This window comes from Magnolia sinica, chromosome 6 (genome assembly GCF_029962835.1).
Source record: "Magnolia sinica isolate HGM2019 chromosome 6, MsV1, whole genome shotgun sequence".
NCBI classification, from domain to species: Eukaryota; Viridiplantae; Streptophyta; class Magnoliopsida; order Magnoliales; family Magnoliaceae; genus Magnolia; species Magnolia sinica.
Genome location: NC_080578.1, coordinates 73,993,501 through 74,137,679, shown reverse-complemented (window position 1 = coordinate 74,137,679; position 144,179 = coordinate 73,993,501). Strand labels below are relative to the sequence as shown.

Sequence of the window (144,179 nt, the reverse complement as noted above, 5' to 3'; positions counted from 1 at the left end):
AAACATATAAGATAATATAATTAGTCTTCCTAAGCATCCAAAGTGCCCAGAGTCGACAATGGATCAAAGTAAATTAAAAATACTTCTTCATTCAAACCAAAAATCAATTAATTGTTTTATATGAAAACCAAATAACTTGAATTAAAGTAAAATAAACATTAAGAAGAACTACAAGCTTCACATTTTAGCTCTACCTAAGAGATTTAGCCAACCATAGACATGATTAAACTAAAACTCTTAAAGAAAAATATTAAAACTAACTAGAATGAAGGATTAATGAAGAGGAGGGAGGACTCCTTGAAGCACCACAACTCTTTATTCTACTCCTTCTACCCTAATTCCTCGTTAGAAACTCCTAAAACATCCCTTTATAGGCTTGATTGGCACTGACTTGATTTTATGCATCTATCGCAACTTCGATGGCATCGAGCTCCCATCGAAGAGTTCGAGTGAAATTGAGAAACAGTCTAGCAACGAACTTTTTAATCTATGTATTTTTGCAATGTCATTGAACCTCCTTTGATGGGATCGAACTTGGCTTCGATGACATTGAACATCTTCTCGATGGAATTGAAGAATGCTCAAATATGTTCAGTAACAAGATCAATTTTTTCTTGATTTTTGCGAGGGGATCGAAGTATCTTCAATGGCATCGAACATGTCATCAAAGTGTTGATTTCTACACTTCTGATTTCTGCACTTTGACTCCTCAATTTTCTTCATTCTTCACTTGGTTTTCTTGGATCTTAGATTATTGAATTCTTCAATCTTGACCTCCATATATCCAATCTTTCACTTGTAATTCTATGAGCATTAAATCATTGTTTTAAGCATCCTTTTCTCTTTAGCTATCAAAATTAACTTGTAAGAGAAAACATGTAATTAGATCAATTAAGCACATCCATGCTCATAAAACCAATCCATAATAAGGGAAAAATATACAATATTTCACTCTCAACAAAATATCATAAAATGGGCAACTAATGGATCTGTCGATAGGATCAAAGGTCCCTTCGATAGGATGAACTCTCAATTTAGGCAGTTTTTCCATTGGAAAGTTTTGGCTTAAACTTCAATGCCATCGAGTGGGGTCTTCGATCAAATCTAGTCCCATCAATGACATGTCAATAGGATCAAGATCTTATAAAAAAATGCCCAAAGTTCTGTTGTTTTTTGTTGTGTTTTACAATAGCTCTAAAACTCTAAAGTTTATCTAAGCATGACCAAATAAGGGTTTACTTATTGGAGAATCAATCATCTAGAGGGTAAGATTATTTTGGACCTAAAGGGGTCTAAAGTTAGGGTCACCAAGGCACCTCATTTTACATGTTTCTTCGTTCATTGAAGCTCCAAGTCTTCATGTGTCTCCAGTCTTCAGCTTCAAAGGGCTAAATTGACTAACCGACATATAGACACATATGATTGACAAAAAAGTGCACTTTTAGGTTCTTAGGCTCTCATTTGGGCCAGAAATGGGCCCTTACTTTCAACATTCATTATGATCGGATGGTCGAAGTATTAAGGCGGGCCTTGAATGGTTTTAATGGTGTGGCTATTCACAACCCTAAGTATAGGGTTGCGATGTAGTAATAATCTGAGTGAGACCGAGGTCGAATCCACAGGGACTAATCTCGTGTGTATTCTAAAAGTAACTAGAACTAGAAGAAGATGTGAATCTAAATATGAATTAATTGAGAGAGTAATTGTGATTAAAGTGATTAAAACTAACAAATTCAAAGGTGGTAACTAGGTTTTTCAAGGATCCATTTGTAGCAATTGGGACACTACCTTGCATGATTCAAGGACACAACTGGAATCAAAGTCTTATCCTATCCAATTGGCGAGAAGAGATTTATCAGATCTTTGAACTTCTCATGGATCTAATTATCAATGGATGAGAGCGGTGAAGATTTGGAAGTGATTCTGTCACCTAACCATACCCAGGAGATAAGGCAAACAACAGGATTTACCAATCCCACAACCAATCATAAGAGAATTGTGAAGGTTAGGAAGGATTTCATCACCCTACCATGCTCAAGGGACGATGGTGAACAACAGGACTTACTAATTTCACAATCTCAAGTTGAGGAAAAGAAGATATTTCAAGCTATCGCAGATCCATTATAATTTGTCACAACAAACCATTAAAAACTAGAAATATTCCTTCATAATCAAACTAGAATCCATAAGGTTCAATAAGACATGAATCAAAACAAAGCCAACATCTCAATCACGCTACAAGCTTCACCTCTTAGCCCTAACTAAGAGGTTTAGCCAACCATAGACATGAATGAACTAAGAACTCTTAAACAAAACATCAACTAAGAAAGAAGAATAAAACTCTCGGACGGTGGCTCCACCCTTTTGCTCCACTCCTCAAACCCTAGAAGATGCCTAGGAACATCCTAGGGACCCCTATTTATAGTTTTGTAACTCAAACTTTCACACCGAGTTGAAAAATTCTGAAAACTGCCTCAAAATTTTGCAATTTATGTGCTGTTTGCGTAACCTTAGACTGGTCGAGGGTCACCTTCGACTGGTCGAGGGTATTCTTCAACTGGTCGAGGATGACGAGAATTAAAGGATTTTGATCGCTAGAGTTCGAGTCAAAGTTCCTTCGACTAGTCGAGCAGGATCCTTTGACTGGTCGAAGGAGGGCTTAGACTAGTCAAAGGAAGCCGATTTTTAGGGTTCCTTTTCTTCACTTCAAGTCTTCAATTCTATTTATTCCTCACTTGGTTTTCTTTGATCTTTGGCACATGAATTCTTCATTCTTGGTCTCATAAGATCTATCCTTGCTTTGGTGATTCTTGAGCGTCAAATCCATGCTTTTAGCATCCTTCTCAATCCAAGCTCTTAAATTCACCTTGCAACACAAACAAGATTAAAATAGGACATTAAGCATTATCATGTTTATAAAACCAAATAATAAATGGGGTTTAATATGCAATATTTGAGCCTCAACACAATTCCCAACCAGCATTTTGCTAGTCCCGAGCAAAGTATGTGAAAAATACATCTCAATGCTTAATGTTAGAAATCTTTTTCAGAAAATAATCTTTTGTGCACTCATGGATGATGGGTAGAATTAAGATACGAAAGTGAGATTTCGAAAACGTAGAGTCCAATTACATAAGCAACCAATCAAATAAGTTCTTTAATCACTAAATCGAAGCATAATTTGTATATCAAGTTTTTCAATGTACTCAGTGAAAGTCAATTTACTCCCCATACGAATACTATCAATTCATCATGTTAGCTATGCTCATCACTTAAAGATCAGTTTGAAACTCAAGTACTGATTCTGAACTTATCCCCTTTTCCTTCTTTTTCCAGTTTTGAATTTTATATTGACGGTCAGTTTTTATTCATTCTTTTTATTTTTGCATTCTTTTTCAAATTTTTCATTCTTTTCAGTCTTTTTCATGACCTCTCTGTCGATCTCCTATTTTTTTTAACTGGTTCTTTTCTTCTTTTAAGGTGGATAAAATTCTCTAGACTCGATCTCACCATCCATCGATGACTCACATACTAATAATAAGAAATTCTAGTATATCCTATAGAAGGCAAATTGAATGTCTTGTGATTTAACATGATATTCAAACTTCCTCTTAATCAATTGAGCGCAAGTACTTAGGTGATAAATTACTTAGATGATTAGACTTCAGCAATTCAAAATTCAATCTCTATCTTATCATACTCAAAGCATTCCTAAGTACACAATTCATCGCTTCATAAACAGATTTCAACTTGAAACATTGAAACTTTTCAAAAATTTTGCTCAAAACTAAGAAAACACTGATTAGTTCACCTAATCCCCCATTCCCAACTAAAAAATCTACATTTTCCTCAATGTAAAAGAATTAGCCATGTAATACACAAGAGGTAATGAAAAGAAAAGGGAAGTGATGGAAAGGTAGTACCTTAAGAAGGAATTTTGAGGTTTTTCCAATGGTCTCAATGTGAAGATGGGTTAGCACAAGAGTTAAACCAACAAAAAACAAACTATCCTATTCCTATGAAAGTGATAAACCTACCTATATCTCCATCAGACTGGGAGATAAATCTTGGTACATAGGATCACTCAGAGGTAAGGACATGTCTTCTGAACCAAATTTCTCAACAAATGACTTTAATCGATGTCCATTTACTTTGAATTCATTATCATTGTTTAGACTCTGAATCTCGACAGCCCCATGAGGATAGACATTAGTAATAGTGAAAGGGTTGGTCCATCAAGATCGGAGTTTTTCTGAAAAAAGATGTAACCGAGAATTGTACAAGAGGACTTTCTGACCCGGTGTGAATGATTTTCGAAGAATGTGTTGATTATGAAACACTTTCATCCTGTCCTTGTAAATTCTCGAGTTGTTATACGCATCGTTCTGAATTTCTTTAAGTTCATTTAACTGAAGTTTGCGTAGCGAGCCAGCATTGTCCAAATTGAAATTCAGATTTTTAATAGCCCAGTAGGCTCTATATTCCAACTCCATGGGCAAGTGGCATGCCTTTCCATAGACAAGTCTAAAGGGAGACACTCCAATAGGGGTCTTAAATGCGGTACGGTAAGCCCATAAGGCATCGGTCAATCGGATTGACCAATCCTTATGGTCGGGGTTAACTGTTTTCTCCAAAATGTGTTTGATCTCCCTATTATAAATCTCAGCTTGCCCACTTGTCTGTGGGTGGTATGGAGTGCTCACCTTATGATAGATGTCATTTTCTTCATTAAGTTTGCAAATGGCCTATTACAGAAATGTGAACTTACATCACTAATTATGGCTCGAGGCGCTCCGAACTGGGAAAGGATGTTCTCTTTTAAAAACTTAATGACCATTTAATGATCATTGTTCCAGCACGGGATCACTTCAACCCATTTAGTGACATAGTTTATAGTAAGCAAAATATATAAATTTCCAAACGATTGAGGGAATGGTCCCATGAAATCAATGCCCCAGTAATCAAATGCTTCAATGATCAGAATGAGGTTTAAAGGCATCATGTTTCGATGGGACAATGCTCCTAATTTCTGACAATGCTCACAAGCTTTGCAAAACTCATGAGTATCCTTAAATATAGTGGGCCAATAAAATCTGCACTGCAGAATTTTAGCCGTGGTCTTTTTAGCAAAAAAGTGACCACCATAGGCCAGAGAGTGACAGAAGAAGATGACAATTTGGTGTTCATTGTCTGGCACACATCTCCTTAAGATTTGGTCTAAAAAATATTTAACAAATATGGATCATCCTAGAAGAACTTATGAACCTCGGCGAAGAATTTTTTCTTATCTTGCGCAGTCCAATGTGTCAGCGTGAAACTTATGATAAGATAATTAGTAATATCAGCAAACCAAGGTGAATGGGAGACTTTGAACAATTGTTCGTCAGGGAACATGTCATTTATGTGTGTCGTCTCAAGGGAATCAAAGAGATCAAGGTGGGAAAGATGGTCAGCCACTACGTTCTCTACTCCTTTTTTATCTTTTATTTCAAAATCAAATTCTTGAAGTAGGAGGATCCATCTAATCAGGCGGGGCTTAACATCATTCTTAGAAAGAAGATACTTGAGTGCCGCATGATCTGTGTAAATGATGATCTTGGATCCAATCAAGTAAGACCTAAATTTGGCCAAAGTGAACACTACGGCTAAAAGTTCCTTTTCCGTAGTAGAATAGTGCACTTGGGCAGGATTTAGAGTTCTACTTGCGTAATGAATAACGTAGGGCTTCTTTTCTTTTCTCTGGCCTAAAATCGCCCCAAAAGCATAGTCAAACACGTCTCACATAAGTTTAAAAAGAAGGTTCTAGTCGGGTGGCTGTATGATAGGTGTAGTGGTTAACATGCCCTTGAGCTTAGTAAAAGCTTCCTGGCATTTCTTAGTCCACTCGTATGGTACATCCTTTTGAAGTAGATTACATAGAGGACGAGAGAGGTGACTAAAGTCTTTTACGAATCTTCTGTAAAACCTAGTATGTCCTAGGAAGGATCACACGTCTCGTATGTTCTTGGGCGGAGGTAGGTTAGAAATAAGATCAATTTTAGCATTATCTACCTTAATTCCCTTGTACGAGATGATGTGTCCAAGGACAATTCCCTTACGAACCATGAAGTGGCACTTTTTTCAATTCAGTACCAAGTTCTTTTCCTCGCATTGCTTCAACACATTTTTAAAATTTTCCAAACATTCGCTAAAGGATGGACCAAAGACCGAGAAGTTGTCTATGAAGACCTTTAAATATTATCCCACCATATCAGAAAAAATACTCAACATGCTCGCTGAAAAGTGGCGGGGGCATTACATAGCCCGAATGGTATCCTTCGGTAAGCAAAGGTGCCGTAAGGACATGTAAATGTGGTCTTTTCCTGATCTTCAAGGCCTATCTCGATCTAATTGTAGCCCGAATATCCATCAAGGAAACAGCAATAGGAATGACTAGCTAACCTTTTCAAAATTTGATTGATGAAGGGCAGAGCAAAGTGGTCCTTCCTCGTGACAGTATTCAACTTCTTGTAGTCAATGCATATTCTCCAACCAGTAGTGACTCTAGTTGGCACGAGTTCATTGTCAGTATTGGATATAATGGTGATTCTGGACTTCTTAAGAACCACCTGAGTTGGACTCACCCATTGGCTACCGGATATAGGGTATATGATACCCACATCCAATAGTTTAAGAACCTCATCCTTAACCACTTCCTTCATGTTTGGATTTAATCTACATTGTGGTTTCAGGAGGTTATCGCATTATCTTCTAGATAAATGTGGTGAGTACAAATCGAAGGATCAATTCCCTTGAGGTCCACAATCGACCATCTAAGAGCTCCCTTTTGCTCAATGAGATTAGAAATGAGCATATTCTCTTGTTCCTGCTCAAGGTGGGAAGTAATCATCACCAGATGTCTCATCTTGACTTAAATAGACATATTTCAAATCTGAGGGCAAAGGTTTTAGGTCAAGCTTCGGTGCCTTTAGGTTAGACGGTAGAGGCACTACATCAGTTTGGGGCAATTCTTTGAATTGTGGCCTCCACCGGTTAACTTCAAGTACCGGCACGGTATCTAGCATGGTCCCCATCTCCCTAATCATGTCATCATCAAAATCATGGGAGTGGGCCATGCGCATCTCTAGAGGGTCAGAGGATAAGGTCAGAAGTACTCTATCTTCCACGAAAGAACCAATCAGGTTAATATCGTGGGAATCGTCTTCATCCTCTAACTGTTTGCATGTGTTAAAAAAGATATTCAACTCCGATGTCATATTCTCGAAAGATATACTCATGACTCCATTCCTACAATTAATAATTACTTTTGAAGTGACAAGGAATGGGTGACCAAGAATGACGGGAATTTGAGTGCTCATATCCACGATGGGTTGAGTATCCAAGATGATAAAATCTACCGGATAGTAGAATTTATCAACCTAGACCAACACATCCTCGATTATCCCTCTCGGTTCATGAACGAAGCGATCAGCAAGTTGTAATGTAGTTCAAGTGGGTTTCAATTCACCCAAACCTAGCTATTCGTAGATTGAGTAAGGAATCAGATTTATGCTTACTCCTAAGTCAAGAAGTGCGTGCTCAATTCGGTAGTTCCAAATTACACTAGGGATGGTTGGGCTACCGGGATCTTTATATTTTTGTGGCACATCTTGCTTGAGGATGGCACTCACTTTTTCTGTCAGAAAAATTTTCTTTTTGATACTTTGCCGCCTCTTAGTTGTGCATAGGTCTTTCAAAAATTTGGCATAAGAAGGAATTTGTTTTACTACATCTAGTAGAGGAATATTAACCTTCACTTGCTTAAGCAACTCTAGAATGTCCTGAGAGTTAGAGAGTGGTTTTGGTGCTATCAACCGTTGGGGAAATGGGGTAATCAGCTTGCCTTGAAGTTCTGGTTCTAATTTTTGTGCAGTAGTGTTAGGTCTATCATCATTGTCCTCTTCTGGGTCCTTAGACTTTTCAGCCCTTACCGGAATAGATTTGTCAATTATTTTCTCACTCCTAAGAGTGGTAATAGACTTAGCTTGCTCCATTTGATTTGAAGAGCTTGGATCAGTTATTTCGTATTGCGGTTTAGGATTGGGGAAAGGTTGAGTAGGAAGCATCCCCCTCTCTATAACTGTAATAAGTGAATCCATCTTTTGCATAAATTTTCTAAGTTCTCGAATTACTTGAGTAATATCATGAGTTTATGTGGAATTTTGAACCAGTTCCTCTTGAGGTTTCCCTTGATTTGGAATTTCATTAAGGAATCCTTGAAGAGTAGCAGTTTGTCCATTCCTCCAACTGAAGTTAGGATGATTTCTCCAACTAGGATTGTATATATTGGAGGTGGGTCCATTGAAAGGTCTTTCGTAACTATTCACGGCATTAGATTGCTCATTCAGTGCCTCTTAAAAAGCAGGTATTGTTGGACAATTTTTAGTTGTGTGAAAGTTGCAAGCACAAATACCACAAATAGTTTCCTTTATCCTTCTTTAGTTCCATGACTTCGAATTTTCTTATGAGATTAGCTACTTTAGCATTCATATCATCATCCTCTTTCTAAAGGTATATTCTGCCCCTCTTTTGATTGAGTAGGCTTAGATGTAGTGTTAGGTTTTGTGCGGTTTCAGCGAGTTTGTCAAAGTAATCCCACACTTCATCAACATTTTTATTTATAAATTCCCCATTGCACATCGTCTCAACGAATTGGCGCATGAAAGATGTCAATCTATCGTGGAAGAAAGTTATTATGCACCATGTTTCAAAACCATGTTGTGGGCATGAACTGACGAGATCCTTGAACTATTCCCAATATTGGAAGAATGTTTCATCTTCCTTTTGGGCGAAGTTCATGATTGACTTCCTGATGGTGTTCGTCTTATTGTATAGAAAGAATTTTTTTATGAACTCCTTCATCATGTCATTCCATGTGCCAATAGATCATGGACTTAGTGAGTACAACCATGTCTTAACTTTCTCTTTCAAGGAGAAAGGAAAGAGTTTCAGCTTGACCATATTCTCAAACACGTTAGGAAAGTATAAAGTAGCTATAACCTCATCAAATTCTTGCAAGTGCAGGTAAGGAATTTCAGATTCAAGTCCAAGGAACTTTGGAAGGAGTTGGATCACTCCTGACTTGATATCCATGTTTCCTGTATTTTCTAAAAAACCATATAGGAAGGTGTGCTGACCCCTGCCGGTTGTAAATAATCTCGTAAAGTACGAGGCGGGGGTGCTTGATGCAACTCATTCTCATCCTGGACTTCCTCAACCCGAGGTTGAGGTTGTCTTTCCGATTGATTGACTGGTTGATTAGCAACCATCACTTCAATTAACTTTGAGGATTTCGAGTGGTGTCTAATCCTGTGATGGATAGATAACCCTTCAACTAATCCTCCTTCACTCAAAAGACATCGAGTGTTGTCACGGACCCACTCAGGCATGAAACGCTCTCAGCCCTCAATTTCAGATTCTAACCTAAACCTAAAAAGGAAAGAGGGAATAAGAATTCTGGAAAAAGAAAGGAAGAGAATTAGAAAGAAGTTACCAAATTGGAAGTTCCTAATTTAAGATCCTGCAAAACAAAAATTCTAAAATTAGAAATTTTCTAAAATCAGAATAAAAAGATGAGTTAGTTTCTAAAAAAAAAAAGCAATCCTAGAATAGAAAGTCTCTAAAAACAGAAAACAAACCCTAATATAGAAATAGAAAGAAAGAAATTTTAGAAAGAAATTACTAAATTAGAAGTTTCTATATTAGGATCCTACAAAACAGAAAAGTTAGTTAGTTTCTAAAAAAAAATCTAAACAAACCCTAATCCTAAAATAGAAAGTAAATAAATCCTAATCTTAACCTATTTCTAAAACTAATCAATTTCAAAAAAACACAGCCGTTAATCCCCAGCAGCTGCGCCAAAAACTTGTTCACAACCCCAAGTGTAGGGTCGCGATGTAGTAATAATCTCGGTGAGACCGAGGTCGAATCCACAAGGACTAATCTCATATGTATTCTGAAAGTAACTAGAACTAGAACTAGAAGAAGATGTGAATCTAAATATGAATTAATTGAGAGAGTAATTGTGATTAAAGTGATTAAAACTAACAAATTCAAAGGTGGTAACTAGGGTTTCCAAGGATCAACTTGTAGCAATTGGGACAGTAACTTACATGATTCAAGGACACAACTGGAATCAGAGTCCTATCATATCCAATTAGCAAGAAGAGATTTGTCAGATCTCTGAACTTCTCATGGATCTAATCATCAATGGATGAGAGTGGTGAAGATTTGGAAGTGATTCCGGCACCTAACCATGCCCAGAAGACAAGGCAAACAACATGATTTACCAATCCCACAACCAATCATAAGAGAATTGTAAAGGTTAGGAAGGATTCCATCACCCTACCATGCCCAAGGGACGATGGTGAACAACATGACTTACTAATTTCATAATTTCAAGTTGAGAAAAAGAAGATATTTCAAGCTATCATAGATCCATTGTAATTTGTCACAACAAACCATTAAAAACTAAAAATATTCCTTCATAATCAAACTAGAATCCACAAGGTTCAACAAGACATGAATCAAAACAAAGCAAACATCCCAATCACGCTATAAACTTCACCTCTTAGCCCTAGCTAAGAGGTTTAGCCAACCATAGACATAATTGAACTAAGAACTCTTAAACAAAACATCAACTAAGGAAGAAGAATAAAACTCTCGAATGGTGGCTCCACCCTTTTGCTCCAGTCCTCAAACCCTAGAAGACAGCTAGGAACATCCTAGGGACCCCTATTTATAGTTTTGCAACTCAAACTTTCTCTTCGAGTTGGAAAATTCTGAAAACCGTCTTTAATTTTCACAATTCATATGCTGTCTACATAACTCTAGACTGGTCAAGGACAACCCTCAACTGGTCGAGGGCCATCTTCGACTGGTCGAGGGTTATCTTTGATTGGTCGAGGATGACGAGAATTAAAGGATTTTGATCACTGGAGTTCGAGTCGAAGTTCCTTCGACTAGTCGAGCAGGATCCTTCGACTGGTCGAAGGAGGGCTTAGACTAGTCGAAGGAAGTCGATTTTTAGGGTTCCTTTTCTTCACTTCAAGTCTTCAATTCTCTTCATTCCTTACTTCATTTTCTTGGATCTTTGGCATGTGAATTCTTCATTCTTGGTCTCATAAGATCCATCCTTGCTTTGGTGATTCTTATGCGTTAAATCCGTGCTTTTAGCATCCTTTTCAATCCAAGCTCTTAAATTCACATTACAACATAAACATGATTAAAATAGGACATTAAACATTATCATGTTCATAAAACTAAATAATAAATGGGGTCCAATATACAATATTTGACCCTTAACAGTGGCCACTATTCCTACCATACAGATGATGTGGCCCATTTGGGCTTTAAATTTATTTGATTTTTACATAAGTCATTCCCAAAAATTTGTTGGCAAATGGATATGTAATGTGCATGTAATACACATTCATCAAGGTGCGGCCTAAGTGGACCTCACATGCTATTTCGTGAGGTATAACCCATCCTATGTTTGAATCTGATGGATCTTTAGGGGCAAGGTGTGGCCCAACTAGGCTTAGATCTAATTGAGCTTTGGGGACCCCATGCCACCAACTAAGGGGGAAAATGAATGGACAATGTTCATGTCCCCAGTGGGCCCCACAAATCTGGACCATTCAAAAGGGTGTTTGTGTTGACTATTGCATTAGGCAACAAACCTACTCTAGATTGCATTAGTTAGATGGAGGGGTTATACATATCAGATTGACCCCAACTTTGGTACACATGGCAAAAATCAAATATACATTCATTACACAAAATTTAGGACCAATTAGAAATCTATAGACCCCACAAATTTGAATCGTTCAGAAGAGTGTTTGTACTAACTATTGCACTAGAAATCAAACCCGGTTCAGACTGCGTTAATTAGATGAAGATTTTAGGTAGATTGGATTAACCTAAAATTTTCTACACATGGTAAAAATAAAGTATACATTCATCACAAAAAATTTGGGATAAATTAGATATCTGTAAACCCTACAAATTGGGACTGTTCAAAAGGGTGTCTATGTTTACCACTACACTGGATAGCAAACCTAGTCCGTATTGAATTAGTTAGATGAAGGGGTTAGACAGATCAGATTGAACCCAAATTTGGTACACATGGTAAAAATAAAGTATATATTCATCATATAAAATTTGAGACCAATGGGATATTTTTTTGCCATAGATTTGGACCATTCAGAAGGATATTTGTGTTGACCAATGCACTGGACAACAAACTTGATTCGTATTGCATTAATCAGATGAATGGTTTAGATAGGTCGGATTGACCTCAAATTTGGTACACATGGAAACAATTAAGTATTCATTCATCGCATAATTTGGGACTAATTGAATATCGGTGGACCTCATAAATTCGGACCGTTCAAAAGGGTATCTGTGCGGACCACGGTACTAGACAACAAACTCGATCCATCATGAATAGATGATGGGGATAATGCATACATGTAACAATTGGTCCCACAAGGTGAGCCAAAGAATCAAATTAAAAAAAGAAATGTCAATAAATTTTCTTCATCCATTGTGGCCCACCTTAATCAGTGAATTCGCTTCTTCCAACGTCTTTGTTCCACTTGTATTTTTGATAAGATGGTGTGAATCACAATAGGCCCTAAGATCAAGGGTCCACCATAAAATCAAAAAATGCACACCTATATATTTTAAATGTAAAGGAAAGCAAAGCGTGAAGGGGTACCCACGTGTTTAGATGGTTGGATGGGCTGGATTCTTAAATTCGCTTAATGGATGGTGGAGGGCTTAATCATTCTCCTTCTCCTTTTTCTCTTAATCTTCTTCCTTCCCTCCTTTCCTTTCTCTTCTCTCTCTACTTCTTTTCCTTCTTCTATCCTAGTCTAAGAGGAGATAAGGAGGGAAATGAGAAAGTGTTTATGGGAGATGGGTTGTGAGAGTGGGAGAGGGATTAGAGAGGGGTTAAGGGTGATTGTGGAGAAAGAAATTTGGGCACTTAGGTACCCAAATTTGTGCTAGGGCCTTCCTATTTATAGAGGTGAAAGTGATTAGAAGTTTTTTAACATAGCTTATACTTTTCTAGAAAAGGTGGGGAACATAAGATGTAGTTTTCCTTAATTTAGGGGATCATGTCTTTGACTTTGGTGGTTTTACTTTATTAAGGTTAACCAAATCCATTCATTAAGGCTAAGACACCTTAATTACTTTTAATGGTACTTAATTTACTCTTGATGAGTTCTAGAATATGTGACATGGCTAGCTTCCTTTATTTTAAGGGATTCTTTTAACTTTAGTGGAAAAGGTGATCTACACATTTATTAAGTATTAATAAACCACTTTTTAAAGGTGCTTATCATAGCTTAATGATGAGATAACTTCCCTTAATGGCTTTTGGATGGAGTGATGTGGCAATCATCCCTTTAAAATACGGGATTTGGTTGACTTTTAAGGAAAATGTATGGGTTACCTTTATTAAGATTAATAATGTGTTTATAGGTAAATTATGGGATAGTTTAGGGGATTAGTGTATTTTCATTAACTTAATATTTTTTTTAGAAATTATGATGTCATGTTGATGCCATAATCATGTCACATAGGGTGTTTTAAGGGATGTTTGCACACATGTGCATGGGGTTCTTCGCGCGATATCTTTCAATCGGAGGTGCACATTCATGCATGCAGGGTACATGTGGATCCCTTGATGGCGCGATTACGCTAGTATATGTTACGGTTTTATATGGTTCCACTTTTTTTGGGTGCACACTTGTACGTTCGATCTACATCCTGTCGAAATCGTCGGACGATTCTTGGAAACAGGTTGCAGTATTATATATAGGGGCTCATAATATAGCATCATGGGAGGTAGCACAGCTTTTTCCTCACTTTAGGAAAGTAGTGTGGCTTTTCCTCCAAGTCGTGAAGGTGATGTGGTTGCGCCTTCACTGAAGATAGGCAAAATGGTGCATTTTCTCACAATTTTACCTGAAAAAAATTGTTCAACCCTCATAGCTCAAAACTCAAGGGAAGTGAAAGTGTGAAAAGTTTTTAGAGAGATACTCCCATGGAGTATTTATAGGCTTCCTTAGGGATTATGGCGATGATTTTGCATTCTCACGTTGGCTAATGGTCTCGCCACTTGGCAATTGCACCATCTAAGGTGGCATAGCGATGATGTGACGAGAAATGAGATTAGGTCGATCCACATGGTAGTGCGATGGCACGGACTTGGCCTTGGGGCCATGCCTTAAGTTCGGCCCTTTATGATTTTGAGTCGCACCTTGGGTCTGCACCTTTGTAAATTCTAGCCACATCATGTGTCTCTGCCTTCATGAATAATGGGTCACGCCTTCCTTTAACTTAGAATTACTCTGCGGTTTTATATCCCAAGAAATGCCCCCACTTCTATCCAATACGATCTTACATTAACGTTGTTTTGATAGAATACAGAGTGTTGGATGTGAGTTCACAAACTCTCTTTGGTTGTAGTAGAACTTATGCATGAAATGTTGTCACTACTATAAATACTGGAACCACACACGTCTTTCACAGTCCCACCGAGTCCTCTAGTTGTACATAGGTGCACTATTTCTTATTTTTTACTCGTTAACGTAGCCTTTCTTGAACTCTAACAGTTAGTGTGACCTTCTTGTATTAAGTTCGCAGCCACGCCTTCCTTCACTCGGGGCAAATATGGGCCTTATTGTCCCCATACTTAGATTTATTAATTATTATTATTATTATTATTATTATTATTTTCCAATTACTTCTTTTATATATGTTTCATACTCTCTTATTTGACATTGTAAAGAGTACTTAATGTATATTTGCTCTTGTTGATATAGGAAATAAAAGAGGATCATTACTTCATTTGCAAAAGGTCGTGAAAATAACACAACCTGAGTGTCTATTATGTTAGGGGATCTTCACGTTCCTTAGATCCCATGGGCCATTCTAGTGTAAGTATTGAAGGTTTTAAACCTTAGAGACAAACCCATTTATTCCCAATTCCAGGTAATATAGACTTCTTCTCTCGAATAAATGATTTACTCCATATCTTAATATCAGTAGCCAAGGGGGACATACCTTACTCTCTGAAGTCTGGATCAAAAGACAAATGGGAAGAGTGTAATGCTGTTGAGTAGGATTTTCCTTGAACATTTTGTTAAATCATTAGGCACAACCCTTTGTACAAGATTTGATACTGCCTGGTGTAGCGTGAACTAGAACAATGAAGACGTTTGGGTGAAACTTCCCCAGATAATCAACCCATAAGGTTTGGTAAAGAACTTTAATGACTTCGTCCTATCACAAGGGGAGATTCTTTTAATAATTGGGATATGCCTCGGCTTAGGACGGTTGGTAGTTCGTATCATATAAAACCCCAACTCCTTGAAGGTGTTTACTCGAATGGGCATTGAGTCACTAGTGTTACCAGGGAGATGATAATCTTATACCAATTTTATGACCCTCATTAGTTAATCCTTTTCACTATGTCGAAACTTTTCATTGAAGGGTGCTCACCACTCCAGAGAGAATAACGTGGGATAACAAATTCAAGATTCAATGTCTTATTGTGTATCATTTGGGCCATGATACATGAATCAGTGAGATCCTTGAAAAATATGCGGATTAATTAAGGGACACAAACCTTTATGATGCAATTCTTGCCATCAGCGGATCTTTTAAGAAGAAATTAGGCATTATTAAAGGTTTTGCTGAATTTTAGTGTCCCATTACCAATACATTTAATCTTTGGGTAGGCAAAATGAACATTAACCTATGAGATTTATAATATATGGAAATCCATTTCTCTTCTAGTCTTTATTACGATGAGTATATGCCTTGTAACGCTTAGTTGAATCATAAATTTAAAAGATTGGCGTCCTTTATAGAGACGTGTTACTCTGGAATTGTTTATATAAGACCCGTGTCCTAGTCCGTACCGTTCCATTAGCTTCCGCGATCCTTCCGGACGAATTCCGGTAACCTTCGCACCGTATCCGATAATTGCGCGCAATCCTAAACCAGCTCCCGCATACCGAAGTCGGCTCGAACCGAAACTTGCATCATAGCGACCGTGCCATCGCCGCGGTTCCAACGTCATAACTTGCGCACCGAACCGATACCCAGACCAGGAGATGTGGACCTGTGTTCATTCCAAAGAAACGCCGTGTGTTGCGAATTACGAGGGAATCTCTACCACATGTCCCATCAATCAATCAATCACTCATGTCAAGTACAAGTCAAGTCACACCTTACCCAAATACAACAACCCATCCCTCTTTCTCCACAAAGTCAACTCTCTCTCTCTTCACCCATTCCTCTTTTCCAAAAATTTCAGCCCAACCCATACCTCTCCTTACATCACCCATCACCCATCACACCTCACCCATCCATATCACTCCCATCACTTCTCTCTCTCTCTCATTTCTCAAATCTCCCAAAAAACAAAAAATTCCACACGTCCAACCTCTCTCTCCCAAACCACAAGTGTGGTCCACCTTCTTATCTTTCATCTACACCCTTTCATCTCTCATCCACACCATCAATCTCCCATCAATCTCCATCAAAAGGCAAGCTAAGGAGAATTGGAGTCTAAGGGACCAAGAAGAAGGAAGATAAGGTGGGTGATCTTTGAGTTTTCACCATTGATTTCTTGATTTGGGGGCCCACTTATTGGTGGGACCCATTTTGATGTATGTGATTAAACCAAGAGGGGCCCATAGTGGCGGGGTCCCTCCACTCTACCGATCTCTCTTTATTGTTCTCTTTTTTTCTCTCTCTCTTTCTTTGTGATGGTGTGGATCCCACCAATATGTGTTATATCTACCCCGTCCATCTACATCAGACGGTGTGGCCCACCCTATTGTAGGTGATGATCCACACCATCCACTGTTTGGATGGGCCCAATACATCCTTCTTTCTATATGTTATATTTTATATAATATATATAATATAATATGTAATTTATATATATAATATAAGATATATATTATATGTATATATGTTGGTGGGCCACGTCCACATGAGACCCACCACAATGATGTGTTTATGTATGTCGTCCAGCGTCCCTGGACGCTGGACGTTGGCGAACAGTGAAGTGTAAATTGACATGGGAGTGCACTAACGGGCTAGCCAAAGAGAAGGGAGTGGTGGGCCACTCATGCAGGCCCCACCTTGATGTTTTTATATAATCCAGGCCATCCATCCTCTTCCTTAGATCATTTTAGGCGTTGAACCAAAAAATGAGGTTGATCTGGTTTCCTGGCGGGCCATGGTATAGGAAACAGTGTTCCTACCTTCGATTTACTCCCTGATGCTCCTGTATATCAAAAACAGCTCAATATTGGACTCTATGGGTTTGTATCAAGCCATAGGGATCAATGGCTGGAGTGGATCTTACTGATGCGGGCCCCATCTACTAAAAACCGTAGAAAAACATAAAATCAAAAAAAAAAACACAACGAGCAGCAGTGCTGCTGCTGCTGTCAGTGCACACACAGGCACTACCTGCGCCTGGTGAATGGACGACCGAGCTAGGCCTCACGGCTCCAGCCGTGGGCCCCACTGTGATGCGTTTCGAACATCAATGCCGTGCATTGGGTGGACCCTTAGGGCGGTAGCCTCCCTGCCAAAAATCAGCCGTATATGGAACTCAGGTGGGCCACACCATCTAAAATCATGTGAAGACATGCCCAAAACATATAAAATCATTTGGTGGGGCTTACCTGAGTTTTGGATGTTGCTGAAAGTTGGTCTGGACCATCAGCCAGGTGGGACTCACATAATGGGTGGGCTGGATTTGTGAACCACGTTTCGGTGGGCCCCACGCCCACCCCCAGGTCCAAGTGACCTTATAAACAGGTTGGACGGCATATAAATATCACGATGGGCTCCTGCCCACGTGACCAGTCAACAGATTGGTGGCAAATAAATATTTCAGTGGGCCCTACCCCCTGGTCCACGTGGCCTTGTGAACAGGTTGGATGTAAATAAACGTTATGGTGGGCCCTGGTCCACATGACCTTATGTACAGGTTGGATGTAAATAAATATTACAAGTGGGCCCGAGTGGGTGAAAAATAAATATTACAGTGGGCCCTACCTTGGTCCACGTGGCCTTATGAACAATTGGGTGAAAAATAAACATTATGGTAGGCCCCACATGGGACCCACTTATGTATGTATTGTAAACCACACCCTCCATTAGAGTGGGCTCCATCATGATGCATGTGTTTCATCCAACTGTCCAATCATTTTTGGAGATAATTTAAGGCCCATTGTTGAGGCCCATCTTGATGTATTGGTGGTCCTTGTTGAGGCCTACCTTGACTTGTATAAGGCCCATATTATGAGGCCCATTGTGAAGTATGTAAGGCTCGTGTAATTAGGCCCAGCTTGATGTATTTGTGGCCTGCCCACTAAGGCCCACTTGAGATATATGAGCCCATAGTTTGAGGCCCATTTGATGTATTTGGGCCCTTGGTTCGAGGCCCAACAAGATCTATATAAGGTCCATTACAACGTGATTCTACCATGGTTCATGTGTTGACTATTGTAGTGGGCTAGGCCTTGGGAACAATGTTGGTTTGACGTCCACATTGAATGGATAATGTTGGTTAAATATCCGCATTATAACTCTCCCTAAGGCCCACTGATAGGCCCATACTTGTAGTAAGTAGGCCGTCTAGGCCCATCTCCGTTATACACAGAGCCCATCTCTTTATACATGTTTAGTATAGATCCATGATTCATGATCATTCGCATCATATGTATGCCTGATGTGAGGAGTGACCGATCATAGCATATGCCTTCGGGCGGACTGTTTATGGGCTCCCTGATAGGCGGAGTTTTCCCATATAAGTGCGTGGTACACACAGGACTGTTGCATGACTGATAGTGTGACTCATGCACATTGCATTTGTGTGATTGTAGTTACTGTATGCCCTAGCGACATCAGGGCCATAGCCTCCACAGACACATCGTGGATGGCAGGATTGGATATCGAAAATATTTGGTTCTAGCATACGGGCGCCATAGATGTCCCTGGGTGAAAATCCCTAAACCCGATGGTACCAGAGGATGACTCCAACGTCGAGACTGAGTGGATACATGAGCGCGCGAGGGCCGTATACCAGTAGGTCGCATCTCCCACTGTGTCGTGGTCGGTTGGAAAGGGGTATGACCTTACCCGCCTGAGTGAGGGGGCAATTTCTAGATTGAGTTTAACTAGCTTGAGGAATCGGTCCGCTATCGACGAGCCGGGCCCGATATTGGCAGGTGGATAGTGAGGTCTCTTCTACCCTCCCAGTTGTGCGTCCGGATAGGGGCGGCAAGCTGGCGTAGAGTGTACTTGACCCCGGTGATTATCCATACTGAGAAGCGCACTGATTTGATGCTCTAGTGAGGAGCTGTATTGATATGTGGATGAGGATTGACATGCTTGACTTGCATTCTGCATCGCATGGCTTTGATGTGGCCGATCGCATTCATGTTTTGCACCACATGGCCTTGTTATGGCTGATTGCATACATGTGTCCATCAGCATGATCCCGCATTTCTCTGACCTTGCATCCTGAGCACGCTCATATTGCGCACACACCACCCTCTAAGCTTTCTATAAGCTTATGCACGATTGATGCGTGCAGGTGACGCCAAGTCGTAGCCGTAGCATAGCAGCAGCAGGAGTGTGCGGTCGAGCCTTTGGAGTTTTGTTATTCACATTATCTTGTATTTCCCTTCATACGCATTGTACTTAAAGTTTTTTATCATAGTGTATTTTGTGATGGTGTTCTTGTGTTTATTGTTCGTGGGTTATGCTTTTGGTTATGCTCTTTACGAATATAATGATTTTAGAAATCCTCCTTGTGGGATCCTAGGATCGGAACCTGGTAAATGGGTACCGGGAGCCGAGAATAGGGTTCTACGGAGGTTGTCAGCGCTAGATTCGGCGATCGGGAATTTTGTGAGCCCGGTTTCCGAGTTCGGGGCGTGACAGTTTGTCGAACTAAAACACTTTTCTAGTAGTGAGATTTACCTTGACAAATGGCTCGCTTATTTCACTAGGGAATTTTAATAAGATATCTTTTGTTGTCTTCTTATTCTTTTTATTCCTTGTTACCATGATGCGTCATTGTGAAACCAAGGGTTCATCTAATTTCAACCTTTGACCTACAGATGGGATTCTAAGAGGTATAACTTAAGTCGTAAAGACAAAAATTGACTTTATAGACTGTATCATCATTTTAATTCTCTTGTTACTCAGATGATTGCAAATTGGTTGTTTTTCTACTTTATTGACTAAGCATCACTGTGTTGCCCAACTCTCAACATATAAACACTATTTAGATCACAACTTTTGCTATGATAGGATTTATCGCTAAAGGTGTTCAAATTTCACTCACCCCTACAATCCTAGTAACCATTTACAAAGGGCTAGGTGATCCGACAAGCCACCCAAGCAGACCTACTTGGGTTTCTCCTTATCTTCTTGTTCATTACCTTTATGGCTGGCTTGGGGTTTATTTTCCTTGGATATATGACGAAGAGGAGGCTGCTTGTTTAAATCAAAGCAACATGCCTTTGTCATATCTCCACCAAAACCATTGTTGCATCTCTCTCATGTGGATGTAGTTGATCGTATATTGAAGCTCGACTCCATCTACTTTTATCCATTTGAAGTTTCAATCAAAAGAGAAAATAAGATGCGCATTGTTTCCGCTGATTTGCACGACTACAAGAAAGAATATCTCATTGCACTCCACTCTTTCTCTTTATAAGTTCGAGAGGGTTCAAAATTTTGGCAGGAACCCTATTATCCTAACCATTTCACTTGCCACTTTGGTTTGGACCAAGACATTCCTATCACTTTGGGTTTGGTTTCTCGGTTAGCTAGAGAGTATGGTATCGGGCCGATTCATTAGGCTTACATCCAACGTCAAATCATGTCCCTCAAGACTGAGGCTTCATTTATCCTTCTTGCTCAAGGTCGAATGGGTTCGACTACATATCAGTGCATGAGGTGGTGGGCTCATCAATTTCATCTGGTGCACCACAAGAAGTCCATAGATGCTCTTGTCTAAAAGCGCCCCCTAAAGTACGCTCCATGGATTTCTCAGCGTCTCGAGTTGGATTTATCCAGGAGAAAAGAAGGCAAGTTCCAACAAGGGAGCTCTAGTATTTTCACATATCTACTTGTCATTTTTATTACACTTGTTGAGGCGACACCACACTTGATGATTGGAACATATATGGGGACATCAACTATTAGACATGGACGTTAGAGCCAGATGTGCTCGATCCAAACTGAACAAGCACTGAGATAGACCGAGAGACTGAGAACCAAGTGGTTCGGCTATTTATACAGCCACCCGTAATGGAAATTGGGCAATTCACGAAAGGGATTGTTCATCCTTTTAATGAGTTCTTTTTGCCTTTCAGCCAAAATGACTTTTTCCACAATGGTAGTTATGGTCAATCAATAGTAATACAACACGAGAGTAAAAAAGAAAGAAATTGGATTTATATAAATGTTTGCAAAAATAAACACTTACAAATTAAAAGAAGAAATCTTTAGCAATCCAACGACTGTGGCATAAATGGCAGTGTCCTAAATATATGGTCTTCATTGGTCCAATGTGATGGCATAAACAAAGGAAATTACACTAAAAAAAAACTAATAGTTGGTCTAGAGTATCAGTGTAGATGGACATGATTGCACTGAGCTAAATTAAGAACGGCCCAGCATAATGGCATAAACGGATGTACTTACATTAACCTAATGTCAATCTAGTGTGGTAGCATAAACGGGTGGGATAAACTAAACTAAGATAAGTAGCTTTGTGGTGTGATTTGGACAGGTTGGTGAGGGCCTGGAGCTCTTCAATTTTCATCTTAATTCACTGCTAATTTCTAGGGAGAGATTTGCATTGCCACTTTCTATGTTTGCTGACGTGGAATACTCATTTAGGCCATAAACAGTCATAGCCCATTGTGGCTCGCCAAGTGTACAACATGTTTTCTACTGGTTGGCCTTTTGCTTTACCAGCATCTTCCTAACACTAGGTGGGTTAGAGCCTTTCACACTTTACCACGCATGGACATTTGCTATCCTCTTTTTCACTTAGATGTGCGACGTGCGCCATGAAAATTGGCTAACTTAGCTTTCCTTGCTCTTATAGCTCTCTTTGTCAATAATTTTGACTGTATAGATTCTTTTGAGTGATGTTTTAGTGCATCAGCCGAATCGCTATTATAATTATCTACCATACTATAGCTAAAGTAGATTGTTGGTTATGTCATGTATCTTAGTTATACAATGTGTTTCATGACAGTAACCAGTTGGACTTAATCTTTTCATCTGCTAATGATATCTAGAATTCTTTTCATATTTGACCATCAGAGCAGTCGAGAAGATCTTCCATTTGTTCTATTCTGAGATATCACTGCCATGTGACATCATCAAGTGTCAACAAATTAGTGTTATATGAATCACGGTTTATAAGAGCACATTTGGATCAAAAATTACTTTACATAAGCTACTTATACATCATTTGGTCTCCATTCATGGCTCAATGGTAGACTCACAAGAGTTTCAACACTAAGACCAATGACCGAGTGCCCATGTGGTTTGAGTGGGTGTGTAAGTGTAGGGTGTAAGAAAAAAAAAAAAATTTAAAAAAAAAAGGGAAAAAAGTAGCTTATCTTGGTTTCTAATTATTCAACAAAAAAAAAAAAAAAAAGTATGTTTGGTGAACAATATACTTATTAGTCAAAAAGTAGAAAAGTATGTTTGCTTTTCAACAAGAAAGGTATATTTTCTTTTCAACATCTGATAAGTACTTCTCCTTCGATATTATTTGGTCAACCCTTAATATCCTCCGTCCATCATGTGGGGCCAACCTTTGATTATGTCATTCATTATGTTGGGCGCACCTTGGCCCTATCTTGAATATAAACCAATTGAATGTGAACCACCCATCAGTTGGGACCTACCTTCAATTTGGACCATCCACCTTACTAGGCCCACTTTCGATGTGGGCTATCCATCATGTGGGGCCACCTTGGATATGGGTTGTCCATCATGCAGAACCCAACTTCAAAGCAAGCCGTCCATCATGCGGGGACCACCTTGGATGTGGGTTGTCCATCGTTGGGAGCCGACCTTCGATGTAAACTATCCTCATGTGGGGCCCACCATCAATGTTATTGTCCATATTCCCATCATGTGGACCTAGCTTCAATGTGGACCGTCCAAAATGCGAGGCTTGCCTTGGATGTGTGCCATTCAACGTTAAGGGCCAACCTCTGATCTGGACCGTCCATTATAAGGGGCTCACCTTCAATGCCCACTTCCTATCATGTGGAGCCCACCTTTGTGTGGACCATCCTTAAAAGTTAAAAGCAATAATATTTTGATAATGCCTATAAGGTATTAAATACTTTAAATACTATCCTCATGCGGGGGCCCACCATCAATACTTTACCAAACTAACTTTAAAAATAACTTTTTTGCTGCCATAAGTTATAAACAGTTACTCAAAGGATGGTATCCAAACAGGCCTAAGCATTGGCCAAAACCATTATGTATGGCTTGATATGTGCGTAACAACTAGGACGAGTCCAACCATTGACCTTGTAATTCACATGACAAAGTCACAAATTTGAGGGAGATAGGTTTTTAGATATGTTTACTGACATGTTTGGCAGGGTTTTTGGATTTTATTTTATTTTTACGCTAAACTATGGCTATCGTCTGGTGCATATTAGGTTTTGGTCATAGCTATATCTAGGGAAAAAAAAAAAAAAAAACCTACCTCTCTCAGATCTGTGACTTTGACACGTTAATCAGAAGGCTAATGGTGGGACCCGTCCTAATATCGAGGGCGTGTAACAGTTTTGGCCGATTCTTTTAAACTTTGGGTCCCAATGTGCAGATTTTAACCCTTGATTGGAACCATATGCGAGACATTCCGTAGAGTAATGAGGCCTGTGGTACACATAGGTGGTAAGACCTTATGGAAGAGGATCTGCCCTCAGGCGATGTAGTGGATTTGGGATAATGGCATATACCCTTGTGCCTGTCATGGCGATCACGGAGGTGCAGTCGTGGCTTCAGGTGAGAATGTAAAGGCTAAATGTGACGATCGTGCCAACAGGCACATGGGTTCAACAGCCAAGGCATTCATCAAATGAGGATGATCGTCCAAATCCCTAGTTCAAAAATAGGTTGCTGGGCTCATCAAATGGCTTCTGAGGTGCTGAAAAAATGAAAGAGAGAAGACTGTCCATCTTCATATTTGGGCCAGGGCATTTTCACAACGAGCAGCCACCTTGTGAGTAGCCCGGAAGAGCTACATGGTGTGCCACATTAACACATCTGGCATAATAAAAAATCAGCCCCATCTAATCATACATCATACAAGCCAATGTCTAACCATCAGCATCATCTTCAAAGCCTCATCTCAATCAATCCTATTCTGCCATTCCACTCAATCAAAGGCCAGGCCTTCAGTTAAGACTCTCAATCATCGAATCTTTTCTTACTACCTCCATCCACATCCTATTAGGATTTTCGGTAGCCACTTAGAACCTTCAACTTGTACACACTCCTAACTGCGTGGCTCGTATTTCCGTTGCAAATGAACAAACCTATCACCTGTTTGTGTTATTCCCTAACTTACCTCCAATGCATTAATTTCTTATTATATCCTTCTCTCTTACCACTCGGATCCATCTCAACATCCTCATTTCAGCTTACATTCATCATATGAACAAGTTATTTCTTAATTGCCCAACAATTTGTCCCATAAAGCATGGCTGGCCTAATGTCTAGACATTGATAAATAGAAAAATACAAGTGTGATCCGCTTGATGAGTGGATATGGCTGATTTTTATACACAGTGATCTTCATGGTGGGGCCAACCTATTGGATGAGTTGGATGTCACAAAACCATGACATATTGAAAGTTATCCATTGGGTGGATGGTAAGCAACCAGTTTGATGTGAGCATTTCTCAGTTTATATTTGGTATATGATATAATTGCAAATGTATTGGAAAGACAATCTTTTGCATTTGTTTTGCAAGTAGAAAAAACGATTGATATTACTTCAATCTAAAGACGGGTGAAATTTGAACCATTGAACTGACAACCACCACATTTTGTTTAGTTCACAAAAAAACCTCTATTTTTAGTAGAGATGTAATCCCATGTCCTTTCAATCTCCAAGTCTCTGCTCCAATGGGAACTAATTACAGGTGTAAAAATGTACAAAAGCTGCTTGCATTATATACAATATAAATATTGGGAACCCTATGATAGGCCATAGAAAATGACAATGATCAAATCCTACACCCTCTATTCTAGCCCTATGATCAGTTGCCAAGAAATTAATACCTGAGAAAAATACAGTACCTGGATGAACATGTTCAAGGACAACCCCCTCATAAAAATCATAGATCCAACCCATGATACAGATACAAACAACTATTCAAATGACAGCCGCAGCTACCACATCCAGCCCATTGCTGGAGAGGAAAATCAACAGATAATCTCAGGTGTTTTTCTGGTCAGATGCACAGCAGTCCTGTACATATTGAAAAGTCAGGGTTGCCTAATTGAGGAGCATTTCAAGACGGTCCTTGGTAGGGCCCAAGGGATCAATTGCCTAGATATTGAACCAAGTGCCACCTACAAAATGAAAAACCAGGGTATTTTGTGCATCTTGAAGCTATACTCAATCAAGTGGGCCCAGGACTCCAGGATAGAACTTGAACGTGTTAAAAACTAGGCATGATTTTATGAGCCTAACAGATATTCCACCACGCTCAGCTGATGTGGGTGATCGCCCAGTCTGTCGCAGCACTATTTCTGACCTCTTCTCCATGTAAACCTTTTACTCGCCGTTGTCCACTTAGAGAGGGAATGCGGCTGCTCTAGTTATCCAGATAGCCCTTTCCACCCCAAAATAGCATGGCAACTGCACTCTAGTTGACCTTGTAGCCCTTTCCACATCATGGAGGCTTTTACTTTGGTCTAGATTGTCCTTTACATGGGTCGCTCCCCCCATGATTCAAACATAAGACGTAGTGTTAGTTCTGATACCAATCGCCAAGAACCTAAGCAATACGCCAAAAGCCCCAGGACTGATGGAGCACATCAAGCTAGGTTCTTTAAAATGTTGGGATCATAATACATGAAGACCCGATGGATGGCATGGTCTGTTGGCACACTTAACTAGTTTCTCCCCTTACAATGTGTATTTCATGGATTATTTCTTGTTCTAGCCATTTTCTTTGCCCATGAAAGCCCTTTGCAGAACTTAAATGTGGACAGCATGAAATATAGTTACAAATTCTCCACATATATATATATATATATATATGCATGCAAAGACAAGGTTAACCAAAAAGATGAAAACAGAAGGAAAAAAGAATGAAGAAATCTGCCTCGTCAAGAAAGTGAAAGCATTCAACAATTATCAATAAGGAACAAAAAAAATGAGATTCTTTGTGATGCAATTAGCGCTTGTCATGTGCACTCCTGAGGATCATCAACTCTCCATACCTGTGACCACTCCCCAACGGTCCCCAATGCTCCACACTGAGAATCAACACAAATCAGAGGACAAGAAGAAAACAAAGGTTAGCATACGGCTGCTTGTGCGGGTAAGGGATGAATCGTACTCTTGGGCCCACGTTCAAGACCTAACCTGTTCATCAGGTGAGCCTGCACATCCTTCTGACATGGCCCAAAAAACAGGTATGCTAATAAGGTGGACCACACATGGACAAAGGAAAGCATATGGTTGAAAAGGGTCCAATGGTCCACATGCAGTATACAAGTGTTTCCCAACTGGTTAGCAGATGGGCCTATTTTTGGGCCTGCCTGGTGCATCTAGCATGCGTGCATGTGAGAAGCCTTCACATTTCTCTATATGACAAGGGGAAAACATAAAAAGAAATCTGTTACCTTCAGAAGGCTTCCCAATCCAAGGCCCAGTCATCATATCCAGTACACTACATGCATCACTGTATTCCAGATCAGATAGCAACTTCGGTGTTAGCAAGAAACACCTGCACAGCATTGGCCCCAAAAAAGAAAAAGTTCAGCCTTGACTTTTGTAAAAACCAGCTATTAATAACAGTTCAATAATTTGGCTTAGGCAGTATGCAAGAAAGTCAACATTAGCCTGAAACACAAAGGAATATAGGCTGACTCAGCTAACTCCCAAAAACATTTGTCAAAGTGGCTCATGTCTTAACCACCTAGCCACCTCAATCAAATCATTAGTATTATTTCTACTTTTTTTAGGATCACAGATGTCATTCAAATTTTAAACCACTCAAACAAACTACTGTAATCAATGTTGTCATAATTGTTATTGTATCGTATATCGTAAAGGGGTCTGAATCATATCATATCGTAAATCGTATTGTAAATCGTAAGATTTTTTATTTTTTTATTTTTTCCAGATTTTCATAAAACATGCCATAAAAAATATAGAAATTGTATATAAATAAATAAATAAATAAATAAATAAAAACACATCAATCATCCATTTTGTCATGAATATGCAAAAAACATAAAGATGTATCATGCATATATCATCATGTTATAATCAAGTTTAAACAATAATCCATTTTCCCATCACATGTACATGTAAGTTTTCTATATAATTCAAAAAAAAAAACATTTTCCCTATCCCCATTTACATGTATAATGATCTATTCACTTCTTTCTATAATTAAAAAAGTAAATAAAAAGTCCAAACAAATCTATTCTTCCTTGGCAGCGCCATCATCATCCTCCTCATCACCAAGGGTCAAAACATTATCAACATCATCTTCATCTTCAGAATTTGATGTCGAAATAAACTCGTAATCCTCATCTACTTCTACTACCACTTTCGCTTTTCCCTTCACCTTGCTTCGAATAGCAAGTTTTCTAGGACCTACAAAATACTTGTTGCAAAATTCATAACAATATAAGCTATTAATTAATAATTACTAATTTTCAGACTACAATGTAGGATTAAACAATAAGAATACAAGTCATACCACATCGCCCATCCGGTTTTGATGTGGATCCGCCTACACCTTGCACATCCTCCAAGCCTTTAGCAAAGCATTCAATTATGTCCAACCAGGTGTAATCTGTAGGAAGTGCGGGATCCTCTTTTCTCCGTGATCAATTCATCATCAAATTCCCTATCTGAGAAACATATAGGATCAAGTCTTTGATTATTCTCTCTTTTACAAAGATGAGCGCATTCAATCTTTGTTGCTCAAGTCTATTCCTCTTCTTTGAATGTATCTGCAAGCCCATGAACGTAATAATATAAGGCTATTGGTCACTAGTGAATTCATAAATTGATTAATGAATTCAATAATGTCTCACCTGCTCAAAAGTTCTCCAGTTGTGCTCACAACCAATAGCCCTACATGTCAAACTTAAAATACGAATAGCCAACTTTTGCAATTATGGACACTTGTCTCCGTAAGTCTCCCACCATAGACCTAAAACACAATCATATATAATTTATATAAACAATAGACACAATCAAACTAAAAAAAGAAAAATAATTGTAAGTGAAATTACCTGGTTGCTTTGTCGTTATAATTAAATTTTCCGTCTCTCTTCCAAATAAACCATAGGCCTTTTTGAACTTATCAATCTACTCATCAATGATGACCCCCTCCCTTGAATCAGGGACCATTCTTTCAATACAATCATATAGGCTAGTTTTAATCTATAAATCCGGATGAAAATTGTCATTATATTGAACTCTCGGATTTAAGAAATAAGTCACCGCATTAAGGACCTATGCAATTGAAGATTCCACCGTTGGTCTATGATTTCCCATATAGCCGAATATCGCTTCTTCTCCTCCCAAGTTTTTTGTTATAACCTCTTTCGCCCGATCCATCGCTTCATAAATATATCCCATGGTCGGCCTCTCATATGCATCAACTAGTCATAGCATCTTGACCAATGGGAGAGTGGTCTTCAAGCAAAACTTGATAGATGGCCAAAAATCTACATCGGCCTAAACTGTCTTGAATATGCTTCCCCTTTGCAGTCTTAGTGAAGCTGCTACAATCTCATTCTATAGAGGTAAACATCGACCTCAGGCCATTTTTATTTTCATGAATGCATTTTAAAGTTAAGTAACATGTAGCAAACCGTGTTACGGCCGATCGAGTCAACTCCCCCCCTTTGCGTGCTTCCTCATCAAATTCAAGACCCAACAATGTTCATAAATATAGATCGTTATGTCCCTTGCATTCGCCACGGTCTCTTAATGAACTTGCATCTTTTCAATGTCTGCAAGCATTAGGTCTATGCGATGGGCCGCAATGTCTTCCTCTTCTCCATTAACATCCGACCCACCTTCAGATAGGCGGATGCGCTATCTGTAACTACCTGCACAACATCTTCACCCACTTCGTTAATTATTGACTCGAGCAACCCAAACAAATTGTCCGCATTTTTTGAAATATTGGACGTATCAACAGATCTTAAAAATACAGTATCACTTAAACTATTAACCAACAAATTTATAATCGACCGATTCACTCCATTGGTCCACCCATTTGACATAATCGTGCATCTAGTCTTCCTACATTCCTTCTTATATACACCAATATATCTCTATCGACTCAACCTCCATCTTCAAAATTTTATTCCTCACTTCATTATATGACGGAAGCTTCAATCCAAGCCCAAATGCAACAACGCTTTCATCATTGGTGCGAAGAATGAGCTCTTTACAAGGTTGAATGGTAGAGCATTCGCATATGGGAAATGCGAAATAGATAGACACATACTATCTCTATCTCCCTTCTTCCAGATTTTGTTTAGAGTGGCTTGTTGTTTTTCTTTTGGCCCACTCTTTTCCATAAAATCATCCATTGTTCTCTTTCTTTTCCCACCACCCATTTCATCGACATCATCAATTATTGGAACACTTCCAACATCAGAAGTTATCTCTTTTTGTTGCTTCTTCTGGCTAACATTACCATCCAATAATTTCTTGAATTTTTCTACTACCCCATCCCCTACTTGGGGACATGCCACAACCTTCTTCTTCGTTCGGGCTAGGTAATGTTTTATTTGAAACACACCTCCCCAATATGCCTTCTCACAAAAATTGCATCTTAGGTGGAGATTATTGTTATCATCCATCTTTGAACGATACTCCCACGTAAGATCATTGTCCTTCGTATTTGATTTCTTTCCTGTCCTCAATGCTCAAAATGAACCAACACGGCAAGTCGGCAACACACAAGTGACAAGCCAAGCATACATAATATTAAGGAAAAAAAACTATTTAGGCCCCGCACAAACATAAAAGATTATAAATTTATTAAAAATGAGAAAACTAGTTTAAATTTGAAATAAACAAGAACACTTTTGAAAAAAAAAAAAAAAGAAGCTACTTAGGCCCACATAAACACCAAATCTCACAAGTATCTCTCTAAAGAAAGAAAATAAGTGATATTATAATGTATGTGAAGGCATAAATAACTTCTAAACACAAAATCCCTAAAAAAGAATTGCAAAAAACTAGAAAAAATGAAAATTTTGAAATATTCTAATTTTCTTTTCCGAAAACCTATATTTTTACCAATATATGAAAGAAATAAAATAAAAGGGAATAACTAAATATTTTACATGTATTCTTACCTATTTCAACGTAAAAATTGAATGCAACAAGCAGCGTTCGATTCCGTTGAGCGACAAAAAAGATATCTTGATTTATTTGTTTAGGTTTCCTATGGCCCACAAACTCCAAAAGTGCCCAAAATCTCTCAAAAGTAGAAAAAAGATATGTTTTTCTAATGAGGATGGGGCCTAAATAGATTTTAAAACCAACAGCCTAAAAAAATTGAAAAAAGAAAAAAAAAAAAAAAAGGGATTTTGCACCGGACACTGCCGGTTTTGAAGGGTTATTATCGAATTGTATCATACAATTCAGCGTATTTGCAATTATTATGGACATACAATACGAATCGTAAGATTCATATCGTGAAACGTACAATTCTGACAACACTGACTATAAGCATGTTTTGCAAATTGAGAAAGTTTATTGTATTAGAGAAGAAATGAGAATAAAGGGGGAAAAGGAATAAAGAGCGTGAAATCACAGGAGAGGGTGAGAGCGGGCGCGCGCGCACACACACACACAGAGACTTAAGAGAAGGTGCATGTGGGCATGTGGGCGCGCGCGCACACACAGAGATGCACACAAGAGTGGGGGTGTCAATGGGCCAAGCTCGGGTCTGCAAATATCAGAATTTTGAATAGGCTTGGCCCGAAACAGTTCAAAATCCAGGCTGAGGCCAACCACAGGCCCAACCCGTTGACAGCCCTATGCAAGAGAGGGACACACGCACACACACGCACACGCGCGCGCACACACACACACACACAAGAGAAGGTGCATGTGGGCGGGCACGCACACAGATATATGTAGGAGAGGTGCACGTGCGCGTGCACAGATACACACAAGAGAGGGTGCATGTCGGCACGCACACCGCACGCGCACACACACAGGAGAGGGTGCATGCAGGGTGAGGACTACACGCATATAAAAAAGGTGCACTCCACAACACTCACGTGAAGAGGATAAACTCTAAACCATTCGTTGATAAGGATGCACAACTAAAAAATCCCCTCAATGCCCCTGATCCATGTTGGAAATCCCTTCTAATGTCCTGTTAAATCTCAAAGTTTGTGGCTCTCCTAGAATAACTGCATGGGCAAAATTGTCAGTTACTCGCATTATATATAGTAGAGATGAGCTCACATGAAGTTTAAGCCATTGCTCAACACTCAACTTGGAAGACAATTGAGCAAGACCACCTTTTTTTTTCCTTCATATTACTAGATTTCCTCTGACAAATGTGGAGTTACCACTGGTAGATCTTCTTTCATCAAATGATCATGCCCAATCAGCATCACAATATCTAACCATGGTCAAAGTATAGCCACACTTTTCTTGGAACAAATTTTTTTAGATACCAATGTGATGCACAACCTCCAAGTGATGAGCACATGGAGAATGTATAAGCTGGTCCACTAAACTGATTGCATAAATAATATCTAGCTGAGCGATGGTTGAGTAGATGGGTCTGCCCCTAGATCAATCAATATATCAAACTTCTTCTCATGAAAATGATGATTCATTTCAATAGGAGAATTAGTGGGTTTTGCACCAAGCATACCAGCATCAGTAAGTAGATGAAGGATGTTTTGACAGATGAATATACTTTGCTTTTGATTTGGCTTCTTCAATCGCAAGAAACTACTTCAGAGGTCCAAGATCTTTGATGTCAAACATTTTTCTCAAATATGATTTCTCTTTTTAAATTTTTTCATCACTATACTTCGTTGAAACAATGTCATCGACACAAACTATCAAAACTGTGATACCATCACTGCTTTTACCAAAGAAATAATAATTAGACGTTCTCATCTGAAACCCATATTTAGATAATACTGTTGAATTCTTCGAACCAATCCCCGGGAGACTGTTTCACACCATAATTAGCCTTCTTTAGCTGATAAACTTTTCCTTTCCTTCAAGATAAACTCCAAAAGGCTCCATATAAACCTCCTCTTAAAAGGCACAATGAAGGAACACATTTTCACATCTAGTTGAAAAAGTGCCCATCTCGATTAGCAGCAACTAAGAGGACCCACCAAAAATTCAACTTCGCCACCAATGCAAATGTTTCTAGGAAGTCAATCCCATACTGAGTGAATCCTTTAGCAATAAAAAATGCCTTGAATCATTCAATATAACCATCCGGCTTATGCTTTAAAGTGAATACCCACTTGTAGCCAACAATATGTTTTCCTTTTGGCAACTCAACTAGATCCCAAGTTCCTTACTTTTCAAGTGTGAACCCCTGTTCTATCATGGCTTACCTCCAGCAAGGTGTGTAAGAGCATCTACAACTGTAGTAGAAATAGGAATTAGCCTAAATGGAAGAAAGGGACATACAGAGAATGAGAAATAGACTGATGAGACTCAAAGTTGCTAATGGGATGAGAAGTGCATGGAATTTTTTCTATGTAGTGGAAAGATCTTAAGTGGAATGCTCAGGAGTGAATGGAACAAGAGAGAGAAGAAGATAGATAGTGGTTGACAACTCCAGATGTCACATGCTTAGACTATTTTCGTGTATAAACCTTTAACTATTTTTCGTCTGCAAGAGACAAGTAGACTCGACAATCACAAGAAGACGAAACAAGTCATCTAGGGATTGTTCTATGAAGAGAATACAGAAAAATTTTAAAATATGTTACACCCTTGGAAATGTACCATTTTTGGTCCCAGGACATTAGCATCAATACCCTCCTGACTATTGGCACATCCAAGAAAAACACATTTTGTTGATTAAGAAGCCAGCTTTTTCTGAGTAGGGCAGGAATGTGCACAAAACACACACTTCCAAATTCCAAATACCTTAGTTGGAAGATAATAAAAATGGTAATTTAGGCTTTAGTAACTTGAGGACACTTGCCATCAAGAGTTATGGTTGTCATCATATTAATAACGTAAGTAGCAATAAGAACTGCTTCATCCCAGTAAACTTTAAGAATTGCAATACACAAACATGATGGATATGGTCACCCCTCCAAAAGATGGCTCCTACTTGACATCTTATTTTGTCAGGGGGTCAAATGCACAAAGTTTGTGATATTCTAAACTGTTTTCTGGAAAGAAATTTTGTAGATCATGATGTAGATAGTCACATTCATTATTAGACCTAAAAACATTTATATCTTTCTCAAATTGAGTCTGGACTATCTTATGAAGCTTTTTTATATTATTATTATTATTTTGAACAATGGATGAAACCTCATCTCTACTTTTCATAAGATATAAATAGGGCCGTCAACGAGCAAGGCTTGGGCTAGGCAAAATCAAAATTTTGAATAGGCCTGGCCTTGACAGTTCAAAATTCAGGCCAAAGCCAACCCCAGGCCCAGCCCTTGACAGTCCTAGGTATAAACAAGTAACGGGTGAGTAATTATCAATAATTAAAGGTAAAGAACTTTTATTAAAGAACTTTTATTAAGAGAACAAAAGGCGAAAAGCTACAACAAAAACCCAGCCATGGCAGACCAATCACAAAATTCGGAGGCTTCAGTACAAGTTACACAACTGACCCAGGAAACAATATCTAACTGAGCCCTCCCAAACACAACACTTCAGAACCACTCCTTTCCCCCCAAAGAACTGCCAACAAAACTAACCTCCACACCAGCTTCCCTTTACTCGTGACTCTTCCCCATTCCACACGAGGAGGAGCTCTTCAATAGATTCCGGTATCATGCAAGAGGTCTTAAAAATGACAAGGAACCTATCCCACACCTTGCGGACGAACAGGCAATGGATGAACAAGTGGTTCACTGACTCTGCATCCTTCATATACATGGTACAAGTAACAATTGGGAATAGTCATCGATCTCTTTTACAAATTGTCTATAGTAAGCACCCTTTTCCTTCTACTAACCAAGCAAAGGATACCATCTTGGGAGGGGCCCTAAAGTACCACACATGAGATGTGGAATCATATCTCGCTTTACAAGAGTTATTAGTGAGCAATCTATAGAAGGATCACACAAAGAACTTGCCTGATATGACCATGGGCTACACCATTGAATCCTTCCTGCTTGAAGCCAGTTTGACTTGGTGGAGCTGCTAATGGGTGAACATCTCTGCCTCCTCATTCATCATGCTCCTCCTACAAGGAGGAGACCACACAAAAAAACCGCTAGAAATGGAAAAGCGGTGCGCAACAGAGGCATTCTAATCCTGCGTCAGAGATACAATCAATGGAAACTCCTAAAGGGGCCTCTAACCAACCCATAAATTTTGCCAAAATCGTATCCTTTGCCCATCATTGCAAGGAACTTGATGTCCTCCTTAACCAAATTCACCACTCTGCTAACCACTTTCCATGCCCCCAAGGCTCTATATAAAGATGAATCCTTCACCCACCACCTACTTTCTTGGACGCCATATTTACATAGCAGCAACCTCCCTCCATAACCTCCCTTCTTCTACCATGAATCTCCAAAGCCATTTCTGAGCAAAGGTTCATCTATTCCAACTTTTTTAACCCTACACCACTGTTTTAAATATCGACGATATCGACCGATATATCCCACGATATATCTTGTATCCCACCAGTGCGATATGAAACGCACGAGTAGTGAGATATATCCCACATGTTCGATCTAGTGAGCATTTTCGAATTTCGATGCTCTTATTTTCTGTAAATAATGTTAAATTAGTGTCAAATGTTTGAACACAAAGATTGAGAGCTTCAATTTCAAGATTTGGAGGAGATGGGCCGAGTTGCGAAAAATTGAAAAAGAATCAAAATTTCCCAATTTCTCGCAAATTGTTTGCAATCTTTGTGTTCAAACACCACATCAAACATGTCTGTAACCTAATCTAGTGATTCTTCTTTTGCTTTTGAATGTATTGTTGTGTTTCCACACGTCTTCTTACATTTATAAATTATATGGATAGACATTGAATATACTTGCATCCAATTCAGTTGGACAACGCATAGATTAGGACCCCATACAAAGAAAACCTATTATGTGTACTTTTTTGTAATGTTTTGATTTATAAGTGTGTATTGATGTCTTTTTTAACAATCACCGAAGTTTCATCAAAAAATTCAACCAATTTCCCAATGTTTCTCTATGTTTCCAACAACAATGATACATTACATGATACAACCGATATATCCCCTGCGATAACCGATACGTATCCGTATCCCAAGAATGCGATACGTAACACGATACCGATATTTCGAACACTGCCCTACACCCCCTTCCTAAGATGACAAACACACTTCGTCTCACTTTTAGAGATGAAAATTTTCATTGACTTCAACGTCTTGCCATAGGAAATCACATTTCAGTCTACCCAACCTATCCACCACCTCCTTTAAACACTTAAACAAGGACATATAATAGATCAACAAATTTAACAATGTTGCTTTAATTAGCGTAAGCCTTCCTCCAAGGGGACAGCTCTTTCACCTTGATAACTTCCTCTCAACCCTTTCTTAAACTTTGTCCCACAAGTGTTCGGTAGGCTTTGCCAATGCACAAGTGAAACCCGAGGTAAGATGATGGTAGAGACCACCAACCTCTTCTTTGGATGGATGGATTCCCATCATCTCACTCTTGAGAATATTTACCAATGATCCTGACAAGCTGACACGACCTCAAAACACCTATCTTCCTAAGATTGTCCACCATTTCCATATCTGCATCACAGAAAAGGATCATATCATGGGTGAACTAGAGGTGCGAAATCTGAAAATTAGCTCTCTCCACCCTAAATCCATTGATCAACCAATTGGCCCCTTTCTAACACTTTCCTCAAGCTTGGTCGTCACCACTAAAAGAAAGGGGATCGAAAGATCACCCTACCTCAATCCTCGCCATGCCTAAAAGAAACTCTTAGGGGAGTCATTGACAATAATAAAAAACTAGAAGATCAAACACAATCTTGAATCTAGCTCCATTTCTAACCGTAACTCATCCTCCTCAACATATAATCCAAGTAGCTCCAGCTAACGTGCTCGTAACTCGTAAGCTTTCTCAATATCCCTCATCCAAGAGCAACTCCTTATAAAACTTTACAATGGAATTGCAAGCATCACTTCTTTCCTTGATCCTTTTGCCTTCCACCGTTAGAACGTGGATCAGGTTTTGCCCATGTGCTAGCAATACCATGAAAAAACTTGGTATTTTGTTTCCTTTTAACTACGTCGCCAGAGATCGTTGCCGCCATTTAATCTCCTCTTCCTTAAGACACTTGGTCTATTCAAAAGATAGGTTGGCTCTGATGTTTTAAATAGCTTCGTTATGCAGCTTGTAGCTTACGCTATGTAGTGTAGCCTAGCCTTAACGCTATGTAGCTTATTAAAATAGCTTAATTCATCTATAGCCTATAGTTAATCTTTTCAATGATTTTAGTAAAATAGTATAAGTAATAATATTATATCAATTAAGTTGCTCTTTCTTTACCTTTATACTTAATCTTTGCATATTTTTCGTATTATTTGGGTTGTGTTTGGTTTCATCCAATGTCATTAAATTTCATTATTAATCAAACTAATGGTGCTAAATATCATAAAATTTCATGATATTTGGCTCAACCAAGGACAACCTTAATTAAAAATCTAGTAGAAGCGTGTATCGTAACTATGTAGCTTAAGCCTCACGCTTAAGGGATGAACGCTACGCTACACGCTATTTTCTATTTAAAACACTAGTTGGCTCACATACCCTTCTGTTCCTCTATAACCTCACCACACTCCATTTTTAAGTCAATAGCCTGTATACCCACAAGAATGGAATCCATCTCAGCTTCCCTCCCCCTTGACACCTCTCATTTCCACTCATTGATCTTCCCCAACAACTTAAGTTTCCAAAAAGGTTGTACCATGCGAAACCTTCCACCTCGAATGGCGTCCACCAATCCTTCACTAAGTATGGAAAGCCCTCCACTTGGAGCCATGACAACTTAAACTAGAAAGACTTGGGGACCCGGTTCTCCAGACACCTCCAACAACATTGGGCAGTGGTTAGAGATCGATGATAATGCACTAATGATTATCTCTCCACCAACTCGGGAGAAATGAGGGAGTGGTCCAGCTTAGACATAATGACTCTCTTGTCTATTTGTCCAAGTGAACTTTAGGTTGACTATAGGGAGATCCACCATTTTATGCCCGGCCACCCATTTTGAGAAATCCCACATGTTCCAAGTGATCCGACTGCTCCACTTGACTTCTTGAAAGAAAAATGTTATCATGTTAAAATCACATCCCACGCACCATGGCTTAGACCACCTTCTATGAACAACATCCAACTCTTCCGAGAATGATGCCCGCAAAAAGCCAGATTCAGACCATATACAGCAGCGAAGACGCACGTAAAGGTTGACGATATCTCCTTAAGTAAAACAAAGATAGAGAATGAGCCGTACCATGAGTCCACCTTCCGCAAAGAGGAATCCCAGAGAATTAAGGATCCCTCCAACAGTTCTAACAACATTAATGGCCGCCGAATCCTTCTCCAAACCACCCTAGATGGAATCAACTAGCTTCTTGTCAACCGATGACACCTTAAGTCTCTTATAGGTGCAAGTAGTTGAGCCTTGAACCGCAAGCAAATATCCCTCACTTAACGTCATTTCTCCCTACATCCCAAATCCCTAACGTTCTAACTGAGAACCTTCTAACACATTGCTCAAGCACCTATACCCCTCATCGTGCTTCTATCACTAGGCCATGCTTCTTAGTTGACTGAGGAACAGAGGCCCTCCAGCTCTCTCCTCCCTCTAGATGGCTTCTGGGTTTTCCAAGATTGCAAGACTCCTCATGAGCTCCCCTCTCCTCCACAAACAGGAACAAAGCAATTAGATCTTCATCATAGTTCCCAAACATTGTTCCCACCTTCCTACCAACTTGGGCACAATACTTTCTTAATTCTTCTCATTTCTCGCACCATGGATACAAGTCCCCCACCCTTCACATTGAGCCCAAGCTTTCGATGCACCGAAGAAGCCATCGGGAGAGCCTCCTCGCTACTGGTGCCTCTGACCTCCTAAAGAGGTGAAACATCCAATATCTCCTCAAGAGAGTCTCAGTTATCCATCATTGTCCCCTTCTTCTGCCCTACCTAAACACTTAGAAGCCTTCCATCATTAGGCACCACTACCATCACAAGCTCCTTCGAATCTTCATTACTGACCAACACAAATCACCAACCAGGCAGGATTCAGACCCTGCCGACAAGACAAAGCGAGATTTTAATCATCTTGGCAGCACTAGGAGGGGGCAACATCTATAAGGAGGGGTAAAGGAAGGAAGAACTCATCTCTCAAGACTACTCCCCTCAATTGCTTGCTAGGATTCAATGACCGCCAAACAAAAAGGGTCATTGCATGTGGGATTGATTAAGTGAGAGTTCACACAAACTAAGGGAAGCGAAGAACTCGCAGGCGTGGAAGAAGTCGCACGACCATCCATCTCGGATCAACCTCCCTCCGACAATGTTTGAAGTATCGGTATCGCTACAAGTTTTGCTAGCCATGGATATGAAAATAATATCAATACCACCGATTTTATCGTTGATAACCAGAAATACGGGGAAACATGGGAAACATGGTGGAATTTTCAATGAAACTTCAAGAGATGCTAAAATACATATATTTGCATATTTAGGAATTAAAAAAATACAAAAAGAATGCATACATAATAAGCTTCCATTTAATAGGGGCCTAAAAGAATGTGTCGTCATAAGAAATCAGTTCAACCATCCCATCCGTTCCATCTAACCATCCATCCAAACATCCATCGATAGTGCAAAATATCGACAACGCGGAATTTCGCCAATAAATCATCGACAACTGGAAAGGAAACAAAAGACTGTGGTCACGATATCGTGCATGTTGCAATAACGATAATATCGAGATACTATCAGTATTATCAACGACAAATAGAACACAACATACAACCATGTGCCCATAAAAAAATGAAATGGAATTTTTTTAATAAACAATTTTTATGATATCGAATATTATTGAAATATCGCCGCTACACTTGTGATACATGCATACATAGTAAAAAATATTGGCGATACATTGGCAATATCAATACCTTGGTAATACAAGCGACACTTGGAATTTACACGGTTGAAAATATCAGTGACTACATTGGCGATGCTTAGCAATACATTGTTGATACCTAGGGGTGTACATCGAATCGAACCGAGTCGAGCTGGCCTCAGCTTGACTCAGCTCGACTCAGCTTGGTCTTCGAGCTTGACTGGCCAGCTCGGCTCGATTCAGTCAACAACTCGGGCCAGTTCAAGCCGAGTTCGCCTATGCAACATTTTCACAAACACCTAGACTACACCTTCAAAATCTCACTGCATGTAAAACAGCAACAATGGTTTTATAGGTATTTTATCAAACACCTTCTAAGCAACATAAAAATCAAGAAAAAAAAAGGGTATTTGTTTCATATACATACCTTCCTTGCCACCAGCCACACTTCGTCGAGTCATTTCATCAAACACTTGGTGAGCGACATCAATATCAAAGCAACCGAGTCATCGAACTGGTTCGATTCGAGCTAGGTTCGATCCGAGTCAAGTCGAGCTGGGGCCAGCTCGAACTCATTTTCGAGCTACAAAAATCAGCTCGACCTCAGCTTCGTCGAGTCGACAGAGCTAACCGAGCTAGCTCGGTTCATGTACACCCCTATTGATACCTGGAAATTTTTATACTACCAGTGTAATTGGTATCGCCAAACTTGAGATAAGGATAATTCGAACAATGATTCCAGGACGTGGAAGGATGACCACCTCAGCCATTGCACGCTAAGACTAGCCTAACATTTCCCCTTTCTCGTCCTCATCGCGAGCCCCCCAATTTCCACCCGTCTCATTCTCAACGTCTCCTAGAACCTAAGCCAACTTGCTCTCTACACCTTACATTCGTCAGTTTCTGCCACGTCTTGAGCCGGCATGCATCTAGTACCGAACTTGCTATTGTTGCTCCCCCAGCTCAACTGGCATTGTTCTCATGTCCCTTAAGCAGTCCACTCAACAATGAGAAAAGACTACCGCCATCCTCTCGCTGCCCAAAACCTGCGAGTGACCACGTGTCACCGCATCTGGCGGTTCGCCTCCACCGCACACATCTCACCCGACCACATGCAAGCACAAAAATTTAGTGGTCCACTAGAGCAGGGAAATCATGCTCCATCTCTCTCCACTGATTTTCTTGGACCAACCTCCATTCCCTCTGCTCCTCGGGCCACCGACTTGTCGATCATATGCTCATTTCCTCGGAACTTCCTTCACCAACTTCACCGAAACTCTCATGACCCCAACATTATCGGAGATTTGGTTAGGGATAAAGTCTGATCTCTTGTTCCTTAAACAGATCTGGGCCATTCATAGCTCCGACAAATCCACCGATGCCAGATCGACTGCAACCACTTGCTCGAAGCATGCCCCATCTCCTAAAAAACTTCTATGAACCAAAGCTCGAGCAAAAGCCCCCACAGTTGGATCCAAACCTCTTCCAGCCCAAACAACCTCCTAATGGGCTGCCATCGGCCCTTCCTACAAGGACCCAACAAAGATAAATTTATCTAGCTTCTCATTAGGCCTCAAGGAATCCACACCTTGTTGGAGCTCAGGGGATGAAGAATCTTGTCTTCCACAAACAAATCACAACAAGACGAAAGCCAATCTGCAAACCATGCCACTGTCAATCCCTCCACCACCACTAGGCTCCATTCCGGAGCCTGCTAAGCATGGCCCACCACCCCCAAATTAATGCTCACCACCACCAAAACCTTACCTGCCAACTATTTCCAAACCCACTTGTCCATCTTCGAATGAGGTGTTTCCCTTGCCTTGGTAGTGCTACCACCCTTCTCTTCCTCCAAGCAACCTATGACCACCGCGTCCTTGTAAGAGCAAGATCTGTTAGCTCCCACAACTCCGAGGAGAGCATTCGTCCTATCCACCTTATCCTCTTACTTTCTCATTCCTTTTACTTTGTTGTTATGAAATTTCCAAAAAACAATTAGGACTCTTATTGTTACTAGATAAAACAAATTATCCAACAATGTTTTGATAACACATGTTACATCGGAAACTCAAAACTACTATGAAACTTTTTAAGACAAAGTCATAAAGTGATTTCTCCAATAAATTATCCAAACGAGTGTGCCACAAGTATACTTGTTCCTTATTAACATTTTTTGACTCGGGAATTAATGCAGACAATCCTTTTCCAATATCTAACAAGTATAATCCATTGTCTTCACAACCATAACCAATTTACTTCCCATTCTTATGTCCTGAATAACACAATAAAAAGGAAAGAGTGTACAACATCCATACTTTGTAAGAGAACTAACAGACAATAAATTCGATGGAAATGATGGTATGTGTAGAAAAGACGATCAAGACAAAGACAATGCAAACTGAAAGACCATCTTTCCAATGGCATTAGAAAATGATCCATCACCTAATCTTATACCATTAAAGATGGGGGGGTCCTCTTACCCATCATATAATCAAATGCTCTCAAATCTATGATCCAAGATGTAGAAGTATTAGATTAAGAAATAACAGCATGATGTGCCCCGTTACACCATGTATCTAAATAAGAATCATTGAATGACGCTTTAGGGGTAGCTAATTGTTGTTGTAACTCTCTTATAGAATGATCCCTTGGGTTTGGCATTAAATTCCCAAAATTAGAAGGAATCTCACTCTCAACAACAACAGTGTTGGTGAGACATTCTTTGGTTTTGGGCATAGGTGAGGATGCAAATCCCAACAATATTCCTAGGTGTGTGACCATTTTCCGCAACGAGCACATTTTGGCAGTATCTTTTAGCAGAAAATTTTTGTACTCGAGCTGATCCTCTTCCAAAGCTACTCCAGAGCCATTTGACTAGCAACTTCTGGAATTTGTAACTAGGTGAGACTTTTCAAGAACAGATACATCAATCTGACCAACTTTTGGTGCTCTTTTACTTGCTTCTCTTGGAATATGATTATAGACATATTCTAGTAAATGCAATATTTCCTTTTGATAACTTGCACCCCTTGCATCTCAAAGTTAGGTTGAAGTCCAACCAATAACTCAAAAGATCCTAAATTCTTTTGTTCGCTTTTTATTTGTTCAACAATACAAGCCAGTGGCTGATAATGGTTAGACTCTTTCGACTCATGTCTCATATTCGCAAAATAATCTTCTACCGACATTATTCCATGTTGCATATCTTCACGATGGAGTTGATAAATACATGCAGAATCATCACTGTAGGAATACACACTTTCAACAGTGTCCCATATTTCTTTCATAGTCTTAAAAGAGTAGTTCACGAATAATGTTAGGTTGCATGGAATGAAGAAGCCATGACATCACTATTGGATTGTCACTTTTGCAATTATCTTGTGAAGGATCATTTACAGCGGGCTCCTTTTTTTCAGTCAGGTACCCCATTTCTCTTGCCAATAACATATATCTTAGTGAAGGGACCATTCCAAACAAATTTTCCATTGAGTTATACCATGGTAACTTAAAAGTCGAGATCATTATGATGACTACTTGCCGTCGAGATTATTGTCTTTTGATCATTGGTATCATCCATCATTCTCTTCTCAAGAAACAAATAAAGAGTACAATAGGTCTCATTCATCTTGTGTTTATATCTTTGTCTAAAGAATTAATCTTACTAGAGAACCATATGTGAAATCATAAGAATCTAGATAACTCTGTGGGATAATGCTAATCTTGACACCTCGTTGGCCCACATGTACTAGATCACGACGATGGGCTGATCTTGAAAATACAGGACGCTCTAGACACGCCAATGAGATCTGTGGGCCTATAGGACTTAGGTCATGCCCATGGGGTCCTTTGGAGACTCTAATCATGCCTATGGGGCCTACTAGATACTTTGGTCACATTAGTGGGGCCAACTAGTCAATTGGTCATGCCAAGTGTTCAAAATATCGGTATCGCGTTACATATCGCATCCTTGGTATACAGACAGTGTTTTAAGTATTGACGATATTGACCGATATATCCCACGATATATCTTGTATCCCACCTGTGTGATACGAAACGCACAGGTAGTGCCAATATATCCCACCTATTCGATTTGGTGAGCATTTTTTATTTTCAATCCATTGTTTTGTTGTAAATCACATTAAATTAGTATCAAATGGTTAAAAATCAATGATTCTTCATGTTTTCCATGAAAAATCATGGATTTGAAGCTTCGATTTAGGGGAGATGGGCCAAGTTGCAGAAAACTGGAAAAAATCAAAATTTTCTCAATTTCTCGCAAACCAGTTGCAATCTTAGTATCCAAACACATAAATCAAACATGTACATCACCTGATCTAGTGATTCTTCTTTTACGTTTATAAATTATATGAATAGACTTTGAATATGCTTGCATCAGTTCAGTTAGACATCGCATATATTAGGACCCTATACAAAGGAAACCCCTATTATGTGCAATTTTCTTTTATAATGTTTTGATTTCTAAGTGTGTATTAATGTCTTTTTCAACAATCCCTGAAGTTTTATTGAAAAATTCGATCAAATTACCACTATTCCCTTGTTTACCAACAACACGATAACGATATTTAAAACATTGGATACAGACAGTGTTCGAAATATCGGTATTGCATTACATATCGCATCCTTAAGATACGGATACGTATCGGTTATCGCATGGGACATATCAGTTGTATCGTGTAATGCATCACTGTTGTTGGAAACATGGGGAAACATTGGAAATTGGTCGAATTTTTCAATGAAATTTCAATGATTGTTAAAAAAGACATCAATACACACTTACAAATCAAAACATTACAAAAAAACAAGTGCACATGATTGGTTTTCTTTGTATGGGATCATAATTTATGCGTTGTCTAACTAAATTGATGTAAGTATATTTATATCATTTATAAATGTAAGAAGACATGTGAAAACACAAGCAATACATTCAAAAGCAAAAGAAGAATCATTAGTTTAGGTTACATACATGTTTGATTTTATATTTGAACACAAAGATTGCAACCGTTTTGCGAGAAATTGGGAAATTTTTTATTTTTTTCAATTTTCCGCAACTCGATCCTCCGCTAAATCTCGATATCGAAGCTCCCAATCCATGATTTTTCATGCAAAACATGAAAATTCATGGATTCGTAACAATTTAACATTGATTTAACATAATTTACAGAAAAAAATGATAAAAAAAAAAGCTCACCGGATCGAACATGTGGGATATATCTCACTACTTGTGTGTTTCGTATCACACAGGTGGGATACAAGATATATCGTGGGATATATCGGCCGATATCGTCGATATTTAAAACATTGGATACAGATACAGATACATATCGATTATCGCACGGGATATATGGTTTGTATCGGGTAATTTATTGCACTTTTTGGGAAACATTAGGAAAATGGTTGAATTTTTTGATGAAACTTCAAGGATTGTTAAAAAAGACCTTAATACACACTTTTGAATCATAACATCTATAAAAAAAAAAGTGCACATAATAGGTTTCCTTTATATAGGGTCTTAAGTTATGCGTTGTCTGACTGAACTAATGCAACTATATTCAAATTGAATGCATAACATTTAGAGTGTATGTGATGATCATTTCATCAAACACTCCTAGATACTTCAAAATTAGTCTCCATTGAAAGGTGGCTAAAGGGAAATTTTGAAAAGAAAATATTTTAATAATTTCTATTGATTTTTAATTTTTAAAAAATTATTTTTATTTTTCGAAAATTGACAAGGACTTAACAAATCAGTAGATCAACCCTCATACATGCTTGATTTCATGTTTTAGAGTGCAACGTTGCAGGCAATTTGGGAGAAATTGGGGAATTTTTGAATTTTCCCCAATGTTCCCCAAATCGGACCACCTAAACTCAAAATTTGAAATGAGTGTATGTGATGATCATTTCATCAAATACTTCGAAATACTTCAAAATTAGTCTCAATTGATAGCTGGTTGAAGGAAAAATTCAAAAAAAAAAAAAACAGAGAACATGAAGAACCAATGGATATCGAAATCAAAGCTCTAACTCCATGATTTTTCATGCAAAACATGAAGAACCAATGGATTTATACCCATTTGACACTGATTTAACATAATTTCAACAAAAAAAAAAAAAAATCAGAAATTGAAAATGCTCACCGGATCGAACATGTGGGATATATAAGCACTACCTGTGCATTTCGTATCGCACAGGTGGGAGTGGGATACAAGATATATCGTGGGATATATCGGCCGATATCGTCGATATTTAAAACATTGGTCATGCCTATGGAGCCCACTAGACACTGGTCATACTGGTAGAGCCAATTGGTCACTTACAACGGGTTTTGCCAATCGCACATGTAAGGCCCATTAATCATGATGATCAAGCTTGGCAAAGAGGTTGTTAGACACACTACCCACACTAATGGGCCCGTTGTTCATTAGAGGAGGAGAGGGTCCCCTGTGAGGCCTGCCAATGGGCCCCATAAGTCCAGCCATGATGATGGCGGGCCCTAGAGGGCAGGCAACTAATGGGTAATAGCCCTACGGGGGCCCGCTGAAAGAGAAAAAAGAAAAGAAAAAAAATCAAAAACAAAAATGTGGGAAAAAAAATAGAAAGAGATGAAGAGGAGAAAGAAAGGATCTAACTAGATTTCCAAGTTTGATAATCTTAACCTTATGGTATTAGAGAAGGAATAAGAAGAAAATGGGAAAGGAACAATGAGAGAACCTAAGATCCTCACTCACTTAGTCTCTTATTTATAAGATAAATAGAGGAGAACGGTTAAATAGATATCAGAACAGTTACATGGAGATATAGTTACGAGTTATGACAGATAAATATACACATATTGTGCTCCCCATGAGTATTGAAGACTGTATATAGTGCGACTTATTTTATGTAATTAAAAGTAGTATAGATAGTGCAAAGCATATGATGACCATAAAAATCATCACTCTACTAGAGTATCAAATAACTCCCAAAAAAGTTTACGTAGTTTGTAGAATAACAGTCTTTTCGCTACCAAAGTAGTATATTCATTCCTTCAGTAGGAGAAATATGTCTAGAAAAAGAAATGCCAAAAACTATACAGTATTCTCCTAATAACTCTAGAAACAGTAACACCAAAAATTATACAATATTCTCTTTATAACCATACACAACCATTTTCTACTAATCCAAAGCGTACGGACTATTCATTAGTAGGCCTCCATTATGGATGGTCCATGGTCCAAGAACATCCTCCATTTGATGATACAGATCATCCATCAGTGAACCTTTTTCATGAAATATGCATCATCATCATTATCCTCTAAGCCTTTATCCCAATTAAATGGGGTCAGCTACATGAATTTTGAACGTTATTCCACTCTATCAGTTTGGAATGTCATATTATTTGGATTTATGATGAAAGTTATGGTGCAAGTTTGATGCCAGCAGCCAACCTGATGCAATCCTCCTTTATCTGGGCTGGGGACCTGCAATGAGAGCACAAAACTCCCACAGGTGCAATGTAATAGACTATTACATAGGTTGATTACAATCAAGCGTGAACAGTCTATTACATTGGTTGAAAACAATCAATGAGTTACAAAATATGCATTATCCTTTCTTTACTATTTGTTCAAAACCACCATTTAGATGTCTACGATCATGCAATGGAAGATATTTTGGGAAGTCATCCAACAATGGGGCCCGCCATATGCACAATCTCACCCAAAGATTAGACAATTTAAATGATTGATAACATTAAGCTAGAGCTACCCATTTTTTCCTTTCTTGGAAAGGAACATGAATCATCATAAGCTGATTCACTGATTCAACATGGGAATTTGCCAGTATAAGTCAATTCCTTCTGAATACAGGGGAACTGCTTCAAACCAAAAGTTCAGTGTTGCCCCTGGTTCTTCTGCATTGGTGCGAAGCATGATGACCAAACTTTTGAAATATGAATGTATGTGCCTCTTACTGTGGCGTATTGGGCTGACTTGCTGCCCTGACAAGCTGCTGGAACATCTTCCTTTCATTTATAGGGTCCATTCCTGAGTTTAAAAAAATAAATAAATAAATAAATAAAAACGGATCAACAGTTTTTCCATGCCACTATGCAATCTAAAAGAAGGTTCTCAAGTAATAGTCATACATGGCACTGACCTTGATTTATCTCATCAACCACACGAAATGGGCAGTTTGTAAGGTCTTGTAATGAAACCAGATAGAGAATCGTGGAAACTGAACGTTCCTACAGAAACAAATAATCTGAGTTCATAATAGAACAGGCTTATTGTTACACAAGATCTACAATAGCTGAAATGTTCTATACCCCGCCAGATTGATGATGAGCACTTAGCACCTGAAGTAGTCCAGATTCCCTGATGACCAGTACCCAGTTATGTTTTGAAAAGATCCCCATGTCCAAAAGATATTTTAGAAGGAATAAAAGATTGCATATGAATGGAAAATAAATTTTTTAAGTGGGGAAAGTCGCAAAGTATATGGTTTATGTAACCTCAGTACATGATAAAATGAAACTCTAAATCATCATAAGGTCTAACAATCATATAAAGAGATGGGCAAATTGAATTTCAAATTATGATGGAATAAACTTGAAGGGTTAACTACCGTGGTGTGAAGCCACATCTATCCCGATTCTCCCCCATCCATCGCCATCTCTACTACCCATCTTCTATCATCCCTTCTTCTCATCTCACCCCATCATCTACACTTCGAATCAATCATCTATTGCAGCAATTCTCCTCCCCACATTAGAATTTTAGAATCTGGCCCTACAGGAGGGCTGAAACTTCGGCGAAGCACCACGCACAAACCATACATCAAATCAAGCTGAGATTTGGGAATTTTGGAGTTAATCCCTGACCAACCAGGGCCAAGGTGGCCTTTTTCTGAATAGTGGGCCTCACACACGTGCGGTTGGGATCACACGCACGTGCGTCTGGGCCATTGTTGTTGTCCACACGTGCGGTACTTCTCTAGTTCGTCTCTCTCCTCTCTTTCACTCCGCTTTCACCCAAAATCCCTAAACCTAACCCTAAATTACTCAAATCTCCAATTTTATGCCCCTTTTCTTACCCTAGGGTTCATTGATTTAAAATCGGTGAATCCCTTGGATTAGGGACTGATTACTATGCATGTGTGGATGATTATTTCTTATCTTTGAGTATCATTTAGTTCATAATTTTTATTGATCCAGCCCTATCATGTGTAGGCCTGGACCCGCATAGATTCCTCTTAATTAAATGTGTGGACTTTCATGTGGGATATGGAATTTGTGTAATTGTTTCTGAACTAACGTGATCTTAAGCCTGAAATCTCGAATATCATATTTAATTTTCATGTCCTGCATCAAATTTGGTATCAGAGCCTAGGGTTCTTGTAGGGGAATTCATTACATGTTTAGGGTTTGGTTGTTTGTGTCCATTACGCATCAATTCTCATCATATATGGCTGTTTAGAGGTCCATAAACCCTGACATAAGCTACTGAAATTTTCTGTTATCTCCTTATTTGAATTATTTTAGAACTTAGTTTTCTATTTCTAGGTTTAGAAACTTTCCTTTTCTGTTTTTTTTAAAAAAAAACTATTTTTTTAGAAACTTTCTTAATCTGTTTTTAGAAACTAATTTCCTTTTCTTTTTCTTTTTTAGAAACTAGTTTACTTTCCTTTTTCTTTTTAGAAACTAACTTACTTTCTATTTTTAGAAACTTTCCTTTGTCTTTTTCTTTAGAAACTAGGTTGTTTTTTTTAGAAACTTTTCTAATTTGTTTTTTTTTTAAAAGCTTTCCTAATTTGTTTCTTTAGAAACTTTCCTAATTTGTTTTTAGAAACTTTCTTTTTTCGTTTTTAGAAACTAGGTTGCTTTTCTTTAGAAACTTTCCTATTTTGTTTTTTTTCTTTTAGAAACTTTCCTAATTTCTTTCTTTTTTTTTGAAACTTTCCTTTTTCATTTTTAGAAACTAGGTTGCTTTTTTTTTTAGAAACTTTCCTTACTTGTTTAAAAAAAGCTTTCCTTTTTCGTTTTTATAAACTAGGTTGTTTCTTATAAAAATAAAAAAAATAAAAAAATAAAAATAATAAAAAAATAAAAAATAAAAATAAAAATAAAAATAATCTTATATTTTGACAACTATATTGTTGAATTTTGGTTGGCACTCTACACTAAATATAGAACAATTGCAAGAGTAACTAAACAAGCTGTCCCAAAAGTTGGAGTTTATGATTAAGCGCTTGGAAATGGACAAATGCTTTGAACAGCTTGATGTACACATTACCCAACTAAAGACCATTGCCAAGACAAACCCCACCATTGGGGTAGATGTCCAATCTCGGGCAGGTGGCCTGAAGGATAGACAAATGAATGGAGTTGGTCAAGGAATCAATTATGAGTGTGCACCCGCGCACCCACCCCATGAGAGACATCAAGACCACTTTGATGGGTACAACATGTGCGGCCTTGTAGCTGGAGAGAGTGCACCAGAGGCTAGTGTAGATTTACCCACTGAGGTTATTCCAGTAATGGATGAGTTGCGTGATGTCTTTCCTGATAATCTACCGGATGAGTCTCCCCCTAGGAGGGATATAGAGCACACAAGAACATGGGATATCGTAATACCTACAGCCGAGTTTGTACTTAATACTTATGTCGATAGGTCCACAGGTCTCAGTCCTTATGAAGTCGTTACTGGTTATAAACCTGAGAAACCTATTGATCTTGTCCCGATGTCACTGTCCCATAGGCTGTCAGAGCCTACAGAGTCTTTTGCCCATCACATTCATTCATGGCATCAAGAAATCAGGCAGAAGATCACTACTAATAATGAACATTACAAATTTTCTGTAAACCAATATAAATGTTTCAAAGAATTCAATATTGGGGACTCTGTGATGGTCTGCATCTAGCTCGAGCGGTACCCTCCGGGAGCCGTTCGTAAGTTACACGCGCGTAGCGCTGGACCATTCAAAATTATAAAACGAAACGGTCTCAATGCATATGAGGTAGATCTTCCACCTTCTATGCGAATTAGTTCCACATTCAACGTGAAGGATCTAGTTACTTTTCAGGGGATCACTAATACTTGGTCCGGCCCTTCGCCTACCCATCCTCATTCCTCATATTTATCCCTTGAACCATGGCCCCTTCCCGACCCATTTTCTCAGCCTCTACCTCCCATACCCACTCTTCCTGACCTTTCTTCCCAGCCTCTACCTCCCATACCTACCCTTCCCGACCCATTTTCCCAACCTCTACCTCTCATACCTACCCGTCCCGACCCATCTTCCCAGCCTCGACCTCCCATACCCACTCTTTCTGACCTTTCTTCCTCGCCTCTACCTCCCATAACTACCCTTCCCGACCCATTTTTCCAGCCTCTACCTCCCATACTTACCTGTCCCGACCCATTTTCTCAGCCTCTACCTCCCATACCTACCCATCCCGACTCATTTTCCCAACCTCTACCTCCCATACCTACCCATCCCGACCCATTTTCCCAGCCTCTACCTCTCATAACTACTCGCCCCGACCATTCTTCCCAGCCTCTACCTACCATACCTTACCTTCACACACCCAAAGAAGAAATAGAGGATATTCTAGATCATCAAATAATATCAACGTCGGACGGCGGGTTTCAGAAGTACCTGGTTAAATGGAAGTTACGCCCAGCTTCAAACAGCACGTGGCTCACTGAGGAGGAGCTTTAGAAACTTGATCTTGACATCCTGCATTGGTTCAGGAGTTTTATTTCACCAGTGGCGAAATCTTCGCAACCGGGGAGAATTGATAGGGACATCATACGCGCACGTGCACGCGCACCACCCCCTCTACGCACGTACATACGCAGAAGGAGTGCCCTACCATCGATCTGGCTCCATGACGACGTCTAGGGAGGGCCTCCTAGCTAGAAGACGAAGTTTTTGTTCAAAAAGGTGGGCCCAATAGTCAAGAAAAGCCCATAATAAGATCTCATGATCGTGACCCACTCGCCGGATTAATTTCATATTTTAGGTTTTGCTTATTGTTATTATTTAGAACATCGTGAACGCTTTAGATTTCTTTGTTTGATTTTTATTTTAATTTACTTCATCACCTAGTAATAGGTTGCGCACATGACGCAAGTTTTGGGGTATAGGGTTTTCTTATAAATAGGCACCCCTTATAGCTTTTTTCAGGGAATTGAAGATTAATAAAAATTTTGCGTTTTCCTACTCTCTGAATTGTGAAGCCTAATTGGGTGTGAGGCCCTCCCTTCATTGAAGGGTTAACTACCGTGGTGCAAAGCCACATCTATCCTGATTCGCCCCCATCCATCGTCATCTCTACCACTCATCTTCTACCATCCCTTCTTCTCATCTCACCCCATCTTCTACACTTCGAATCAATCATCTATTGCAGCAATTCTCCTCCTCACATCAGAATTTCAGAATCTAGCCCTACAGGAGGGCTGAAACTTCGGCGAAGAACCACGCACAAACCGTACATCGGATCGAGCTGAGATTTGGGAGTTTTGGAGCCAATCCTTGGCCGACCAGGGCCAAGGTGGCCTTTTTCTGAATAGTGGGCCCCACACACGTGCGGCCGGAATCACACGCACGTGCGCCTGGGCCATTGTTGTTGTCCACGCGTGCGGTACTTCTCTAGTTCGTCTCTCTCCTCTCTTTCACTCCGCTTTCACCCAAAATCCCTAAACCTAAACCTAAATTACTCAAATTTCCAATTTTATGCCAATTTTCTTACCTTAGGGTTCATTGATTTGAAATTGGTGAATCCCTTGGATTAGGGACTGATTACTATGCATGTGTGGATGATTATTTCTTATCTTTGAGTATCGTTTGGTTCATAATTTTTATTGATCCAGCCCTATCACGTGTAGGCTTGGACCCGCATAGATTCCCCTTAATTGAATGTTTGGACTTTCATGTGGGATATGGAATTTGTGTAATTGTTTCTGAACTAACGTGATCTTAAGCCTGAAATCTCGCATATCATATTTAATTTTCATGTCCTGCATCAAAATCCCTTGTATATGCATTTGGAAGAGCAACAAGGACAAAAAAAATATATATTCATCCAACCTTCCTGCTTGTATAAATTTAACCCTAACTTGCATGACTTGACGCCACCATTGCAGGCCCAAGCATGCAATTTTAAAAACAAGAATGGACTGGGACAAGGGCATGTGAGCTAGGCTTGGGCTGGGACAGCATATTTTGAAGCCCAACCCAACCTTAAAACAGAAGCAAGAGGTTGAAGTCCGACCTGACGGGCCCAGAGAGAGAGAGAGAGAGAGAGAGAGAGAGAGAGAGGGTTAAGAACGAGCTAGGCTTGGGCTGCGACAGCGTATTTCAAAGCCCAACTCAACTTTTAAATAGAAGCAAGAGGATGAAGCCTGACCTGACAGGCCCATAGAGAGAGAGAAAGAGAGAGAGAGAGAGAGAGAGAGAGAGAGAGAGACGGGGGGTGGGGTGGGGTGGGGTGGGTTTGGAGCTAGGCTTGGGCTGTGCCAGCCTATTCGAAATCCCAGCTTGATTTTAAATGAGAGAGAGAGAGAGAGATTTGCAGGGCAATTTATAAAAGTAACCATCTTCAAAAAAAATATCATCATCATCTGAGCCTTATCCCAATTAATTGGGGTCGGCTACATGAATCCTGATCACCATCCTGATCGCCATTCCACTCTATCAAGGGCTAGACCTTTAGTTAGACCACAAGTCATCAAGGTACTTCTTACCAGTGTTTGAAATATCGGTATCGCATTACGTATTGCATTCTTAGGATACGGATACGTATCGGTTATCGCATGAGATATATCGGTGGTATTGCGTAAAGTACCGATGTTGTTGGAAAAATTGGGAAATTGGTCGAATTTTTCAATGAAACTTCAATGATTGTTAAAAACTACACTACACACTTATAAATCAAAATATTACAAAAAAAAAAAAAGTGCACATAATAGGTTTTCTTTATATGGAGTCTTAATCTATGCGTTGTCTAACTGAATTGATGCAACATGCAAGTATATTCAAAGTTTATTCATATAATTTATAAATGTAAGAAAACATGTGGAAACACAAGCAATACATTCAAAAACGAAAGAAAAATCATTAGATTAGGTTACATACATGTTTGAATTTATATTTGGACACAGATTGCAACCGATTTGCAAAAAATTGAGAAATTTTGATTTATTTTTTTTCCAATTTTCAGCAACTCAGCCCATCTCCTCCAAATCTTGAAATCGAAGCTCCAAATCTATGATTTTACATACAAAATATGAAAAATCGTGGATTTATAACAATTTGACACTGATTTAATATGATTTACAGAAAAACAAGGATTGAAAATCGAAAAAGCTCACCGGATCAAACATGTGGGATATATCGCACTACTTGTGCATTTCATATCGCACAGGTGGGATACAAGATATATCATGGGATATATCAACCAATATCGTCGATATTTAAAACATTGCTTCTTACTACCTCCATCAACCTCCTTTTGGGCCTTCCCCTTGCCCGTTTGGAGCCTTCAATTTCTACAAACTCATTACTTCTAACCAGGGCGGCTCTTGGTCCCCACATGACCACACCGTCTAAGAATAATTTTCCTCATCTTATTACCTATTGGTGCTAATTCGACCCTTCCTCATCTTGGCACTTATGCATGTCAACATCCTCATTTTAACTACACTCATCCAATGAACATGTAGGGCAATTGTTCTTTAACTGCCCAACATTCTGTCTCGTAAAGCATGGGACAAAACGAGTGCAATTTTTGGGTTATGGTGCATCTAAAGTATGAAGCATAATCTGAAGAGTTTAACTTGAATTACTTGATGCCACATTTGCAATTTTTAAGTAACTTCTAAGTGGTTGTGTATCATCCACCATACCCCTCAAGAGAATCAAAGTGTTTCTCATTTAGATGTTAAACTTCCATGTTAGTTTGGTATATATAAAAAATGGTGGTGAATCTTTGAGGGACGCACGGCGTAATTGTACGACACTCAAGACTGTCCTAATTGCTAACCCATCAATCTAATAGTCAAATAAATAAATAAGCGTAATTTTTTAAAATTGAGACCTATAATTTGGATGCTTTAGTCTAAATTAGTTGAAGAAGGATATTTGAATGATATGAAATTATGAGCGCATGAATCACTTATGTTAGAAGGCACATAGTTTTGGACCCTATACAAAGGAAACTTCTTATGATATATGCTTTTTGTGATATTTCGAGTTCTAAGTGTGTAATCATGCATCTTTTAACATCTCTTGAAATTTTATTAAAAATTCCATCATTTCCCCAATGTTTCCCTCAAACAGCAATACATTCCCCAATATAAATGATATTTCCCTTGTGATATTGATATCCATATCCTAAGGGTGCGATACATGCATCGATATCGATATTGCCAACACTAATTTTATTATGGAAATGAACTCCCAATGTAGGGGAACACCCATTTGCCTAGAGTAGGAACTTTCTATTGTCTCAAAAAAATTGTGTAATCTATAAAAAAATAAAAAATAAATAAATAATTGATAATTTTTTATTGAAATATAAAAATAAGGTGAGGCCCCACAAAGGAAAACTTTTCCACATGCCCCAAAGGCTAGAATCATCTAGAGTTTAGTTATAACTTTAAGTAACTAGTTATGTTGTTATTAGCTAATTGTTTAGTTAGTCATGGGAGTACTACTCCTGAGGAAAGAGGGTCAACTTTGTTGCACAAAAGGCGACACCATCCATACCTTTTCTAACCCCAATAGGCCTGAAGGTGAGACATCCTCTTCTTTTTTCTTTTTCTTTTTCTTTCACTTTCTGATAAATAACCATGGGGGGCCATTAGCTGTCCATTGATTTGGACATCTTAGCCCAGCCAATGACTGGGAGACCTTGGCTTTCACCCTTGATGATCATTATGGTGCAACCCACCTTTTGCATAGAGCGAATGTTCTATACAAATGCCCTTACAGGGCCAGCCTAGTAGGGACAGAGCAATGATACCTAAATCACCCAACTGCCCATGTTTTCTATTTCAAATCGTGTGATCCAGTCATGTACAAAATCCTATTGGTTGTCATTGGGTGTATGCGATCAAGTACAATCCTGACGGAATTATAACTCGACAAAAAGTTAGTCGTGTAGTTAAAGGCTTTAATGCAGACTTTTGCTGAGAATTATTCTGAGACCTTTACTCTTGTTGCTAAGATGAACTTTGTTAGGGTGATTATTTCTCTTGCTATCAATTTGCATTTGCCCCTACATCAACTCGATGTTAAAAATGCCTTTTTGAATGGTGATTTGACTAAGGAGATTTATATACTTCCTCAACCTGAATTTACTCAAAAGGGGGAGGAGAGGAATGTATGTTATCTGAAGAAAGCAATATATGGTTTGAAGTAGGGCATGATTGATATCTACGTCTCAGCTTGAAGAGTGTAGGTTATGTACATGTGGGCCTATGATTGAACCCATAAGTACATACACATACGTCATATGTTATGGACCTTTGTCCTTAGTTTTTCAGCCTTTTCTCTTTGTTTCATGATTTCCTTATTTGCCCCTTAGCCCTCAAGTTTTTCATTCATATGAAGGCATATATATAATTTTACATTTTCTTCTGTTATTATAAATAAGAGAAGGCCAGACAACCCAACCTCATATGCTCTCTTTTTCTCAAATTCTCTCCTTGACAAATCTTGATAGCTATTTTCAGCAACCCGAAATTATGGTTCTATACTATACTTTTTTTTTGAATGATTTCTATACCATTACTATTGATCAAGTTGTAATGCAAATTTATGTTTATAGTGTAGAGATTTATGCTTTAGTTCATTCAGGAACATGCATACAATATATGTGTTATATGCACATAGCGCATGCATAGTACACTAAGCATATAATATAATACTATGCATGTAGGGTCTTTAATAATAATGTTTCGTTATGTCATATTTATAAATTGTAACATGAATTCATGTATAAAACTAGCATATATTTATTGTATGCACTGGAGCTACCCCACATGATCCCACCCCTAGAGTACCATGTATTAGAGGGGAGTACACCACGTACCTATTCCAGTGTCATGTACAGGAGCGTCCCATTATAGTTAACCTGGGACCTAGGCCATGGCCTTTTCAGACTAATAAAGGCCTTGGAGGACGAGGCTGGGCTAGGGCCAACCCCGGCCTATTAACACCCCTAAATACTCACAACTTTGTTAGATCAAGTAATTTAGAAGGTATCCCCAATACAAAGACTGTTGCCACACTCCATGGCCAAGGTTTCAATGATTTCATTAGCTTCCCTATTTGATGTTACCCCTAATGTGGGTAAACATATGGAAGTACAAGCATAGCATGGGTCAGACTAAGTGAATCCTCAAAATGTAAATTCTCAAGATACAAATATGGCAAGGATTGGCCATTTGTATGTTAAAATACTCGCCTAACAATGTTATTTAGAAGGTATCCCCAATACAAAGACTGTTGCCACACTCCATGGCCAAGGTTTCAATGATTTCATTAGCTTCCCTATTTGATGTTACCCCTAATGTGGGTAAACATATGGAAGTACAAGCATAGCATGGGTCAGACTAAGTGAATCCTCAAAATGTAAATTCTCAAGATACAAATATGGCAAGGATTGGCCATTTGTATGTTAAAATACTCGCCTAACAATGTTATAAGTTGAACTTATTGTCCAATTGGGATGATTCACAACAAACTTCAAATAATTAATGATTCAAGTTGAATTTAACCCCAACAGGCATGATTCACTACAAATTGAAAATAATTGATAACCAATGTTTAAGAAGGCATGGGAGGCTCATGCTTGGCTCTCCCAAATCACCTTGAGGTATAGACCTTGGGGCATAACGTACTTGAGGCTTATGCCTTAGTGGGAGATATGGGAGGCTTACTTGCATTGTGCGTTTTTTGCCTCTCCTTTTATTTTAATATTAATAAAAACATTTGTTGTCTCTTTAGAAAAGTTAAAACTTAGACATTTAAGACAGTAGCAAGTAAATACTTAGAACTTGGCAATTAACACTAACAATATATGTATTCACATTTTGCTACACATTACCTGAAAAATTAATGTTTTGGAGATCAATGTGACAGTTTCTAATGTAGGATGAGTGAAACTAACCTAGGATGCAAGATGTGAGATCAAATACGCATCAATTTCAGCATTCAACATCCAAAACTAAACACATCCACATAATAAGTTCAGAAAATACATATTTGTAACACAAAGGGCCTAGGCTATCACATACGCGGTGCACGAAAATAGAAATTATTATGAGAGTGACCCACTTGGAAGTAGGGACTTCCAATCTAATGTGGGCAGTGCAACAACCACGTGAAAAGACAATGACGCCAATAAAATCAGGTTTGAGGAAGGGATTTATAAATGATTATAATAATTAAAAAAAATAAAATCAGATTTTCGATAGGGTTTTAAGCTTTAGGGATTGAGATTTGGGATGTTTTGGGAATTAGGGATCTAGGGAGTAGATAAGGTTTGAAGGCGAATCCATGAGGGAAGATACCAAAAAGGGGGCCCACATAAGGCAGTCCGTACGAAAGCACGTGTGTGCATGTCCACGTATGGATGGGTGTGGGAAAAGAGAAAGGAGGTGGATCGGGTTGGGTTTTGATTGGTTAAGAAGAGATGTAGGGGAAGGGGAAGAATAAAAGAGAAGAAGTGGAGTACCTTGTTGGAGAAGAGAAAGTAGAAGAAAAAACCTTGGAGGAATCCACCACCAAGCAAATTTCTACCCTTCCAAAATTCGATTGGAAATGAGGGTTTCTCACAAACCCTAAAAAACAAAGAGGCAAAACACCTTTTCAACACAAGAAAGACTTCTTCTTTTCTTTTCTTTTCTTTTCTTTACTCGTGCGACTCTCCAAGGGAGCTTAACAAGGCATTTCATTCCATCTACTTCCAAATCCTCTCTCAGAAAGAGGATTTCATTTACAAGCCCATTTCCATTTCTTTTCATTTACGTGCATTTACTCCCATCCAAAAACACCCCAAATGTTATTTACCTCCATTAACTCTCAATTCCCCCCATTCACCTCCATTTACTCCCATCTAAACGGCCCCTTAATTTCCAATTAAGATTAAACTTCTCCACCCCATATCGAATTGTATGCAGAATCAATGGGAGCTTTGAAACATAGCTCAAAAGGTGACCCACACTAGAACTAACCTAGATCATAGTGATTACTTACTTCAAATATAAGTATAAAATAGTAGTATAACATTCATGGTGTTTGAGATAAAAACTATATTTATCGTGATGCCAGCCAAGTAGTGGATAAATTATGGAGAAGATGCTATGGACTTAGAAAGTTTTCCATGACGATCCTTGGTCAAATTATCTCGTCCTCAAGTTATGAGAGGAATTGGAACAGATTGGTAGAGAAAGAAAATCCTACTTTACTCGTTCTTGCTTTATGCAAAAAGGAACTATAATGAATTATGAACTAGCGTAATGGCCCAAGGTTGTTACACACAATAACGGGAGAAAACGAGGAAAAAAAAAAACGTTTTAAAAAAAGAACAGTGCTGCTAGCTGTAGATGTTATTATTGCACTATTGTTGCAGCTGCTTCTCCTTCCTCTCTCTCTCAAAGAAAAGGAGCTACGTTGCTCCTTGAGAGCCTAGTTTTATATAGGGCTTTTGAGTTTTAATACAATGATGGGGTATCACACTTAATACACATACTTACAAAACTTGTACACATGGCATATATTAACTTAAAATAACGAATTAAATAGTGGGACCCACTTTTGTTAAATCACAGTCCCAAAATCAAATTGTTTGAACGATCCTAACCATTGATTTGCAGGTCGGACACTTCGTTTGTTAAAATATGACCACTGGATATTTTTCATTCTTCACCGTCAAATAAATGTCCACTGATTTGATAGTCAGATGGTGAAATAAGCATAATTCAAGGCCTATTGCATTAGTGGGATGAGTATCATAGCTTACATGGATTTGGGGCTGATTTGGGGCATCGAGGGTCTCCCAAATTGGCAACACTATTTATCCAAATTCAATTGCTTTCTTAAAATTTATTGGGGGGAATGATGTCAAATGTTTAGGGATATGCATTAGTGGGAAGTGCCAGAGATTGCATGAATTTGCAGCCAATTTGAGGGCATTTGAGTGGTCCCCAAATCGGTGACACTATTTATCCGAATTTTATTTTATTTTTATCTTATAATTACTTGGGGGGAATGATGTCAAATGCTTGGGGATGTGCATTAGTGGGATAAGTGTCATAGAGTACATGAATTTCAAGCTAATTTGGGACCATTCAAGATTTTGAGTGGTCTCCCAAATTGGCAACATTATTCGTCTAAATTTCCTTTCAATTTTTCTTAAAATTTCTTGGAAGGAATGATGTCAAATGCTTAGAGATGTGTATTAGCAGCATGAGTGTCATAGCTTGCAAGAAGTTCCTATAAATATGAGGTCAAACTAAGCCTGTGAAATTAATAAAATCAGCAAACAGGCTGAAACAACATTCTTAAAAAAGATACCATAAAACCATCATAACCATATTCAAAACCACGAAAGAATACATATTTGGAATCCTCTCAATATTTTGGTTTTTTTTTTTTTTTTTTTACATTTTTTCTTACTTTTGTTTTAGATTGTTTACCTGGAAATAAAAAATAAAAAAATCTAAGCATTACAGGGTGTGTAATGGCCATTACACCCTCGTTACGGCTATAACGGTTATTATGCATAAGATAACAATGGAGGCTATTATAACCATCTTTACCATTACAGTATACCTTGGTTATAACACCAATCCATCTATAGACCATGATTGTTGCCATAATTTATATAGATTGTGTTAACCTAAGTTGTCTAAGTTGTTTGGTTCCGTGATTTTATTAACTAACTTTTATGAATTTGGATTTAAGCTTGTTAACCTAAGTTGAGAATATGGTTTAAATGTGTATAGTTTTTTATTTTCCAAATTTTATGCATGTAGTTTTTTTTTTTTTTTTTAATTCCTAATTTTCCATATTTTAAATAATTTGATTTTTTTAAAAAACATTTTTATTGCATTTTTGAAAGACAAACAATTTTCTATTAATTGCTAGCGTTAGTTTCATGACTCACCATTTTCAAACAAATCATATAAATTTTGGAAATACAACGTTGTTTCAAACAAGGTGAATTGTAGACCAAAACTGATATTTCAAACCATCCTACACCTCTCATTTTGTTTTCTCAAGGGTGGAAATCGTAGATGATAATTCTTAATATTTTTATGGGGGAAGCTCCACGTTGGCACAGAAGCTACAACCAAAGCAAAAAAAGAAAAATTACAATCCTCTAGCAATTTTATATAAGATGCCCAATCCACAGCAAAATGCTTAGCTTTACAAAAAACCATCATCACCAATCTAGATTCATCTCGAAAACATCTCCCATGAAAGCAATAGTTCAGTAGGGACTTTTGTAAAACACATTTTTTACATACCTTTAACCCCATCAAAGAGTTCTCCCAATTCTTTCACCTTTTTTCTTCTGTGTAACCAATGAACGAGCTACATAGATTTTATTTTATTTTTCCCAAAGCAAGGTTGGACAACTTGCCAAGTGGACTTGGGACTCGCTCTAGTCCACCTGTTTTGAAACCCCTGCTGAGTCAAAATCAGTGTCAACTTGGAGAGGGTAAAAATGAACATCACCCCGGCAAGTCAGCCTAAGTTTTCTGGGGACTCGGTGACTCATCACAGTGATGAAAATCGAACGAGAAGTGACCGTGCACGTTGCATGTCTTTGTAAAAGGAACTAGCCAAGTTTCATGAGTCATTGAGTTGACACGATCGGTGAAATTGTTATCCGTTGCAAACTCACAGTGCAATTTACTAATTTTAACGTTTTCTTAACATTGGCCTTATAGAAAACTTTGGGACCTGGCAGAGTGTGATGGATGATACACAGATATTTACAAAACACCCATCAAAATTCAATTGAAACTGTAAAAAACCATGGGTAACAATTTAGATGTACCATCAACCGAAACTATGGCATATTTGATTTTTTGCCTATCTGAATGGTGGACATTTAGTGGACAGTGAAAACAAAAAATCAATTCTCTTATTTCAACAAACTAATGTCCACGAATGAGAGATTATGTTTGTTCATATAGTCTGATTTTGGGGGGTAACATAGCAAAAGCCCCTCCCTCTTCGGTCATATTAATTTTGAAAGAACCTGACTCCCCCAGGTCCCTGCATTGACCCGCCAAGTCAAATTTTGTGGGCGGACCAAGTCAAGTCCGAGTCCTGAGTTTGACAACCTTGTCCCCAACTACTAAAAATGTAGTAGTATTCCATAACTCATAAGGCATATTAAAGTATATTATATAAAAAGGAAGAAAAAATTACACAATTTTTACAATTTATTCTTAAATTTCTTCATTCTTCCTTAGGACTCTCTCTCTCTCTCCATTCTCTACAAAAACTTCATGGTATCAAAGTGTCAAACAACCACTTTCTCTAAAAGCTTGAACCTCTAGAGGATGGTATATCAATGTATATCAAGGGACTAACAGAAACTAACATATGAATCTCATCAAAAGGAAAGGCCAGCCTCCAAGGAGAGGCATGCTTAAAGAGCCACATTTTCATTTTCAACATCAAAATTGGAGTTCATAAGTTAATTTGGACATTTTACTTGTACACAGCCTGAGAGACAATTATTTTACAACACGACATGAATTCAAATCCTCAAAAGTTCATAATACCAGTGGCTTTAGGCTGCTTTATAAAAGATAAGGATCCCCTAAGAATTTATAGGCACGGAAAATGTACCTAGAAGTACTGATAAATGTCTTTGGAAGCAATACATGGCTCAATTCAGAAATGCCAAATTATCCCCTGTAAAAGTTTGCTCAACTTATGCATTATATTATTTTATTTTATTTTATCTTGACCTAATATCCATGCATGTACCACACTTGTAAATCATATACAAGTTCAAGTATGATTTTATATATGGAATTCAAATAAAAAATAAAATAAGGGAAAACAGGTGAAATCAATGGTTCCTACGGTCTGAAGCACAAAAGTTGAAGTCCCACAGACATTACTGACATTGACACAATTCACTGTAAGTTGCTTGAATTGTGAATTGCAGTCTGCAAACATTGGGTTTTCTGTGGTTCCAAAGTGTAGCTAGGTAAGGGAAATGCCACCACAGTGCCCCCAGTACAAGTTTTTGGATCTAAAGTCCAAGCCCAAGGTGCTTGTGTGTAAGAACAGGGTTGTCAATCATGAGATTATCAGCAAGTGGAGGCGTTCAAAACAATCTAATAATTCCTTACATTGAAGCGATTATGGTTTCCTTCAGAACAGACAGATTCAACAGGAAATGCATGCAATAAATGTGTGTTCCAATGGTACTAACTAAAATGCTCAAGTTGATGCACTGAACAAATGTTGAGTGATTTTTTTTTCGAATTGGTTAACTTACCTAAACTTCACTCTGATAAGTATCCCAAATCTATCAAAATCCATGTCTTGTTCATCTGGGGTACAACAGAAGACAATTGGCAAAAGGAACTGAACTAATTTTGTCAGCATACATTTTTGTTCACTGCATTGCAATCATCAACAAATACCTAGTGAAACTTCTCCTGCGACAGCCATCTCGCGGAAGTTACGGCTGAAGGTTTCATTTATCTTGAAGACAAGATCCCTCAATGTTGGGAGCCATTTTTCCTACATAAAGCTCCAAATCAGAACCATTTTGTAAAAGGTCTATCAGAGCTTATGACGATGATACCAATCTGAAAACTTAAGGGGAAAAAATTCTCTCACCTTGAGACTGTCTATTTCAGATAAACACCTTTTCAGTTCCTTGTCATCTGCTTCTAGTTTCATAGCAATACTTTCTATCTGTGGAAGAATAATGACATTTGAAGGTAAGAACATCATAGGAATGAGTAAAAAATGACCAGAATTACCTTGCGCTGACGTCTTTCATACTCCTCCAGAATGTTATGATTGAGCAAAAGAGTAGAATTTGCTTCAGAAGTAGCATCTGCAATGGCAGCTTCCAAATCCTCGATAGTTGAAGGCATCTAAGTCAATGTGGCACATGCATAAGAAGACCAAACGAGAAGGATAAATAGTGGACATTCACAAAAGAGACATCAAGCTACGAGGCCAATTGCCTAAGCCTAACAAAAATTTTGCAATCGGTACATCTCAAATGCGCAGCCTGGTTAAACTGCCAACTATAGGAAAGAGAGTACAGCAGAAAATGCACATATTGCAGTATAACAATTAGGAACATATCTTCAGATGTAGACTAGGGCACAATGGTGCTTTTCACGGATGCACATGCCCATTCACTTCCAGTGTGTTTCAAGGATTAGAAAATTATATTAGGTACACAAGGATACCTTATCAGTCACACAATTGATGAGTCTCATCAATAAAAGAAGTATCTGCCCATTGCAAACATGAGGGTTGGCAAGCCCACGTGTTGGAGACCTGGCCATCTACACACAAGCAATTACAGAAGACATGTGCAATGTCCAAACTTTACATCAGGTGGGTGGTTAGATCTTCTGGCTTAAAACTCAGGCTGTTTCACTCCCCAGCTGGGCTCAATGTGCAAAACAAACAGAAACGTAAAATAGTAATTTTCTTTTTTTCTTTTTTTCCACCCATCAATTTGTTTTTTGGCAGTTCCACCCAAGTGAAACAGCCCAAATTTAGGTAAAAGATCTAAACAGTGGCCCACCTGATGGAAAGCTCGGATCTTGTGTCATTCCTCTTAGTTACCTGATTCAACAATCACCGAGATAGCATCTTCCATGGCAACACTCTCATGAGCCAATAAACAACAAGACAGGTGCCCATTTAAAATATAAGAATTCGACAGATCCTCTTACAGAAAGATCACCCCATTGTTTCACTAGGATTGACTTTCTAGTTCAGAACTAAAAATCAACACAATCTCGATTTTAAAAGATCTAACAACTCAACTAGATACCTAACTTACACAAGGATACATGTAGGAATAAATAAACCATGAAAAGTCAGAAACAAAGGCATTTTCTTACTTACCTTTTAAAAAAAAGTGCTTATTTCAGCATTTAAGACATGTTCACAATTACTTGGGGGGGGGGGGGGAGATTTTAAACATTTTCAAACGTCCGGATTATTCAGTTAATCATGTGGATCCCCATTTTGATAATTCCAAGTCTCTAAAAAAAACACGGAAATTCAAATTCAATACTTGTATGTAAAATCCACCGAGTTGTCGTTGTCGATCTTCCGAACTAGGAAGTCTCTCCCACATATCTATCTTAGATGGAGGAAAGAAGGAGAACCTACATATCGAGCCACAAAGTATAGCTGTGGCCAATGCAAAGCCGTCCAATGAGTGGACCACACACATGTCACGCTTGCACACATGTAAGAGGTGTGTGTGACGGTCTCTCTCTTTCATTTTCATTTCTCTAGCTCTTTACAGGCGACACCCATGGGGAGTTGGGTGTGCAAGGCTCTCTCTTGTGTTACTCTTCTCCCTTTGGGAATGGATCTATTTATGAGGAAGTCAGGGAGGGGAGACACCACCTGTCTTTTTCTGTCAACCTACAAACATCACCACATCGGTATGCCCTACCACATCAAAAGTCTACAATCCCACCTTAACCATGCCCCCTAACCAACCAAATCTCTCCACTCCCTATGGTTACCATCCTCAGCCAATAACCATGTCGGCCTAATGTATGGATCAACATATCTTAAGCATTAGATGTCATCAAGCACAGTTTAAAATAAATCAATGGTCAAAACCAAAAGTTAACAAATAAAATACTTCGATTAACCAATAGAAAACCTATGGTGCACTAGCCAACTTCTAAAACCCTTAACGAATGACCCAAATCATAAGATCAGCCCACAAGTAATATCTCAAGTAAACCAAGCGATCCCTTGTTGAATCACATGGACATTGACTGACCTTGATGTATGCGCCCAGCCACAGCCACTTTTATCGGTCACATGATGACTTCATAAAGTGAACCAAAGCACCTCTAATCAAGACCTCTCGACCCACACATCCTCAAGTCTAGGGATTAGTCAAAGTAAGTGCACCCACAAGTCTAGGCACAAAGGGTCTCCTAGTCTAGAGAAATATAATCAATCCTACCAATGTAAGTGTCAAACAAGACCAAATAGGGGTCCTCTATCCATGTCACACTCACGGTCTTGTGTGGGGTAGGCTTAAGGCACATTGACTCATAATCATGAGACCTTGCATCCTGACCCATCATCAGTCCCCTTGCACAAGATGACAAAAAGAAGAATACCACAGGTTTGTCATAAAAACTGCTAAGTGGTGATGGCTAACTTGGGTACTGAGATCCATAGCCCACAACTCTCCCTTGGCCAGTGCTCGTGTCAAATCTTGAGTTCCAAGGACAACTAAAAGAATCCCTTCTATAACCCATATGAATTTCATATTCGACACACATTAATAAGGCTAGAGAATGAATGCATCACTTAATAAATTGAGGTATAAGAATATAAGATTGGTTTTCCAGCGCACCAACAAGGAAGGGCTCTATACGTGCAAGCTCTGCAAACATAACAACAAAAAATTCATGATTTCCACTTAAACTGTTGTAAAGATTTGGAATGATAATTACATAGTCAATTAGCAACTTTTCCAAGAAGCATCATCTTGATGCAGCTTGTACCATCATAAATATAAATGGACATTCAATTTAGTGGATTGAAACAATTGTGGTTCCACCAGCTTGGGCATCAGTTCTAAGAAATGTACTTTACCGATCGCTATCCATGCACACAAATATGAAAACTGTGCACAACATGAAAATGGGCAAATATGATATTTGTATTCCATCCGAACCGTGCATCAGATGTGCCCCATGATGAAAAGGTTGCATCCAAAAAACAGCCTGATCCAAAGCTTAGGTGGGCCACACCACATGATAGCACAAAATCATGCTGGAAATCTGCAAAATCATGGGGTGTGGCCCACGTAAGTTTTGGAATGGCCTGATTTTTGGTATGTCTCTTGATCTAGTTGGGGTGCACCAGATAAATGTGTTGGATGGCATAAAAGCATCATGGTGGCACCGATACACAAACCTACAATGAGTATCCCCTCTCCACTATTCACTATGGTGTGGCACAACTGAGTTATGGATCGGCTGATTTTCAGGCTCTGGGCTTAACCACAAATGCACCCACGCACACACACACACTTATTATATACGTTTACATTCATAGGGAAATGCTATAGTGGTGACATCACACATTCTATATACTTACATTCATATGGAAATTGTAAAGTGGTGATGTTACTATGATAACTATGATTTTACAACCTCTGTGTGCCCCATAATGATGTGTTGAGGGCATCCCCTTGTGTTTAGCCATGGGCCCAAAAATAGGCTGATCCAAAAGTCAAGTGAGACACCAGCAGCAACAGCTAGGAGGGGAATGCCCACCATTGATTTGCAACAAGTCCCACCTAGGTTTCAAAAATGGCCTGCTTTATTGGGGGTTTCCCATCATTTAGGGTAGATGTTTCATATGAATGGATTGGATGGCATGTGCACAACACAATGGGCACTCTACAAGAATCAAAGGTGGGCATCCCCTCTCAATTGTTCCTAGTGGTATGGCCCACTTGAGTCGTGGATTAGCATGATTTTTGGGCCCGTGACTAAACACGGGAGGGCATGCATGGAGTGCATATATATATATATATATATATATATATATATATTATTGTTGTCGTCATTGTTATTATCATCATCATCTAATCCTTATCCCAACTAATCGGGGTTGGCAACATGAATCCTCTTCTACAATTCTACTCTATCAAGGGCCATAGCTTCAATTACTTAGACCATAGGTCATCAAGTCTTTTCTTACTACCTCCACCCGTGTCCTGGTAGGCATTCCCTTGCAAAGATATTCAATAACGGCAACTATAGGTAGCCTTGTAGGCCTCCCCTTGACAAGGTATTCAATAACAACAACTTGTGGGTATAAAGAAATGGGAGTTCCAACGGACTAAAGCAGCATCTAGGGCATTCAAGGAGATTAAAGTCAAGATGACTAAAGCTCCTGTCATGCGACTTCTAGATTTTTCCAAGGATTTTGAGGTAGCATGTGATGCATCTGGCGTAGGTATAGGTGGAGTTCTTAGTCAGGAAGGGCACCCTGTCGCTTTCTTTAGTGAGAAGCTGAATGAAGCAAAACAGAAGTATTCTACCTATGACAAGGAAATCTATGCAGTAGTGCAGCATTTGCATCATTGGAGATATTATTTGTTACCGCAAGAGTTCGTCTTATTCTCTGACCATAAAGCTTTACGCTACCTTAACTCTCAAAAGAAGTTGAACCCAAGGCATGCCAAGTGGGTCCAGTTTCTTTAGGAGTACACTTTTTGTGTTGAAGCACAAAGCCAGGGCTAAGAATAAACCCGTCGATGTACTGAGTCGTAGGGTCGCGTTACTCCAATCCATGATCGTAGAAGTCGCTAGGTTTGAGTGATTAAAGGAAGATTATCCTAGTTGCCCAGATTTTGGAGAGGTGTACACATCGTTGTTAGGTGGTTAGTTTAGGGGTAGTGAGTTTGTCTTGGTCAGTGAGTTTTTGTTTAGAGACAATAGATTGTGTATACCCCATACGTTCCTTCGTGACTTTCTTGTCAGGAAGCTTCATGTTGGAGGGATATCTAGTCATTTTGGGCATGACAAGACTATTGCCCTTGTAAAGGAGCATTTCTATTGGCCAAGTCTCAAGTGAGACGTGGCTAACATTATAAGGCAATGTAGGACTTGTCAACTGGAAAAGCAGAGAAAGTAGAATACAGGATTATATACTCCTTTGCTAGTTCCCTACGCCCCATGGGTTGATGTTAGTATGGATTTTGTGCTTGGGCTACCCAAGACAATCAAAAAGAACGATTCCATCTTTGTGGTTGTGGGCAGTTTTTCGAAAATGACCCACTTCCTTCCATGTTCTAAAACGTCTAATGTCACTAATGGAGCTAAGATATTCTTTGGGGAGGTAGTTTGTCTACATGGTTTGCCGAAGACCATTGTGTTAGATAGAGATGTGCGATTTATGAGTTATTTTTTGAAAAACTCTATGGCACGTGATGGGAACTAAGTTGCAGTTCTCTTCGGCATACCATTCTTAAACTAATGGTTAGACAGAAGTTGTCAATCGAAGCTTAGGGAATCTGTTACGATATTTAGTAAGAGACCATATTAGGACTTGGGATGTTGTTTTGCCCATAGTCGACTTTACATATAACAGTTCAATCAATACCAAGGTATCCCGTATTGGTATCGGTTGGCGTAACGGTGCCCACCAATACCAATACGGATACGGGAGTGTATCGGTGATACGGGGGCATAACGGCCCGTAACGGTGCAAAAAAAAAAAAAAGCCAAAAAAATATGAAAAAATATGGATTATATCCGGAATATTCTAAGTATTACAAATATGCATTCATTTATAAATTGGAACATGTTTATGGTGGTGTAACGGTCCACTCTTTGGTGAGAAGCTGTATCGGACTATCTGATGAATTTATGAACCAGACAACCTGGTATTGGCTATAGATATTTTATATTTAATTATCTAACTATATAATATCAATATGAATTAATTAGAATGAATCCAATACCAATATATCTCACATTTGTAGGTATTGGTGTATTACATACCTTGTGACTTGTGTACATTTTATTTCAACATACAATCTAGGGACTTTTATGTCCAATTATATAATTCATATATCTAACAAATTAATATAAGTTTTCCCAATAAATCTTAAGAAAAAATTTGAAATTATATTCAAGTAAATAGTGTTGTCGATTAGAGCTGATTTGGTGGACCATTTGATGGTCCAAATCAACGTTAAATTCATGCAATCTATTAGCACTTATCTCACTAATGGATTGGTGGATACTTATTGAACAGCGATGAATGAAAAATATCAAATGATCCTATTTCAGAAAAACAAGTGTTTGCAAATTAATGGTGAAAATCATTTAAATAATTTAATTTTGGAATTGTGACATGGCAACAATAGTGCCATAATTTAATGTATTAATTTTGAGTTAATGTATGCCTCATGGACAATTTTTACGGCCATGTACATAGGGCCCACCACGATGTATGTATTGTATATCCATGTTGTCCATCCTTTTTGCCAACCCATTTTAGGGCATGGTCCAAAAAATGAGGCAAATCCAAATCTTTGGTGGACCACACAGTAGGGATTGAATTCCCACAATTAAAACTTTTATTACTATTATTATTATTATATTTTTTTATTTTTAAGCTGCGACTTTTGTTTTCCTTGATCCAAGTCCATGCAACCTTATCAGTAGTTTCGATGGTAAATAAACATTATAGTGGTCCATAATAAGTTTTTAACAGTGGGCATTCAATCCTATTGTGTGGTCCACTTGAGATCTAGATCTGCATCATTTTAGGGACCATGCCTTGAAATGATCAGGAAAAACTGATGAGTAACATGGATACATAATACAACACATAAATCAAGGTGGGCCGCATGCACTAAAACAATGCAAGTGCACATTGGGCATTCAATCCTATTGTGCGGTCCACTTGAGATCTGGATCTGCATCATTTTAGGGACCATGCCTTGAAATGATCAGGAAAAACTGATGGGTGGCATCGATATATAATACAACACATAAATCAAGGTGAGCCACATGCACTAAAACAATGCAAGTGCACAGTGGGCCTTCAATCCTACTGTGCGGTCCACTTGAGATCGGGATCTGCTTCATTTTAGGGACCATACCTTGAAATGATCAGGAAAAACTGATGGGTGGCATGGATATATAATACAATACATAAATCAAGGTGGGCCGCGTGCACTAAAACAGTGCAAGTGCACTAAGCGGCATGCGCCGCAAACCACTTAAAAAAAAGGTGTGTGGCTATTTTATAGCCACGCCACCTGTTCATTTTTTCGAGACCAAGAGAGAGGGAGAGAGAAATGAGAGGGAAAAAGAAAAAATGAGAGGGAAGAAAGGGAAAATGAGAAAGAGGAAGAAAACGAGAGGGAAAGAAAGAGAAAACGAGAGAAGAAGAAGAAGAAGAAGAAAATGAGAGGGGGGGGCCGCAGCCGTGGCCCGAGAAGAAGAAGAAGGAAAGAAAGGAAAAAAAGGTATGGTTTTTTTTTTTTTGTTCTTTCCTTTTTTTTCTTTTTTCCTTTAGGCCCGTAACAGCCATTATGGGGCCGTAATGGCCGTTACAGCCCCGTAACGGACGTTACGGTCACAGAATCGAGGGGGTGCCCGTTTCGGCCCTGTATCGCGTAACGGCCCAGGCCGTTACCGTTACGTATCGGCCGATACAGCCCTATCATAACGGATATGGGACACCCTGATCAATACCCACAAGAATGACTCCATTCGAGATAGTACTTGGGTATAAGCCTAAAATGCATATAGATCTCACACCTATGTCTGTCTAACAGAGGTCATCTGAGTCCGCAGACGCATTTGCACTGCATATTCATGATTCGCATAGTGAGATCAGGAAGCAAATTAATGCTAGTAATCAACATTATAAACTCCATGTAGATTCACATCGTAGGTTTAAAGAGTTTAAGGCAGGCGACTACGCCATGGTCCGCATTAGGCTAGAATGATTCCCATAGGGAACCATGAGGAAAGTGCATGCCCGCAGTGCAGGTCCATCTAAAATATTGATAAGAGTGGGCCCTAATGCATATGTGGTAGATCTTCCATCTACCATGGGCATTAGTGCCACATTAATTGTGAAGGACCTTGTGCCTTGTGACAGACCCACACCACCATCTTATAACCCTCTTGCAGACCTTTCTCCTACCCCACATGATGGTCTCCCTGACCCCGACCCCGACCCTAGCCCATGGCCTTTGCCAGACCTTACTTACCACCCATTGTCGTCTCGTAGATTACTACCTAGACGAAGAGAAGAGATTAAGGATGTTCTGGACCACCAAGCAGTCTCGCCAATGAGAATATCAGAAATACCTCGTGAAATGGAAGGCCAGGGCGGGCAAAGTTTTAGCTAGTGTTCAAAATATCGGTATTGTGTTACGTATCGCATCCTTGGGATACAAATACGTATCAGTTATCGCACGGGATATATCATTTGTATTGGGTAATTTATCGCACTTTTTAGGAAACATGGGGAAATTGGTTGAATTTTTCAATAAAACTTTAGGGATTGTTAAAAAAGACCTTAATACACACTTTTAAATAATAACAACTCAAAAAAAAAAAAAAAAAAAAACAAGTGCACATAATAGGTTTCTTTTGTATAGGGTCATAAGCTATGCGTTGTCTAACTGAACTAATGTAACTATATTCAAATTGAATGCATAACATTTAGAGTGTATGTGATGATCATTTCATCAAACACTCCTAAATACTTCGAAATTAGTCTCAATTGACAGCTTGTTGAAGGGAAATTTAAAAAATTAAAATAAAATAAAAAGTATTTTGATAATTTTTAATTAAAAAGTTATTTTTATTTTCCGAAAATTGACAAGGACCTAACAAAACAGCAGATCAGCCCTCATACATGCTCGATTTCATGTTTGGAATGCAACATTGCAAGCAATTTGGGAGAAATTAGGGAAATTTCGAATTTTCCCCAATTTTCCAAAAACCAGGCCACCTACACTCAAATTTTGAAATTAGCATGTATGTGATGATCATTTCATCAAATACTCCTAAATACTTCGAAATTAGTCTCAATTGACAACTAGTTGAAGGAAAATTTTGAAGAAAAAAAAAAGCATGGAGAACATGAAGAACAAATGGATATCGAAATCAAAGCTCCAATTTCCTGATTTTTCATGCAAAACATGAAGAACCAATGGATTTGTAACCATTTGACAGTGATTTAACATAATTTCAACAAAAGAAAAAAAAAAAACAGAGGTCGGAAATTGAAAATGCTCACCGGAACAAACGTGTGGGATATATCGGCACTACCTTTGCATTTTGTATCGCACAGGTGGGATACAAGATATATCATGGGATATATCGGTCGATATCGTCGATATTTAAAACATTGGTTCGAGCACATTGATCCTGACCTCCTCGAGTACTGCCACTGTTCTATTTCGCCAAGGGCGAATTCTTCCTTAGCTGGGAGAGTTGATAGGGAGTTGATGGGGATATCAAAGGACCTACTTGAGTATACCAGAGGCGAAGAGGACCACCGGCATTAACATAGCCCTCTCTATGGATGAGAGATTGTTCCAGATGGGGCCTGTCTGACCGCTTTTAAGACACCACATGCATTGGGCGTGCATCAGGAAGACCCACATTGGGATGATGCATGTGGGCCACTTAGGAGACTTTTTTAGTCATAGATTTTTAATTTCATGTTGCTCCGACCATTGGATCTTGACCCCTTGAACCCTAATTTTGCTTTATTTATGTTTTTTTATTTTTATTTTTAAGATTCATTAGATGGTTGAGATTGCACTTAGAAGTTATAGTGTGCTTCTTTTGGATCATCGGCCATAGCAGTCAAGTGGATGGCAATTTTGTAATTTTTTGTATTTTTGATATACAAGCCGGGGGGGGGGAGTAAAAGAAAACAAAGGACTTGTATCTCTTGAGAAAAGCCCTTCTTCATCTTCCTTTAGGGTTTGTGAGAAAACATTCCCTTCCAATCGGATTGTGGAAGGGCTAAAAGATTGCTTGGTGGTGGACTCCTCCAAAGTTCTCTTCTTCCTCTTTCTCTTCTCCAACAAGGTGCACAACTCTCTTCACATCTTCTTCTTCCTTTTTCTACAACTCTAAAATCAAAACGCTTTCATCCCACGTCCATTTTTTTACCTTTCCTCATCAAACCCATCAAAACACAACCATCCATCGAACCCACATGCATGTCCGTACGTGCGTCCGTATGAACCTACCTTACAGACAGCCGAACATCCGTATGGACAGCCCTATCCCCTTCGTTTTTACATCTTTCTCCTTACATCATCCTCTACACCCTTTTGCTAACACTAGCATCAATCTTAAACCGAAAACCCTAATCCCCAATTTCCTATAACCCTAAATCCCAAATTCCCAAAATCCTTAAACCTCGATTCCTTATTCCCAAAACCCCCCTTCAAAAAAAAAAACTGATTTTCAAACAAACCCATTTTTCCCAAATCTGGTTTTTATAGTGCCATTGTTTCTTCATGTGAATGTTAACCTACCTATGCTAGATTGTAAGTCCCCACTTCCAAGTGGGCCACTCTTGTGATATTTTATACTTTCGTTCACCGTGTATGTGATAGCCTAGGTCCATTGAGTGGTTAATCTGAATTTCCATGACTTATAATATGAATGTGCTTGATTTTACTTGTTGAACGCTTAAATTGATACGTAGTTTCATCTCACATCATTCATCCTAGGCTAGTTTCACTCGTCCTACATTAATAGTACTTTAAAATGAAATTGCATCATAAAAATAGATAGGAAGAACACAAACTTGTACGAATTGCACTCTTCCAACTTCAAGTTGACAAAGACGACGAAGTTAATTAATTAAGCCATGTCAATTATAAAGATCAGTTCAAACAAAAGTTAGCATCAAGCCATTCACATGTTGATTTGTCAAAGCGTTTATGCAAAATATTTCCATAAACAAAGAACACCAACACAGCAACCCAACTACATTTCATTAAATCAATCAACTTGTACAAGTTCTCCTCACCTTCACCCACTAAGAACCCCAGCACTCAAAAAACAATATTCAGGGCCTTAGTCATATCTGGGAAGACCCTTCTGTACAAAAACTAGAAAGAACATACCATGAGATGACTAGAGATGGATGACTTTGAGAGAAGATCAGCCTATAGTTAACGCATAAAAGAACACGTATCCCTACCACCAAGGCAATACCAGATCATCAACCATTAAAAGTGGGGCAAGTTGTTGAACATAGTGGTTCTCTATTGTGAACTATTGTAAATTTTGAGTTTTATGATTGCCAAGTGTAAACTTCTAACACACACACATACATATGGGAAATGGTACTAAGAGGTCAACCTAACGGGAGCTTCCCATGAGGTCGAGCTCTGTGGGCCCCACCATGGTGTGTGTCAGACATCCACCTTATCAGTCAGATGCACCATTCCATGGTTGGTCACAGGCCTAAAAATCAGGTCAATCCATGACTTACGTGGGCTACACCACAGACAACAGTTGAGAGTGGTTACCCACCCATTAAAAACTTCATGAACATTTATAGTGCCCACCAAGATGTGGTTCACACATCCAGCCCATCCATTGTGTGTGTCCCACTTGAATGAGGGTCAAACCAAGTTTCAGCCATATCCAAAACTCAAGTGGGCCCCCACCAAGTACTTTTAGATGCTTAGGCATGTTTCATATGGTTTTAGATGGTATGCCCACTTGAGTTCTGTATACAGCTGATTTTTGGCACATCACATAACCTAGAGGGTACCCATCAAATGCACGGCATGGATGTACGACACACATCATGGTGGGGACCACAAAGCTTGACCTTATGGGAAGCTCCCATGAGGTCGACCTCATATAATATATGACACGAAATTTAAACACACATAATGATAACAGAGTTATTATATTTACTTCTCTATGATGCTTAAATTCTATTGAACTAATGACCACGTTCACGATTTCTAATAGAAACTTTTACTTTGCAACAAGACCTTTGTGGGGGTGGGGGTGGGGGGGATTTTGGTTGCACTTTCTCCTTTGCCACAGGTTGAAACCTAGCACCACTTCTCAGGAGGCAAATTCATGCTTTTCATTTTACCATGACAACAACAACAACTACTACTACTACTATTATTGTTGGACTGTTAAGCCTAGGAAGGATCTCTGATTTTCTATAATACATTTTTTTTAACTTATATTATCTTCTTTCTGGTAGTCTAATGCTAGACAAGACCTGTATTTTCTTCCATTAGAATCGCCACGTAACCTTTGTTGCCCCTAAGGGGGTTTGTCACATGCAAGATGCAACGGAGTAATATCTCTTCGTTCCAGATTCTCTTATTTGACCCACATGGCTTTTTTTTCTTCTTTTGAGTCTTATTTTGCAGTGTTTCGAGTGATTGCTTTCCTACTAGAGCCACCTACTGAGTTAACCTGCCCATTTTTTGATAGATCATATGAAAGGTGGGTCCAACTAACACGCGGCTCTGATGGTCCCACTTGGACTATGCTCGTAAGTGGGCCACGTGTAAAGATGAATGAGAGGCTAGAAACCGCTTATTTTCCTTTAATTGTATTTTCTGCCCTCATTGGCTTTCTCTTTTTCTTTCAGAGATTTACCAGCAAATAACCCTTTTGTCACTCCTCTAGACCTATATTGGAATATTGGCTGCAAGTGGGTTCAACCGTGCAAGATACGAAAGATTAAAAAAGGTGCTCTACTAATGTTCACTGTTAGATGCAGTTCAAAAACAGAAAGATAACCCATCTACAAGCTTGGAAGCAAATACCCAAAAGTGAAAGATCAAGAGGAAACTCTCATTTATTTAATCCTTGTGACAATCTGGTCTGGATGCAACATACATCATATACAAGAATTTTCTTTTGCAGTACACAATATGCTCATGTGAAATATTGCAGCCCTCATGAGCAATAGCAGACTGATAATCCACTAGTTCAGCACTGCAGTAAGAAAGATAAAATGCCATCATAAACCCTAATCAAGGCCTTTCCCAACATAAATTTCAATGTAAGTGGCTGTTTTAAATTTCCTCACAACCTTGCACATACAAAAAGAAAAAAGAAAAGAAAAGAAAAGATCATCGTAGTCATCTTCATAGCCTTGTCCCAGGGATTTGGGGTCGGCTTTCATGATTGCTCAGCAAAAGTTCAGCAACTAGCTGCCCGCCTAACATCAAGTATTAACCATCCTTTACCTTTTTCAGACTGGCTGGCACATTGCCACCAAGCGAGGTTAGGATTGCACATGAGAAAAGAACAATAATACAATAAAAAAATATGTATCAATTTAGAACCAACAGATGCAAAATTAAGTCACACCTCAAGAAATGCCTGTGCAAGTTCGGAAGTGATCACGGCAATCGACTCTGCATCACTCTTAGCAGTAGAGAGTTCCCGTTTGCGGTTCTCGGTATCATTCTTACCTGTCACAATAACATGAAGAAAATGAAATTGCTAAAAAATACAAAAGACAACTATACTCGTAAAAAGCAACTTCCGCCACCTCTACGCTATCAAAGAAATAAACTTTAGGAAAAGCAATAACAATTAACGAAGTAAAGCCTGGAAGCAATGTTTTAAATATTGTTGTCACACAAAGTATTGCACCTTCAAGAATGAAAATTATTGCAGTAATATAGGGAAATATTGAAGATGTTGCATAAGTTTTAGTTTGAAGCAAACGTTGGGGAAACTTTAGGAAAATGGTGGAGTTTTTTCGTGAAACTTCTAGAGATGTGAAAAGATACATAATTACAGATGAACAAGACTCAGTATTTGCTGGAGAGGACCTGACGTGCACGTGAGTTGAAGATGTCGCATACGAATCGACACCTGGAGAAGGTACCACTCGAAGGCGAAGGATGGGAGGAGCCAAGGGGCGAGTAGTAGCCATCAGCCCGTTGAAGAGATTGAGGAGATAGAAGGAGTAGATGATAATGATCAAGCTGAAGATCCACCATTGGATGTTAATGAAGTATTAGTACATACAGATGATGAAGAAACAGAAGAAGAAGAAGTGTATGCGGAAGAAGGAGATGACTCGGATGATAATGGTGATGATGACAATGGTGATGGTGATCAAATGCCACAATGGCAAATAGATCAATGTATATAGTATATGATTAGATCAATAATAAATAAATAACTTATTCATTTTGTTTACTTACCAACTGTGTTGATGTTGATTGTACTGTTGAATGTTGAATGTTGATATTTGTTAACTATATTGCATAATGTTGATGAATGATGACTTAATATTTAATTCATTGTTTAATTGGTTTTACTTTACTTAAATGTATTGCAAGGGCATATAAAATTATTTATCTATTAACTTAGGAAAGTTCCCCCTACTTTCTTATATTTTATTCATTTTTTTCTTAATTTCTCCCTATTTTTCTGATTTTTTTTAAATTTTTTGAAAAAAAATTAAAAATATATATATGTGTGTGATCGCATATGCGCACAGGCATATGCAATCGCACACATTTGCATATGCGATTTGACAACATTGCTCTCCAGTGAAAGGGCTAAGAAGCTTTTGATCCTGACTGCCAGCCTCACTGCCACCATCCTCGTCGCCATCATTATCATTACTGTCATCAGAGTCATCATCACCCTCATCGTTGTCATCACCATCACCAACCCCCGCAGTTTCGATGTCGGACAATGTCTTCCCGCCACATGTCCCACGTGATGCTGACTGTCACAAGCTACCCTCCGGACTCCTCATCAATGAGTCGAATGCCTCATCAGGAGAGCTATACTGCTCCACATATGCGTCAACATCAATCCCTTATGTCACTGCCTATGCCGCAACATGTGGCTCTGGTCGCCCATCCGAGGTTTCCAAGTCATCTGACCTAACCCACTGGTAAACTGGGTCATCCTCTTCATCCTCAACATATGCATGTTGTCTAACCGTCATCAAGTCCAGTGAGTCTTCCTGTGCTTTTTTCCTTCCTTCGGTGCAAAGCAACCTCTCTCGTAACTTCATATTGTAGTGACAATACACTAGCTTCTAAAGCCTCTCATACCCTAGTTTATTGTGCTTATTTGTCGGGCTGAGCGAGAATGTACTCCAATTCCTTTCACAGGGTGACGAGGACACCGTCTGCATAAGCACACGGACAGCCAGTTGCTATAAAACCTCGTAGCTAGTCCCGTACATTGACCACCATTAGACTGTGTATCATAAAAATCTATTGATGGCGTATAGCAACAAGGGTAAGTATGGAATGGTTGAGATGAAGATAAGGAGAATGTAAGTGCGGAACATATTTACCTCACTACCGAATGTGCCTTACCATGTACAGTCGGGGAATACGTGATTGTACGCCTCATGTATGACCATCTTTAATGAATTGTCTTCATAGAGATTCCGCCTGTAGTGGTATCTAGGATTCAGAAAATACGCTAAAAACCAACGTTTACACATTAGTACAGTCGTCGTTTATTATTGCATATAGAAAGAAAAAAAAAATCATCTAAGTACTTACCAACCTGATGTAGTGGGTGAGAAAGCGTCATTTCCTAGCGGTCGTCTATTATTACATGCACCCACTTATATGTGTTGGGAGCTGTAGCCTTGATCGCCTCTTTCATCAACTGTATGGACGGATACAATGACCCCATCGACGGATTTGTCTCATTATCCACCATCCTCAATACCACATAAATGGGCTCTAGAATACCCACTACACTACGCACGTAATCCCATAATGTATTTGTCAACACCAACTCCTCGATTCTCCACGTTACTCTCCTCACCCTCTTTTTCCATTCTTTGTAATCATGAGAAGGGAAAAGCTCTAGTAACCCCTGTTTGTGTTTAAGAAGGCTACTAAAAGCGATATAATTTGTGGTGAAACGCGTCGCCCCGGGGTGCACTATATCTCCACCACCTCTCGCGCATTGTGGTTAATAACCATGTGTGGTTGTATATGAAGTTTGTGATAAGTCGTGCGTCAGTAATAACGGTCTTCTCCGACAGCCCATCCCCGATCGTCTCCAGCATGAGATCGATGCAATGGGCTACGCAGGGGGTCTAATACATATGATACTTGTTCTAAATATCATTCCCCACCATGACAAATGCACTCCTATTGTTTGTAACAAACTGCACAATGTTTCTTCTACCAACATCATGCATTACATTGTGCATTAGTTTGTAAATGTAGTTCGAATCTTTAATATTACTACTCGCATCTACAAAGTTTAGGAATACCGCCCCTCCCCTGCAATAGACCATAAAATTTATGACCGACATCTTCATCAGTCCAGTCCAACCGTCACACATGACGGTGCAGTCGTACATCTCCCATGACTGCATATCTGAATTCATGTATGTCTTCATCTCTGCATATTCATCATCCAATTACTTCCCCATGATCTCAAAGGGCATGAGCAACTATACACCCTCACCCCCACACTGCACATCACTTATCATATTCTTGAACTGCGGGCTTGCTACGACATTCGCAGGGATTTGATCATAAATAAAAAACTTCGCTATAAACTTTCCAACTTTCTTCCTCACATCTCCTCCACTAAACATGTCCTTTAATTTCTTTTGTATCCCTCCTGCCTCTTTGTATATCATCGGATCTGAATGTAAATTTAGCACCCGCATGCTAGTGGTCTTGTCCATGCCCCATAATCCTCCCCGCTTACTACCCTCCCCTCCACCACCCCTGAAACTCCCCCTTGCTCCACTCCCCCCAACACACTCATGAATAGACCCCTCAAATCTAGGCCTACTAGTGTCCCACCTACTCTCTTGATCCCTCCCACTGATCCCGTATGGACTCTTAAACTGCGCGTCTATATTTGGGATCATCATCGTCATCGAGATCCACTACATACTCGTCACCTACATATGGTGGCCGCCCCAACTCCTCCCTAATCTCCCTTTCCCGTGCATGTCATTCATCTTTTGTCTTCACATTTTTTTTCAATATGGCCCTCATCTCTTCTCGCACATCCTGTGGGCACTTAGGGCAGTCCACAACATTGCGATACCCTCCCACCAAATGCTCATTCAAGCGGCTTACCCCTCACTCCTCGATACATGAATACAAAAATTACACTCCCAAATCGATTATTGGGAATGGGCCGGCCGTATTGTCACCCTATATCATGTTGTCTCCCTCCTCTTCCTTCCGACATATTTTATCTGTAAAAGAATATTATGTTAAAACTTGTTAGGGCCCACCTTGGTGCATGTGCTGTATATCCATGCCGCCCATCCATTTTGATAGATTATTTTAAGGAATTGTCCTAAAAATGAGAACTATCCAAATCTCAGGTGGACCACACAGTAGGGATTTCCACCATTAGAAACTTCCTGGGGCCCACAAAGGTTTTGGATGACGTGGAAAATAGATGGATGGTGTAAAATTACCGGGAAATAAATGGATGGCGTGGATAAAACACATAAATCATGGTGGGGCCACATAGCACTGTCCAATAGGCAATAAGCAATTCAAGATAAAAACACATGCAATATATATTAAGACACCAAAATTAGATACTCTCATGCATCAATATGTAGAAAGAATTAGGAATTCAAGAATCTTCATAAATCCATGATGTAGGTATTATTCTATGTTGTAGGAGACTTCCCACTATGGAAAATTTCCAAGTCATCCTCCATTTTCTACGGTTCCCATCAGATCAACGGTCTGGATCGTCATCAATGGGCCCCATCCATCTGGTTTGGCCCCACCATGATGTATGTGTCCTATCCAGGCCATCCATCCATTTTTTCAGACTATTTTATGGCATGAGATAAAAAATGAGCCAGATCCAAATCTCATATGGCCCACACCACGAGAAGAGTGATGATTGAACACTCACCATTAAAAACTTCTTAGGGGTGCAAAAGTTTTGGATTAAGCTGATATTTGTGTTTTCTCTTCATTCAAGTGTGCATGACCTAGTCAACAGGTTGGATGCCAAATAAACATTATAGTTAAGCCCTAGAAAGTGTTTAATGGTGGGCATTCAATCACCATTGTTTCCTTGTGGTGTGGTCCACTCGAGATTTGGATCTCCCTTATTTTTGGGCTCATCCTCTATAATGATCTGGAAAAATAGATGCAGGGTTGGAATTCAAGGTGTTCCATTGCGGTAACGGTGGGCGTAACGGTCCCCACCGTTACCGATACGGATACGTGTAACGGTTGAATTTTTTTGTCAGAAAAATCTAGAAAAATATCTATTAAACATGGAATATTCTAAATATTCCAAATATGCATTCATTTATAATTTCAAACATGTTTATGGTGGTGTAATGGTCCAATCTCTGGTAAGAATGTTATATCGAGCTGTTTGATGGATTTATGAACCTGAAAACTTGGAATTAACTGCAAACCTTTTTATATTTAGTTTTCTAACTATATAATATTTATATAAATTTTACTATAATGAATGTAATACCAAAACATCTTATTTTTTCAAGTTTTCCTTTTATTTATAGTGCTGGTGCATTGCATACTACGTGACTCGCATACATTTCATTTCAATATATAGAGTTTAGGGACTTTTGTATCCTATTATGTAATTCATATACCTAACAATTTGATATCATTTTCCCCCACAGATCTTTAAAAAAATTAAAATTAAATTGGGGTAAATAGTGTTGTCAATTTGGGGCTGATTAGGGGACCATTTAATGCCCTAAACTAGCCTCAAATTAATGCAATCTATTGGCACTAATCCCACTAATGGATTGGTGGACATTTATTTGACAGTGAAAAATGAAAATATCAAATGGTCTTATTTCAAAAAACAATTGTCTGGAAACTAATGGTGAAAATTGTTCAAACAATTTAATTTTGGGATTGTGACTTAGCAACAATGGTCTCAAATTTTAATTTGTTAATTTTGAGTTGATATATACCTCATGTATAAATTTTTAGGGCCAAATCGATTATGTATTATATATGCATGTCATCCATCCATTTTGGCAACACATTTAAGGGTATTGGAAAAAAAAAAATGAGGTAAATCCAAATCTTAAGTGGACCACTAGTGGGCCAAGCGGGCCACCTCGATGTATTTGTATATCCATGTCGTCAATCCTTTTTGCCAACTCATTTTAAGGCATGGTCCAAAAATTCAGGTAGATCTAAATTTTTGGTGGACCACTAGTGAGTATGCCTTTAAAAAGTGGGGCCCACCCCAATGCATTTGTTGTATATCCATGCGGTACATCCTTTTTGCCAACTCATTTCAAGGCATGGTCCAAAAAATGAGGTTGATCCAAATCTTAGGTGGACCACAAAATAAGGATTTAATTCCCACCATTAAATTTTACTTAAGACATTTTTTTTTGGATCAAGTTGTTATTTGTGTTCTCCCTTCATCAAGGTCAAGGTCTATGTGACCTCATCAACAGGTTCGATGGAACATAAACATTATAGTGGGCCCAAAGAAAATTTTAACGGTTGGCATTCAATCCCAACTACGAGGTCCAATTGAGATTTGGATGCCTTCATTTCAAGGATCGTGCATTAAAATGAACCTGAAAAATTATGGACAGCATGGATATACTACACATAAATCAAGGTGGGCCCCACGTAACAAACAGTGCATGTACACTGTGATGCGTGCACTGCAGCGTATAAAAAAAATTAATAAGTGCATGGTTGTTTCACAGCCACGCAGTACATTCGTTTTTTCTAAAGAGGGAAAATGAAAAGAAGAGAGGGAAACTAAAAAGAAAAGAGGGAAAGAAGAGAGAGGGGACTGAAAAGAGAGAGAGAGAGAGAGAAGAAGGGGAGCAGCAACTGCTGCTGCCGCCGCCACAGCAGTGCCGCAACCACAGCCACAGCAGCGTCGTAGCCCAAAAAGAAGAAGAAAAGAAAAGAAAGGAAAAGGAAAAAAAAAAAGTTTTTCCATTTTTTTCCCATTTTCTTTAGGGTTATGGCCCATAACAGTTGTTACAGTACCGTAACAGCCGTTACAAACCCCAAAAACAGAGGTGCCCCGTTTTGGAGTCGTATTGCGTAACGGTATCAACCCTTACCGTTACGTATCGACCGTTACGGCCGATACGTAACCGATTTTGAATACCTTGGGGCTGGATAAAACACACATCGTGTGGGGCCCACAGAGTAGTGTCAATAGCCACCTCACTACTGACGTTGTCAGTACGCAATCCGCATCCCAGGATCCAACGAGGTGGGTGGGACCCCTGACTGTTGGGGGCACTTTGACGTATGTGAATACATCCACACCATCCATAACTATTGAAAGCTCATTTTAAGGAATGATTCAAAATATGAAGCAGATCCAAATCCCAAGTGGACCATAATACACGAAACAGTGGTAATCGACCATTAAAAACTTCTCGTGGACCACAAGTTTTAAATCAATTTGATATTTGTCTGGTCTCTTCATCTAGATCTTTGTGACCTTATCAACAGGTTAGATGGCAAATAAACATTCTGTTGGGCCCCATAAAGTTTTTAATGGTGAGGATTCAATCACTATTGTTTCCTGTAGAATGGCCCACATAAGATTTGGATCTGCTTCGTTTTTGGGATCATAGCTTAAAATGATCTTTCAAAAATGTTGGTCAGTGTGGATTTAAGACACAAATCAGTGTGAGCCCGACAATCAAGGTCCGACCTGAGCCACCTAAAGTGTAACTGGATGCGGATCTGCTACGAAAGCCTTTCGGGGGGAGTTCCTAAGCTTGGAACCAAGGTGGGGCCCACTGTGATGTTTGTGAGAAATCCACTCCATACATCCGTTTTGTGAGTTCATTTTAGGACATGAGGCCAAAAACAAGCCAGATCTAATACCTAAGTGGGCCGAAAACGTGAGGATTGAATGTCCACAATTGAAATATTCGTGGGGCCACAAAAGTTTTGAATAATACTAATATTTGTGTTTTCAGTTCATCCCTGTAGGAATGACATTATGAACGGTATGGATGGCGTGTTTACATCACTGTCGACCTCAAGGAGGTTTAAACAGTAGGAATTTCAATAACGACATTTTCCTTTAGTATGGACCACTTGTGTCTTGGATCCTACTCACTTTTGGTCTCACACACTAAAATGAGCTCATAAAACGGATGGACGATATGGATTTCTCACAAACATCACGCTGGGCCCCACATAGGTTTCCAGCGTAGTAAATTCCTACAAAAGGCTTTCGCAGCAAATCCACGTCCAGTGTAACTCACTACGCTAAGCGTACTGAGTAAACTTTGTGGGGTCAAATAAAGCATCCATCCATTTATATATTTTATCCACTCCTTCCATCCAATTTACCATATAATTTTAGGGCTTGAGCCAAAAATAAAGCATATCCAAAGCTCAAATGGACCACACCACCGGAAACAATGTGAATTGAACGTCCACCGTTGAAAAATTCCTGGGGGCCACAAAAGTTTTGGATCAAGCTTATTTTTGTGTTTTCCCTTCATCCATGTTTTTGTGGTCTTATGACCAGTTGGATGACAAATAAATATCATAGTGGAGCCTAGCAAGGTTTCAACGGTGGAAATCATTATTCCCACTATTTCCTATGGTATGGTCCACTTGAGCTTTGGATATGCTTCAGTTTTGGGCTCAACCCTTTAAACAAGCTGGAAAAACGGATGGATGACATGGATAAACCACATACATTCACGATGGGCCCAACAGAGTTTACTCAGTACGATAAGAGCGATCGAATTTCCCTGTAAAAGGGATCAGCTGAAGCCATTTTCGAAGAAAGAGGGTTCCGGATGGACCGGAACCCCAAATTTCCTAAAATTTCTCCCTTTCCGAAGCCAAATCTCCACGATTTTAACGGATTTCTTGCTGAAATCTTTGTTGCCATTTGAATCTTTATCCATTCGAAGAAAAGAAAAAGGAAATCACACTTACAATGCACCGCTGTCGATCGATGGAGTGGCCCACCAAATTCTTAGTCCGATTACACAATCTTCTTCTACAGGTACTGCAATCCCTTCTCTCACATCGATTCAAAGATTTTCATTTAAAAAAAAAAAAATCGATTTTCGGTAATTATGCAACCCCGACATCTCCGGCCATTTTATCGTCGAAATATGGTTGTTTGCTACAGTAGGCTTGTGAGTTCGTGACAGAATCTGCAATAAATCCGTGAGTCTGTCATAAAATCCACAAATAATACATGATATCCTAACAATATCGACAAAAATTGTGACAATATCGACGAAAATCGTGCGATATCCTTCAATATATCACAAGATACAAAGAATCTTTTTTTAAAAAAAATTCCGAGTGTTTTTTGTGGGTTTCTTATCGCTTGCATGCGATAACAATATTATCGGCCAATATATCAGTTGATAGCAACGTTGTCATGTGCAAATGCACATTCGCATATGCGACAGTGGCATATGCGATCATTGCACATGTGATCGCATATGCCACATTTGCCATGATATGCGATCGCATAGTTGCCAACGGTCAGATTTCTAACCGTTAGAGCTCGGCATCGGACCGAGTCGAATCGGATTGGGTCCAACTCGAGTCGGTCCGGATTCTACATGGCCTGACCCAAACACGATCGGATCCGGGACTGAGTCCGGGTCATCTAACTCGGACCAATCCGAACCCCTGCTGACCTGAACCGATCCAAGTCCGATTCAATCAGGAAAACCGAGTCGGATCAGATTGGGCAAGGTTCGGATCGGTCCATTTTTTTATTTTTATTTTTGAAAATTTTAAGAAGATTGCGAATTCGGGAGATGTTTCTGTTTTAAGATGAATGGAAGTGATGCAAAAAATGATACAGACGGTGATTCTTCCATGGCACTCTGTTCTAAATTAGAAAAATTAGTTGATAGCATTCGGTTCTATGAGTCTAAACTTGCTAACTTAAGAGATGGCAATGTGGATGCAAAAAGCCTTTCAGAAGATGGGGACCCTATAGAGGATGCCAAGCAGGAAATGTCAGATGAAGTAATTGGGGCGAAGCTCAAAGTTCTGTATGCACAAAAGAAAGCTATTTGTGTGCATCTAGCGGCTGCTCAGTCTCGAGAAAGGAGATCTTCCGACGAAGTCAAAGCACTTAAGCACAAATTACGCAAAGCAATCTTAAGGGAAGCCGAAATGGTGATGACTACTCTCAGTGACTGTAGTGGTGATCTTTATGGAGTTTGCTCAGAACCCATTTCTGGTTTCAGATTTGGAAACCCATCTAAAGATTCTCTGTTTCATGCTGTTGTTATTGATGAAGCAGCTCAAGTATATTTCTTCATTCTATCCTACATGTTGATCTGTTGGTTGTTTATTTATTTATTTTTAACACTGAACCAGATTTTGGTTTTATGAACCCTACTCTGCTGATTTTGCTTTCTTGTTTACAAATTTAAGCTCTTGAACCGGCAACTCTGATTCCTCTACAGCTTCTAAAATCAAATGGAACCAAATGTATTATGGTAATTGCTTCATGGATTTGGCAAATACCTGATTAATGATCAATGGTTGAGCCTAATTTGAAATCTCTTCTTGAAGGTTGGTGATCCAAAGCAGCTTCCTGAGACGGTTCTTTCTAATGTTGCCGGTATATATATATATATACATATATATATATATGGATAAGCGGTAAAATAGTAAATTATTAGTTATTAATACATCCGGTCCAAATCAGATCGGATCCAATCAAATCCGATTTCGGATCGGTCCGGTCCGAATTGACATTGACCCGTACCCAATCCGATTAACGGTCAGATCTGCCTGATCCTGCTCGAACCGCACCGATCCAGGCCATCGGTTCAGTTCGAATCGGGTTGGATCTGGTCGGATCGAGTCAAACATGCTCAGCTCTACTAACCGTTGGAAAATTTTAATTTTTTTTTTAATCCTGATTTTTTTCTCTATAAAAAGGGATTCTAAGCACTCCTACATGCACTCGAAGCTCAAACTCTCTCTATCTCTATTTTGCTCTCTTACACTCTCTTACACAATTCGAAGCCCCAAGCTCCACTCCTCCATCCATATTTTTTTCAAGATTGAAGTTTCAATCAAGGGACATACATACATCCACAAGGATTCAAAAATTAAGATTTGAGAGACATTACAAGACAACCAAGCTCTCCATCCATTGAATTGAACTCTCTTTCTAATTTCTAATTATTCCAAGTTATAAATATTCACCCAACACACCCACCACTCTCTCTTTCTATCTCTCTTTCTAGTTTCTAATCTATTATCCATCTCTCTTTCTATCTCATTCTCTCTTAAAGTTTCATAATATCCAAGTTCTAAGTTTTCTAACAACTTCCAACATTTTTTTTTAGTTTGTTTGTTACATTGTTACTTTGTTACAAGTTACAAGTTAGTGTTGTGTTAGTGATTTAGCGTTACAACTTTCAACTTACAACAACACAACTTTACAAGTCTACATTCTACATAATTCTAGAATCAAGATCAAGACTCAAGGGTCAAGGACTTAAGGCAAAAGTGAAGAGTGAAGACAACTTGGACAAGAAGTGAAGATTGAAGAATTTGGAACCTCTTTTTAAATTTGTAATTGTAATTTTGTTTGTGTGTAAATCTCTATCTGCCCTCTTTTTTACTACAAGTCTAGAAGTGTAACTCAACTCTCTCTCTTTCTCCTTTTCTTTTCCCTCTTCTTCTCCCTTTCTACAAGTGTAACTCAACTCTCTCTCTCTCTCTCTCTCTCTCTCTCTCTCTCTCTCTCTCTCTCTGTAGTCTCTTTACTCTTAGTCTCTTACTTTAGTTTTTACTTTTTAGTTTACTTTCTAGTTACTTTATAATACTAGGCTACTAGCAATCAATACACACACCACTAACATAATGTCTTCTTCCCAATCTTCCTCCATGAAACCCAAGTCGAATGACCCGGGTTGGAAGTGTAGGCACTACCGTAGTGTTTCGGAAAAGAGTCACATAGTATATGAGTTATGTGGGTACGTGGGTTCCAGTGGCATTGCAAGGCACAAGCAACACCTTGCACATTTATCGAGGTCAAATGCAAAAGCATGTGACAAAATTACTCCGAAAATCCGAATGGAGATTATGGAGTATATGAAAAAACAGTCAAGAAAGAGAAGCGATAGTACCCTACTTCAGGAGGAATATTGGGAACAAGATGCATATGAAGATATAAACGTAGTTAATGTAGATGAAGCTAGTCCCACTCCCCCTACTTCAACAGGCCGGTCTAGACAACAAGTATGACCAACGGTCTCGAAAAGAGCCCGAGGGCATGGGCCGATGAATAGATGGTGTAGACCACACCCCGAGGATGTGATCGACCAAAGGGGTAGAGGCAAAGGGCCGGCTCAAACAACTTTATAGAACCGATATAAACAAAAACATAGGAAAACCACTATTCAATAAATTGTCAAGTGGTTTTACCAAACCGGCATTGCTTTCAACGCCGTTAAATCGAGAGGCTTCAAAGTAATGGTTGAGGCTATAGGTCAATTTGGACCTGGGCTTAAACCTCCTTCATATCATGAAATGAGGGAAACAAGCCTGAAAATTGAAATTGAATATACACGATTCTTCATAACTGAATATAAGGAATCGTGGAAAACATATGGGTGTTCACTAATTGTCAAGAGATGGATCGATAGGTTCGGTCGGTCTCTCATTAACTTTTTGGTAAATTGTCCAGTTGGGACAATGTTCTTGAAGTCCGCGGATGCATCGGGTCATTCACACATAGGAGAATACTTGTATAGTTTACTAGATAATGCAGTTGAGGAAATAGGTGAGGAATATGTTATACAAGTAATTACAGACAACGTAGCCTCATATGTAATGGTCAGACGTCTTCTTATGAAGAAGAGGCGTCGTTTATTTTGGACCCCTTATGCGGCCCATTATGTTGATCTTATGTTAGAAGATATAGGTAGGTTATTTATAAGTGTGATTGGAAGGGCTAGAAGAATCACGGTCTTTATGTACAAACACGTCATTCTTCTCAGTCGAATGAGAAAACACATTGAGGGTAACTTGCTATGTCCAGCAGTCACCTATTTCGCTACAGCCTTTTTAACACTACAAAGACTGCATGCAAAAAAATCAAAACTTAGAAGCTTTGTAGTGTCGGCCGATTTTACAAGTAGGCCTTGGTCAAAGAAGACTGAGGGGAAACAGGTTCAACAAACAATCCTTTCGCAAAGTTTTTAGACACTAGTGGTAAAGGTGCTAAAAGCATCCGAGCCCTTAGTCACTGTGTTGCGATTGGTGGACAAGGATGAGAAGCCTGCAATGGGCTACATATCTGATGCGATGGAGAGGGCGAAAAATAAGATCATGGACCATTTTAACCATAGAGACCGTTATTAGAAGCCAATTTTAGATATTATAGATAGAAGATGGGGGAGCCAAATGTCATCTCCATTGTATTCAACTGCTTGCATCCTTAACCCAGCTTGTTTATTCACTTCTGTTGATCCACCAGAAGCACTTACTATGCATATGGTTGGATTTATGAATGTCTTGGAAAGAATTATTCCAAATAGAGAAGAACAGGACAAGATCTCAACTTTGCTGAACTTCTATACAAAAACTGAGGGGATATTCTCAAGGGATATCGTAATAAGGCATCGAACAATGAAATTACCCAGTAAGTACTACTATGAATGTCAGTCTTAGTGTCTTACAAATAGTTTTTCTACAAAGTGACTCTAACCTACTTAAACTGTTTTTCTCAGCTGACTGGTGGGCTGCCTATGGAGTGGACCCGAACAGGAAGGATCCAGCTCTAAAGAAGCTGGCTATGAGGATTCTTGGACTCACGTGCTCTGCCAGTGGTTGCGAGCACAATTGGAGCACATTCGTGTCGGTAAGTTTAGACTGTTTAGTAATTGTAAACTTCAATTTTTTAGTGTAAGGCCTAAGCTAAATTAACTACCTAAATAGCTAATGTCAAATGCGTTTTCTTTCATGCAGATTCATACCAAGAAAAGGAATCTCTTTAAGCCAAAAAAGCTCAATAACTTAGTTTTCGTTCAATACAATCAGAAATTACGAGAACGATTCCAAACTAGGAAAGAAAAGCCTGGTTTCTTTGACCCTATCGGCTTAGATGAGTTGGATGCAGATAACGAGTGGCTCGTAGAGACGGAGGAACCGGTATTTGCTGGAGAGGAACTGACATGGACGCAAGTTGAAGATGCTGCATACGGATTGACACCTGGTGAAAGTAGTACCACTAGAAGGTGAAGTATGGGGGGAGCCAGAGGGCGAGTAGTAGCCTTCAACTCGTTGAATAGATTAAGGAGATGGAAGAATGAGATGATGATAATGATCAAGCTAAAGATCCACCATTGGATGTTGATGACGTATTAGTACATACAGATGATGAAGAAACGGAAGAAGAAGTGTATGTAGAAGAAGGAGATGACTCAGATGATGATGGTGGTGGTGATATGCCACAATGTCAAATAGATCAATGTATATAGTATATGATTAGATGAATAATAAATAAATAACTTCCTCATTTTGTTTACTAAGTGTGTTGATGTTGGTTGTTGATGTAGTGTTGAATGTTGATATTTCATATTTGTTAAATCTTAAATGTTAAGTTAACTATATTGTAGAATGTAGAATTGTTGATAAATGATTACATAATATTTAATTCATTATGTAATTGGTTTTATGTTACTTAAATTAAATGTATTGCAAGGGCCAATGGCATATAATAATTTATTTATTTTTTCTTAATTTTATCCCTATTTTTCTAATTTTTTTTAAATTTTTTGAAAAATGTTTTTAAAAAAATAATAATAATTTGTGCAACCGCATATGCGATTGTGCGATCGCATATGCACACAGGCATATGCAATCACACACGATCGCATATGCGATTTAACAACATTGGTTGATAGTATCGATATTGCGAACACTACTCATAACCATTGAGATCAAGAAGGCTTAGATAAAGCATCTTCTTTGACCCACTCAGAAGAGTTCCAAGCCACCAGGATACCACTCGCAGAGCCAACTACGTCGAGCGAGAGCCAATCCTTACTACGAGCACCCCAAAGGGAGTCCAACATCAACTAGTTGGCGGACTACAACTTGGTCTCCTAAAGGGAAATAATCTGCACTTTAAACCTACAACACATCTTTGACTTGTGCCCTTTTCGGCCTATAGCCAAAGGAATGAACATTTCGGGATAAGATCTTCATTGAAGAACATAGACAACCCTTTTGCCTTTCTTTGAGCTTCAAGAGCTAGAGCCAGTCTCATCGTTAATGAAGGATTCAAGACTGACTAACTCTCTCCACCCTTTAGAGGATTTATGGGGCTTCCTAAACCACCAAAGTCCCTTTCCTTTCAATAAAATGGAACACAGCTACAGTCCTCATCCCATTCTCCAAAAGGGACCTCGATCGAATTCCCAAACTCGATGAAAGCATTCTTAACCGATTGGGGGTATTTGCAATTCACTAAGAAGGGTGGGGAGGAAGTGGGTTTTTTTTTTTTTTTTTTCCTTTATGGGGGGGGGGAGGGATGATGATGATTCCTTGCCATGGATGCCATAATCTGAACTTTAAGGGGAGAAACATCAAGCATGTCCAAGGGGAATCAGCCAAGAGAGTAGCTCCAAGGGAGGAAGAGTCTCTATGATTGTAGGGGAAGGGAAGGGAAGGACAGGAACCAAGGACTAGTTTGGGAGTGAGAAGGGAGCAGGGGTTCGAGGATATAGGATTCTTAAGATAATAGGGAGAGGTGTTGAGAGGGGAAGGGAAGCCATAGTCGAAGGAGGGGCAGGAACCTTGAGGGAGAAGGGACAAGGCTAAGCAAGAATTTGAAAGGGTAATGGAGTTTTGGATGTTAAGAGGGAGAAAGCAAGAAAGGTTATGAAGGGCCTGAAAACCGATGGTCATCTCAATCAAGATGGGTGGCAGAAGATTGGGGGCGGGGGCGGGGCCGGGGGTGAGGGTTGTTGGGATATTTAATGCATATGGCAGCTGCTAGCAGGGGAGAATTAATAAGGTAGCCACCTGTTTGCTCCAGAGGCAAAGTAGGGAGAGAGAGAGAACCAAGGTTGCCAGTGGTGTTAGTCAGAAGTAGCTCGAGGAGACTGCATGCATCCTTGAATCTCTTTGGGTGACAATGGCAGGTGCTGATGTAAGCAAGCGAAGCGAATGGATTGACATGTCCCGAAGGATGGAAAGAGGGGGCCACACGTCGTCGACACCTTAGAAATGGAGCTACCATTGTCAGAATCCTCTCTGTCAATCATAAATGGAGAAAGAATCCAAGGTGTCGAATGGTTGCAAAGGCCAACCACATGTCCTTGTGGAAGAGACGGTCCTGGCAAGGCTGTCAAAGCCATTAAAGGCCCTCTCATCAGCATCTAACGTCAAGGCCGCATGCGTCATCACGAGATCTTTATCAAGGCCACCAGTAAAACTTGCCTCTCCACGTGCCTCCCTAGGGTTAGCCTAACTGACAAGGTCGACACCAACTCCAACGAAGGATCTCGAGATCACACGCGCAGCGGCCCCATCCAGCTCAAGAGAGTCGTCTCGCAAAAAGAGAACCTGAAGACTCAAGAGGAAGTAGAGGCCTACCACGTGTTCGCAAGAGAGGATGGGCTAGCAAGGCTATCAACGCCATGAAATGCCGAAATATCATCTAGCAAGGGAGATGATGTTAGCAAGACACGTCAAGGCAAGGTTCCCAAAGTGGCCGAAGAGAACAGATCTCACGCCGCCATGTCTGGCCGTCGAGCCTCCCACTCAAATATGGGCGGTGCATGCATTTGCTAGTGGAGTGTTCATAGGTTCAGCTACCACACCTCGCTCAAGAAAGGATGGGCCCCGACTACATGCCGATGGAAGAGAAGGCCCTACCTCAAGATTTGGATTGGGGTCGAGAGACGCCACGTGGCTGGGCCATGATCAGGGAAGATCTAAGATCATCACCACTCATCACCTGCCCAGAGGATGGAACGCAAGGAATGGGATGGGCAACTAGGATTGGGGTGTGGCCATCGAAGGGGCCCCATGTGAAGCAAGGGGCCACATGTCTACCTCCCGCCTCGCACTCCACTGGGGCACCGAGTCGAAGGTGGTGCTTCTTCACCTTCGGTTGAAGCAACACCAATTGCGGTCGAGAACGACACATCTCTCCGCCCTATTAGAAGAGCACCTAAGGGAACGATCGTCCAACCTTCCTCCACCACTGGAAAAGTGGTGAGGACCCTACCCAATATGCCTTGGTGAAAATCTTTTGTCCAATCTAAAGACAAACCTCTAGAGACTCCACCAACTTGATAAGCTTCCTCTTTGCCCCAGGGCTTAGCCTCGCATCTGCTCCCCCGAGGGTGGTGGTCATAATGGGATATCATCATCATGTATCTTAGAACCCTCAAAAGGATACCTTCATCGTAAGGGGAAGTAGGGTCTCTCTGAAACCATACCTTGACGGCAGCCTGCCTCTTTCTCTTCCAGGAAAGTCTGCTTCAAAGTCCTTCCGACGATTGCCTAAATCCTGGATCTTCTCTTTACCTTTTCGATCATCTCTTCCTCTCGGTCGCACCTTCAACCTATCTCTCGCTCTCCCAAACTAACTCATGCGAAGGGTCTTTCACTAGCAGAGCTCCTCTCGAGTCTCTTGATCTTGAGATGGTGCACAAGAGAGCCCTCGCTCTCAAGATCTCAATCTTTGTCTTCTCTTTATGTTTCCCTCTACTCATCTCTAAGACACTCTTGTTCTCTCGGGATTCTCCTGAGAGAGATCTCAGGTGGTCTCTTGGAAACATTTTTTACTCCAAGTTGAGTTGCAATTTTTCAAAGATATCAAGACGTAGAGGAGAAATACGGAAAATAGCAACATGGCACCTAAAAGGGGGCATATATACATGTAATGGCAAACAATCCGATTTTTTTGGAGCAGACCGTAATGACCCCATGACGTGTACCCGGCTGAACTATTACCGTTGTGGCCATTACATAGCTATTTTTCAATACTAGAGTACAATGGTCTAGTTAGATAAAGTTCGATCCAAAATGGTGGTTATGATAGAAACCTAGCAAAAGGAGCAATATTGAGTGCATTTTAGCAAGCACACATCTTAAACCTGCCTTTTACATGTGGTGACACAATACCTACGTACGATATTCAATGCATTCATCAAGAGGTCCCATGTTGTGAATTCTCGTCTCAAAATACACATTTATGGGAACATGAATGGTGGTAAACTATTAACATAACCTTGTTCATGCATTAGGTGTAGGCATTGTTCCAATTAGTTTTAAGTATCGACAATATTGGCCCATATATCCCACAATATATCTTGTATCCCACCTGTGCAATACGAAACGCACAAGTAGTGGGATATATCCCACATGTTCAATCTAGTAAGCATCTTCGATTTACAATCATTTTTTCTATAAATCATGTTAAATCAATGTCACATTGTTAAAAATCTATGATTTCAATCAATCCAAACATAAAATCAAACCTATAGGTATCATGGTCTAGTGAATCTTCTTTTTCTTTTGAATGTATTGATTGTGTTTCTACACGTCTTCTTATATTTATAAATTATATGAATAAACTTTGAATATACTTGCATCAATTCAGTAGACAACTTATAGATTAAGACCCCATAACAAAAAAAAAAAAAACACATTTTTTGTAATGTTTTGAATTATAAGTGTGTGTTGATGTCTTTTTTAACAATCACTGAAGTTATATTGAAAAATTCGACCAATTTCCTAATGTTTCCAACAATAGCGAAGCATCACGTGATACAACCGATATATCCCATGCGATAGCCGATACGTATCCGTATCCCAAGGGTGCGATACGTATGCGATACCGATATTTAGAATACCGGTTCCAAATACCGACGATATTGATAATATTGTCGATATTATCAATGTAGTCAACTCAGTGAAACAGAAACTGCTCCCATTTTAAAATTTTCCAAATATCACCAATATTTTCCATAGCATCAATGATATTTAGCAATATTACGGATACCAATGATATTTTTAAAAGAATCCCAAGAAAGCATCTGTAAATAGTGAAAAGCCGAAAGAAAATTAGGAAAATCCAAATATCAACTTGAAGCAGAGAAGGGCCAAAACTCAAAGGTGACAAAAAATCCATAAGAATGTCTTTTTTCAAATGTATAGATTGCAATGGAAATTGTCATGCATTAACATGAATTTGTTATGAAAAATTACCATTTAAGAGGAAAATGTGGGGAAATGGGGAAATCCTAGTTTCTCCATTTTATATTGAAAAATGTGTTTTCCACTATTATTAGTGTATAAATTTTATATATTGATGAGTGTTGGCTAATCCGTTAATTTGCTACAAATTTTATATATTTATTTTGTGCTAATTTTTTCAACAGCACATGGTTTAGGCCCCTACAAAATGGAAACTTATTATGCATATTCTAATTGTTAAATGTGTAAACATGTGCCTTTTAACCCTTTAAGGAAAAAAAAAATGCGTCTTTTAACATCCCTTGAAGTTTCATTTAAAAATTTCACCTTTTTTCCCAACCTTTCCCCAATGTTTCCTTAAGACAATGATAGTTTTCCGAGTACCGGCGACACCGATGGTCCGATACATGTTTCCATATCCCTAGTCATTAATACATGTAACAATACCTATTCTCCAAACACTGGGTGTATGTACAATCTTGTGTCTTCATGTGTGAGTTTTCCTTTTCTTTTCTTTTTTTTCCTTCGGCAATTTGATAATCTGATAGAATGTGATGGTCATGCACTCACAAAATGCAGAAAATTCAAAATGGCGTGAACTAAATCAAAATGAACCATCCATATTGGACCTATTATGGACAGGTCATCACCCAAACATCAAACATAATGAGAAACTCTAAAACGAAATTAACGGAGACCCCTGGAAATCCGAAAATGCATCAGGCCCAACACGTCCATGTAGATATATGTAATGATATTGAAAGTGTACTATTAGCATCAAGTATAAATAAGCAGCAGATAACTTGTTATTTTAGATTATCCATAACAAGCAATCATATTTTTAAGCCGGCACATCCACATACTCTTGTGAAATATCTATTAATCGTTATAATAGAACACGAAGGGTAAACAACACACGAAAAATTGTTGATGCTTGACATGACAACAGACTTAAAAGATCATATACTTAACTTCTGCCTTTTTAATAAAGGAATGGATTTTTGTACACATAATTATTACTTACAATTCTCATAGTGTATGGATGCTTGTAGGGCAGCCTTTTCGTGTGGCTTCAAACTAACTTCCAATTCCCTAATCTAAGAGACAATCAAATAAAAATAAGGAAGATGAGAATAATTAACCAAGGATGACAAAACTATGATGCTAATTATGTTCCAAAGAGAAGTATACTAATGATGGCGTGAGAAAAAGGATACAAATAAGCTATTCATGATAGTGTGAGAAAGGACATGCTAAATAGATTCAAAGGTTCCTTAATTTGATAAGAGGAGCTTTACTTCTAGAATAAAAAATGTATAAGTTCTGGAACATGCTTGGGACAAACAATTATATCCTTTTGCAAACAACTGTGGATGTGGGCCATACAGTCTTACAGCCCACCCGGATGAATAAAATAAGGGACCGTACAATGGTAATGCTCGCCTAGTCTTGTTTTTTGTTTATGCATCCCTTAGTATATTAGGTACACTTAAGATGCATATTTCGTGTTGTAAGTTAAGGAGTATTTTGGGGATAGTTGCCTTTTGACTTAATATATAAAGGAAGAGTGATGCGGACACCAGGCCATTCAAAGTATATCAATGCAAGAGGCGTGCATTACCCATGTCGATGTGGTTAGATGACAGATACAGATCGGATCTCTAGAGGTTGAAGACCTTACACGTGTTCGTGACATGTGTAAGTTGCTTAGAGGAGACATTTGGACCATTAGATCGCAAGGATGGTGTGATCGGACCGTTGGATCGTCACGGCCCACCTTCATTACACCACCTTCACGGCACTATCATCGGGGCCCATCGGGCATCTTAAATTTACATTTAGTTTATAAACATTTCAATTAATTAAGTTTTGAGACAGTTTATGCACAATTTTGTGCGAATTTCTTTTTTTTGAAACTTTTTTTAGTAGGGGTATTTTGGTAATTTCATGTACTTACGAATTTATAAGGGTTGCCCTAAACCCATAGGATGTTATGTTATGTTTATGGAAAAAAAAAAAAGAGCTTTTTTGCTTCTAACGATCTCGTCTTCGACTTCCAGTGATTGGAAGAGGGCGTGAGGCCTAGGTAAACGATTTCTCATCCCCTATTTCTTTCTAATTCTCTCTTTTCTCAAGGTACTCTTTTCTTTAACCCCAGTTTCTTCCTTTTTTCCTAGAATCTTTAGATCTAGAAGTCAAATCTTGTTTCTTTTTATCTAGATCATTAGATCTCAAAAGATTTTCATCCCCCCCCCATAAAACCCAACACCCAAATCTAAATTTGAAGAACCACCATTTTTTTTTTCTGAATTTTTCAGATTTCCCAATCCAGGAAATTCTTATTTTTCTGGATTAGAAAATCCACTTGGATCTTTAGACGGACCTATTGCAAGACGAAAGTTCTATCTTTCGCCGGATCCAACTAAATTCAGATTTTAAGATTCAATACTTCGTGTTTGTGATGGATGGCCCTAATCAATGCTAAATTAACCTTATTTCTTTCTTGTGTTTATGATGTATAAGGCAGGCTAATATTTTATTTGTTTGTTAAGATTGCATGAATCTGCCCCTTTCATATACCATGCTCATTTAAGGTTGGATTAGGCCGTCCACATATTTAAATCAACACTTTGTTTCGATTTTCGAAGTGGAATTACTCTCATATTTTCAAACATGGTGAAAAAGTAATAATTACTTGTTTACCGTGATTTACATGTATCATGGAAAATCAAACAAGCCCTAAAGGATTTCAACCTTCGATTTCGAGATTTGAGTGTAGGTGGCCCGATTTCAGAAATTTTGAGAAAATTTTGAAATTTTCCCAATTTCTCCGAAATTGCTTGCAATGTTGTACTCCAAACATGAAATCAAGCATGTATGAGGTTTGATCTATTGATTTGTTAACTTGTTTTCAAATTTCAGAAAAAAAAATATTTTTTTTAATTAAAAGATTAAAAAATTATTAAAATATTACTTTTTTTAATTCCCTTCAACTAGCAACCAATTGAGTGCAATTTCAAAATATTTACGAGTCTTTGATGATTTTATCATCACATACACTCTAATTTCCAGATTTTAGTGTGGGTGGCCCGATTTGGGGTAAAATGGGAAATTTTCAAAATTTTCCCAATTTCTCTCAAATTGCTTGCAATGTTGCACACCAAACATGAAATCAAGCCTACATGAGGCTTGATCTACTGATTTGTTAAGTCCTAGTCAATTTTCAAAAAATAAAATTTATTTTTAATTTAAAATTTATTAAAATATTTTTTTTTTCAAAATTTCCCTTCAAGGAACTGTCAATTGAGAATAATTTTGAAATATTTATGAGTATTTGATGAAGTGATCATCACATACACTCTAATTTTGAAATTCGAGTGGAAGTAGCCCGATTTGGGGAAATTAGGGAAATTTCAAATTTTCACCAATTTCTCCCAAATTGCTTGCGATGTTGCACTCCAAACATGAAACCAAACATGTATGAGGGTTGATTTTCTGATTTTGATTTTCTGATTTAATATGTTTTTTTGTCAATTTTTGGAATAAAAATAATTTTTAATTAAAAAATAATGAAAAATTATTAAAATTTTATTTTTTAAAAAAAATTATTTTGGATATAGCATCTTGCCTTTGTTAATAGAATGTTCTTTTACAGGTAAAACATGACAGCCTAATATAGGATGGAGATACAGTCAACCTATTCCAGATAATCGATTCAGAAGTATATGTGGTAACCCACTTGAAGAAGCATTTAGCGAGAGGTTATCGTAACGTTGCGGGCTACCCTAAGTGCCCACAGGATGTGAAAGTAGAATGAGGGCTGTGTTGCAAAAAAAAAAAATTTTAAAATGAAGATAAAAGATGAACTTGGGGAGGAGGGCCACCATACGTAGGTGACAAGGATGTAATGGATCTAGGTGATAAGGATAATCCTGGACATACATGCGCAGTTCAAGAGTCCCTATGGGATCAGTGGGAAAGGGATCAAGAGAAGTGGTGATAAGCGAGTAGGCCTACATTTGAGGGTTATACCCATGAGCATATGTGGGGGGGGGGGGTTGGTTTCTAAGGGTGTACAAAGAGGTGGGGGGACACAAAAGAAACTAAAGGAGATTTCTTGTGGACTGCAATGGATGTGCGGAAGAAAGTGGGAAAGTTTATAGCGAAGTTTTTTTTTTATTTATGATTAAATCCACGCGAATGCCGTAACGAGCCTGCACTTCAAGAATATGATAAGTGCAGCATGGGGGTGAGGGTATGCAACCGCCCATGCCCTGTGAGATCATGGGGAAGTATTTGAATCATGAATATACGGAGATGAAGACTTATGTAGATTCATATAGGCAATTATGGTAGATGTACGGTTGCAATGTCATGCGTAAAGGTTGGACCGAACTGACGAGGATGTTGGTCATAAATTTTATGGTCTATTGTAGGAGACGGGCGATGTTCCTAAAGTCTATACATGCTAGTAATAAGATTAAAACGCGGACTATATTTACAAACTAATGCACAATGTCATGCAAGAGTTAGGAGGAAGAACATTGTGTAGTTTGTTAAGGACAATAGGAGTACATTTTTCAAGGCAGGAAAGGATATAATGGACAAGTATCATGTGTATGGACCCCTTACGCAGCTCATTACATCGATCTCATACTGGAGGTAATTAAGGATGGGCCGTCAATGAAGGCTGTTATTACTGACGCACAGCTCATCACGACCTTCATATACAACCACACATGGTTATTATCAACAATGCGCAAGAGGTGTGGTGGGGATATAGTGCGCCATGGGGCGACGTGGTTCACCACAAATTATATCGTCTTAAATAGCCTCCTCAAACACAGGCAAGGGCTACGAGAGTTTTTCAGCTCTCGGGAATACGCAAATTGGAATAAGAGGGGGAAGAGAGTAGCCTCGAGAATCGAGGAGCTTGAGTTGAGCAACGCGTTTTGGGAGCGCATGCACAATGTAGTGGTTATTCTGGAGCCCATTTACGTTGTGTTGAGGGTGGTTGACAATGAGAAAGATCTATCGATAGGGTCGCTGTGTGCGTCCATACACCTGATGAAAGACGCTATCAAGACTAAAGCCCCCAAGACATATAAGTGGGTGCATGCAATAATAGACGACCATTGGAAAATGACACTTTCTCACCCACTTCATCAGGCTAGTTGGTAGTTATATTTATATGATTTATTTTATCTTCTATATGCTTCAGTACTCTTCTAATTCTTCGCATATCATGTATCCCTATTTTATTGTACTGATGTGTAACCGAAGACTCTATGAAGGCAATTCATTAAAGAGGGTTGTACATGAGGTGTACGATCACTTATATTCCCCAACTGTCTAGGGAAAGGCACCTTCGGTAGTGAGGTAAATGTGTTCCGCACTTATATTCTCCATATATTCATCTCAACCATTCAATACTTACCCTTATTGCTATATATCATCAACATATTGATAGATTCCGCGACATGGTTGGAATGTTCGAGTGCCAAGCCACGGTGAGGTCGAGGAGCACCATAATGGCATGTGAGTTGTCGCAGTAAAGTTAGTTTTCATATTATTTTAGCAAATTTGAAACTAATGAAAAATATATATATTTCACAGGTAAATGCTGGCCCATGTACGGGACTGACCGCGAGGTTTTAGCAACTAGTATAATGTGTATCTTAAATAGTTCAAAAGCCCACAACCAGTATAATGGTCAGTTCCATAGCGGCAATACCCCTTAAAATTTGTCTAACAACAACAGACTATCTTGCGCATGCCGTCCCATCCTTCCTGAATCAGGAGTCCAAATAGAATAGTTAAAGATTAAAAAATAAATAAAAATAAAGTAGAAATAGGATTTGCAGTCCCAATAGACTCTTCTTTTTTAATCAATAGTTACAAACATTGTTCTAATAGTTAGTCAAGTCCATGCAACACATAACAACAGAGAATGATCTGCTTAGCCAAAACAAATACACAATATAAAAAAACAATGGGTAGCATCAAGAAGTTACATCATATGTCATTGTGGATAATATTTAAAAGCGGTACAACGATAAAATGCCCCAAGCACTCGAAAATGAGAAGGCAACGTCTACCTTTGTGTCGAGCTCGATGGCTCTCATGTGTTTTTCAGCGAATCTCCATTTGAAGGAAACTGCCTCAATAAGCAAATTCTATAAAAGAAAGTGTTAAGAAAATCAACCTCTCATCCTTCAAAAAAGAAAAAGAAAAAGAAAATCAACCTCTCAAGATAGAGTAGACAAGTACATCTTATGCAGACAACTCACAAGACTACAGCAAGCGAATTTGAACAGAAACTGCCAACAAGTCAGGTACCTATACAAGAATACAGTCACCCATTGACTAGGAGTACAAAGTCTGAATGCAATTGTACCTTAATTTCAATGGCAATTTGGAATCGTTGACTGTTCAACTTTGCAGCGTGATCAATTAGCCTTTGTGTATTTGTCTCCAGATCATCCTCTTTCTCCATAGACTCAAGTTTCCTTTTTCTTTGAACTAGAACCAATCCAGTAAATTTCTAAATTACGAGGAAACTAAAAAAATTAAGCTTATATAACACATATTGCAACATAGCCATAGGGGAAAAAAAAAAAAACAAAACAAAACAGCACATACAAACACGGCCTTCCATATCACGACGCTTTCTCTTCTCAAGCTGTATGCTGTTCATAATTTCCTCCTGCATGTTCAATAATTTGAAGAGGTTAGAGTATTCAAGTATCAGAAAGTCACATGAAAATCATTCCTTATCTTCATTTCAAGATACCCGCCGTCGGTGAAGCTTCGCTGCTTCATCCTCTAAATGTCTTTGTTCTGACTGAAGCGTTTTGAAACTTTCCTCAAGACCAAAAATGGTCTCTTCAAGTTCCTTCTTTGTAGACCTGAGCCTTTCAACCTCCCCAACATCCAAACCTGCAAGAGTGGCAATGTAAGACAAACCACAGACATGGATTACAGATAAAAGTATAAAGATATTCTTCATGAAACATACTAGATAAAAAAAGACGTGAAGGAACCACTGTTTCAACACTTGCTGAGAGATGGCCACCATATCTAGATCTAGACCATCGGTAGTGATTATCGGGAGTCCAAAGATCTAAAATTCCTAATTGTGGGACCTCATCAGCCTTCTGATCAGTTTCACTCGACCCGATGTACTGGCAAAAGATATAAAGAGCTAGAACAAATAAGCTGTGAAAGAAAGGAAAAAAAAAAACTCTTAAACTGCATCTAATAAAAGCCAGGTTCTTTGCACAACCTGATAGATGTCGGCAGTATTCAAAGAAAATAAGAACAGATGAAAGAGTAAGCATACAGAATGTTCTAGTGTAGCTTGGCTAATCAGCACTTCCTTTACAGCAGCAGGAGCATCAAAAACTTGATCAAGTCTCGAGTAGATACCAAGCCTAAGCATCTGCACAGAATTAAATGACTAAAGAAACCATAGAGGAAGAAGCTCAGCAGTGGTGATATCCAATGATGAATACCTCCTCAGAAACTTGAAATGGCACTTTATTAGAGCTACCATCTCCAACGTAGTTTAGAACCGGAATGTCAAATGACTTCAAGTTTCTGACCAAGAAGTCCCGATCAGCAGAATCCTGAGTTACGAAGGACTGCAATTTATTTATTAAAAAAAAAACTTTATCAACATTAAGAGAAACAAACAGACAGAGAATTGCAATACTAAAGAGAGCACCTTTAAATAATGTATAAATTTTGATGCAGTCATAGGAAAGCTAAAAGATGGTACCCAAACTAAAGGATAAGCTACACAAATTTTTTTGAAAAACAAGGATATTATAGCAAATAAAATGAGAAGAGTAGAGCGGGTGGGAGATAGATTTTGTAGGACCCCTGGTGGCGTCAAGATTTTGGGAGGATCCTTGGTGGGGTCAAGAATCGGTTTGCATCCCATACCGGGTATGTGTATGTGTATGTGTGTGCGTGCCCGCATGTACGTGCAGGATAACTAGATTCGAAGGAGGGTAGTAGGGATTGTTGTGAGTATTAAATATGAAGGAATCCCATGGCTAGTAGATCTTGTGCATAAACTCGAAGAGAACAACATCCTTTGTGCAAAGTAGATAAGCACATATGGGCAACTGCCATAGTATTCTTCTCTAGCAAGACTTCCTATGGTTCCTCAAAAGTCACAAGATTCACAACCACCACTTCAAATGAAGTCCAATTAGCAAAGGAGTGGGGTCTCTTGTCCCTCGAATGATGTTCCCAAAGTTCACAAGTCACAGCTTGTTTCCACCTCTTGGATCACGATTTCTCCACTAAAAACGAGATTTGTTGTTAAACAACCCAAGTGGAGCTTTCTAAATTCAGCTATTTTTTTAAAGGACACTAAATTCAGCTACAAACAGTTAGGCAAAAAATTTTGAGAAATGGGATTTTTTAGTCTTCTTAATTTTCTTTCTTTTTACTGAATTTCCTGGATTTTAGCTGGAGTATAGACGATACATATCACATGTATGATGTATCATCGCTATGAGGGAACTTTATAAAGGAGAATGTGCAGCACTTTGAAATAGATCAATATCTCGCAAAATATCATGCAACAAATGCGACATCTTGTTCGATATAGGGGAATTTTCCAATTACCCTGTATCTCATGTTGGTTGGTTATAACCAGTGTTTTAAATATCGACGATATCGGCCGATATATCCCACGATATATCTTTTATCTCACCTGTGCGATACGAAACGCATAGGTAGTGTCGATACATCCCACTTATTCAATTTGGTGAGCATTTTCAATTTTTTTTATCCATGTTTCTGTTGTAAATCATGTTAAACCAGTGTCAAATGGTTACAAATCTATGATTCTTTATGTTTGCCATGAAAAATCATTGGAACTTCGATTTTGAGATTTGGGGGAGATGGGTTAAGTTGCGAAAAATTGAGAAAAATCTAAATTTCTCAATTTCTCGCAAATCAATTGCAATCTTTGTATCCAAACATGAAATTAAACATGTATGTAACCTCATCTAGTAATTCTTCTTTTGCTTTTGAATGTATTGCTTGGGTTTCTATACATGGCTTCTTACATTTATAAATTATATGAATAGACTTTGAATATACTTGCATAAGTTCAGTTGAAAAGCGCATATTAGGACCTTATACAAAGGAAACCCCTATTATGTGCACCCTTTTTTTTGTAATATTTTGATTTCTAAGTGTATTGATGTCTTTTTCAATTATCCCTGAAGTTTCATTGAAAAATTCGACCAATTTCCCAATGTTTCCATGTTTCCCACATCAACGATAAATTACGCGATACAACTGATATATCCCATGCGATAACCGATATGTATCCATATCCCAAGGGTGCGATATATTACGCAATAACGATATTTAAAACATTGGTTATAACACTGATATCAGCTAATACTATCAATACATGGAACATTGGATCCTACCACGAGTTTACCAAGTATTGGAGAAAGTACCGTACCTCGTACCAATTCCACACCACATACTAGAGCGACCACAATCCAAGTAATCATAGAGGTTTTACAGAACACCTCATCATTTAGAGAGATTCCACCAATGCTATTGCTTGGGCTTCTAGGAAGATGTTTGGACCACGGAATAGTGCATTAATATAGATGTCAATTTGGAAATCATCTCTAGCTTAGTGTTTGACTTCTCTCTTATCCTTGGGCTGTGCTTAGGTGTTGACCTGAGGCTTTCTATAAATAGGGCAACCTCTGCACCTTTAGGCTTCATTTCTTCCTAGTTAAAGTTTAGCATCATCTTCATTGTCATCATCATAGCCATGTCCCAACTATTTGGAGTCAGCTTTACACATCATTTTATGCCAATCGTTCCTACAACATCATCATATGATGATAGCCTTGTCCCAGCTCTTTGGGGTCAGCTTTACATATCATGTTGTTCCTATCTATGGCCCTACTTTTGTAAACAAGCCTGCACATCCCTCTAACCTTGTCCCAACTATTCAGGGTCAGCTTTACACATCATGTATCGCCAATCATTCCTAACAGTCTATTTTCTGTAACTAAACAAGCCTTCACATCCCTTGTCACCACCTCGATCCAAGTGCTCTTTAGTCTTCTCCCCATCCTCATTCAGGTCCTTCAAACCTAATCAAATTTCCCTTCCTAACTGTGCAGTCTCCACTTTTATAAGCACATTGTCGAACCATCTCAATCAGCTCTTATCATAAATTTTATCTCCTAACTGGAACTACATTTGGCTCAAATGACCCCATTCTTGATTTTATCTATCCAAGTTTTCCCAGACAACCATCTCAACAGTCTCATCTCTGTAATGGCCACACTATATTCATGCTGCCTCTCAATTGGCTCTGCATCTTTTTAATAAAGCCTTTTTTTCGCAGATGATGATAAAGCCGTTACTTACCAAAAATAATAATACAACTTTATTATAAAAAATAAAATAAAATTAAAAAAAAAACCCATTTTACTCCCAGCCAATTATATCCCACTTTACCTATTTTAACCATAGGAAGAAAAAGGTTTGGAGTAAAATAAGATCCCAAAAATCTTATCTGCCAAAACGTGTCAACACTTACAATGGATTTACAAAATGTGATCGTTGCTTGATTATCTAATAGATTCATGGGTAGGAGAAACCTTGACGCCAAGTTCAAGAATAGACCTTAGCTAGAATAGCACAAAATGGCAGATATACCATGACCAATACTTTGCCTTAGCAATTGATTGTGCAACCAAAGGTGGTTCCTTTTTACTCTTCGTAGCAAACAATACTTTCAACCAGCAAAGTATAATGGCAAGTGGTGAATCGTCTGTCGGCAGGTTAATCTGTCCAATCTGCAGCCAGGTTGTATATATCTGAAGATGATCACAGGACGTAAGTAACATCCCATGTCCCGAAAAGAAGACTTAAAATATCTCAAAACTCGTTTCACTACACCAACATGTGGAAGTCTTAAGAGATTGTATCGAGGATCAACTAATCCTTTTTGTGACACAAATCATGACAAGAATATTTCATTGCGGAAAAGAAAAGGATCACTCAAACAAGAAACAAAAAGATAATATTATTCGAAGACAAGAAGTCATATTTGGGGGGGGGGATGAAATCTGATTGAGAATGTTTTTCTTCAACAAAAAATTTATAGGTATTAGTTATGTAAAAAAAAAAAAACCCAATCACCTTCCATCGCCTCACAATATGGAGGATTGTAATTCACCATTGATTCATGAATCATGACAAATTAGTTGATTCACTTCTCTCAACTACCCAATGAACATGAAACAACTCGATCAGCTGAGCTCCAGTAATTATATCAAATGGCTCACCAAAACCATCAGTGATGATAGTGGAAAAAAATATTGGCTCTTGAGGGTTCCTCAGAGCACGGCATTCAACTTCCGTAGTAGTTTCTCCACTGTTTTAAAACTCAATAACTTGACTCAAAAGTCCGTCAAGTAACTTCGTCGAGTTTTCTTCTTTTTTCTTTCAAGTCTTGAATCCCAAGACTTGTTCAGATGTGATATTTAAATCTTTTAAATATTTTAGGGTCTCTTCTATCTGATTGTCGCATACCCATCAAAGTAATGGAGAAATTTTATAGGATAGCTATAAGACCAACCATGCTTTATGGGACTGAATGTTGAGCAGTTAAGGAACAACCAATGTTTTCAGTAGCGTTGTAGCGCAGCGCATAGCGTACGCATGTAGCGTAATTCCCTAGTAGCATAAGCTACAGGGTATGTAGCGTAGTGTGGATAGCGTAAACTACCTGAAATCACATTTTTTCAAGTGTTTTTTCTATGTTAATTTCTATGTTAATTAAACACCTATTTTAAAATGGTGATGACTTATACCTATAACACATGGCACTACATTAAACTAATCCGGACCATCCAAATTGTGGTCCATATCGTAGATAGAGAACTTAGATCAATCCGGACCATCCAAATTGTGGTCTATATCATGAATTTGTGATGTTTCAATAAATAAAAAAGAAGTCATACTTAGAGATGTCTAAAGGCAAAGAGAGAGGGATTTTGCATGGAAATAAGTGGTTGATGATCCAGATTCGTAGTCAAGAACTCATAGAAATTATGCATTTTATAAATTTTATAATATGTTCTATTGTTTTAATTAAAAATATTAAGGATTGTGTAGCTTACGCTACCTTTACGATAGAGGTCGTAATGGTTGTTATGGCCGTTGTAACGGTCGTTACAGCCTCTCTTATTTATTGAAAAAAAAAAAAAAGACCTGAAAAATCAATATCTGCCCCGTAACGTTGGAAAAAAAAAAAAAAATCCGAAAAACCTATATATGCCCAGTAACAAGCTATTACGGGATTATTATGGCCTTTATGGGGGGCGTAACAGGCCATTAATAGTGGTTACAGGTTAATTTTTTTTCATAACAGTTATTACGGCCGTTACAAACCTGTAACGTGTAACGGTTACCACCGTTACCTTTATGTAACAGCCGTTATGGCCTCATAACGGCCTTTACGGCAAACCATGTTTAAGGAATGAGAATGACGATATTTTCCTCTATTCAAATTTAGTTGAATGTTTATGACGTTTCATAATTAGAATTGTGAAAATTCGAACCTAGAATACCAAGTACCGCTCTCAGTGCGGTATCAGGGTTGCGTATGACTGGGAATCGGGCTCAGGCGTGACATAATATTCCATATACTATGTTATGTGCCTTCATGTAACAATTAATTAGTTCAGTAAATACTGGAGAAAACTAACAACAAAGCTACTCCAATGGAAGCATTACCTAGTAGACAAAGTGTAAAAGAAGATACATAGTGGACTGTGAACTAAACCAACTAATCAGTAGTGGTCTATAAACTAAACGAAGCAATCGGTAACAGTGGTCTATGAACTAAATGAAGTAATCAGTACCACACGGCAAACTAAAGGTAGTAATCAGTACCAAAAAAGAGATTGCATCCAGCATTATATGTGATCAAATCCATCAGAGTGTAAAATAAATTTATCAACAGAGCAGAAAAAGAAATACCTTCCAGATATAATAAGGGACATGATGCTCCAAGAAGGAGGCATGAACTCGATTTGGAACATTAACCTGAGAGCACAAGCTCCAAGCAATTTATAAAAAGAGCAAGAAACACATCTCCTCATACATGACAAAAACAATATGAATCTCACCTCTAGGAGGACAGGACCGTACACCTCCTTACGCAGCTCGTTACGATGTCTTTGTATCCACTCATAGACTTCTACAATTTTTTCCGCACCCGAACTTCGTAGTGCCTGTAGAAGTTTGGTGTTTTTATTTTCCATCTCCTTCAACCTGCAACCAGAGCATTATACTGGAAAACGTCAGCATGCATGTAAAAACATAAAAGATCAGCAGACTGACAAAAGCTCATGTAAGGAGCAAAGAGGCCAAGGACAACTCAACCTATCAAGACATTGCCTCAAGTATCCTTTCTTCTGAGCTAAAAGATTTTCCTTATCCGTCTTCTGCAACCTCTTTTGATTTGCAGAGACTTCTAGCTCCAGTATTTGAGTACCAAGTCTTTCCTATAAAGAAAAAATGGCCATGTTATCAAGCAAGCCGAATACAATAGACAAAAAAGTAAGACTAGAACAACAGCTTTAGAGAAAAAAGCTTTCATGCTACCAAAGAAAGAATGCAATCTTCACTTTTCATCATGTATCAAGGGTCCAAGAACACTGTTCAACAGCCTTAGTAATTTAAAACAGAAAACAGTCATCATATATTCATATCGGTAGAACTTTAGGAAAATGCGACCCTTGACCAAGTTCAAAACCCCAAAAATTTTGCAGTGGCTGAAGTACTGCCTTATACAGTAGACAATAAAATCATCACACCAGACTGCACCCACAGCTGTGCAAGAAGATTTAAATGTCAGATAAATGCATTCAGCAGTCTTAAGAAAGACCCAGCTTGTGTTTGATTAGATGATGGCATCCTTGACATTAAAAGATGCATTATAAGATGCATCCAGCTCATAGAGGCTGGCCGATAGAAGGTCCCGCCATTTGACAGTATGCCAGGCCCAGATCAGGCCCATCACAGATCCTGATCAATGATCTGAACCTCCAAACGGTGCAGGTTGTGTCTGTATTGACCTCATAGGCCTGATAGGCGACCTGGATTAGATCCCGCAAATTGGTCACATTGGACCACGGGGCCCGCATGTCCATTGAGTTTATTATATAATCAGTTTCCATAGTTAGAGCTAGTGATGACTTGTTGAACAAGTTTCCCTTCAGTATTTTGTCGCTTTTTCTTGACCACCTTTTTGGGTAATAAACAAAGTCAAAAGGGAAATTGGTCCCATTAAAGAGCCTGCATGTTAGTTTCAAAATAATATGAAGATAACGCAATTTTGATCTCATTTGGACGAGCTTCAGCCTTTTGCAAAGCACTTATGGTTATGACGGAAATCACAGATATTATAGTCATGTTTAACATTTTATTAAAACAGATAGATTTTATTCAAATAGATGGTTAGATGTCATGGATAGTTAGGATTAGGTTGAAGTTCTTTACTTTTTTTTCCTTTTCTTTTTTTGACAAAAAGTATTCAATTCTTTTATAGAAAGATGCTTGACTCTTTATACGAGTGCTATACCAAAATGTGACCTGTGGCTGTGAGCAGGCTCTCTCACAAATAGACAGTCCACCACTGGTTATTGGCCTTTGGTTGGTGGCAATCTCGTTACGTGGAAGACTAAAAAATAACCAGTTGTTACATGCTCTAATGTCGAGGCTGAACATCGGGCAATGCCACAGGAGGTATGTGAACTCCTTTTGGCTGAAGACATTAATCAAGCTGAGAATGCCTATATCTCTCCCACTCACACTTCATTGTAATAATTTGGCCATTATTCACATCTCTTCCAATCCCGTTTAGCATGAGCATACCAAGCATATTGAAGTTGATTGTCACTTCCTCCGCAGAAAGATGTCTACCCTAGTGGTTCGCATGTCCTACTAGAATCTGAAGATCAGCTTGCTAATTTCTTGACAAAAGGCATCAGTTGTCATCAAATTCACAACACATGTCACAAGCTAGAGATGACTGATATCCATGCTCCAACTTGAGGAGTGTAAAGAAATATGTGTGTGCATGCCATGGGTTTATGTAGACAAGCGGGTTACTATACTTTTGTATGCTTTGTGTTCTTAATAACATGGTTTTAGTCTAATTGGAGCCCTCTCCATCATCTTCGACATTTCTACTCCTCCATCAAGTCAAGAGATCTTCATGTTTCTGAATACACAGACGACCATTATTCTGTCGGTGACTTGGTTCAGATCTCATCGATTGAATACAACTCCATGCTTCACAATAGTTTTCAAGGTAGTCCTGCTTCAGAGTCTCCATCTCAGCTTCAATTCCTTATGACAGCAGATATTTCGTCTTCTGCCCTTAGCATTACTTTTCCTTATAGTCCCTGGATGATAGATTTGGGTGGCACCAATCAAGTCTGATGAACCCAACCTTTTTCCTGCATTCACAATTCACTTGGCAAAGTGAAGGTCGCGGATGGCTCCTTCATTTCCATTGTTGGGAAAGGTGTCATCCCCCTATATTCAAACTTTCCATCATCTTCCATCTTTGTTCCAAACCTTTCCACAAATCTATAGTCTATGAATACTCTTATGAAGACTCGACTATTCCATAAGGTCAGTGTGTTTGAATGTGATTGGTGTTGGTTGTGAAGAATGATGGTCAAATCTCTGCAATTCTCGCACCAAATCACATGCTACTAGTTTTGTTAGTATGAATAAGGAAGAAATCCATAGGTGGCATTGTCAGTTTGGTCACCCTCCCACTCGAGTTCTAAAAATGCTATTGCCTTTTTCTGTTAATTAAAGTATGTTGTCATGAAACCTGTGAGCTCTTCGAGTATTTTTCCTATTAGTGAAAATAAATAAACTGAGTATTCATTTTTCTCTCATTCACTCCTATGTATGAATTGTTCCTTTTGTATTACTGTGGATTTTGTTATTGTCTTTTATTGATGATGCACCGCAGATGACTTGGATATTCCTCATGAAAACACAAAAGTGAAACCTTTCACCACTTTCAGACTTCTCATACTTGGGTAAAAAATCAGTTTACAACCCATATCCAATCCTTGCGTCTTGGGTAAAATTTCAGTTTACCACCCATATCCAATCCCTGTGTAGTGATAATGAAGGAGAGTATTTTTCTGCAAAATTTCGCACGTATCTACAAAATCATGGGATTGATATGCAGACATCTACTCTCATACTCCTTAAGAAAATGAGATGGCAGAACAAAAAAATTGACATGTGATGTACTTGAAGTAGCTCATGCTCTTCTGGTAGAAATTTGGGCTTCCCAAAACTTTTCTGGTTTGAATCTCTGCTTACTGCATGTTATCTAATCAATTGGTTGCCTACTAGGGTGTTGGATGGGAACAGTCTTCTTGATGTGTTTAGTTCAAAACACCATGTCTCACATATTCCTTTGAAAGTATCTAGTTGTTTTTTTGTCCACCACCTTGACCCCAAAAGAAATAAACTCTCTCCAACATCCATCAAATGCATGTATGTGGGTTGTGCCCATCCCGAAAAAGGTTACAATTACAAATGCGTAGACCCAAAACCAAGAAAAGGTACATGGCTATGGATGTCTTCTCTGAAGAAATGCCCTATTATTGAAAGGGTGCATCCACAAGTACCAATCAAGAAAGCACTAATAATTTGGTCCTTCCTACTCCCTTTGACTCCCATTATAGGTCCCGCTATCTCTATGGACCCTCATATTTCAGGTAAACGAGGTAGTGAGGTGTTGTTGTATGAAAGAAGACACAAGAGATACCAAGTCTTGAGTTCATGGCTCACCAACACAAACCTTATGATATCTCAAGTACTGAAACTTCAGCAAATCTATTGACCTCCTTATTGCTTTAAGAAAAGGTGTACATGTTTCAAAAGCTCACTCTCTTACACGGTTTGTACCCTATCAAAACTTTCTTCATTTTTCAAATCTTTTCCTACCTCCCTCACCCCTATTCCTATTCATATAAGAGCGGACATTTGACATTGCTCCTGAACATCCATTGTGGAGGCTAGACATGGAAGAGCTGGAAGCGTTGGAAAGAAAAAGGGGAAAAAATCAGACTTAGGAGATGACCTTGTTACCTGAAGGAAAGTGACCAGTGGGTTAGAAATAGGTGTTCTCTCTCAAACGTCACCCAATGGCAGTATTGCTCACTACGAAGCAAGGTTGGTGGTGAAAAGATGCACCCAGACTTATAGCATTGACTGCTTGGAAACATTTGCTCCAGTTGCCGAGCTCAATTCTATCCAGGTTCTCATCTCTCTTGCTGCAAATTTAAGCTAGCCACTCTATACCAGCTCAACATCAAGAACATGGTGGTCTTGTCGAAGAGGTCTACATGACTCCACCACACTTTACTCGTAAGGGGGAGAATCACCATGTTTGTCACCTTAAAAAGGCTATCAATAGGTTGAAACAATCACCACAGGCCTAGTTTGACAAATTCAGCATTGCTCTTCTTAATTTCAGTTTTTCTCAATGTAGTGTTCATCATTCCACATTTGTCAAGCAACGGGGTGATCACACAACAGTCCTAATTGTCAATGTGAATGACATTGTTCTCACAGGCAATGAAAAAGCCTCCATCAATGCATTAAAAGAACACCTACGACAATGTTTTAACAACAAAGACCTTGGTCCGTTCACGTATTCTTGGTATCAAAGTTGCTCAACATACTTCAAGACACAGGAAATCTAGGCTATAAACCTATCAATGCCCCTCTCAATCCAACTGCAACATTCGGTTAGAAGACAGCGACCTTCTTCCTGATCCTCAAGTGCTTCAAAAAATTGTAAGAAAATTCATCTATCTTACCATCATTTGTCCAGATATTGCTAAAGTTGGAGTCATAAGCTAGTTTATACCTACTCGCACAACTCATCCTGAGGATGCTAAACGAGTCATTCGATACATTCACTTGGTCAGTTGGTTGAGGAACTCTATACTCACATCATGGACACTTAAAAATCACAGCTTACTCATATGCAGATTGGGTAGGAAGCCTTTTGAAAAAGAAGAAGAAGAAGACTAGGCAGAAAGCCCTTGTGGCAGACAATCAACATCTAAATATTGTGCATTTGTTAGAGGAAATCTAGTAACCTGGAAAAGTAAAAAAAGAAAGCTGTGGTGACTAGGTCCAGTACTAAGGCAAAATATCAAGCCATGGCCCACACACCTTGTGAATTACTTTGGCTAAAAAATTGTTGACAGAATTGGGGTTTTTCATTCAAGACCCAATGAATATGGGATGTGATAATCAACTAGTTATTTACATCTCTACAAATCCAGTTTTTCATAAGTGAACTAAAAACATTGAAGTCAATCGTCACCTCATCCATGAGAAGACTGCAACAAAAGAGACTGTCACTCCATATGTTCAATCAAAGGAGCAGTGGGCAGATGTGTTTACCAAATCTCTTCCCAAGGCTCAACTTACCACAATTACGGGATATCTATGCTCCAGCTCAAGGGGGAGTGTTGGAGTCCACCTCACGCATACTCCTGCCGAGCACCGTATCTATTCAACTCTTTCTTATGTCTATGCACAAATGGGTATCATACTTGTGTAACAACTTGTGAAATATCTCTCATTAAATTCATCCTTATCTTGCATAAGCAAAAAATAGGTAGTCTTTGTTCTATATAAGATGCACTGCTCCTGTTGAGAACTATTAAGGAAATATTCAAATCATCTCCGTCAGAATTTCTTCTTCCTTCTTCTATGAGTTGCATATCTTACAACAGATAGTTGCTGTAAATTTCCCAAATATGACAACCAGCTTGAGTTTCTTTCAAAAAATGGCATCTGCTACAAATGGGGAAGATAAATGCAGTTGATTTAAATGGTTCTGGATTGATCCTGTTAATCCCAAAGTCCAACAGTCCTCAATCAAAATCGTCCGATTGGATCCTTGGATCCTACGGTCCAATTGGGGCTTTTTTTTTATGACATCCGGGTGTCCCCGTCCCGTTTTAAGGCGAGACTATTCCTTGCAGATGCACGCAATCACCCGCAAACCACATGCATCAGGTAATCAAATTGGAGCAATTGGAGCATTGATCTGGTCCAAATAATGATCACGACCTTTATCAAATCCATGTTGTGAATCGGGTCAATCTGGACACTTGATGCGGTCCAAATTGTCAATCTGGGCGAGAACTGCCATATCTTTGATCCAGACCCTCGGATGGGCCTGATATGTAATATGATAATTAGATCTTTTCTCAACTAGATTGTGGGATCATCTGGAAACCAACTGATGGTGGTGTGTCGCCCAGATGCATCAACCTTTCAGTTCAATTACAAACCACTTGACACAAATTCCTAATTTCCTAGTAAATGTTTCTCTATGGATCCAAAAGCATCGAGGACCAATGTCTTTATATGAGTTATAACAGACTTGTTTAATCCAAATCTAATTACATAGAAATATTACATTGTACTTTATAAATTAAAAAACTACTATAAGGAGTCTGTATTCTGTAAGTCATAAGGACAACAAAGGAAGCACAAGTTATTTTATTCGAAAGGTCCCTTCACGGATTCCCAGCAATGTCTACCATTTTGTGTGTCCATATCTGAAATTTCTGAAAATATAGGCATATAATGTTAATTTCTACAAATATCTGTTAGGCAAGTGCATTGCATCTACAACAAATGGTATCCATGTTCACTATCAACAATGAAAACGAAGCCATATTAATCACAGATGGTTGAAACATTAATATCCGCAAGTATTCAGAGGATTAAGGATTCTACATTTACAACATACAATTTCATCCCTTGGAGGTTCAAAAACAGGCAAGTTTGCGAGTTCAAATTCAGCAGCAGCAAGATCTTCTTTAGCTCTTGATATCCTCTCTTGACGAGATTCTTCCTGCCTCCTCAGCTCTTCCATTTCTACATATTTTGCATTTACTTGCACTGCCTGTAATCATATACTAGAGATTCATAGCAATGATCCACAAACTAAATGCAATAGTAAAAAAACAAAAAAACTAAGTACAAACTATAAACCAGTCATTCCAACCTACCAGGCGGCTATCATTCTCTAGAATCTCCATGCGCTTCTTGGAATTCTGAGCTATGAGATTGCTTAATTTTTTACAAGCCTGTTCTTGATTTGCTTTCTCTTGCTTCTTTAACCTAGAATATTAACTGATTAACCCGTGATTCTGTTCACTAACTAGAACAAATGGAAGCTTGAACATGTATAACAGCTTGTTCCCAACTAAAAATGATAAGGGCGCATTTGGTTGCAGCAAATGTAATGAAATTTCATGATATTTCGTGATTAACCAGTCTAATTTGGTGAAAATTTTCATGAAATTTGGTGCAACCAAACATGCTCTAAACCTTCAGAATTATATAATGCAGAACAGTAACATGTAGAGCAGGGCCCCTTAAATATAATGTCAAGTTCAAGCATGAGGACAGAAACATATGTTAAGATAGACTCGTAAACAAAAAAGTATATAATAGGTCAAGTTGTGAAACAAACAATGATAATAATCACAATGGTAAATATGTAATGAGGAATAATCATTTAGAAAATGCATACAAAAAGCAAGGAATGAGTAGAAAAAACCAAAATGCACCTAGCAGAACATATGATATAGCCATATAGGTCCACTGGCATTCCTGGTCCTCCTGGTGTAAACATATGACATGTTGATCCTCCTTCCCTTCAATAGATACATGCATTTGAAAACGACCAAGATGCAGTTTTGTATGGATTGGTCAGTCGTTGTTAACAACTGTAGATGTGGGCCCACCTGGATGAATGAAATAAGGGGCTGCATATTAGTACGGCCCACCTAGTCTTGAGTTTAGTCCACATTTCTCTTTGTTTAGTGTATTAGATACAATTAATATTTAGTCAAAATGTCCAATTGTGGTGGGTAGTTTTGGGATTTTTGCTTTTTGATTTAATATAAAAGGGAGAGAGTAGGGGCATGTAACCCTAATTCATTTTCTCTCCGTTCTCTTTTTCTATCTATTCTTCTTTCTCTTTTCTATTTCTTCTCACTTCTACATAATTTTGCATGATATCGGAGCAGATTTTACTCAAATTTACACTACTTTCTTTTCTTCCATCTCTTCTATCTCATAAATTCTTCCTTTTTTATTCCTCTTTGCTCATCTTTTTTTTTTCCTTTTTTGAAAGGTTCATCTTTTCTCTTTATATCTCCCCTATGCTGAAAGTTCTTTAAGAAACCTAGGGTTTCTTCTTTTTTTGGTGCATCGGGCCTTTGTAATGGTCCACGTGTGAGAGGGCGACTGTTGCGTTCATGATCATCTCTCCTCTCGTGTTCAGTTGGACTGTGTGGGCTGATTGTTCAGTCAAGTGTGGTGTGTACGTCTTGTGGAGCATGCAATTAGTCTTATATCTGGAAGAGTCAGCCCCCATACATTTAAGTACTACGATATTGTCTTTAACTTCTTCTAATGAAGATGAAGGGTGATCAAAGATCTGGGTTCTTAAATTCATCTGATTTTCTTGCGGTTCAAATAACCTCCCGAAAAAAATGGAGCAAATTATCTCCAGTGATCTAAATCGATTCAAGTGTTTTTTACGGCCAAAGGCAAATTAAAATATCTAGCCACAGTGAAACCAGATGAAAGTGATAGCACATACGATCAGTTGACCCAGGAAAATGCTCAGATCATAACGTGATTGTGGAACAGTACAGAAACATCTATTAGTGGGAATATAATGTTTCTAGATATTGTAGAGGAGGTGTGGGATGCGTTACAAGAGATGCATACATATAATAAAAATATCTCTCGTATATATTAGTCATTTGAAGAGATTTTTACATTCCAACATGAAGATAAGTCCCTTGATGAATGTAGTTTGAAACTCAAAGGAATTTGGCAGGAGTTGAATGTGTATTAGCCATTTAGTGACCTGGAGAAGCAAAGACAGCAAAATCAGGAGTTTCATGTGGTTAAACTCTTATTTGGTTTTAAACCAGAATATGCGCCAATGCATGCGCAAATCTTGGGTGGCAAGGATGTTTTTGAAGAAGTTAGCACCAAGACTCGAACCTTTGACATACAGGTTAGGCATTGATGAGATCAACCAACCTGGCAAAGACGAGAATTGGTTTGTGCTTACCATAAACGTGTATGTCTTGGCTCTGCAGGTGGAATTAGTGATAATTCCACTCTAACATCATTTGCTAGATAAGGCAAAGGTGGTGGTCATGGTGACCAAGGTAATCAAGGAAGTGGCAAAGATAATCAAGGTGGTCATGGTGATGTAGAAGGAGGTCATGGCGGAGGTTGCAGACTTAGGAAGTATAGTCATTGTGGGCTTACAAATAACTTTGTTGAAAAATGTTGGGACCTCAATGGGAAGTCAGCTTAGTCGAATTAGGCATCTTATTCTGAAGTAAGCATTGGGCCTCATTCTATTGGTTCTACTCCTACAACTCTGCAGCCAAGTACATCTTAGTGACATAGTCACACTTTCCGAAGATAAGTATTCCAAGTTATTGAAGAATCAGCTTATCTCTACTACTACTCCCACTACAACGGCCACATTCATGGACTCAGGTATGACTTGTTTAATATCCAAGTCCTCTGCTCCAAGGGTCATCGACTCTAGGGTCTCTAACCATATGACAGGGAAGTCCAGAACCTTTTCCTTTGTTGATATATTGTTATCAAGTTCATCGATCATTTTGGCAGATGGTACCTAGTTCAAAGTGTGTGGATTGGGTATTGGTCATCCAAGTTCAATTCTTTCCTCATCATTTATTCTCTATGTACCAAAATTTATTTTTATCCTTATGATTGTAAGTAAATCAAAAAATCACTTTAATTGCTCTATGACTTTTTATCCTTCACGCCATGTTTTCCAGGATCTAAAGACCAAGAAGAAGAGTGGTGCAGGACATGAACATAATAGGCTTACTATCTTGATCATGAAGTGATTGAAGCATTAACGCAAGACAACACCTCTCCTTACCAACTGGGAGATTTCAGAGTACGTGGACCTTCTTGATTCCATCTCTAAAGCTATGCCGGATCTATCCTCTCCTGACAAGCTCTTATGGTCCAGTGATAAAAGCAGCGTGTTTACGATCCGATCCTTTTACTCCCATCTCGCCTCCCCACATATCTCAGCGTCCCCCTCTGCTCCGTTCCCCCCCCCCCCCCCCCCCCCAAAAAATCATATGCTTCAGATGGCTAGCAGGTAAAAACAGAATTCTGACGGTAGATAACTTGAAGAAAAGGGGCATGCAAATTGTAAACATATGCCTCTGCTGCATGAAAGAAGAGGAAACAGTGGACCACCTCCTGATCCACTGCCCTTATGTTTCCCAAATTTGGGCCAAATTCTATTCTCGCTTCAATATCAGCTGGTGCAATCCGCTATCTTCCTGCAACCTCTTAATGGCTTGGCATGGGGTCAAGATAGGTAAAGCCAGAATGCGTCTTTGGAGGTTGGCAATCCTCGAAATCTGGTGGGCAGTCTGGGAGGAAAGAAATAATAGATGCTTCAGCGATAATTCCGCGTCAGTTCAAGTTGTCTGGTCCAGAGCTAAAAAGTTGATTTTTGAATGGGTGGGCATTGTAAATGGTTTGAAGGATTATGATATGTCGTTCTTAGGTTTCTAAGATTTCTGCTATCTCAGCAGATTTCTTTCTCCTTTTGTATCTTTCTCACTTTTTATATAATCCAGTTATCCTTTAAAAATTAAAAAATAATAATAATATAAAAAAAAAACACCTCTCCTTACAAATGGCATTGTCACCTCGATCATCCGTCCTTGAAGATTCTCAAAAGCATTATTCCTTCGGCATCACCTGTGTGGCTTTAGAATGCAAAGTGTGCAAGTTAAATAAGCATCATCGAGTCACTTTTCCACCACGTGTGGAAAAGCGTAGTGTAGGTCCATTCACTTTGGTTTATTTAGAAGTTTGGATACCTATTCAAGTGTTTAGTTTGTCAAGGTATAAATACTTTGTTACTTATGTTGATGATTTCTTAAGAATGATTTGTTTTTATTTAATGAAAGATAGATCTGAATTGTTCCTATTTTTAAGATCTTTCATATTGGAGTACAAAATCAATTTAACTACGAAGTATATGTATTTCATTCAAATAATGCTAAAGAGTATATATCCAATTCTTTTAGCTTGTATTTATCTAAAAAAGGTATGTTGCATCAAACATCATGTGCCCACACTCCACAGCAAAACAATGTTGCACAACAAAAAAAAATCATCCTTTGCTTGAAGTGACATGTACCTCGTTGATTCATATGAATGTTCCAATGAGTTTTTGGAGTAATGCAGTTTTTATAGCATGTTATCTAATTAATTGAATGCCCTCTATTATCTTTATGGGTGAGTCGCCTCATACAGTTTTGTTTCCAGGTGTTCCATTGTTCTCTTTGCCCTCTTAAGTTTTTTGGTGTGTATGCTTTGTTCATTAGTTGGAGGCGGGCCATAATAAATTGGAACCTAGAGCAGTTAAATGTATTTTTCTTAGGTATTCTAGAATACAAAGGAGTTACAGGTGTTACAATCCTCACCTTTGAAGGCAATGTATTTGTGCAAATGTTACCTTCTTTGAGGTCACTCCATTCTTCTCAAATGATGATGGATCTCTTAACTAAGAAGCTTCACCATCAGTGCATATGCCTATTCTTGTTGAAAAAGACACTATCCAATCGCCTCCTCCCATTGGTTCGATTCCTACTGTCCCTACACTCAAAAGCTACTCATGAAACCAGAGAGTGTTGCTAACCATGATGTGTCATCTCCCATATCTTCTTCCGAGCCTATTGATCCAGTCACTCCACCTAGATTTCCTTATTTGTCCAATATCATTATTTCTCTAAGGTAAGTGTAAATTGACCACCTTATCTCCAAATATGTTTCTTTTCAGTGTTTATCATCCACCTTCCATATATTTGCACTATCGTTGTCATTTCATTCTATTCCTAGGTCATACCAAGAAGCCATGTCACATAAGGAGTGGAAGTAAGCTATGGAAGAAGAAATGATTGCATTTCATCATATGACACTTGAGAGCTAACGAGTCTTCCTACCCGTAAACGTATTGTTGATTGTCAATGGGTGTATACCATTAAACTTCATCTTGATGGCACAATTGAACAATTGAAGACTCGCTTAGTTGCCAAGGGATATACTCGGACTCATGGCATCAACTATGACAAAACCTTCTCTACATTTGTCAAGCTTAATTCCATTCGTGTCATTCTCTCTATTGTTATCAATCATTCCCAGATAACTCCTCTTTCAACTCGATGTTAAAAATGTCTTTCTTCATGGTGATCTCACAAAGGAGGTCCATATGGAGCAACCAACTGAGTTTGTTGCTCAAGGGAGTCAAATAAGGTTTGTAAACTGAAAAATGCAATTTATGGGTTGAAGGAATCACCACATGCATGGTTTAATAAATTCAATAAGGTTGTGTTAGCCTATAGTTTTGTTCAAAGTCATGGCGATCCTTCTATCTTCATATAAAGAGGCGCCTCAAGTATGATTGTATTAGTTGTATATATAGATGACATAGTGGTTACAAGGAGTGATGGTAAAGGAATTGAGGATCTTAAGAGGTATTTTCAACTTCACTTCCCAGCAAAAGATTTGGGTCATCTCCAATATTTCCTTGGGTTAGAAGCTGACGGATCAAAACAAGGCATTAATCTATATCAACGGAAATATGTTTTGAATTTGCTCATAGAAACATGCTTTCTTGGTACTAAGCCAGTGGATACACCAATAAATCCAAATCACAAACTAGTTATTGAAGAGATATGGTTCATGACCCGGGAAGGTATAGAATACTAGTCAGAAAACTTATCTACCTAACAATCATTAGGCCAAATATATCATATGTTGAGTGTGGTAAGTCAGTTTATGAGTTCTCCTAGGGTGCCTCGCATAGATGCAGTTGTTTGAATTATGTGATATCTTGCAGGAGCACTAGGCTAGGGAATTTCATATAAAAGAAATAAACATCTTCAAGTTATAGGGTATTCTGATGTAGATTGGAGAAGCTCCTCAACTAACAGGCGATCTGCTAATGGGTACCGCACATTTGTCGAAGGAAATTTGGTCGCGTGGAAGAGTAAAAGGCAGTCTTGTAGCCCGATCAAGCATTGAAGCATAATATAGAGCAATGACTTATACCACTTGTGAGCTCATGTGGATCAAGAAACTGCTACAAGAAATAAATTTTGCAATGAGCCTACCAATGCACTACTTTTATGATATCAAGCATCCTCCCATATTGCAAATAATCCAATTTATCAGAGAAAACCAAGCACATTGAAGTCGACTATCATTTCATACATGAGAAGGTTTCTGGTGGTGAAATTCCTACACCGTGTGTTTGGTCTCAAGATCAACTTGCTGATGTGCTCACCAAATATCTTAGCCACAATCAGTCTACATATATTTATTTCAAGCTAGGCATCGACGATATATATGCTCCAGCTTGATGGGGAGTATTGATAACTATAGATGTGGGCCAAACTAGATGAATGAAATCGTACAGTGGTACAGCCCACCTAGTCTTGAGTTAGTCCTTATTTCTCTTTATTTAGTCAATTAGCTAAAATTAATATTAAAATGTAATATTACAAGTGAGGTGTAGTTTTGAGATTTTTGCTTTTTATGAATTAATATAAAAGAGAGAGCATGGGTGTGTAGCCCTGATCCATTGTCTCTCCATTCTCTTTCTCCATCTATTCTTCCTTCTCTTTTCTATTTCTTTTCACATCTACATAATTCTACAGTCTGCTCTACGATAAAATACCAAAGAATGCCTCGAGATCGAAAAGATACACATATTTACAACTGCATTTGTGAAATGTTGCCTTAGAAACAAGATTTTGTGTTTGGTAAAGGCATAAATGTAAAGAAGAAAAATAACATAAGACAAATTTGAAGCAGCTCAAAATATCCTAAAAGCGCCGAATAAGAACTCGTTTGGGGATGCATTCAAAAACCTCAAAGTAGCCAAAGAGATCGGTGCTTATGTTTGAAAATGATCTAATTTAAGGAGTATGGCCTACAAAATAGCAAGAAAAATAAAATGAAGCCAAGGAAGCATATCAATTGAGGCTAAAGTAGGAGGAAGCATTCTAGAGGCAGAAAGTATTCAGATCATTTATAGAAACAAACCTCCCTAAGGAGGAAAGCATGTGCAACAGAAACTACAGGGACTAGTTAACCATAAGCCCATGAAGATCCATCAAGAACCAATTAAAAGGAACTCGATCTCAACTAGAAGCTGGAAGTTTGGCACCTTATAAAGTGAAAGGACAAAGAAAACACTTTACATATACTTTTAGACGATAACATAATTCATAATCACTACATGAGTTACCACCACAGTAAACTATAATTTATTATATGCTCGTGGAATGACCAGAACAAAGTTCTGATGAAGCACAAATAGTAGTAGACAATGACTAATTTGTCCATGGTTGTCATAGACATACTCTATGGGGACTGTGAGATCATTCAAATTTTTAGCAGCTTCATCCAGATTTTTCTTCGCATTCTTCTCCTTATCTTTTGCTTGCATGTATTCCACCTTCTTCATATCATACTTAAGCCAAGGTAATTTCTTTTTCATTGAGTCAACCTGCAAGTGATAGGGTAACAGCATCAGAAATATTGTAAGAAAATAGAAGGAATATAAAATACAGAATTTTACAAAAAATACCTAACTAATATGGAATTTACATTCCGGTACCTTTTTCAAAAAAGTTGTCAAAAAGCTGCCTCATTAATCTACATAATTATGAATTCACTACCTTATGTTACATTTCTTTAATGGCCAGTTGGCAAGCATGCAAGCAAATGGCTGCTTGGGTGGGCCCCACCGTGATGTTTATGTAAAGTCCATCCCAACCACTAGGTGTGTCACCTCATGTTAGGCCAAGGGCCCAAAATCACCTCCATCCATGATTCAGATGGACCACATGATTGGAAACAATGTTCTGGGCAACAATCGCCCTCCAAACTGTTTCCATTCATATAGCCCACCTAAATCATGGATGGGCCTGATTTTTAGGCCAAGGCCTAAATTTAGGTGTGGCACCTAATGGTTGGAGTGATTTCATATAATCATCACAGTGGACCCTATAACAATCAAGGGTGGAAGTCTCTCTCTCCCAACTGTTTTCTTTGGCGTGGCCCACCTGAATCCCAAGTCAGCTTGATTTTTTGGCTCTGGGCCTAAACTAGGATTACACATCTAATGGTTGGAGTGGATTTCACATACAAATCAAGTCCCGACATCCCCAACTGTACAAAGAGATTATTTAGAAAAAACCGAATAGTATGGGACATCGCTCTTGATTTTGTCGGGGCCCACAGTGATGTTTATGTAAGATCCACTTCGATAATTAGATATTTAGTCACATATTAGGCCAAGAGACAAAAAAATAGGCTGACATGTGATTCTAGTGGGCCACACCAAAGGAAATTTTTGGGAGAGAGGTCCACCCTTGATTTTTTACAGGGCATGCCATGATAATTATATGAAATCTACTCCAACCATTAGATTCCACATAAAAATTTAGGCTTGTGGCCCAAAATCATACCCATCCATGATTCACTTCGGCTACACTAATGGAAATAGTTTAGAGAATGAGCATTGCCCTGTACCTTGTTGCCAATGTACATTGTTTCCAATCATATGGTCCACCTGAATCACAGATGAAGCTGCTTTTGGGGCCCTTGGCCTAACGTGGGGTGACAACATGACGCACCTGGTTGTTGGGGTGGATTTTACCTAAACATCATGGTGGGGCCCACCCAACCACCGACCCATTTGCTGGCACCATGGCCGTGACTGAAGGTAGTGGAATGATAATTATATCAATTAATGAGGTAGATTTTTTAAAACCTTCTTGAGAAAGGAACCGGAGTGTAAATTCTGTATTAATTAGATAGTTTTTCGTAAAATTCCCTATAAAACAGCCACATATTTGCCTTTTCCAGAAGCTTGTCCCTTTGACGAACACGCTCCACATCATTCTCTTGCTCTTCATTAAGAGCCTTCAGCTGATTCAAAGTATCTCGATTTTGTTTGACAGTCTACAAAAGAAAAACGGCCCAAAAATCTCACTTGAATTCTGGATATATCTGAAGAAACATCCCTAAAATGACTTTTGACTACTTAGAGAACTGTCAGCGAGACTGATGAGCAAACCAAAATTTATACCAGAGCAAACCGAAACTCACCACTTCAAGCTTCTTCAATTCAGAACTTTTATCAACAAGAGCACTATGTTGAACTGGGAGTTCAGGATCACCAACAGCCTTTTCAGTCTCTTCTAGAAGTTGTATAGGAGTTAGCTTAGCAAACTCACAGACCCGGTCTTGTGGCAAGAACTAGAAAAGAACGTAAAAATGAATTGACTATTATGGCCCGCTTTAAACTTTCAACAAACAGAATCTTTAACAACTAAGAACCACGGGCAATGACATGATTATATGAGTGAAGAATAAATTCCAGTGAAGCAGGAATACACATTGACAAATCACTCAACAAAAGATCCATAACTCACGAAAAGATTATGAACACAATAAACAAGTACAATGATGAACAGAAAAGTAATGAAAGTTTGTGAGTTGAAAGATTATCCTTTTCTAGTTGACTGCTGTAAAGTAGCTCCATTGAGGAATATTGTGCAGTCAGCATGTAATCATGTAGTCAAAATTAAAAAGTATAAAACTCAAGTAACTCGTTTGTTCCTCAGAGACCATAGACCAAATATAAGCAGAAAATGTTACCCTTGCTCTTCAGTTGAATGATAAAGACTGAAGAAAAGAGAATCAAAACTGTTCATTAACAACTGAATCAGAAGAGTTGAGACAGACTTTCTTTTTCTTTTTCTTTTTCTAGGTAACTCGAGTGAAAGTTGGATTAGTTGTGAGGCTGTGAAAAATATTTATGACTCAACTACCAAAAAAGGAACTTTTAATTCAAGTAAGAGGATTAGCAGTGAATTAAATAACTCTTCGCCAATAATTCTCTCTTTAGACAAAGAAACTATTAACCAACAAAGAAAATAAATGCATACATACATAAAATGCAGACATTGTTTCTATGGTGTGACCCACCTGATGAGTGGATGGGGCTTACTTTTGCATAAGTTGATCCTCATGGCTAATCATTGGAGGATTGGATGTTGCACACACATGATATGCTGGAAGTAATCTGCTGGGTGGATGGTAATTTATGGTCCAACCAGTTGGACTTGAGAACTTCTTGTGTGTGTGTGTATACACATATATGTATGCAGCGCGCACACACACACACACACACACACACACACACACACACACACACACATGGTGATAGAGAGAGAAGATCCCATGGTGTCAACACTCTAGGAAGTTCCCATGGTACTGAGAAAAATGGGCCTCACATTAATGTGTCACACATCCAACCCATCCATCAATTGCGCCCCCCGTTATTAGGCCCAGCACCAGAAAATCAGCCTGCTACAAACTTAGGTAGACAGGTTGGCCAACCACAGGGAACAGTAGAGAGAGGACGCCCACTATATATTTGTGCATGGGGCCCGCCATGCTGTTTATATGTCATCCAACCTGTTCATCATGTGCACCCCAGATGAATGAAGGGACAACCGAAAATACGCTATTCCAAAACTCAGATGGCCCATGCCACATGATTTTACATTGTTCACTGTGGTGTGGCCAACCTGAGTTTTGGATAAGGCTAAATTTGGGGGTGTCCCATTTTCATGTTGGGCCGCATCTGATGCACAGTTCAGATGCCACAATACACATCATAGTGGGGCCCACACACATTCGAGTGGATGTTACCAATGTTTTAAATATTGTTATTGCGTAATATATCGCACCCTTGGGATACAGATACATATCGGTTATCGCATGGGTTATATCAGTTGTATCGCGTAATGTATCGTTGTTGTTGGGAAACATGAGAACATTGGGAAATTGGTCGATTTTTTCAATGAAACTTCAGGGATTGTTGAAAAAGACATCAATACACACTTAGAAATCAAAACATTACAAATATATATATATATATATGCACATAATAGGGGTTTCCTTTGTATGGGGTCCTAATATATGCGTTTTTCAATTGAACCGATGCAAGTATATTAAAAGTCTATTCATATAATTTATAAATGTAAGAAGACATGTATGGAAACACAAGCAATACATTCAAAAGCAAAAGAAGAATCACTAGATCAGGTTACATACATGTTTAATTTTGTGTTTGGATACAAAGATTAAAACTAATTTGCAATCAATTGAGAAATTTCGATTTTTCTCAATTTTCCACAACTTGACCCATCTCCCCCAAATCTCGAAATCGAAGTTCCAAATCCATGATTTTTCATGGAAAACATGAAAAATCCATGATTTTTCATGTCATAGATTTGTAACAACTTGACACTAGTTTAACATGATTTACAACCAAAAAAAAAAAAGAAAAACATGTATCGGAAATCGAAAATGCTCACTGGATCGAATAGGTGGGATGTATCGGCACTACCTATGCGTTTCGTATCGCACAGGTGGGATACAAGATATAACATGAGATATGTCGGCTGATATCATCAATATTTAAAACATTGGATGTTACGTCAACAAAATGGGATCACCTGTTGCAAAATCAGCCTGATCCACTCATCAAGTGCACCCCACCTTTATTTTCTTATTATATCAGAGGTTAGACATTGATGTATGTGTGTTCAATGTATTACAGATATTGCATGGTACATGGTTTAACTGTTTTGACTTGCTATTGTGTGTACATTTTTACCACTGACAATACAAGAGAGATAAGAGCATATCTAGATAAATATGGAAATGCATACAATACACACACACACGTGTGCGCGCACACATATAATTAGTTGGGATAAGGCTCTGATGATGATGAAATATATATATATATATATATATATATGAGCATATCCAGATAACTTCATATAACACTACAATATGAAGTGTACAAACTATATTAAAAGACAATAAAATAGAACAAAACAAGTGTTTCCGATCCACATAATGGTCACAACATGGTCTCCCAAAACTGAACCCCACCACAAAGAGCATGTATATGGTAGAAACATATGAAAGTAAAACAAACAAGGTATCATGCCTATATTACCATTGGTTAACGACATGTGAATAGAAACCTGAGATACACGTTAGAGAATTTACTCATTAAAATAAATTGTTCACAAACTCACCTGAGTCAAGTTGTTGACTTGGATATTGAACCTTTTGATAACTTCCACTACATCTCGTTTTGACACTGCTTTGCCTACAATCAGCATATACAATAACCAAATACTTCTTCAGTCTGCATAGCAGATATATTTTCTTTTTTGGCAGTAGTAATTTCAAATTTTGAAGAGAGAAGCATGACCCAGAACTGCAGAAGTCAAAGGCCTCACAAACAAATTTAGAGCAAATGCAATCTCTTCTAGCAATATGGTTTAGCCAAACTATTCATGACCAAGTTTGACTCCGTCTGTAGAGGAATCAATTATATGAAACCCGAAAGAGGTAGAACATCTCATCAAAGATATGATTGACACAAAGGACAGAAAGAGGCATGGTTGATCGACCTGCAAGGCTGCAGTATGGAAAAATGGTCCAACCATGCAATAGGAAGCAGCATAGCACAACAAAAGGGTCAACTCAAAAATTATTTAAAAGTAGAGCTTTCCCTACTGCAATAGTTGCGTCCTTTAAGCATGCCCCTGATAGAATCAAATAGTGTGCTATTCAAAACATAGGTAAGATCACAAGCAACTCACCATTGCTCCCCTGCTGCTACAATCAAATTCACTGAAGGGTAGAGATGCTAGACAGTGAGGATTTGCTGATTAAAAGGCATTCCCTTTGAAAGAAGGCAAGATCACAACCCTCATTACCAATTCAACCAAACCACACACTATCACCTCCCTACTATATATCCCCATACTTCAAAAGACTATTGCCGATCCCATTCAAGAATCTTCGCAAGGTAGGGAATAAAAGGTACAGCCAACATGATAGGCATCATGAACAACAGAATTTTTTCATTGGTATCATAGACTAAGGAAATTCAATCAACTATGAACATCGTTTACTGATTTGATCTGTTTTGATTGTAGAAACATAGTGATGATTGAAGAAATATGCAAACTCAAACTGACAAAAGTGTGGCAGTCATTGACACACTCAAACTCAAATTTGAAAAAATCCATTCGGCTGATTGGGTAATGTGGCAATCATTGAGCCAAAGAGGCAGCTGCTGGATAAGTCTGTTTCCCATTGTAAGGCAACCTTGAACACGCATCTGGCCAATCTGCGCAGGTAAATATTGAGGCACATGTCAAGCAGTTTTCAAACCCTGGTTTTCCACCTTTCCCTCCGGCCGGCAGTTTCAACCCTGCAATAGCATTGTCCTTCGATGGAGGTTGGAATAGCTCTAGAGATGTTGTCAGTGCAAGCCCAGGCAATGGATCTGCAGAACCATCTCACTCTCCCAGTGGATCTGAGTTCAGCAGGGGCCATAGTTCTTAGAAAGGAGTTAACAACTGGGTCAATTATCCAAACAAGCAATGATGTAGCCAACCCCTAAGGCTTATATGATAATAATGATCGATGATGTTTCAGATTCACATAGTTCAGATACAGGGAGTCAAGAGCAGAGGCTGGAGAGGGATCCCAGCTTAGAGGGGACTGGGGAGGGTATGATCAGATTTGATCCAGCTAGACAGATGAGGCAGAGGCAGGAGAAGTGCTGCTCTCTGTCTGCCAATTGTTGACTTCTGGGGTAGGCTGGCAGGAGAGGAGGTATTGCCATGGGTGAAGAAAAAGATGATGAAGCAGTCCAAGACATTAGGAGTCCACATTTCAGGTGAGGAGAATAATCTCAAGAAACTTCTGGCTCAATTGGAAGAGAACGAAAAAGCAGCTAAAGCAGCAAACCCAGGAAAGCTCTCAATTCGGAAAAACAAAAATACAAGGGGATTACAGAATTTAATCTCATCGGTGAATTAGGATAATAGGGGTGGGAAGTGTTGTCAAAAACCTACGATTCACGATTCATGATTTACTAGAGCGAAGTTAGCAATGTGGAAGGAAATATCTGTCATTTGGTGGGAGAATCACTTTGATTAAGGCGGTGCCTACGAGCATGCCACTCTACCTTCTTCTCTATTCAAGTGACCTACAAAAGTGGTGAAAGAAATAAAAGGCACACAGAAGAAATTCTGATGGGACAACAAAGAAGACAGTCCAAAAATACACGTAGTCATGTAGTCTGACGTCTACAAGCCTGTTAAAGAGGGGCTCTAGGTTTGAGACCCGCTAGAGAGGTTAATGAAGCATTATTGGCAAAATGGTGGTGGCATGTAAGGGTTCTCTTGCCTAAGTATGTCAATAATGGGTGGGATGTGAAGCCAACAGGTGATGATAGGGAAGCCTCCAGCATGTGGAGGCGATCTTGGTAATTCGACATATTTCCAAATGAATCATATAGAGTGGGTCGTAATAGCAACATTTGCTTTTGGAAATATTGTTACCGCAACAAGTTACCCTTGATGAATGTTTACAGCAACTTGTACAGGATTGCGTCGAGAAAGGGAACCCTCGTGGAGCAGTTTTGTGGGAGAGGCCCAAGCGGTTAATCGTGGACACCGACATTCAGACGCAATCATTGTTCAAAATATCAGTGATATTGTCAATCATATGGCCGATATTACCAGTATTGCTAGGTCAACAATAATGAAACTACAGGAAGTATAAATACTTTCAATAATATCAGTAATACTTGGCAATATTATTTATCGATATCAGCGATGCTTTGAAAAGAATCCCTTGTAAAAATTTCCTAGTATCAGCAATACCATCGATAATATTCCCCGGTACCAGGAAAACATCCGTAAATAGGTGAAAATTAACAGAAAATTGGAAAAAAAAATTCAAAAACCCCCAAGAACCTCCATTTTTAAGTTTTTTCTTTTTTTTTGGAATTTTGTTCCTTAGGTGATTTCGATCACTATTGATTTTTATTGAATAAAAGTTTGGATTTGGGGAAAAATCTCGACTTGAAAAGAGGATAGGCCAAAACTCAAAGGTGATGAAAAATCAACAGAAACATTTTTTTTTCAAATGTTGACATGGATTGCAATGGAAATCCATGTCTATGCATGATTCTCATGCATTGACATGGATTTGAGATGAAAAATAATAATAAATGGGGCAAATACGGAAAATTCTAATTTTTTTCATTTTTATTGAAAAATGTGTTCTTCACTATTAATTAATTTGGAAATATTATATACTAATGAGTGTTGGCCAATCGATTGATTGGTTACTAATTTTATTTATTTATTTCTATTTATTTTTTTAACAACGCGTGGTTAGGCCTCTATAAAATGGCAACTAATATTTACTTCTTTATCATATTTTATTCCTCCATGTGTAAACATGTGTCTTTTAACATCTCTTGAAGTTTCATTAAAAAATTCTACCCTTTCCCAACGTTTCCCCAAAGTTTTCCTCAGATAGTCAATTTTTCCAAGTGTTGGCGACAATATCGGCGATATTGATACATGCTTCTGTTATACTTGGTCATCGATACATGTAACAAGACCAATACTCTGAACATTGGACACAATATTAAGGAATGTGAAATAGTGCAGTTGGCGAGCCTGCTGTCTTAATTGGAAGGGGTCTACAAAATGCCAAGAGGGAAGGTACAAGAATGTGGATTCACAAGCCATCTGGGAGGTTCTCATGCGAGTCTTTTATTTGGTCTAGTGAAGAGGAGAATAGAAGATTAGTGGAGTGGGCAACAGCAATTTGGTCAAGAGAGGCTCCTCACAAGGTAAAAACATTCTATTGGTTAACCTACTTAAATAGAATTGTCATGTTGGATTTAACATGAAAAGGGTGGGGGTTTTTTCCTTACCCGGTAGATGCATGATGTGTACACAACAGAAGAGACTGAGGACCATCTAATATGCATTGCCCGTTCCCAAATCAAGCTTGGAATGCCATCGTAGTGTAGTTGGAGTCAAGTGGGAAATCCCAAGATTGATTGTAGAGCCATTGCCTTCTTGGAGGACCAGGATTTGGGGTCAAGCAGTTCGCATCCTCTGGGAAGAAATAATGAAGACCGTTATTTGGTCAAACGGACTTGAGTGAAATGCAAGCATTTTCAAGGGAAAAGATAGGACCATAAAAGCAGTTTTAAACTCAACATGGAAATTATCTTTCGAGTGGAATAAGAGAAATTGGGCGTTACTAGGTGTGAAGCAGTATTGGATTTCAGCCAGTTAGTAGGGTTTGTTTGTGAAGCCTGTGTACTTTGAGTAGAAAAGGGATATAAGATTCTAGAAAGAGATTTAGAAGAATAGTGGGAAAAAAAAAAACAAGAAGAAAAGAAGAAGATTACAGGAGAAAATGTTAGGGCTCTATTCAGCCCCCCTCTTATTTAAAAGTAACTATTGAAATTTATTATAAGCCCTTTTTTTAGATAACAGCAATTTATTAGAAAACCCACCGAAAGATATGAAAAGAATACAACGCAACAATTACATGCAAAACTAGAAGAAAAAAGAAGCAGCCTTAGCTGCATAAACATGAGGAACCCAACCCATAACAAGACCTATAATTATCAACCTCCTGTTTCTGAAACTTCGCTCATTTCGCGCCTTCCAAATAGCCAAAATGGGGAGCCTCCAGAGAACTTTGCTAGCTTTCCCAATTCCGCCTCTATGCTAGCCCAAAGAAAAACCTCCATAGACACTGAGATTACCCAAACCATGTGAAACTCAACAAGAAAGAAAAAAAACTCCACACTTTTCGAGCACGTGAGCAATGAATAAAAAAGTGGTCAATGGACTTTGCATCCTCCATGCACATCAAGCATATGTTGGGAAGAATAAGAGATCTCTGTTGAAGATTATCAATAGTCAGAACTCTCTTTCTTCCGACCAACCATACGAACACTGTAACTCGAGGAGGGGCTCCGTAGTGCCAATGGTGGAACGGATGTGTGGGACCGGTGTTGCTACTGAAATCAGATAAAAATCTGATGAATGAACAAACTAAGAAATTTCGAGATCGATACCATTTCCAAATCATCGACTTCTCCGTCTGAGAAGAAGGTGCGGTGCGCTTGAGACACTCATCAAACCAATAAACTCTACGACCTCATCATCTGTCAGATTCCTACAGCAAGGAGGGCTCCAAACGACAGCATCAAGAAACTGAAACAAAGCAATCCAAAGCAAGAAAGGGTACCCTAGGAAAGACATCATGAAGCGCCCTTTCACCACACTAAACATCCACCCAAAAGCAAATACGGTTCCCGTTCTCAAGAGCGAACGCAATCCCTCTACCGGCTAAATAGTCCGTCGACGGGATTGCTTTTCATATGCTATAGGCGAGGTAAAGAGAAACTCTTCACAAACCAACCTCCCTCTTGAAATCCATACTGCTAACAATGATCTCCTTTTTGGCTTCCGAGTTAGGAAGCTCGTTTTTCTTTCTCATTCCTAAGCAAGAAGGTGCAGATTGTTTAAAGCAGTTTCATCCTGTAAGTCTGCTTAGCAACCCTTATTAAATCATAGCGAAAGTTCTCAGCCAGAGAATGAGATTGGTCCTCCCTAAGGTGATTTCTCCCTACCAAAGTGCCTTTATTTCTGGTAGACAAACTCTGAATGGAACCTTAATGACGCATGAGGGAATCGATGAACAAAGATTTCGGCAGTTCCTTAAGACGCACCCCTCTAATCCTATATTTCTAGCCTAATCTCTCTTCCTACCCTTACTAACTGAGATCTAGTGCCCATCCCCTTCCCTGTCGAGACCCGCCGCTTCTTCCGGCCCCACAATAGCCATCTCTTTAACCTTGGACAGATACCTCTCTCCTTACCACCCTGCTTCTCCTCGACCCTTTACTTCTAGAAGAAACACCTACACAACTTTTACCCAGCTTTGAGCTAGTCCCCTTGGACTAGGAAGTTCTTTGTCCTCCCATGATTCCAGCTTAACCAATATCTTCTCTCTCGATCGTTCTCATATGCTCGACTCCGATCTCTAAAGGAATGTTGGACACTTCCTCTCATCATGCCCCTTAAAACATCTCTAGAGAATCTTCGCAAGCCTGCCCTTGAATTCTTCCTAAAATCACACCCCCAAACCCCCCCTTGACCCTTCGCATGAATTTTGTCTACCACCAGCTCTCAATCTCTCTTTAAAATCGCTTCTCAAACCAACTAGTTGATCTCTGTTGAAATCGCCTCGAGATACTCCTCAAGCATACATCATCTATTTGGATGCTCTTAGAGTAGAGCATGATGTGAGGCATCCAGGTCTTCTTGGAGGTAAATCATAAGTGATGCAAGACGAATGGCCTAAACTAGGATGATGCAATTCAATTAATTACTGGATTACCAGAGTGAATCAAAGCATAAAATAAAGCCAATCTACCACAAATTTAGAGACATCAAATATTCAATTAAGCTCAAGTTCAAGACCACATCACAATCCTGCAAAATAGATCCTTAAGGCTATTGATTGAACATGGCCCAATGGAGGGTAGAACTACTATCTAGCATAGGATTCATTCCAGATTCGAAGATTCACTTGCGCCTTGCTAGGGTTTGAGTGGATTAGGGTTTGGGTTTGGAAATCAAGAAATTGGAAATTTAGCGTTTTATAAAAGGCTAGGGTTAGGGTAGAGTGTTATAAAATAAAGAAGAAGAGAGAAGATCAATGGGGGGAAGGTCGTTCGGCTGTACGGACAGGTTCGTGCAGTGTACGGGCACGTCCATACAGTTAGGGTTGTCAAGGAGTTAGGCCTGGGGTAGGTCTCGGCCCGGATTTTGAACTGTTTCAGGCCAGGCCTATTCAAAAATCTAATTTTTCAAGCCCGAGCATGGCCCATTGACACCCCTACATACAATCATACAGACGGTGTGGTGGGGCTATGTTAGTTTGGCCGGTGATGAATTAGGTTGATGATGGAGTTAGGGTTTGAGAAAGAAGAGAACAATATATATTCAATGGAAAAAGAGGGTTTGAGAGAGAAGAAAGAAATACCTTGATAGGAATAAGAAAGGTAACTTGGAATCACTCCAATGGCTTCACACCAAATTCCATTCACATAAAGTTTTCTTGCTCAAAAGATGCAATGTAGAGAAATTTCATTCAATATGTCCACCATCTTAAGTCTCAAGTCTCAAACAGGTAAATATGAGAAAACCTAAGCAAACACTAAGTCTATAACTATTCTTGACTGTCCGAATCTATTAATGATCACGATCATCACATAAATCTCTAATAACCTAAAATAAAACTAAAAAATAAAGCAGAAATAAAGATGTGCCACAAGGCACAAGAATGGTCTCTAACGTACAACAGGTACGTCCACACGTCCACACATGATCAACGGCCTGGATGAATGTGGTCCAATGTGTCCATGGCTCGAATGTGCATACTAGAGTGACCGTACACCTAAACTCGAGTCTCTTAACATATCCAACAGTCCGGATCACCAAACTGATGTGTCCAAGATATCCAATGGCATGGTCTAACGTTTGTAACGTCCAAATGTGGTCCAAGTCAGGCTAGATGACATCCAAACAATCCAAAGATGTATCGATCAATTCCAAATAAGCATCCCGCATGCATCTACCCAGTGAGGGGTCTTAAAAAATGCACAACCATGCATTTGGGGTCTTAAATGCAGCTAAGAACTCGAATTAGGTCCATTGGGCCCCTATGTAATGATCATCCAATCATAATGAAGCTAGGGCTGGGGCTTCAGCTTCCTCCTCCTCTGATAAACTCGTGTAGGTGCTCAGATGCCCTCATCAATAAGCCTTGAGGCATGTGGATTAAACCACCTAAAGTGCCTTGCTAGCTTGCTTCATTTCATTTTAAAATATGAAAATAACAGGGGGAAATGTAAATTAAGAATACATGGTAAAGCTTATATAAAAATAATGGTACACATGAATAACCAAAATATAAATGCTAAAACAATTATAAAACATGATATTGACTAGAAATTGATAACCAAACTATGAATAACCATCAAAAAGAAAAAGTTCTAAAAGCGTAGTATTACTAAAAATTAAGCAATTAGGAAGAAAATTTAAAGTGTGCGTGTGTATATATATATATGGGGCTCAATCCTCCATGCTATTAAAAGCAACTCGAAAATGTCATATTCAATGCCTTCCTCAAGCATTGCTTTCATGGTGATAGATAGACAAAAAGGTAAATATAGAAAGAAAAACATTTTCTTCTACAATTTCCACCCTTGAAAGAACACTTTGAGAGATGTCCACTTAACAAAATGTGTAACTTGTACTAGACGTGTACGCCCCCCATATACTTCACTATTTGAGGCTTACATACATGAGGCCTGGAGGTTTATGCCTCAAGTCATTCTCGAAAAGCTTCACTGTATAAGCCTCCCACGCCTAATAAAAAATTGGTTGTGCCATATGGCGCTAGGATTGAAGGATCCTGGGATCATAGGTGGCGTAGCGTACACTAAAGCCATCTGTCAAAGTTTTTAATGATTTTAATATCATTGGGCAAAAAAAAAAAAATGTTGCTATTCAAATGATAGGTGATTTTAATATCATCTATCAAAGTTTGTTACTCGGCCCCTTCGTACAGGACATCCAACATGAAATCAAATGCTTTGCCTCAAATGGAGTTAAGCTTTCAAAACTTTCATTCCACAGTTGCACCATTGTATTAACATTTCGATGTATTTTAATTCGTAGTTGGTTTCATTAACCTCTTCAGCCTTTTCTTAATAAACATGCTGCAACGTAAAGCAGCCAGTAATATAAATAACTAACTCACACATTGAAAGAACCATAAAAAGGCATACAAGATAGATGCATTGCTTTTTCTTCTTTCTTTTTTTCTTTTTTTTTTTAGATAGATGCATTGCTTTTATAAAGGCTTGTTCAGTGGAAATAGATGACAATAAAATCCAACACAACTCTTACCTATAATTTTTCTTTTTCTTTTTCTTTTTTTTTTTTTTTTGAATCTTCAAGTCAGACTAGAAATTTGAAAAAAAAAAAAAAACCCTCAAAACATTGGGTGGAGTTCTTTTTTTCCTACTGAGTGTCATGATCACCACTTATTGTGATAAATCACAATAAAGTGGGGCACCCAAACACCACATACAGTAAAATGGCAAGTCAACATTGAGGACACGTCAAGAGAGAGGAAACAGAACAAAATCTTCTTGTTATTCCATACCATTAACCAGCCACTCAGACTTGTTATTCTTGTCAATCTTCCGCGTGATACAGATCTTTTCCTCAGCGGTATCACCCCTCAATGAAATTTTTATATACCCAGACACCTCTCCCCGCTTCACATACGCCCCAACACTCGAAGCCCTTCCAAGCAGCTGTACATTAAAACCCATCAACAAAGCTATATGAACAAGTGCAAACACAGCAGGTTGTTTTAAAATAGAATTAGCAAAAAAGAAAAGGGGCTGCTTGGATGGTGCAGATATTTCAAACTTGAAAACCAAAAGAGGCCGCTCCGCCTCAAATCATGAAAGGCATTGTTTCCAATCCTACTAGACATAATGCCACCCATTCAGCTCAGGTTTTCAAACCCCGCCCAAACGTATCCAAAATTCCTAAAAATGCCGATGCCGTGGAGTGGGCCCATCCGAACCTGCGGCTCTCCGGCGAGGCCAAGGGCTATGGCGCAGACAAGAGAACTCTTCCCGGATCCGTTGGGTCCGATGACGAGGTTGAGGCGCGGGCCCGGCTTGCTTTTCAGGTAGTGGTAGGTCATGAAATTGCCGAGCTCTATCTCGATTATGTTTCCAGGCAAGTATCCGTCTTCACCTCTGGAGTATGCATAAATACGTCAGTGAGAATTAACAGCTGAGATGTGCCGGAATGGAGGATGGATAGTAAGAAATCAAAGATGAACGGTCGTGATCTCACGTGCTGAAGTAGTGAGAAGTAGCCGTACGTACCTTTCGACGAGCTTGCGGCGTTTGGAGGAACGTTCAGCCATGGCTGAGAGCGTGCTGGGATATGCCTAACGGGGAAGGACAGAGAATTTAGGGCGTCTGAGAAACCATGGAAAGAGTGATTGTGAGAGATTGAGGGCGCGGAGAAGAAAAGGCGCCAAACGATGACCGTACGGATAGTGATTTGATAGTCCGGCTACGTATGCCGCTTGATACGCCGTCACTCAGGAATTGTCACGTGGCATGCCTTTGCCTTAAACGGACGCGGATGGGGTACAACCCCGCCCGTCCCTAGCTACGGACAGGGGCTCTGAGGAGCCACGTTGATGTATGGGTTTTATCCACACCGTGCATCCATTTTTACATATCATTTTATAATAAGATCCATAAAATGAGGCAATTCAATTACTCAAGTGGAACACACTGTTGTGATTAAACTCCTTCGGTTGAAAACTTTTTGAACGCCATGAAAGTTTTGGATCGAGTTGATATTCTTGTTTACCCTCCGTCGAGGTTTATACGACCTTATGAACAGGTTGGATGGATGGCAATTAACAATCACCGTGGGCGATGGGAAAGTTTGAACGGTGGATGTGGTGTGGTTCACTCGAGTCAATTTATTTTCGGGCTTCTATCTAAAATGGGACGCGGATTAGATACTGACAGGTTTTTGTCTTTTTGTTTTAGAGAAAATGACCACGGTAGACAAAACCTTTTACCCAACGGTTTCTATGAAAGAAGACAAACTTAAGTTACCAAGTTAGACTAGCACGTGCGGACAGCGACTTTGAGGACCAAACTACCCCTCCTTTTTACTACCATTGCTTTTCCTCTCCCTCACCTTCCTCTTTCCATTTTCAAAAAAAGAATGACAAAAACTCCTGCACCGTTGCTTTTCCTCTCCCTTTCAACTGTTTGTTTTTTCTCTCTCTCCTTTTTACTGTTGTTTTTCCTCTCCCTTTCCACTACTGCTTCACTACCATTGCTTTCACCTCCTTTCCTCACCCGTTAGAAAGACAAAAAAAACACCCTTTTTGTGGCCCCCCTTATCAACATTTTGTCTTCTTTTGAAAATGGTCGGTCCAATGAAGAAAGCACGCACCACAGGTATATTTCAAACTCAGTTGAGCCCACATTGAATGTATTTAATATAGGAAACGGATTGGCTACTCCCCCTAACACCAGCCCCGTGGCTGGTGGTCGGTGATCCGTTGGCCCCACCATTATGTACATGGCTGCTGGTCGGTGCTCTGTGGGCCCCACCATGATATATGTGTTTCATCCATTCCGTTCATCCATTTTTAAAGTTCATCCAGGGCTTTATCCTAAAAATAAGAGGGATATAAATCTTAGATATACCACAATACAGGAAAACAATAGTGATTGGATATCCATCATTTAAATCGTCCTAAGGCCCACTGTACTCTTTACCTGAAATCCAATCTGTTTATTACGTCATAAAGACCCAGATGAAGGGTAAAAACAAAGATCATCTTGATCCAATACTTTTATGGCCACCAAAAAGTTTTTAATGGTTGATGTTCATTAAACACTGTTTCCTGTAATGTAGTTCAATTGAGATCAGGATATACCTCATTTTTTGTATAATATCGTAAAATGATATATAAAAATAGATGGACGGCATGGTTGAAACACATACATCATGATGGGGCCCACAGAGCACCGAACACCAGCCATTGGCTGGTGGCATGGGGAGTGGCTAATCCGTTTCATGTAGTATATCCATGCCATCCATCCGTTTTTCTATTTAATTTAAAGGGTTGAGCCTGAAATTGAAGCATATGAAAATATGAAGTGGATCATACCTCGAGAAACAGTGAGCATAATGATTTTCTAGTTTGCCCCGCTAATTTTCTAGTTTGATCCACTCAATTTCATATTTGCTGGAAGTGCATAGGTGGATGTATAACATACTTTGTAATTTTGGTAGATGATGAAATGATCATCTTTATACTTTGTCCCATTGTATTTTCAGTTTATCTCGCTCAATTTCCAGATTAGCCCGCTCAATTTCCAGTTTGGCCCGCTCAATTTCATTTCCAGCTTGGCCCGCTCAATTTCCAGTTTGGCCCGTAGTATATCCTCGATGTCCATCCATTCTTCCATCTAATTTAAGCGGTTTAACCCCAAATTGAAGCATATCAAAAGATCAAGTGGATGATACCACGTAAACAGTGGGCATAATGATTTCCACCATTGAAACCGTAGTGGGCCCAACAGTGATGTTTGTTTGTTATCACATCTTTCTTTTTTAAAAATTATGTGAATGAATCGCTTCGAATATAGAATAAGTAGCCTAACGTACTTTTTTATTGTCTATATAAATTGGCCTACGTAATCACTATTTGTGAAAAAAAAAAAGAGTATATTCTTTAGCACACATATAAATACCATGATCAAGTATACCTTTCAAATGATGCAAAATCTTTTTCCCTACTTGTAAATGAATCTAACTTAAAAATTTCATGTGGTAGTTAAGTAATTCCACAATATACAAGATGTTTAGGCTAGTATGAGTTAAGTATTTAAAACTTCTAATCAACAACTTGAAACCCTTAAGGATCTATTAGATTGTTTTTCTTGTCGTTGCTCAATTTCAACGTAATTTCCATCAGTATGCACACTATTTTAGAATTTTTCATCTCAATGATTTTTAGAGTTTCATGAATATACGTGTTCTTAAATGTAAAAATTACATCATATATTTAATTTATCCTGATTCAAGATAATACGCCATAAGACCCATATTTGTTATTTCAAATTTACGAAGTAGCCTTTATAAACTCATCAACCATAACACTATCATTGTCTGTGAATATTAGATCACCAATGTATAAGGATGTCAATAATACATCACCATGTTCATTGTATTAACATGGATAACATGCTCATTAGGATAACTTATTTGTTTGTTATCAAACATATTCATAAGATCATAGATACATTGTTTTCAATTATGTCTGATTTTGTCCACTATGTTTATCTTATGAATTTTATGTTTGATATGTTTTTCAATTAATCTCTGCAGGCGACGAATATTCTGCTGTAATCTCCAACCCAACATCTAGGTGTACACTAACATGGTGGTTTGACAAGGTGAAGGGTGGAGTAGAGAAGCACGATAGTCAGCTAAATCTGTTTAGGTAATCCCTTTTCTCGTTTCTATTACATATTACATCATTTAGATTTATAGGGGTTCTATTTCACCTTCTTCTTGTAAGATACAAAGGTGATCTAGTATTTGAGATTAGGGGGAGACAATTACAGTTTACCAAGATGGACTTCGCCCTTATTACCGGTCTTAAGACTGGAGATTTTACTGTACCAAATATTTCTTGCACTACGAGTACATTTAGAGACAAATACTTTAAAGAATATCCAGTATTAAAGAAGCACCTAATGGACGTGTTTGACAGATTAGTTGACACCGATAAGCATGAAGACGTCGTGGAGGTTGCCCTACTTCTAGTTGTGGAGTACTTTCTTAGGGGAAACGAACCGAAAACCAGATGTAACATGGATTATATTCATCTGGTGGACTCGCTAGATGATTTCTATAGGTATCCCTGGGGTAGTTTGGGATACAATACAATTTAAGAGGGAGAATGACTTGTTTTTTAAGAAGAAGGAAAAGTTAGCGAATGAGAGGGAGGAGTTTAATAAGGAGAAGGAAGGTAGTCGTACACAAAAGGGACGTTTTGTGATGGAGGAGGAGGGTGAGGAGTTGAGGAATAGAGGGAAAGTAAATAATATTGATGATAAAGAACCTGGATACGAGGATCTGGATGTGCAATCGTATAGTAATACCAAAGGTAGTGTATTGAATGCATCCACTTCTCATCCCATTTATGAAAGAATAACCAAAAGGATACCGAAACCATCATATTATAAGATGTCTCCGTACTTCTCTATCTGCATTCGACACAACCCATGGGTCAGTTCCCGAACCCAACCAAGTAATCGCTTTTGCTACTTCTCCGATACCATTTCCTCTACATATGGATCCTTTCAGAGCATTATCCGCACATGAGGTGAAAGAGGTAGAGGACTGGTATGAGAGAAACAAGGACATCCCGGCATGGAAATGGTTTAATACGATATGGATGAAAGATGCGTGGGTTGATAGCGAGGTAATCATTACTAATTTATTCTCTATATGCATTAATTAACATATAATTAATTGTTATATTAATCTATGACTAAATTGTACTATCCTATTGATAAGGCTATCGACACATACATCGAGTTCCTTGAAAAAAGGCATAACGACCCTTCAATAACATATCGCCAGGATTGCAAGTTCTGTCCTACTTATTTTACGGTAGCTGTTTATTTCGCCAATCCTTAATCTGTTTGAAGATTTTATTTTCTTACATGTATTGAACTTTGAGCATGTTTGTAACAGCAAAGCCTTGAGGGGTGTTTGCCGGTTTTGATCGCATACCCGGCCTCGAAATCAGCATCAGAACGGGCCTCGCTAATAGGCTAGCTGACCACGGCTTACGCAATTGCCAAGCAGCGAGATAAACCATATGCCAAAGTGATTTGGTATTATGAACGGGTAATGCACTCGTCACAGAACATCATCTGTTACTGTTTATGTGTTCTATCATGTTTTGACTAATATATTATTTTGTGAATCATGGACAGGTATATGCGCCCATAAATCATGAAAATTCATATTGGTTTTTGTTGGTCATCTATCCTAGAGTAAGAGAAATCGTTATTGTAGATAGCTTATGCACAGATATAATGCCGAAGTATAACCAGCAGATGAAGAACATGATTGATGCACTCCCTATTCTCTTCCATGCCACTGGAGACAGCACTGCGCTTGAAGGGAAGAATTGGTCCGTTAGAGTGGATGAATCTGCGCCGAAGCAGTACAATGGTTATGACTGTGGCATATTCATAATGAAATTCATTGACATTTTGTGTAGCGGTCTCACCTTGGCGGGAACAGACATGTAAAAATTCACTGTCTATTGGAGGAAGTCAATAGCATATGATTGCTTGTCTCTAGTCCATAGATGATATTTGTTTAGGGCATGGGAGGATTTTTGGAAAGATGTTGTATTATATGGAGTATTAATTTCATTGTTGAATATACTTTGTATATTGTTGTCTCGCTCATGTACCATTTCATGTTATATACATTGTATGAGGTTTACAGTAATCTTGGAGTGACAACAAATTTCCATGTCTGTGCATTTCAGTCTGAGTTCCTTTTCTAATCACGATGGCCTTGGGAGGGTTGATCCGAGAGATGGGTTGACTGCAAAACGGTTGATTAAAACTATATTGGGTTATCTTGCTGGTTCTGAAATCAGTATGCCAGCCAGCAAGATAACCCAATATAGTTTTAATCGGCCCTTTTGCAATCAACCCATCCCTCGGATCAACCCTCTCAAGGCTATCGTAATTTGAGAAAGAACTTGGACTGAAATGCACATACTTGGAAATTTTCTGCATATTTGCCGGAAGTACATGGGTGGATGTATAGCATGTTATGTAATTTTGGTGGATAGTGAAATGAACTTTGTACTTTGTCTCACTGTATTTTCAGTTTGTCCCGCTCAATTTCCAGTTTGTCCCGCTCAATTTTCAGTTTGTCCTGCTCAATTTCCAGTTTATCCCACTCAATTTTCAGTTTGGCCCGCTCAATTTCCAGTTTGGCCCGCTCATTTTCTAGTTTGTCCAGCTCAATTTTCAGTTTGGCCCGCTCAATTTCTAGTTTGTCCCGCTCATTTTTCAGTTTGGCCCGCTCAATTTTCAGTTTGGCCCGCTCAATTTCTAGTTTGTCTCGCTCAATTTCCAGTTTGGCCCGCTCATTTTCCAGTTTGGCCCGCTCAATTTCCAGTTTCGCTCGCTCATTTTCCAGTTTGTTCCGCTCAATTTCCAGCTTGTCCCGCTCAATTTCCGGTCAATTCGCTTCACTTCACGATCATTCCCATGCATTTCACGGTCATTTCTGGCGACACGATCATTTCCATGCATTTCATGGTGAATTCCCTTCACTTCATTTCCACGCATTTCATGGTCAATTCGCTCCACTTCACAGTCATTTCCATGCCTTTCACGGTCAATTCGCTCCACTTCATAGTCATTTCCATGCATTTCAAGGTCAATCTCGACGATTCGGCGTTGATTCACGATCATTTCCATGCATTTAACAGTCAATCCCGTCGATTCCGTGTTGATTCACAGTCATTTCCATGCATTTCACGGTCAATTCCAGTAATTCCGTTTCATTTCACGGTCAATTCCCTTCACTTCACCATCATTTCCATGCATTTTTTTCT

General features: G+C 38.8%; 3 protein-coding genes and 1 non-coding gene across 9 annotated transcripts; 3 read left to right on the top strand and 1 right to left on the bottom strand.

The window, feature by feature from the left end:
* The first annotated feature begins 8,749 nt into the window (after window positions 1–8,749).
* On the top strand, window positions 8,750–8,856 carry LOC131250423 (small nucleolar RNA R71). The gene has a single exon (XR_009173349.1). It is a non-coding gene; the product is annotated as a small nucleolar RNA R71 (small nucleolar RNA).
* Window positions 8,857–26,227: 17,371 nt separating this feature from the next.
* Window positions 26,228–138,029, bottom strand: LOC131248881 (structural maintenance of chromosomes protein 5). 6 transcript variants are annotated; one of them, XR_009172521.1, is made up of 31 exons: window positions 137,860–138,028; window positions 137,550–137,727; window positions 137,118–137,271; window positions 128,069–128,142; window positions 125,055–125,204; window positions 124,803–124,907; window positions 123,302–123,447; window positions 115,844–115,955; window positions 115,582–115,737; window positions 109,143–109,264; window positions 108,887–109,031; window positions 108,738–108,803; window positions 103,205–103,333; window positions 103,033–103,131; window positions 102,709–102,874; window positions 102,484–102,629; window positions 102,333–102,396; window positions 102,088–102,212; window positions 101,789–101,866; window positions 96,715–96,787; window positions 76,852–76,955; window positions 63,730–63,846; window positions 63,584–63,661; window positions 63,385–63,484; window positions 63,237–63,291; window positions 48,021–48,069; window positions 47,852–47,939; window positions 47,667–47,739; window positions 28,435–28,553; window positions 28,095–28,350; window positions 27,007–27,110 (listed from the first exon to the last, which is right to left on the bottom strand). XR_009172521.1 is itself a non-coding variant. In XM_058249382.1 (30 exons), the coding sequence occupies exons 1-30, from the start codon at window positions 137,898–137,900 to the stop codon at window positions 26,588–26,590; spliced, it is 3,147 nt and encodes a 1,048-aa protein (XP_058105365.1). In that variant the 5' UTR covers window positions 137,901–138,023; the 3' UTR covers window positions 26,228–26,587. The 6 variants fall into 6 exon arrangements, 2 of the variants coding, with proteins under 2 accessions (XP_058105365.1, XP_058105367.1); XR_009172522.1 differs by lacking the exon at window positions 27,007–27,110 and adding an exon at window positions 27,614–27,998; XR_009172520.1 differs by lacking the exon at window positions 27,007–27,110 and adding an exon at window positions 27,614–27,988.
* LOC131248882 (uncharacterized) lies at window positions 86,217–87,077 on the top strand. The gene is made up of 2 exons (XM_058249385.1): window positions 86,217–86,953; window positions 87,030–87,077. The coding sequence occupies exon 1, from the start codon at window positions 86,277–86,279 to the stop codon at window positions 86,844–86,846; it is 570 nt and encodes a 189-aa protein (XP_058105368.1). The 5' UTR covers window positions 86,217–86,276; the 3' UTR covers window positions 86,847–86,953; window positions 87,030–87,077.
* On the top strand, window positions 89,798–90,733 carry LOC131248883 (uncharacterized). The gene is made up of 2 exons (XM_058249386.1): window positions 89,798–90,117; window positions 90,206–90,733. The coding sequence occupies exons 1-2, from the start codon at window positions 89,880–89,882 to the stop codon at window positions 90,382–90,384; spliced, it is 417 nt and encodes a 138-aa protein (XP_058105369.1). The 5' UTR covers window positions 89,798–89,879; the 3' UTR covers window positions 90,385–90,733.
* Window positions 138,030–144,179: the final 6,150 nt, after the last annotated feature.

Excerpts from the sequence above, each read along its gene's own strand:
- LOC131248882 (XM_058249385.1), top strand. The coding sequence starts at position 86,277 with ATGAATGGAAGTGATGCAAAAAATGATACAGACGGTGATTCTTCCATG.
- LOC131248883 (XM_058249386.1), top strand. The coding sequence starts at position 89,880 with ATGTCATCTCCATTGTATTCAACTGCTTGCATCCTTAACCCAGCTTGT. Across the intron at positions 90,118-90,205 it reads TCGAACAATGAAATTACCCA|CTGACTGGTGGGCTGCCTAT; the intron begins GTAAGTACTACT and ends TGTTTTTCTCAG.
- LOC131248881 (XM_058249382.1), bottom strand. The coding sequence starts at position 137,900 with ATGGCTGAACGTTCCTCCAAACGCCGCAAGCTCGTCGAAAG. Across the intron at positions 108,804-108,886 it reads ACGGTCCTGTCCTCCTAGAG|GTTAATGTTCCAAATCGAGT; the intron begins GTGAGATTCATA and ends TTGTGCTCTCAG. Across the intron at positions 101,867-102,087 it reads AAATTGCCATTGAAATTAAG|AATTTGCTTATTGAGGCAGT; the intron begins GTACAATTGCAT and ends TTTCTTTTATAG.